Here is a 137,387-nt window from a genome sequence, read left to right on the forward strand (position 1 = left end):
GCTACAACTATAATTAAAATTAGTACTTCATTATTCATCACTTATGTATTAATTGAAAACTAATTATTTATTAGTTTTTTTATGGCGCTATTGATTTATTATTAGCCATTAAAAATGCATTAGTCTCACAGAAATGGAGTTCAACTGTCAACTTACCGGGCTCAAGGCAGTTGGTGCTCCCTGTGACGAGCTGCAGTCCTGGGAGCTCCGGGTTGCATCACGGCAGCAATTAGAAATTGGGGTGGGTCTGACTCCTGCGGCGCTAGCTGTGGTCTTTACCATCACTGCAGCACACAGACCCTCACGGATATTCGGTCCTTGTCAAAACCATCCATTTCACACTTGCCCAAGATTTTAATGTATCAGTGTTTTGCAAACTGACTGTTAGTGTGGCAGGGAGAAGAGAAATCTCGTTAAGAATGGGAATGTGATCTCAGTAACACACACGAGCTCTCGCAGCAAGCTGGGACAGACACGGGCGCTTGGCTGGCGCTGCCAGAGCAGCTGCTCGGAGCCGTTCGTGGCCGTTGGAAGGCAGGCAGATGAGCCACAACTGGGATATCGGCTCCAACTTTCTGTTCTGATCAGCTGATACAGAAACCAGGCAGAAGCAGCCGCGTCTGGGTGCAGAGCTTCAGACACAGGCTGCAGCCCCATGTGAAGCTGCATCCCTGAAGCATCCCAGGAGCTGCCAGCCTGATAGCAATCTGCCTTCCAACACACTTTTGTTTCTTTCTGCCTAGTGCACAGCCTGGGGGCTTCTCCCTCTTTGTAGAAGTGAAAAAAAGAATTTAAGTTATCCAGGGCTACGTAATTAATTGTTTTTAGTCAGATGTATTCTGCCTGCCTCAGTATGCAGCAGGCTTCCACCGCTGTGTCCTGCACGAAAGATGGTTGCCGCTGGGAGTATAATTACATGTTTTCTCTTCTCAGTCCTAAAACAAAAGGTTTCCGCATAGTGCTGAAGTGTAAAGAAAGATCAAGGAATGCTCAGGGTTCCCGGAGAGCCCTTCAGTGCAAGGCTTATCAGTGGCTCCTTATCGCCACTAATCTGACAACACAGGTGTGATGGGATGCCCCAGATGGGACGGATCTCTGGTAATCTGATCAGGAGTAACTCATTGTGTGCTGCTGGACACCGGTTTACTCGTTACCCGTTGAACAAAGGAACGAATTAAGCCTACCTGAGAGGCGCTAGTACCCGCAGGGATGTGGTGGGGAGACCTTGGCTGTGTGCGGGTGTGCAGCTCCCAACCATTGCACACCACCCCGACGTGCTCCCTGGGGATGGGGAGAAGAGCAGGAAATTACAGAAGGGGTGTTCAGAAGGAAAAGGCATTTCACATCCCATGTTCCTCATTTTAATAATACAGATGGCTCACTGTGAAACATCTTCCAAAAAAAAAAAAAAAACCAAAGCAAAACTCTGTGACCTGCATCGTTGCAGAAGTGGCAGAGCCAGAGCAGCAGCCTGTGCCCTCCCACTGCTCTGGGGAAAGATGGACAGGACTTGTCCCCACAGCTGGGTCAGAGAAGTTCATGGCTGAAAGGGTCAGTGTCTGGTTACAGCCAGGGTCACAAAGCAGAGAGATGCTCTCCCCAGACTCAGCCCAAAATGTCGTGAACAGAGGGGTCCATCAATGCATGATCAGTTCTGCTCTCCTCTGTGGACCAGGTCTCCCTCACGTTCTTAATTTCCAACTCCCTGCTTGTGCTCCCTGGGCCTCATCACCTGAAGGGAGGAGGCAGCATGCCAAAGCATTGTCTTGAACACTGAACTAAAGGAGCAAAAGAGCTACAAATAATTTGGGGAAGAACTGTGTTGAGCTCCAAATGAGGTTGATTGTGTATTCAGGAAGTAGTATTTCAGGTAGAAAGCTGTAAGGAACCCTTCAGTGCTCTACTCTTTTCCACAGTAATTTGAATGGAAAAATGGCTCAACTCTGACAAAACCAGGTGAATTCTACATAAGCTTGTTAAAAAGTAAAATATCAGAGCATATGGAAAGATTTGTTTGGAATGGGAGGAACACACAAGCACATGACGATGACAAAAATTTCTGTCACTGATGGATGACGTGAGAGATTTGAGCCAGGCTCCTGTGCTTTATGTATAGCTCCAGCCTGTCCCTCCTGTCAGCTGCTAAAGGTTTGCCATAAAACATTGCTCTTATCTGCCTGTCTTACAGACTCTTTTTTGCTTTGGACATCATCTGACTCTGCCAGGATCTGATCAAACCCTCATTACCTGCTGCTTCTAGGAACTGGATCTGCCCTCTCTGCCAGTCAGTCAGTACAAGGGATGGCAAGAAGATTTTGGGGTGAGCAGATGTTGTGTTAGATCCGTGCAGGATTCCCTGTGGATGCACCATCCCAAAGGCATACAAAAATATCACTTCACTTCCACATTTTGGCTAAAGATGAGAGAATGTGATGCCCTCTTACTAACTAAAGGTCAAGATACTGTTAGTGTAAGTCCGGATGGCAGAGCAAAGACTCTATCATCATTCAGTGCAGTGAAATGTGCATTGCTCTAGTTCATATCATGCTTTATACAATTCTCCACTTTTATTTTCTTTGTAGTTTGGGGTGCAGCTTTGGCCATGACCAATACTGAGCCTTCTCACCAGGTGATGCTGCAAAAGCCATGCTGAGCTTTCTGTGATAAAAGCATCCAGCCCTGGCCATGGCTGGTGAGAACCATCAGACCTGTGCAAGGAGCTGCAGGCCAAGGAGATGTGCAGATCAGTTCTGAATTTAAGGTCTTCACACTTACAACTGACACCATGCAAGCGTTTTACCCAAGTGATTCATATTTAGTTCTTGAAGTATGAGAAAAACGAGCTGAAGACTGCAAATGGTGGCTGTGGCTTTGACAAATACTGCAGGCCAAATTCATTAGTAAGCTTTCAGAGAGAATTGTTTCATTTTCCCATCAAAAGTAAACAAAGAAATAGCATTTCTATCACCCCATTTCAGAATGTACCTGCTGGTTCTGGGACTAATTATCATGTTCTTTCTGTGATGGAAAATAGCCCTATAGCATCTTAATTGCAAAATTTGGTTTTCAGGAAAGAACGGTTTTCTGAGGACATAAAAATGTGTTTCATTCTTACAGAATAATTGGTTTATATTTGAATATATATAAATGAGAAGCAAGTATGCCATCTATTTCATAGCATTTGATGTACAATCATTTATACAGTGGGGCCATATTCATAATAGTTCTTTTATGTTATTAAAATTACTAATAAAACACTAGACATTCATTTGTTACACCACTTCCAAGTGCACGGGAGGATGAACAAATGTGTTTTCATTATAAGAGGTAATAATAATTAAGAGTGACAGAACCTTATCCTCAGAATCTGCCTCCCAGCAGCAGTTTGGCTGATAAAAAACCAGAAGTTAAGATAAGGCAGCAATTATTAAGACAAATCTTTTGAAGGGCTGTTTGAACTCCTGTGTCCAGCAGATAATCTGATTTTACAAGGTGCTCCAAGGCGGGGGAGGCTGCATGGGAAGCAGTACCCAGGTGCAGGCCTTTAGCCCCTTGCACCGGCATTTTTACCTCTAGCCATTTCCCTGGTCTCTTCTTCTTTTGTTTGCTACAGCTGTGGCACATAAATCAGTCTCCATTCTGTCTCACTGACACCAAAGAGAAACAGAACACAAACAATGCACAACACCAAGCCCCAAATGTATTCATCTTTTTTTTTCCTCCCTTTTTTTTTGTGATCCCTTTCACCTATTTTTGGGGGGAGATTCAAAAATGGCTACAGGCAACTCTAATTCTTCCTTCATGAATATTAGATACAGAGCATGAATATTTGAGTAGCTAATTCTGGCTTAGGTGAATCCAATTGCTAATGGCAATTCATTTTTCTTCAGTGACATTCCACCAATAACCAGTGTGAGTGGGACAGGATGATGCAGTTTGGAGCTGGAAAGCAAGAGAGAATGAAACTAGGAGCAGAAATGCTTTATTGATCCAGTCCTCGGGTGGGACTCGGGGCTTGCCTCCTCCCTTATCTTGGGAGAGCTTGAGCAGGGAGATCTGTGCTCAGCAGTTACATTGTGGACCTTTAAGAACAAAACAGGGAGAAAAACTTTTAAACTGATTTTTATTATGTCACTGAGATAGCACCTCCTGATGCGTTGCGCCCTTTGTGGTGTCACCTGTGTGATGTGCAAACTGCAGTGGGACAGACTCAGTGCCTGCAGCCTGGCCCTGGGATACACCACTGGGCAAGGCCTGCTGGGGCTGGGGAATGGCCTGTTCCTCCAGGGGAACCCACCTTGCTGCACAAGGGCTACAGGGATGTGCTGAAGTGGCATGGGAGGGTGGAAATGGGGCTGTTCCATTTAGTGGTACTAGGTTATCTGTAAAACTGCATGCTTTGATTTTTTTATTGAACAATAGAAATTGTGATTTGGTGTCCAAGACATAGAAAAGAAATGGTGTGTTTCTGGACCTAAGGAATAGCAGTGAGTAATCAGATATGACCAGATCAAACCTCAGCTGAGGTTCCATGTTTATGTTTACATGGTCCAAGAGACACCAGCAAGTATCTATCATTTTATATTAGTCTCAAATTTGTCATTACTAGATGGATACTTTATAACCCATTGCTAATACTTACACACTTTGTCTGCTTTAGCATGAGGCTGCCCTTGCACGTGCTGTGCACAGGAAAGATCACACTGGGTCTCTGAAATCACCACGGAGCAGCTCCTCTGCTGGGGCTGGGGCTGGGGCTGGGCTGGCTCCCTGTAGCCGGAGGAGCCAGGATGTGTAAAAGTCTGTCACCATCCCTGCAGAACAGCTCTCAACCTTCAGAGGCCAAAAACCAGCGCAAAAGGAGCCTCTGCCATCACCCCTCTGTGTCTCTCCACCAGGCAGCCTGGGCTCCACTTGCACAGCACTAAAGCCATCGAGGCAGTGCCCAGCTGTCCCTGGGCTCTCCAGAACACTGCTGCCAGCCCCAGGGCACAGAGAACACACTCTCAGTCTGCAAAAGCAAAGAAAGAACTGCACACTGAGAGAAAGTCCTGCTTAGTTTACAGGTCGCTTTTATTTACAAATATACTGAAGTGTAATCTCTCTCTTATTTTTCTTCTGTTTTTGTTTATACTCTCTGTGTGTGTGTGTTTGTACGTGCACATGCACGTGGGAAGGAATGTGATGCATGAGAAACATGGATCTTAGCTGCCAGCAATGGTGGCAGGAAAAAAATGGAAGTAAAATGAAAATTAAAAACACTAATAAATAATTTAATAATGACAAATAATTAAATAAAGAAAAAATTCCAATCTACATACATTATGGTGGTTTGTTTCCGACACAGAGGAAAAGGAGCAGCGAATCTACAGTGAAAGGAGCTGGTTAAGTATGAGAGAGCACAGTCATATTTTTTACAAGTTAAACAAATTGTAACAGACAGCTACAAAATACTACATTTCGATAACATAAATACAGAATATATAAATATACAAGTAATACAGCCATACACAGCTAAAAAATAGGGTATTCACCTAAAAACAGAGTTCCCAATGCAAAGTATCTGGCAGCCCCTTCACAGCTGCTGCTGAACAGAACCAGAGTGCACCAAGCCAAGGTGATCCAGGCTGCAGCCAGCAGGAGGGAAACAGCCATCAGCGCAGTCAGATCAGCCTCAGAGAAGCAAGACCGCGTTGAAAGCCCACCAAAGCCAAAAAACTTCAGGCAAGCAAATGCCCAAGCATGTCCCTAAGCAAGGAGCACCGGTGCCTGAAGTGCTGGCCTTGTGGCTGCCCTGTGCCCCCAGGCCACGGAAGGGGGCTCTGGAGGGACCTGCATGCTAGGGAGCAGCTACTGGTCACAAATTGGTGGGGTGAGTCGGGCGTGGGGCTGTGTGAAGCACGATCCGAAGCACTGAGACTCTGGGTACTGTGGCTCCAGCTCCCACAGCTGCGTTGTGCTTCAGCTGCCTCTGTCCTTCACTGCTGTGACCCAGCTCCAGCTCGTGAGAATCCTTCCCTTCCTCATGATTCTGCTGTTCATTTCTAGTGACTTTCAGAGAGAACCAGAGTTCTTATGTCACGGTTCATAGAGGTGCTCTTGTAAAGCCCAGCTTGCAGCATCCCAGCAGCATCCCAGAGCTGGGTTCACTGGAGTACCTGGGGCAGTGGCTTGGGATGTACCTCTGACCCTTAAGGAAACTGGAAGGGAGTCCTGAGCACAGTAGGAAGAGGGAAGTGGGTTCACATCATCTCTGGAAGGTTTGCTGGCATGAAGGACCTTCCCCATGGCATGATGCACAGCGTGCTGGCTGAGCTATGACCCTTCAAAGGACCTGGCAATGATCATCTGAGTTCTGCAGGGTGGATTTGAAAAATCCACTCAGCAGCTACTGTGTGACCAACATGAGCCACATCTCAGGCATGGTTAGCTGCGACTGAGCCAAGTGATCTGGATGTTTTTGATGACAGAGTTTAAAGAAGAAAAGGAGACCAAAATACCCAGGATGGTGTTTCAATATAAGTGAGTGTAACCATCACCATTTATTTACAGCAGCATAATTATCTCCAGTATTGTGACTGTGAAATGTCTGCCACCAGCCCCAGGGCTGCTCCTCAGGGCGGTGATGAGGAGGGTCTGGAACAGCAGCACAGCCCGAGCCATCCCCTCGGCAGCCAGCCACGCCAGGGGAAGGTGCTGCTGCACCCCAGAGCCCAGCTGGCACCCACACCAGGCGGCTCAGTAACTGCTCAGGGTGCTGGGAACCCTCTGCCGCCCTCACAGACCTGCAGCTGCACAAGAAGGACCTCTGAGCTCATACCCAGCATATTCATTCTGATCTCACAATCATCTTTTTTATACATTATTAAGCACACTGAAACCTAATCAATCATCTTTTACTTAATTGCATCTTGTCACCACTTCAGCTGCACACTTATTCCTTGATTAGCCAAAACAATATGATGGAAATACTGTGAAGAGCTCACTTGATGCATTTCTGTTAGAGAGGGGTTAATTTCCTAGGGAAAATGATCACTGTAAGGTGCATGTAATAAACTGCTGTCATGACCTCTAGCCTTTGAGCTCCCATATGTACAATCATTGTTTGTGGTTTCCGTGGAAGTGCCAGATGCTAAGAATTTTTGGCAAGAGTTTATCAATTTGACTCAATGTAAGGTATTAGTGTGATATGGCCCATTAAACATTTTACTTTCACCTGATCAGTAAATTCCCTTGACAACAGAAGAGTAAAGCAGAAATCAAAGAGGTCAGAGGTTGCTGTATAATCTTTTACTGCAAGGTCCCAGGTTAAAACCACAATGATCACACTCCAGTAGGATAATTTATTCCACAAAAAGAAAGTGACATTTATTTTGCTTTAATGAACTTTGGCCTTTGCCAGCTATTGCAGGCCCACTGGAAATCCTTGCCTATGCATTCCTTCCCTGGACCAGCAGCGGCCCGCCATGGCATGGAAAATGTTACACGTGCCAAGGGCCTGAATGTGTGCGTGTGTGTGGCTCCAAGGGTGGCAGAACATGGGGCAACAAACAGCTAAGGCATCATCATACGACACGCCAAGGGAGAGGAGATAGTATGTACAAGCATGAAAAAAAAAAGGTGGCAAACAGTCATCCAGAGAATCAGCAAAGAATTATACTTCAGCTACAAAATGGGATGTCTGATTTTTTTCCTTGGAGATGGATTATTTTTCAACATCCATCCCAGATGCAGAGGTAGAGTTGGGACAAGGCAGTTCTCCAAACTGTAGGTCATGTTATAGTTCTCATTTAAGTCCCTGTAAACACCAAAAATGCCATTTTGATCCTGCCAGTAATGAGATATGAAGCAAGGCTGTGCTTGTATGAGGAGTCTACAAACTGGTGCATCTGAGAGGCTTTTCTATGACTGTAAAGTAGCACAGCAGAGGGGAGAAGAGGGAAACGATGACTCCATTGAGGTCGGTGGTGACAAATGATATGTTTACATGTGCCATATGAAACCTGCTTGCTTCTGCCCTGCAAGCAGCGAGGATCACCTGAGTTCTTTATAGATGTTTGCTATCATGCAGAGAGAAAGGAAATTGTTATTTTGATACACAAAGAAAGGGTAAAATACTTGAACAGGATGGGTAAGAAAAGAAAATCCTTTCCATTTCAAAATATATCCAGGGGCTCACAATGCTCAGTTGAAACCACATCCTTGCCAGAAAGCAGGGAAAGGTCACTAGGCAAAGCATATGGACACAACAAACCCACCTTCCTGGGGATGGCAGCAATCAGGGACAGGGACAGGGACAGGAAAGTCCCCTGGAACCCTTGCAGAGCCACCAGTCCCTTTCCTGACTGAGGCTGTGTGCAGGACACAGGGGCTCTGCACCTCAAGCAGAGGGAGGACAGTCCTTGGACTGAGCTCTGCCCCCCTGCACGACGTGCACACACTCAGGGACACATACACAGACACACAGACACACAGACACACAGCCAGAGACATACACACAGACACAGACATACACATGGACACACGGACACAGCCACATGGGCACACAGCCACATGGACACACAGACACGCACACAGACATACACATGTACACACACACGGGCACACGCACACAGACACATACACAGACACACAGCCACACACAGACACACACACACAGAGCCTCATCCACGGTGCTCTCCTCCTCTCCAGAGTGAGAACGTATGCACTTACACTGCAGATAAACTTGGCTTTCTCAAGAAACGTCCAACATGCTCAGTGCACACTTCCATGCTGGGGGAAAATGGTATTTTTGTCCTTGGACCCATCACCCTGCCGTTCCCAGCGTGCCTCCGGAACACCAGGAGGGCCTGTCTCCATCAGCTGCTGCGGGGCTCCCAGCAGGACTCCCCGAGGCGGTGGTCCCCGCAGTGGGGCTGCTCCCTCCCTGGAGGCTGCAGGGGTCCTGCTCTGGTCTCCCCTCCATGGGAGACCCACGCTCCCACAGAAGATGCCAGGCCCCACAGGGACACTGCGATGCTGGCCTGGTACCAGTCCTCAGCCTGCAGGAGTTAGATTAACGAAAGCTTTGGACTTGTTTTTCAGCTATTATGGTCAATATATTAAAGGTATTTATTTAAGAAAGTGCCTATCCTGCCAATCTTTCCCCATGAGCTCTATTTTGAACACACCCTATAATTACTGATATTACCCTGGCAAATACTCCCCATGAAGTTTTCTCTACTGAGAGCCATGACTGTACTTGTCTGCTTCTCCACATTATAATTATCACCAGGCAATATTTATAGCTATACTATTATTATTTATGATATTTTATGCCCTACAAAAATCTATATGACATATGCTCAAACTTCAGCATCAGAGACAGACGTCACCTGGGCCACCCCTTGGTCGGTGCGTCTGTCCTTGCAGAGCTCACACTGCTCACTCAGCTGGCACCACAGCCAGGAGTCCTGGCAGGGGGCATTTGCAGGCCCTGCTAAAATTTCAGCTCAACATACCTGAACTTCCCACTGTCATTTCTTTCACAGTTTGCTGTTCCTGGCTGGTGCACATTTCAGGACTTCTGGTGTTTCAGGCTAGAACTGTGTATCCTTGTTTCTTGCTGAGGCAAGGTAACTAAAGGAGTGCTTAATTATTCCAGATGGACAATAGAGAACAGCATATTTATGCCTCATGCAAAACAAATAAACAGAACAGAATGAAAAACACTTCTTCGCCAGTCATGGTCTAGACTTGAAATTTGGCACTGCAATACTTACAAACAAATGTAAATATTTTAATCTCACACTTCAGAAAAAATTAAATAGATCTGTCTTGTAAGCACCTTTAGTTTTAATTACTTGAGATCAATACTAACCTAAATACCTCTGCCCCTAACATGCATCTCCTCTCCAGGGTCATAGACCTTTCTTACTCTGAAATCACTGGCTTTTTCCACAAATACTGCTAACCAGTTTCCTCAGTATCATACGGATAAGGGCTATAAACTAATGAGCAGATCTAGGTTATGTAGAAAAAGTGTAGAAAGGAAACAAATGTTGAACATCACATTTACATTAACTTCTCACAGTTCAAATGGAAATTTATCCACAACATAGTATGAATCATGCAGTAAGAAAAGGAGGAATCTCCAGTTTCTTTGATTTATTTGTCATATGGTTGACTGATGTCAGTATCAGTGGCTAAAAAAAAACTTTAGACATCCAAAAGAAAGGAGAAGAGAGAGGAGGAAAAGGTCTAGCTTTCCACAAAATCCATTTCTTTTAAGATGATGAGCTCAAACCAAACCAGATCAAAGGCTGAGGACGAGCAGGTTCTTCTGTTCCTTCCGTGCTTGTCTCGTGGTCTGGCGCCAGCTGGGAATCAAGGGTATGGGACGGGTGGATGTGTTTTGTCTCCCTATATATGTATGTATGTAGGTATTAAAATATATGTACATACATACACATATATGCAAACAGAGACAGTCTTCCTAAAAAAATGCTCTTTGCAGTCCAGAGGCAGCAGAGTCACTGTGAAGGAAGAGCTGGGCAACATATGGCTGTAGAGTCTGCACTGGAAAAGTCACTGGCTAAACACACGCCGGCTGTTAGTTTTCTTTACTTTCATGAGGCGAAATAGGAGCTCTGCATAGAGTACAGCCTGTCAATGGGGTTTCCTACTCTAGCCTGCATGGAGTTAACTTCGGAAGAGGCAAGAAAACAGTCGCTCAAGCTAGTTAAAGAGGTATCACTGTCGATATCATGAAAAATGGAGTCGTTTCCTGCAAATGAAATGCACACGTTAGGCGGGATGCTGCGCAGCCGGGGAGGACACAGCACACACGGATGCTCACGTGCTGCACGCTGCAGCGAGCAGGAACACTCCTGCTCCTGAGCTCCCATGCTAACACACTTTGGCTACGAGGGTCTGACCTACAAGTGGGAGGGCTTGAAATCAACCCACAGGGGTCAGCCGGCAGCAATGCGCCCAAACCTGCCAGGGTTTAATTTCAGTTTCAGTCAGCAGCCAAAACAGAGTCTTGGCTGACAACAGGAGCAGACGGTGCTGGGGAGGAGCAGGTCCCCAGCTTCTCCACGGGTTCCAGCACTCATGGGAGCACCAGGACTGTCAAGAAAGGTGGAACCAGGGTGCCCATGAAAGGGAGGCATGGTCTAAGAGCCATAATCATACTGGTCTTCATATACTCACAAGGCAAAAGTTCTACCAGTGTGACAGGACCCAGGAAGAGACCTAGTTTCCCTGGCCTCAAGTGAGTTACAGCTGTAAAAATGGTCTCCTTTCAGAAAATTCCACTCTTTTAGGGCTGGTCTGGAACAGCACCTTGTATTTCCTTTAGCAACTATGATTTCAGCTTACTTCAACACTGAAGGTTCCAGAAAAAGCTCTAGCTCAAGTCCTAGGGGCTCTGCAAAAGTGTTAGTCTGCTTCTTTTTCCTCACACACTCATTTGAAAGGGCTTTGTGCCATCCCCTGCACCCCTTTTGGAGCATAGAACCTACTTCCCAAGGAGTTTCACTCAGAAAGCCAAGCAAACCAACAAAATCACAAGCCACCTAATGCTCGAGGGCACTTCATATGTCCTCAGCTCCTTACAGGACCTCCCAAACTTCCTGGTGTGCACCATGGACTTGTCTCAGTGGCAAAAGTAATGACACAGACTCAAAGCAGATTTCCTGTTGGCCTGTGCACGCTGTGCTGGGGACAGTGATGCGCACGTGAGCCTCTACAGTGAAGTGCTCCTGGTCAGCAGAAAGGAGTCTGAAACAGGCCCTTGTGGGCTACCGCAAGGCCGAGAATCACAGTCTGAAAAATCCTCTGACATTCTTTTTAAATGCCACACTGCAATTGTCCAGAGCCAATAATTGAGCATTTAGTGCTTGTAATGCGTTTGATGTGGGGTCAAGCAATTGTGAAAGCAAACCGTCATCTTGATTTGGGACAGAGAATAAAACTATGCAGGAGAAATGTCCTGTGGTAACCCATCTCTTAGTAGCTCAAGAACTGTTCTTTAACAAATCCACGCATCCAATCTGAGTGGTCTTACAGGGCTGCTTATTCATTTTGTAATGAATAGATTACTTCTCTTTATTGAAGGCACTTTTTCCTCAAAGCTTCTAAGAAAAAAGGAAAAATTTGTGAGGGAGCTAGAATTTGGTACTGTTTATTTTTCAGTGTCTTGGACAGTGGTTTAAAAAAGTGGAGTTTGGAGAGGTGATGTTGTTTGCTTATTGTTTATCAAAATTATACTGTGAAATAGTTCTGAAAGGTGTTCAGAGCTTGAGATGAGCTCTGGTCTACCCCCTTATGTGCACAAGAAAATACACACATAAAACTGACTGGTACAAATCCCAGAAAAATATTCTAAAAGCCAGTAAAGCTGCTGCCCCTATGGAGTGTGATCCAGCACATGGACCCAGCTACTTGGGATGTGGCAGAATGAGGCATGCCTTACCATAGGGGTTCATGTGGTCGCCTGGCATTTGTGGAGGGGTAAGACCCTGCTGAAATGGGTCTGTGCCATAACTGCTTTGCTCCATTGCTACAATCTGCTGCTGTGGTGGTGCAAGTGGTGTGTAAGATGTCATCATCCCTTCCATTCGGTTGGACATTACTTCTGCAAAGCAAAGAGGAGGAGCAGTTACTGCTGGGGAACAGGGCAGAATCAGTGGCAACAATGAATCCTAGCAAATGCGGTCAGGGGTATCCTGTCAGTCAGAGAAACTTTCCAAATTTTGTCTGAGCATAGAACCCTGAGCAATAAGCTGAAAGACTTGTAATTTCCACATAATTTCTGGAGCTCCTAGGTCCTGGACCTTATCCTCCCAAAGTCCATACAGTCTGTCTGACAGAGCCCAGTTATTCTCTAACTCCTGCTGGTCCCAGTTTTTCTGCTCTGGGTAAAGTCGAGGATTTGAGGCTGCAAGGTCTTGGGAGCTGGAGATACTCAAGAGTACCCAGAGAGCAGCAGAGCAAGTTCCAGCTCCTGGGTGCAGTGCCTGCCCCAGGGTCCAGACACTTGTGGGGGCACAGGAGGGGCTCTCCGTGCCTTGGCTGGGGCAGTAACGCCGATGCCTGTGCAGATTGCCAGCTGAGCACTGTGCCCCTTACTGCAGAAGAAAACAAACTGAAGGATCTGTCTGGAGCAAGCCTCCTGGAGATTTCCTCCAGTGCAGACACCTCCACGTGGCACATTCCTACTAGAAATGAGGTAACAGCTTCTGCATGAGCACCTCTGGGGTCTGATCCCACCAGGAGAACTTGGAGTAACCTGTCATGGGCACTCAGGCACACCTTTGTGTCCTTCCACTGCTGATGGCACATGTCACCCACAGCCCTGCACGCTCCCTGCATGGCTGTACTGAAGTGTCACGTGGGAACAGCACTTCCAGACAGCTGCTGATTCTTTCTCTCACTTTGCTTTTTCACAAATCCCCTACCTTGCCCTAGTCGCTGCGAGTTCTGCTGCTCCTGCTGCTGTTGGTGCCTTCGTGCTAGCTTTTTCATCTGAAAACAAGCAGAAGAATAGAACAGTCTTGTAGCTCCAAATGCAACCATTTTGTTTCCTTACAAAACCCTCTGCAAACATCTTATCAATTAACACAGACCATTTATACTTATGCACACACTGTTGTGGGTTCCGTTTCAATTCTAAGCTTAAACACTTCAGTTTCCAGTTCAGATTTGCATGCAAAATTTACTCCCAACCCTGAGTTGCTTTGAGCATATTAATTTAATGTCTGTGTTTGGAAGTTGCCTTTCCAGTGGATGTAGAGAGCAGAGCAGGCAGAACACGCAGAGCTCAGCTGTGGGACTTCTGCAGTGTGAGCTGCAGCCAGGGCAAGAGCCCATGTGAGGCACAGCCTGCATTTGACTTTTGAGGGTGGGACAAACAGCCTACCTTTGCTCTTTGGTTTTGAAACCAGACTTGGACGACTCGCACACTGAGCCCTGTTTCAGCTGCCAATGTTTCTCTGACCTGCAGGAGGAAATGTTTAATGATGCAATTTTTCATAAGTTAAAAAAAAAAAAACAAACCAAAAAACCACTAATCAGTTTTGTTAGGAGGAATGTTTGTACTTAGAACAAAAATTGCATGTATGGAATTACTTTTAAAAATTAATCATATTTTTGCATAGTGTTGTCAAGTTCTGCCCCAATGGCGCTACCAGTTCTGTAACTACTGAACAAAGAGTCCGAGCTGAGGAAAATGACACTAAATTTTACCCATAAAAGACTTCTGTGCAAAAAGAGTGCTCTGCTTTCACCCCGGGAGAGCTGCTATTGGCCCAGGAAGGGGCAGGGCTGTCTGCGGCTGTGGCCTGGTGTCAGGGCTGGCTTGGTCCCTGCTGAAGCACCTACCTTTCTGCAGGGCTTAGAAGATACTTCAAAGGATGCTTTGAATGCTCGTCTCTGCTGTGTAGTAAGTATTGTTCTTGGTCGTTTAGGTCTTCTTGGGTCCTTCCCATCATCGCTTCCTTTTCCTTGGGTTACTTGGCCTTTGGTGGGCTTAACATCTCCATCTTCATCATCACTTTTGACTGGTGAAAAAAGGATATATAATTGCACTTGTTCCACCAAGAAAACAGGATATTTGAGAACTGCTCTTCAGTCAACAGGTTAAACTATTGTCCCATGGTTATTTGAATACCTAAAGCAGCTGTGGGCAGCAAGAGACTCTCTCAGATCTCTGTGCTCTGCCAAAATCAAATGCCACAAAAGCATAAAATGTTTTCAATTTTTAATTGAGGTCCTGATCAGGGGATGGAAACTCAGAAAATGCTTCAGTATTTCCAGGAATTGGGCACAGAGACACTTTGTGCCTTTCCAGCACCTCTTGGTCCCATGTGCTCACCTGCCCCAATCACAGCCCCAGATAAACACCTTCACCTTCACAGTTGAACTCCAGCTTCTCCTGAAGCGTTATGTGCAGACAGGTACTACTGCCTGCACTGCTACAGCAGCAAAACAGCATAAAGCAAGTATCACACAAGTATCTCAAAGCCCATCTAACTCAATATAGTACAGAATCCAGTTATTGAATACTGTTTTGAATGTTTTGAAGGTCCAGCAATAATATTAAATATAATCTTTGTCATCTCATTTCTACTTCCCACAGAAAACATCAGTAATCTTCCTCTGTGCATTAAAATGTGTCCATATGTACAAGCACAAACTTCTCTTTTTCAGTAAATGTATACAAGTATCTATGTGCTTGTGTAGACCAAAGAGATTATTTGTATTTTCTATAATTAAATTCTGAATACTCATACAATCTGGTGATATTGCATGTGTTAGTATATTGTCCTGGGAAATCTCAAGCACAGTGGTAAAGCTTGATGAGTAAATACAAATTTTGTTGAGAAAATCAACCTTTCAAGTCAGCATATTTTATTTGACCAGACTACTGAGTTTTCTTCCAGAAAACACTATCACATTATTATAGGGACTTCAACATGGAGAAACACATGGAATTTTTTATATACTGAAAGACTACATTTGGGGAATCAACAAATTAGACTTTAATTCATTTTAGGGTCTGATTATTATGCACCTAGCAGTCCAATTACCTTTTACTTTAATAAGCATCTTTGGCCTAATGATTAAAGGGAAGTTCAGTCATTTTAATAACCATGACATTATTAACTTTCCAGCATGCCATTTCTAAGGAAAGGTTTGTGAGGATTAATACTGCTCATTGGAGAGTTACTCTTGTGTCCAGTGGATAAATATTTGATTGAAGCAGGACACATTCTCAGCCAGGGCTTTGCAGACTGTGTGCTCTCACGCAGACCCCTGGGAGATTAGTGTTTTCACTGTGTTAGACAATGGGAGACAAACAACTTGTTTAATTTGTCAGCTTGTTTTTCAGGTTGGGTTTGACTAACAGAGAATAATGAGGGGAAAAAAGCATCTCCAGGACTAAGAAACTCCCCTTTGTGCCAAAGGGAAATGAAATTGAAACCAAGACTGGTTTGTGCTACCGTGGTAGCTCCTCACTGCAGATCACAAGTCAGTCTGGTCCCGAAGAGGAGCCCACCCCTGCTCAAAGCTGGTGCCAAATGCAGCTGCCAGCAGCAGTTGTGTGAGTGAGGACAGCAGTGGGGAAAGGTGCTGTGGCCAGCCCCAGCATGGGGACAGCCTGGCAGGAGCTGGTCAAGGGGGTGTGGTGGACACGAGGCAGGTGCACAGGGGCTCACTGGAGCTGCTGGGGGCAAAGTGTGCTGATGATCATGGAGCTGTCAGCACATGCCTCACATGCCTCAGGCCCGTTCACCAGAAGCCCAGACCCTCTGACTTGAGATTTACTGAGCAGAGCACTCAGGGTCCTGCAAAAGCAGCATGACAATAACTAAAACACTGCTCCAAGAGTGGCCCTGGTCCCATGCAGACACCTTTGTCTTGAGGTATTCCTGGTGTGGAAATACAAATTTTAGCAATGTGGAGAATATGACTCTCAGATTAGAGATCAAGGATAATTTCTGCTACCAGTTAAAATAGAGTAACACATTTTCCCATAAACCAGAGGCAAATACATCATTTGTACATGTAATGGAATGGTAACTGTTGATTTTCTTGGAAAACAACTGTGTGATTATGATGGCACAAACCCACATCTCAGTTACTTTCAGATTCTCTTCAGTACTTCTGTGTTGCACTTGCAATCTTTTTTAAAGGTACTATTTGTAATTGGCAGAGAGATTCCTCTTGTCCATTTTCCTAGTTTAGTGCTGAAATTTTATGTGAAGAAGATCCCCTGAAAAATATGTTAAGTGGATGGAAGAATGCCTACAGAGAACAGCATACTGATACCTTACTTGAGTGAGACCTTGGGTAGCTAAAGTCAGTCTGATTTATGCTTTATGATCTTACAGAAAAACACACTGATGAAAGCAAAAAGAGTTTGTCTTTTACTAAGCAGGAGGTTAAGGAAGAGAGTCAGGTTAGGGAAAGCAGACTGCCAGTAGGAATGTTTTCAGCTGTGCCTGCAAATTTGCATAGGTGGCACATGCATACAGATGAAGTGGATGTGAAAATGGATGCAATTTCTATACAAAAGCTCTACAGACCCATGCAGCTTTTCCAGTCAGAGCAGGTGTGGGAAAAGCTCACCTGAGTCTGAGTCGTCTGGGCTGACCGAGCTCAACAAGTCTTTCTCTTTCTCATAGTCACTTTTGCAGAGCAGCTGCCCTTCCTTGAGGACAAACTCGTCCCCTTTCCTCAGCTGGCGCTCGCAGACGCAGCAGCAGAAGCAGCTCAGGTGGTACACGCACTCCAGGGCGCGCATCACGAACTCCGTCGGCGCGATCTTCTCCATGCAGCCGCTGCACTTGGCAGCAAACAGCCTGCAAGGGAGAGCAGCACGGTCAAGGGCAGCATCAGATCATACCCTGCGTGGGTCCAAATCCAGCAATGCCTGCACACATCAGCCTGGCTCATGCTTCTGCACACGGCAAGTCTTGCATCCTTTGGCTTGGAAATAGCATAGACATGCAATTTTTTCAAATCTCAATTCCTTTGGTCTCGAAATTCCCTAAATCACCTTTCCTGGACAAAGCCCACTAAGATCTGTCCTTATCTCAGTGGTTTTTTCCTTTTCAAGATGAGAAACAAAAGGGAGCTACCAAAGTCGGATAATTGCTTAAACACAAATGTATTTCAATTCACCTTTTAGAGGAAGGACCAGCTCATGCTTTGTTTTATGCAGGGTCTCTTGTTCCAGCACTTAAGCCCTATTCTGAACAGACTTTCCATTTTTGGTATTCTCTGTCTCTGAGGAGGCTGATAAACACAGAAATGAGCATGAAAACTTTGTGCTTTTGCTGAGGCAAAGTCAGCACGTGTGCACACACACATTATTGTACACATGCAATCAATAAAGAGAGGAGTGAAATAACACAGCTTCCCTTTGGATGTTGAGTTATTCCAGAACAACCTGTCTCTGAAGGAAGTACTGTGCATTTTAAATGGTGTGAAACATCCTTTGGCAGAGATAGGCAGTGATACAATCTGTCAAATTACCAGTATAATCCCAGACCCTAGAACACACACTGCATCCAGACTAGTTCTTATTAATGCTCTGTAAACCCTGTCTTTCATCCATCATTAATTTTCTAGGTTTAAGTTAGAATTATTTAGATTAATTTTATTTTGCTTTCCTAATGGCAACTGGGAATCTCCCTAAGTGAGATTTCAGAAAAGGGCTGCCTCAAATAAAGACAGATTGCTGTTACATCCCTGTGTCACGTGGTGTGCTGGTGATTTGAAATTCAGTGTCCTTTATGGCAATACATCACAGTGCAAGGTGCATGAACATTTACATTTCAGCAAGGAAATGAACACCACTGCACCAGCGTGTTCACAGAAAAAAAAAATTAGATTCTGCCTTTTAGCATGGGGTATGCTGACTTTTTTCTGTCATCAAAATTATAATTTTTCACAAAAAAGGCAATTCCCTCTGATTTTAGAAGGCTAAGACTGTGGTAGTTACTCATTCCTTCAGAGCCTCCATTTTGTCTGAGCTGAGAAGTGCAGGAAAATGGCAGTACAAGCCCTCGGCAAAGGGCTGGAGTCAGAGTGGGCAGGAGGGAAAAGCAAATGTCAATACGGTTGCACACAGCATCCAGAAAATGGCTGAGAGAGGGGAACTGGGGTGTTTCTGGCTGTACCTGGGAGTGACCACACCAGGAGCCTGGCCAGCTCGGTGCACACCTCTGCACGACCAAAACCTCAAGGTAACAGTGGTGCAAAGTGGACTAAGTGGCTCTTCTTCAGGTATGAAATGAATTAAATTGATCCAAAGGAAACTGATGCCACCCAGGACCCTGGGCACTGCCATGAACAGGATGGCTTATTCCATACGCTCCGTTTGCTTCATCTGCAAGGTTTTCCTTACAATGCTTTAGCCAGCAAATTCCTAAGTAGAAAATATTTTTATCTCTGCACAATTTTATATCTTTATATCTGAAAGGATTAACACACAAAGAGGGGAGAAAAAAAAAGGTGCACTACAATAGTTGTTTCTGTTCAACTGCTTAAACCTATTTGACTCATTTAACCAAGCCTCGCCTCTCTGTCCGAGGGGATGCCCTCAGGACGGGCACACCTGGAGGAGACCTCAGGAGCGGCAGAGCTGGTGCGAAGGCTCTGTCCCCGCATGTACCTGCACTCTGCCGTTCCCGCCGGCCGCACCGGGCGGGACGGGCCGGCCCCGGGGCGCTGCTCCCCGGCCTTACCGGGAGGGACGGGCCGGCCCCGGGGCGCTGCTCCCCGGCCTTACCGGGAGGGACGGCCCCGGGGCGCTGCTCCCTGGCCTTACCGGGAGGGGACGGGCCGGCCCCGGGGCGCCGCTCCCCGGCCTTACCGGGAGGGACGGGCCGGCCCCAGGGCGCTGCTCCCCGGCCATACCGGGAGGGACGGCCCCGGGGCGCTGCTCCCTGGCCTTACCGGGAGGGACGGGCCGGCCCCGGGGCGCTGCTCCCCGGCCTTACCGGGAGGGACGGGCCGGCCCCGGGGCGCTGCTCCCCGGCCATACCGGGAGGGACGGGCCGGCCCCGGGGCGCTGCTCCCCGGCCTTACCGGGAGGGACGGGCCGGCCCCGGGGCGCTGCTCCCCGGCCTTACCGGGAGGGACGGGCCGGCCCCGGGGCGCTGCTCCCCGGCCATACCGGGAGGGACGGGCCGGCCCCGGGGCGCCGCTCCCCGGCCTTACCGGGAGGGACGGGCCGGCCCCGGGGCGCTGCTCCCCGGCCGCACCGGGAGGGACGGCCCCGGGGCGCTGCTCCCCGGCCGCACCGGGAGGGACGGGCCGGCCCCGGGGCGCTGCTCCCCGGCCATACCGAGAGGGACGGCCCCGGGGTGCCGATGCCCGGCCATACCGGCAGCGCGGCCGCCCTGGCGAACGCTCGCACACGGCTCCAGGGACCCCGGCCTGCCGCGGGCAGGTGCCCACCTCCCCTCTCCGGCCGCGCAGAACGCGGAACCTTCCCCGGGAGGGCTCTGCGGCCGGGGAGCCGGAGGCAGCCGGAGCCGCTGGGCGCTGCGGGCCCCGGGCACGGCTGGGACGCTCCAGGACGGGCTGCGGCTGCCTCCAGTTGTCTCCCAAGCAAACCGCACAATACGCCACCGTCCAGTGGCAGTGAAAACACAAATGCAACACATTTCACAGACAATTTCAAGAAGAAAAGCTCAGGAAAGCATAAATCCTCTGCACCTTCCCTCGAACAGGGACACGAAGATAACCTCCTCGTCCCGTGGAGCCCGTTGTTTCCCTGACCAGCACCTTTGCTGTCATACTGCCTTAGTGTTTGTGTTTTTTCTTTTTTCTTCAAAATAAATGTGAATAGAAAATATTTTGTGTTATTTACTGGCAACCGACTAGTCCCGTAAAGATGGTGCTTTTGCAACAGTGCTTCCCAAGGCAGCCTTTTAGCTATAACGAATTACACTGTCATCAGTGTAGATTAACTCATTCAAATGAACATTAAATTGCCCTGTCAATACTGCACGGACTTCATATCCTGAATTTAACTCTTGTCAAGAAAATTCCCTCCCCTGTACACAAGTACTCTCTATTATAACACACATTCACACAAATACACTCGCACACACACACACAGAGCAGCGTGTTGGGTTGAATTCTGAGATTATAAAGTTTTCATTAAACCTATCTTATAGGGTGTTTATAGGTATTTTTTCAGCTTCCCAAGAGGAACACAAGGTTATGCACTCTTTTTGCACAAGGCAATCTCACAACAGGAAACTAATCTTGACAAATGACCAGACTTTGATAGCTGTGATCTAAACCACTGCTCGTTAGACTGTTCATTTTATAAACGAATGGTAATAAACCTGTTGGGAAGTGTAGGATAGCAGGAATACTTTACAGAGCACCCCTTTACAGGTTTCAATCAAAGCCATAAATTTGAAGGGGAGCACACAGATATTCTGTGCTGAGACAAAGACTCTGTCCCATACCAACAACATTTAAAGGAATTTTTTTTTTTTGCTTTCTATACCTTTTAGAAATAATTTGCGTAACTCTGGCTTTTAACTCCCATGGCTGATTATCTCCAGCTCTCTTAAGCTAATGTCAAACCTCAAAATCCTTGGAAGTGTTAAAGTATGTGGAGAGTGGAAATCAAATGCCTTTATTAGAAGCCGCAGGAAATCTCCGACTCCTAAGCACAACGAAAACATTCCAGAGAAAATCGTTCAAAGAGGACAAAGAAGAAAAGCAGAACAAGAAAACCTTGTTTTGAATCAATGATTGCGGAGTTTTATAAATAAATTCTGTTGCCTGGACAATTTTGAAAGACAACTCAATAGGTTTAGGAGTTTTTAAGTGTGTTTGCCTGTATGCCTGGAACACTTGGGGGACTCAGCCAAGCTAAAGCTCAGAACAATGGCCTGTCTGTCCATCAGAATAAAAAATGCTCTGAAGCAACTTTACAGTACTAGATAATCAAAAAGTCTTTACCAGCCAAAACTGTGTGAACTTAAATTAATTTTGCATATGTATCAGGGCAATGCAAATGCTAAGACATGTCCTGACTTTAACCAGTAGATGAAAATGTTCACCAGCGGAAGAGGCCATAAAGATTTTATTTGTTAGGATATCCCTGTGAAGGCAGGCTGAATCAGTAATCCTTAGAAACAACCACAGTTACATGATCCACTGTGCCTTGCTGCATGGCACAGCCATCTGGAGTGCAATAGGGAGCCCTGATTTATTATATCCCACGCGGTTATCTCACAGTAAGTTTGACCCTGCTTTGCTCCTGAGAATCTCGGCTCTGCTGTTTACTCTCCTGGTGCCCTGACAACCCACCCTTTACCTTTCTGTGGCTCAGCCAGGTCCTTCATTTCCTCCTGTCTGTGGGCAAATAGATTTTAATTGTTTTATTATAACTAATTTAATCTGTGCTGAGAGATGTCCGTGTGCAGTGTGAAATTTGCCGCTCACATTAAGCATGGTTCAAGAGGTTTGTTATACAGGACAAAGGTAGAAAAATCGACTAATTCAGTCAGGTTGTTTATGTACTGGGCCTCTGCCATGAAGCAGTAAATAGGAAGTTATTAAGCTGTGTTTGATGTATGCAGGAGGACAGATGCTGCTTCCTACCTATCAGAGACCTTCAGTCATTTCCCTTTCTGTGTTATTCTGACATTATGTGTTGCAGCAACCACAGCAGATACCTGGCTTTCCTTTATTTAATAAATATGCAGAGGTAGGGGTCACGGCTTTTGTAAGTACTCTTGGTGCAGTCTCTACGTGTGGCATTTTTCCTCTGCTGGGATATCCCTGCTGGCCTGCTCTGATGCTGGAAGTTTGCTTCACACTCCTGTGCTATGAAACAGGGTAGAGCCAGAGTAAAGTACAGCATGTTTTTCACACAAGAGAGTCTTATTAAGAGAAGAAATTAAATTACTAATGAAAGATAGCTGTTCCTTGCTCTTCGGGATAAATTTTGATATTCTTTCTTTAGATGACATAGGATTGGAAAAACAGTGTGCATGGGGTTTTTCTAGCACAGGACTTGAATATTTTTTGTAGTGTCTTACAGTTCATGGGTGCTTATAAAGTGGAAAAACTGTTGCTTGGTTGCACTCAATTCAGAATACACAAAACATCCTGAATGCAGTAAAGCAGAACAGGAATATTATAAATTTATTATTTGAAACCCCCCACCCCCTTAAAAATGAAATAATCCATTTAACATATTTTCCCTGCAGATGAAATAATTACATATTTTATTAAAGCCAATTTCATAGCTGAGACTTCAGTATAAGAAAGATAATTCCCTTTCATCAAGTAGTAATAAAATGTGCAAAATTTTTAAGTTTCTAGAAAAAAACTGTAATATCTAGAGAGCAACTAAAACAAAGAAACCTTTTTATTCTTCAGGGAGAACTGAAGAAAATATTTATTAACCCTCTATCCACAGGTGCTGTAGTATGAACACCAGCCACTGGTGAAAGCTTGTGTTAAATCTGCCTTTCACAATGCGGATTTAGACTCACAAATTACATATTGCCTACCTTGGTAATGAATTACTTTTTCTTCATGTAAATATTTTACCTGTATTTCTGTGAGGAGTGCTGTACTCCCCTGCCAAGACAAGCTGACGGCTAAAACAACTATAAGGGACCACATATTATGCCATGCCAAGTCTTGCTGTGAAGCTGGTGGAACTTTGACCATGGACAAGGTCAGAGCCACCAGCACCCATTGTCACTGTGCCCACCTCAAACCTGTGCCCACCAGCAGCTCTGGGGTGGAACTGGGATGCTTAGACAAAAGCACAAAGACACGCAGGATTTAAAGCTCACAGCCTAATGCAACTTGCTCAAGTGGGACCAGAATGACCTAAATAGTTACATCTCCCCTAACTATAAAGTACAACATAAAATGCAAAGTGCAGAGCAGTTTCTCGCTTTGAGCAGAATGTGACACAATGAATTCTTCTCTTTGCTTAATTTTCATCCCCTAATTGACCACTTTGTTCAACTGTCTTCCATCACTGCCATGCTGTTCTATTTTATAGCATTTTTCCATACAACACTTTGATGGGAAAATTTATGAAGAATAGAATTATTGCTGTTAGAAGGGAATTAAAACAATTTTTCATTTACAAAGTCACTGATATTGCTCTACTGTGCTCCACCTTTGGGAATCCAATTGCTCTTCTCAGCTACTCCCATTCCTCTTTATAGCACAGCAATTGCACTGTACAGATTATGGCTGCAATTTTCTCCTAATCTTTTCTGTAGAACAGAAACTGTTATAAAAGTTAAGGGCACCAACTGAATTGATAAAGCTAGGGCTGCAATTAAGACTTAATGAATTAACAAAATATGTGATTTTGTTAGAGTTACATTTCTAGGCAGTGCAAACATTTGTGAGATAACATTATTTTTGTCCATAAGTTTCAAAGAGGCTAAATGGGCTTCTGCTGCTGTGCTTTTTGCATTCTCCAAATCACATTGATGTAAAAACATCGTATTTTTGGGGGCATTTGTGCTTCTGCCACAGCTCTACCTAGCTGGGGGGCAGTGGTCACCAAAACAAAATGGGCAGTCCTTTTTTTTCCCATTGGATTCTTATTCAGATATTTACACAAATTAAATTAAATCCACCTCGATCTCCTTTTGTGCCCTCGCCAGGATCCAGTGGATGAAGTGGCCTCTGGAGGGGCCCTGAGGAACAGGCTGGGATGCTGCTCCAGTCTCTGCTCTGACAGACATCTTATCCTGCTTGTTCACTAAATGGCACACTGAATTTACATCACCAACAACACAGGGAAAATCTTCTAATGCAATTTTTATATGAGATTTCACCCTAAAGGCCCCATAAGCAGGGAAATTGTACTGTTGTGATTCACTGGCCTGGTCTTCACTTTTACAGAAAAAAAATAATCATGTCAAAGCAATTCAAATGTAATTTCTAAGTTATTTCTTGGCTGGCAAGAATGACTTAGGGAAAGAATTTACTCAAGGCTTTCCTCACAACTAAGAGCATTGAGAGGAAGAAACGTTATTTGCCTGTATAAAACAAAATCACTTCCTGTGCCTGCTGCAGTGATGCTGGTGGAGAGCTTGTGCCCAAACTCAGCAGCACAGCCAATTTAGCAACTGATTTGCAAGGGAAAGATACCTTAGTCCTGTGGTGTTAATGTCTTTGCAGTGGGGGGTCTATTGCCAGCTTCTCCAAACTCATCAACACAATCTATTATTAATACCCAGAAAGGCTTTATAGTATCTTTATAGCACAAGGCAATGAAAGCTCTGTGGTGTAATCTGTTATCTATATTGCAAAAACATGTGAAATAAAACAAAACATAGACACTTCATAAACAAAATGTTTCATCTATTATATCTCTCTGCCTCCCCTGTATATAAAGCAGTGGGGTGCAGGAAAGGCATTCAGAGAGATTTGCTGTTAGATGTAGCACAGGCTCCTTTTAAAATTCTATTTGTATTGTCACAAATTTTACACTGAATGAAAATTTCTGCTTCTTTCACTGAGATAGAAATATTCGAATATTTGCAAAATTAGGATGTGTTCTGTCAGTAGAGCAAAGGGTGTTAGGTGTAAAATACAGCTTCTACACTCCTACAGGAAAACTGTTTGACAAAGGGACGAGCTGGCTGAGCCGCAGTGAGGAGCCAGCTGCAGCAGGGCGACGAGGGGGCACAGCCTGGGGCAGGGCCAGGTAGAGGTGTCAGGGCATTGCCATGGCACGAGCTAAGGAATTTGTCTCCAGTAAGCAGCAGCAAAACCAATTGCCCACTGGAGGCAGTTATTTCTCACAAGAACAGAATTTGAGCAAAGTTGGATCTTTTCTTCTACTATTGATATGCGTGACAAGATTTGATATGAAAAGCCCAGAATTACCCTACTTTTAATCCCTAGGAACAGACACAGTTAGAGAGATTGTTTAGTATAAACAATATACTATTATTTATTTAGAATAAATAAACACAGTTTAAAACTCAAGAAGGTTTTGTTTCAAATAAACAGATTGTGGCAAAGGTGGAACTGAGAGGGAAGCATGAAGCAGTTTTGTGTACTTGGTGCATGTATGTTTGCAATACAGTAAGAACAAAAAAAGTCCTCAACATAGGGCTGTGTCTTATTTCCCAGATGCCTTTTTATGTTCTTTGCCGGTTGAAAATAAATTGTTCTTTTGTAGTGTTTGTCTTTTCAGTCCAACTGTCAGCTATTATTTTTCTATTTCCTCTTTTTGTCACTTTGCATTATTTTTGGTGCTGTAATTCCCATTTGTTCCCACTCCTATCTTCCTGTCTCCCATTGTTCCATTTTTTAATCCCCAGTTTTACTCTTCTTTGGCTCTTTTTTGGCCCATTCTCAGTAGGGTTTGAGAGAATACCCAGGCGTGACTCCCTGCTATAGCAACCACACCTCCCCAGGAAAGCCACAACAATCTCTTCGGGAGGAGGAAAGTCTTTCACAAGCTGGCAGCAAAAGTAAATCCTTCTTCAAGGAACAAGAAGGATTAGCAGGGAGCAGTGGGCTGCAGACTTAACCCTACCCTTCATTTCTTTAAAGCACCAGTCACTCAGAACCCTGCTGTGATGTACAATTAAACAGAACCCAAAAAAATCCTGAATGACACAAGAGCAGGATTGTGTAAAGGTTTAATTCCACTTTAATACCTTTCCAAGTTCAGAACTCAAAGATAGCAATTTAACCCAAGAATCCCCATCCGAGCATGAAAAGTTGCTGCTTGTCTTACAAAAGTTCCAGCTATATTCTGCTCTAAATCGTGCTCTTTTAGGCTGACCCTTAATGGATGAAATTTTTCTCCCCCAATCATCTCACATCGTTTCTCTTTACAGTCCTCCTTTCACAAACTTTGTTCTTCTGATAAAAACAAGAGACTCTTACCAGAAGCACAGAGCTTTGTAAAAAGGACCACTGAAAAGGGAAAAGGAACACTATAAAACCCCAACACAAACCCCCAAAACTCAGGTAACTAAAGGTGTCTGCTGCCACGCCTAAGAATGGTAATTTATTCTTGTAACATGAAGTGACTCTTATTAAGCTTATGTCAATTACTTACTATTAATATTAGCATGGAAAATAAATACTCCTCTTAATACAGTGTTTTTTGAAGACTTGAAACATCTGATTCATCTTTTTTAAATTAAAGAACAGACGAGCCTGGTTGTTCTAGTATGGATGACTACTAAAGTTGCTCTATAAACTGAATTTTTAAGATTAGACACAGAACTATGAAAACCTCCTGGCTTCTGTAAGGCCAAATATGGTTGACAGACTAAGTCAGACTGAGTCCTAAGACTCAGCTATCAGCATCTGTGTTTGTATTTAGGCTTTAGTAAACTAGATGCTCTAAAGCCATACAAAGAGATTTATCAGTAAGCAGGGCCCTACAGCATGCCCAGGTCCTCCTCCTGCCTCGAACGTCTGCACAGGTTTTAAGTTATTCCAGCAGTCAAACATTTATAACACAGGACACTTCCACATGTGTGAAAATGAAATCCCATTAGACACCAACAACATTATTAGGCATGCAAAGAGGATTATTCCTTTAAGCTCACAAGACTGAAAGGTTTGTCTAAACATTTTATTAACTTTTCCAGATTTTTTTTAATTAAATGAAAAGTTGTAAGTAGGTCAAAGCTGAAATACTTAAATACTACTTAACTTTTGGTTAAGGATATGTATATATGCTATACACACACACACAGAGAAAAAATAAAGATGCCTGCTAGAGAAAAAGTGTACAAAATCCTCTCATATCTTATCAGCACATTCCTTGCTTTCAGCAAGAAAATTTTTATGGCTTGGAATTGTTCTAGAAAAGCACCAAAATGTTACATGGTGTCGCTTCGGGTTCCATATATATTTCCAAAAATGAGATGCCTTGTTGAATATCTGGTTGAAAAGAAATCCTGCTCTGATTGCACTGTCCTTTTTACAGATCTGATAAAGCCCTTTTTTTCAAAACACGATATTTGCTGAAATGCATTGAAGTTTGCTCATCAACAGCTCTGATGTTCTTAAGATCATCTGTTAAAGAAGAACAAGGGAGTAGAAGCTGTGTCAGCTTTTGCTTCAAGTAAGTGAGATGCGAAACTCCTGAGGGAGCATCAGGAACAGGACTGGGTCCTCATTCACAGGGAAGATGACTTTAGAACCAACCAGCTCCATCGGCAGTTTGGTCCTACTTTTCGGCATTTGAGGGTTGTTCACTGTTATCTCAATTTGCTATTGGAAGGAAAGCAATTCTCTGTTTGGATGTCCCACCAGCACACGTCCCAAGGCACAGAGCAGCCTGCCCCGGGAACGCGAGGGGCAGCACTCGCCTGTCCGTGCTGGTCACAGCCTGGTTTGTCACAGACAGGCAGGGCTGACCTACACATTGCTCTTGTCACTTCACTGACAATAGGCGTTAAAATATTTAAGATTTACTTCTAGCACTGCATGGAGCAGGCAGGAAATGTAGAAGCTTGGGTGTACAAGTTAATGAAATATGGTTGGGTGAACATAAGCTCTTAATTTAGACAATAACAGTTACCGCCACAGTGTCTTTGTGTCCGCTTTATGAAAGTCATAAACTCTCCAAAGAAAAGCAGGAGCTATTTCACCCTGATGGTCTTTGACTCCCTCTCACTACCTGCTGGCACAGTTAGAAAGTATCAACTGCCTTTGAACAGATTAGGACCAAGTTAAAGTGTGACAACATCTTAAGCTTTCTCCACATGTTGCCAATGATTTCCAACTAAAGATGTTACCCTCATCACTTCTGCCACAATGATAAGAATCTATAGCCGGCTCGCTTGAGGAGATAAAGGCAGTTTAGCAGGAAGTATAAAGTACTCCAACTTGCTAAGCTAAGTGGCTGGCTGTCCCAAACTAGCTGAATTTTTCCTCTACAAAGCACAAAATCCTTATCATTAGGGACTTAAGCTGCTTTTTATTTTGAGACAAAAAGAATACTGTTTATTGGCATCCAACTCAAACCAGCTGTAAACAGTTGCTTTGATGAAGAAGCAGCTACAACTTCAGCGTGCCCGAAGGCACAAACCCACCGAATGCCAATCATTAAAGGAAGAATGTAAGGTGTATATAGGGTCAAAAGAAGGCCAAGGGACATTTGCAACCTCAGGGATCTTGGGTAGCTCACTTTGCCTTTAGAACCAGTAGAGGAATTGAAGCTGTTCTGCTGTATGACCTCTATCTCCAGAGGCAGCTCTGGGCTCGGCTCAGAGGAGCAGCAGACCTGCAGTGTAAGGCTTTTCTCCCCAGCACGACTGGGGGAGCCACATCATGAACTTTGATTTGACAGAGCCTGAATGGCTCCAGGATGCTGCACCTCATGGCACCCATGCAGGAGCCACGCAGAAGGCTCTGGCAGCAGGAGTCCTGCCAGTGTCCATAGACATTTGAATCACTGATGTGCAGGTAATTTTAATTCTTCTTGTGACTTCTTTCATCTAGAGACACTTTACTGGTTGCAACATCTATTTAAATTAATATGCCCCACCAACAATTTTGGTCACAGCCAAACTAATGTGGACCCTTACAAAATTAAATGCCAGCTGCTCCAGGCAGCCCAGGGGATGGGCTGGCATCTGCTGCTGGCCCTCCTGCCATTCTTCTTCCTCCTCACCCCTCTGCCTAGTGGATACTGATGCCTCTCAGTTGTTCCAGGCTCCCTCCCACTCCCCATCCCCAGCGCAGCATCAAATCTTTCCCAGAAAGAGCAGCAGCACAAAGCGTTTCAGCATGGAATGGCAGAGGTGGCTGGTGGGGCATGGGGTTCCTGGTCCTTTATAAGATCAGAGTGGCTTTTCAGTGGGAATTCAAACACCGAGTGAACTCAGCTGCCGGGCTGCACATGCAAACCAGCTCTCACTCGTGCCACGTGAGTTGGGATGTTTTATAGGAGCATGTTGTTTCTGTACAAGGCTCTGGTGCCACCAGAGATGGGGCTCCTCCAGGTACGGGCTCAGCAGCTCCTCCTCCTCCCAATGCTGGGAGGATTCACACCAGCATTACCAGTTCCTCTGGCAGAAACAGGGTGCATCTCCCTGCCCACATCCTCACAGACACCACAAACAGATTCCCTGGTTTGGGGGATTCAGTTCAGAGTTGCTGCCCGGGTTTGGAGCCCTCTCCCAGGCCCCTGACGACTTGGCAGCCTCTCCCTGGCCAAATCTGTGCCCAGCACCCTGCACTGCTGCTGCCCCCAGCACAGCCACACCGGGAGCCAGGCTGCCCCTGCTGCCCCCTGGCACACCCAGGCTGTTCCCGGCACACCCAGGCTGCCCCTGGCACACCCAGGCTGCCCCTCCCTGCTGCCCCTGGCACACTCAGGCTGCCCCTGCTGTCCCCTGGCACACCCAGGCTGTACCTGGCACACCCAGACTGTCCCTGCTGCTGCTCACCCTCACCTCCTCACCCACCACATCTGGGTGACATCTCCAGCCCGTGCTGGTCCCTGCCTGGCATCAGCTCCCAACATCCATGCAATGCAGCAGCTCCTGCCAAGTACTCCAACATAACTGGAATTGCAGGTATTATTTTGGGCTCACATGACAGGAAAAAGGCAGTAGAAGGTTTGCAGTGCTGCTAGATTATACAACATTACATACGTAATACAAAAAGAATAACTCTTTCTAATTTATTCTGTTAAGAAATTTTCCTATATAAAACCCCAGATTTTTTTTTTTAAGAGACAGTGGTTCATCTTTATTGTCACATTGATATCTTTATAAACTTACTCTAGTGATCTACAGGAAAAGCAAACCAGACAGCTCTGTATTTATGGGCATATTTTAAAAGCCTCTTATATTTAACAACTGCATTTAGCTGTGTTAACTGTGAGTTGCAGTAATAAAGGCTCTGCACACTTCGATGCTAAATTAAAAAAAGTTCTGCTGTTCAATAATACATAGATGCTGTTTTTTTCATTACTCTTTAATATCATTTCCATTTAGTTTATAAATAATTGTAGCTAGCTAATGAAACGAAATAAAACCTGCCTCCAACCCATTCCCTAGAGCAAACTAAACTCCTCTTTTTAAAGCTTCTTAATCACCGCCCAGTTCTTACAAAATTAGCATAGTAATGGGCTTTAAATTGAGCCTCTTTGTTTTTTAATTAAGCTCCCAGCAGGTAAAAATAAAACAGATTATTGAAGAATATGCCAACCCTAATAGCCTGCAACTCTTTTGACAATTAAAAAGATCCCATGTTAACCCTTTTGAGGAACTCTGCATGCTAATTAGTCACTCTGAGGCCCAAATCCATCAACATTCCATCCAGACACCTTGTAAAGTTGAGATGGCTGGTGTGTGTCCATACCTGCCCCATTGCCCACAGAGGTGAGGAGCCCGCGGTGCTGGCCGGAGCCCACAGGCAGCCGTGTGCCAGGACAGGATGGCGTTTGAGCTGCCACCCCTGATGCTGGGCAGTGCCACTGAGCTCCCAGCCCCGGGCAGGGCTCGCGGCTGCCCACAGCTCACCCTGTGCCCACCCTGTCAGCTCCAGCACCGCCTGGCAATGCCTCCTCGGAGCCTCTGCCTCATTCTGTACAACAGAAGGAATGGGGTGCGGGTGGAGCAGCCCCCAGCCCAGCCCCGGGGCTGGTTTGGAGTGTGCTCAGCAGCACCAGTGCCCCAAACATGCCAGACACACAACGACAGAGTTTTGCTTAGCAACATTGAGCTGCCTCAGAGGCAAAGGTAAATCCTGAGCAGAACAAGGGGGTTAAGAAAGTGCAGCGTTGGAGCCATGTCATGGACAGCAGAGAGTCTCTGCGAAAATTTACTAGACACTGCCGGCAGCCTAGAAATAGGAATAGCGCTGCTCTTCCCTGGCAGTTCTGTGTCAAATATTTGGGAAGCTCTGTCAGAGTCCCACGTTTTATCTTCAGTGTCTGCTCTGAGCATCAGTGCAAAGTGCTGGCTGCCCTCCACTTGCATCCAGCCAGGATGATGAATCACCACGGTTGGAAGTGTTGTGTCCATCCAGAAATGAAATCATCAGCATGAAAAGCCCATTCATTTCCACAGACACTGATCACTCTACATCCTTCAGAGACTCCCAGCAAATGGGGCTGAATGCCCCTGTGTACCCTGTAAGGCCCTGCCTCGACCCAGCAGCTGCAGGAGCTACTGTCAGCTCCTGCTTTATATTACACCTTACAGTGCAAGGGTCACCGTGATGGAGTTAGGGGCCCACAGAGAACCAGATTCAAGGGCAGACTCCAGCCATGAATATATGCTGCCTTCCTTCACTGAAGCATTTGGGAGCCTCTACATTGTGTTTTCAAATATAAATGACATTTCTTGTGTCTCTCAACTGATATCAGAAAATTCAGAGAAAGAAGGATGCACCTTGCTTACAATGAATACAAATTCATTAGGCAAAGACTTTCATTTACCCTCTGCACAGGGACAGGACTTACTCACTTTAGAGGGCACCTCTGGACCATGATACAAATAAAAATTGCCAGCAGAATCATTAAATGCAATGTAGATCCATCACAAAGAATTCACTTTCCCTGAGCTATGCTGGAGGAGATCACAGACAATGTACATCCGAGCTGGAGAGGCCACTGTGAGATGGTGGTGATAACTTGCAGTTTCCAGGTGGGATCCTCAGTCCCCTCCACTCACTGCTCATGCCGGGCCTGGCAGACAGACAGCTGATATGTACAAAAACACTAATTCCTCCTGAGACCATTTCAATTACAGGAACCTCTCCAGGAATATATTTAGTTCAAAGCAAAAAGCTACAATGTTCAGAATAAGCTTGCTCTATTCCCGTCACAACTTGCTGAGAACAGCTGGAGAGGCAGTATCGGGTACAAGCTTCTGTATCCCTGGCTTGAGGTTTGTCAGCTGTTGGTGGGGCTGCAAAGTGGCTGCAGAAGAACAGCAACTTGTGAGGGATGCGTTTCCTGAATTCTGGAAAACTGACTTTAGAGAATGCAGTATCCCCTGCACCAAACAATTGCACTCCCATAATTTCATGCTGAAAGCTTCCCAGCCAACTGAAGACAAAAATTCCTTATGCATACAAGATTTATATGGCAGATTTCAAGCTGAAAAGTGTACTTTTACATTGCACATTACACACCTCGTACCATGTCACATGAAACAATATTCTATGAAACTCTGCTGCCAAAACCACTTTGGAAACATGCATTCACCCCAATGCACCTTGAGAATACAGAATGGTGCATTTAAAAATCCTTCATCCTTCTGCCATTTTTTAGGATTTTTACCAAGCCCAAAGACATCCTTACTACATGAGGAACTCCTTCTCTAGCACAGCATCAGTCAAAATGGAAGAAACTTTTTTCCATGTCTGACCCTGACTGGTTTTCAGCTGTGACTATAGATGGAGCTAAAATGAGCCCACCACCTTCTGCTCTGTGTGCACAGGCTGTTATCTCCACCAGCTCTGACCTTTTGCAAATGTGATCCAAAGTGACCTTTTAGTATTATTGCAGCACTAAATGCAGTTTTTCAAGTAATCCTCACTGGAGCATGTTCTACATCAGTAGCTGTTGTGCATTGGAAAATCCAGTCTTTTGTTGTCATGGCCATGTCTATGGAGCTGCACAATTTTATATGAACCTTATATGAACCTGGCATTCCCACTGCCAAGCCATTGGCAAGCAACACCTTTAAATGGGCAGTGCAGCTGTCCAAACAGTGCCTGGTGTACCTGGACAGCATAGAGGTACTTGTTTACTCTCCTCCAGAATACACAGAGGTAATTCTTCTGGATTTCATCACTGTCCATTGTTTTATGCTTTATATTCAACCTCTCAGGAAATCAGAGGAAGATATTATTTCCTAACAAAAATATCTGTCGTCTGATTCCAGCTGGCAGCCTCAGCGTCCCTCTGCACCCCAAATGTGGGCTTTCATTTAATGTCTCCTTGTCAGGAGTGTGTTTTATACTGGCACGGTGTGATATGATTTCTTTTGCATAAAGGAAGCACCAGTGACAAAACTGCCTTCACCCACCCTTGTGGGTGGGGACAATCACACTTCCAGGGGCCTGGGAGGCTTTGAGAAGCAGTTTCCAGTTGTGTGCCTGCTGCAGCCATTAGCACTATTCAGATGAGAGCAATTCTGCACCATTAGCAGCTCCACTTCATGTTTTCTTACCAAAACATAAATGTAACTTGACAGCAGCGAGGAAAGTTACAGGTCAGGAGTCAATTCTTTTGGTCAGGAAGGCACCATCTCACAGCTGTATGCTATGAAAACCTGTGTTTGCTAATGTTAATGTGATTAAATTTTATCATCGACTAAATTTATAAGCCTAATTGAAATCTGATGCTTTCATGTGAGTAAATCAATACAAACAAAATCACTTGGCACAAAAATGCTAAGAACAAATGCAATCAGTTCCCCTTGCACACTCTTTAAGACACACATCTAAGTGTGATGACCAGTGGGTTGAACCACTGGAGTTGCAATCTCACTTGGAAAATATATATTAATTTTTATTTCCAAATTCTGTCAGAACTCTGAGAAAGACTGCGCAGGTTTGGTAGTTAATAGCAATGCAGAAATCAGCATTTTCCAAACACAAGACTCTAGATAGATGCTGTAATACCAAGACTGTGTGAAATAGCCATCAGTAAGAAAGTTCCAGACTGGTCAAGAAGAGTTCATGCTGTCTGTGACAGGAGGAGCTGCCCCGTGGCCGTGCCCCATCCCGGGGCTCAGAGGCACCCGCAGCCCCTGGGTTTGCCGGGCTTGCTGTGAGCTGCTTTGGCCATCGGGTGCCAGAGGGCAGGGCCTGCACAGGACAGGAGTACCCGGGGCTGGGCACCGAGCCCACAGGCGTCATTTACTCTGGTGGTGTCTCCTGCTCTCCACACATTGCAGTCTCTGACACCACAGAATGCACTGGCCACGGCCCTCATGGAGCTCCACGATCCCTTGGATAAGGGGCAGCTCTGGCTCTGGTCATTTCAACTGAACCCAACTCTGAGAAAACCAACTACCTCCCAAGCTGTCATTTCTCATAGTGTGACCACTTCTGCCAGCCCATGAAGCACACACACCACATCCTCCATCTTCCACCTGACCCACACCCCAAAATTCCAGCAGTTTTTGCTATTCCCATTAAAAAGATCAAACTCTGCACAGTTCTGTGCATAAGGCAGACTTCTATCTGGCAATAACTCTGCAAACAATTCTGTAACTCTGAAAAATATCATTAAATTAAAAGCAGTAAAATATTTGAAGACATCGTCTTCAAATTTTTTCTCTTATTTTTTAGCAGTATTTTCCAACTTAATTTTTGCCTATCTTAAATTGCCTGAAAGTGAGAGAAGCTACCATGAATATTTTATTAGGCTTGGTATAATGCAAATTAGAGAATTTTGGACTTAATCGTAAATTACCTCTCAGCCCCTAAAGGACTGTTTCCATGATTTCCCACCTATTAAACACTGACCCTCAGCATTCTTCTGCTCTGGAGAAGCTCAGTGCAATTCCTGATTTGACCCTGTATGGATAGAGAGAGTGAGGTATGTTGGGACTTTAGGAGCCCGCCTGGAGAGCAGAGCTCCTGTGGCTGCTAATAGAAGTGCAATTGTTTTTAAAAACCTTCCAAAGTAAGTGACAAACAGCAAAGAGGTAGAAACACTCTTTGTACAAATCCCTCACTCTGAAGCAGTGCTTTTAATTGGGCTCATAGCACTGTAGTGGTTACTTCAACAATTCTCACCACTCATCTCACAAATAGTAGGGAAATCCATAATCAATTGAAACTGAAATGCTGAATTCCAAGTTTTCTGACTTGCCTGTTCCTCCCCTGCAATGTAGGAATGTGAATGGAGCAGCACCTATGTGCAAGCACAGCCCCACAGTAATCATCAGCCTCCTGATGCAAAAAGGGGAAGGAAACAGAAAGGAATTTCTTAGGAAAATGATCACTACATATAATACACAGTTTATCTGCAACTACCAAACACTCCAGGCTGGATGAATCTGCGAGCTCTTCTTTTTGTAACCCCCCCAGAATTAGAAGTACAATATGCTTAATTTAAACCACATTTTTGCAATCTCTAAGTGCTTTAACAGAGCTGAAAAGTTCATCTTCCTGTAGAAAACAATTTTATGTCATTTTTCCATCAAAAATTCACAAGCACTAATAAGTAAACTGAAAAGCTAGGTTACAAATACATTTGTATCAATGCATATATTCTTCCTTTCACCCACATTTTCCTGAGCTCAGAGCAGACTTTCTAACAGCACATTGCAGTATAGCAAGATGCATTTGCTACAGGTATGTAACTTAAAACTGTTTGTAAGAAACATCCTAAACATGTCCCTTGCTGTAAATGTGACATCTTTACAGCATATGCTTAGTAAATGAAAGCCCTGGGAAAAGGAGGAAAGTCAGGATACCTCCCATATAACTGATTGTAAATTCTTGGGCACCAGGTTTATATTCTTAATAACCTACTAGTTAGACTTAGTGTGTCTGTTCCATCTAAGTCAATTTAAATGAGGTGTACCAGATACAGTACATAAAGTGTTTCATACTTGTGGAGATATGTTTAAGTATTGTTTCTTTAGGAAAATCTAATAGCTAGCTCCAGTTAATCACTGTCAGATGTTCTACATGCTGCAAGTGGTAACTTCCTTGACACAAACTGCTTTTAATCAGGAATCTCCAGCATATCTTGCACACATCTCAGACTGACTTTTGTGATACATTAAAAAGTCTTTATAGCATTTAGTTTTTGTTCGTGTTACCCTAGTCTACTCTTTGCTTTACTGTGTAGGAAAAGCCCTACATATAACTTCTTCTTTCCCTGGAAAAGGAGAAGAATTCCACAAGGTTTCATAAAAATTGGACCACAAACACAGCCCCCCTGCCTCCCCCTCGCAATGGCCAGTCAGGGTTATACAACCAGCTCAGTGAAAGCAATGCCAAGCCCAGCCATGGGCCCAGGGCAGCATTCCTGCCTCCCCACCCCCTTCCCAAGCCTTGTTTGTAAACACATCTTGGCTGAGAGCACGCGGATGGAGCGCTGATAATAGCAGCCTTCAAACTATGTTCTTTAACTTCTCTGACTCTAAAAAGGCAATCAAAGCCACCCCATAATGTGTGATTAAATATACGCAGGGGATAATCTCTCCTTCGAAAAGCTGGAGAAAAGGTGGTGTTGAGACTGGTTTGAAGTGGTCTCCTTAATAGAAAAGGACGGTCCCTTTCTGTGTACATCATGATTTGCTTTGGGATTTCTGTTGTGCCCCGTAAGCCTACAGGATATTACAGCAGCTTTTGTGTTGCTGGTGACCCAGCTGTTCATTATTGAAAAATTCCACTGCTTGATGCTAAGGGCAGGAAGGCTGACCCCTCATCTTATGGACGTTACTATCTTTCAAAAGATACAGGATTAAAGGGCCGAGCAAAATCTGGAGGAAAGCTATGTCTGGTTTTCTGTGTTTTCATTGTCTTTTGCTATATTGGCCCGGAGAGGGATGTTTGTACAGGATTTAATTAGTTGGAATCAGGCTGAGATTATTGTTGAGACTATTTACTCAGCAAATCTCCAGTCTGAGCTGGAGCTTGAAATGAGTCTGAATAAGAAAATCGAGGAGTGCTCAGCCTTACTGCTCATATTCTGTAAGGAGCAGCAAGACAGACGTGAAGGGTCTGCTTATGTGAGGTGCTGAATGCCCTTCATTCCCACTGGGATCAATAAACTGTGGGGGGAGCTATCATTATATCACATGATTGAGCCCTAATCAGCTATAAATAGCAAGTGAGAAGATCACAGAAGCCACCAAGGTTGAAGAACTTTTCTTACATTCTCTTGGGGAGCTACAGCACCAGTGCATGATGCAGCACAGGAAGCAAAATTAGGCATGTTGCTATCACTACTGCAGTTGTGGGGTTCCATAATTTCATACAGATCAAATTTTGTAATAAAAAGGTTAGAAACAGATTTCTTTTTTTTACACAATTTTTTAAAAAGTTAAATCATCAAGATTTGGAGATACGACTTGACCCATCAGCTTCAGTGGAAAAGAAGACATCACATCTGATAGATGCAAGTAAGGTAGCTAGAAGAGCCATCAATAAGGGAGAAAGCACGGAATGCTGTTCTGTGGCAGGATGTGACATCTCAAGGAACACTACACATTGACTGCCTGCCCTAGTTCAGGGGAAAAAAAAATCTGGCAGGAGATTCCCTGGGACTCATATCCTGAGCTCCTCAGCAGTTCCAAGCCCTTTACTCTCTGCATTTCAGGGGGTAGGTGTTAATTCTCAGAGAAGATTTGTACAGGTGAGTAAGCTGCTGTTCATACTTTATACAATTAACGCTGGTGCTTCAGGCCCACGTGCAAAAGCAGCAATACTGACCAGGCTACTCCTGGAGCTCCAGAGGGTGCAGAAGTGGCTTGTCCATCTACTCTTCCAGGAGCGCTCTTCTATGCAGTGCTCAGGCGGGAGCCATGGTGATACAAAGCCTCCTGTCTCCATTCCCTTTGGAAGACCTCTACCAAAATCAAGAATAGCTGCATGCAGACACAAGCAGTCACTGTGCAGTGATTAGAGGAGGCATTAAGATTGCAGAGGGAAGGAAAATGTGTGGGGTCAGCTCCCATTAGGCACAATACTCATCAAAAACTGCCCCCTCTGGTTTATTATGCTTGAAAATTTCATGAAGAAATTTTTACCCAGAGCTAGTCACCAGGACCTTGTGCTAAACACTAAAGCAGCCCAACAGTATTCCTGCAGCAGCATCCCAAGGCTGGCTGGGAGGGCACAGGCAGCAGAGGGCTCAGGCTGAGGATGTTTCAGGTGGCGTGGTTGCTGGGCTGCACTGGTTGCTATGGCACGGGGCTGGTGCTGCAGGCAGGGGCTGGGGCTCTGCAGGCCTGTTGGCTGCAGATGTTGCCATTCACAAAGCTGCCCTCTGCAGAGGGGAGAAGCCCTTCCTGCAGGCTGCAGGTCCCTTGTTGCCTGGCTGCACGATTTCAGTCCAAATAATATTGTTTTAAACTTTCTAAATTGAAGAGTAAGTGATACAGAGAAAGCAAACATAGAACCACAGTGGATTCTCACCACATCAGACACCAGTGACCGCCTGCTCCAAGGGACAAAAGCAGGTTCTTACCCAGCCCCAGAGCAGGAGGCATACTGAGCACCTCCTCAGCCCCAGAAAATTAAGATCAAGCAAGGAAGTAGAATTCAGTGCTGCTCTTAGGTCCCAGCTGTGACTTTTTACCAGGTTTGAGCAAATTCTTGGCACTGGCTCAAAAGGCTTTTTGTGAGCAAGCATGTTGTCAGCATTTTTCCTTTAAAGACATATAACCTAAGGTAAAAGAATAAAGCTAGACTGAGATTTATGCTGCAGCTTTCTTCCCCCCCTGCCCCCCACTTTGGTAAATTACTGATGTTGCTGCATCAGTCAGCTGTGTGAGCTGTGGGCATATGACTTCAAAGGCAGAGGTTTTCCCTTCCAGGAAAGAGGATGGGATGAACCTTTCCAGCACCAGGGGTGTGGATCCTGCAGCTGACCAAGGCAGAAAGGCATCTTATCCATAGCTGCTGTGTAGCAGTGGGAACTTCCCAGACCCTTGCCAACTGCTCTTAACATGCCTGATGGATCACAGGGCCTAAGGAAATCATTGCCATGTTTATATTACATGGTTATATTATCTGCTTGCAGAAACCACAGCCCCTTTGTGCACTCAGACTCTTCCCCCTAAAGAAAGGAAGAAAATTTGAATAGAATAGAGCCTGAATAGCAGGGAGATGCAGCAGACAATGAACACAAAACCCTCTTTCAAATATTTTGCTGTACAAAACAGCAAGTCTGCATTCCTCCTTGAAATACATTGTGAGCTTTCATAAACAAGGATTTTTCTGAAAGTTCAGATTTTATAAAATTCAGAGTAAGGAAGAAGAGCTCACAACCAGCGCTTGGGGAAACTGATCCAGCTCTGCAGCTGGGGGGATCAGGCTGCAGGAAAGAGATGGCAGGGCTGAGCTTTGCAAGCGTTAAACAGGGATCCCATCTTGTACAAGTGGGAAAACTTCATCTCCTCTAAGAGGCAAATCATATCCACTCACAGAATTAGTGAGAAATTAACTAGGAAGGTCTCTTTGGTTTTTTAAGTAGTGGAAAAAAAGATAATTTTAAACAAGCAGAGGCCCTGCAAGGACCGACTCCTTTAAAGCAGCCATGCCCCAGAGGCTTGCCTAGGTGTGAGCTGCAGTGAAACCCAAACCCTTTTGTTTCAAACCTCTGAAGCACAGAGGATGCAGGAACTACATGGCCTGTGAGCATGTCTGCAGTCTGTGGCAGGCCCTGGCTGGACACAGCACCACTGGAAAATTACCTGAGAGGAGGTGTGGGGATGGAATACCTGGGGCACCTGGGGGTTTAATGTGCTTTGCAAAACACAGGCAGATCATGGACTCACAGCACTACCTCAAGGGCAAACCATTTGAATCCTTTACTGGTGTTGCAAAGAGTGAGATACCACTAAGCATTCTTGGAGCACCACAGCTCTATCTCCAGCCACAGGCTAAGGGCCATCAGACCTTCAGAGTCCTTTGGACAGCCAAAGCCCCCCACAGCACCAGCAGCATCAGGATACCTGGCAGCTTTGGGACGCCCTTCCCTGGACAGCCAGGCTCTTTGTGCACATTCCAGGGCTGAGGACCGGGGCTGGGTGGCATGGAGGAGCCACAGTGTGGGCAGCTGAAGGACGAGTGGTCCCAGCATGGCAGCAACCCCTGGTGCAGCAGAGCTCCCACAGTACTTCAGCAATGAGCTCGGCTGCAGAGGGAACCCCATGCAGGAGGCGGGTTCAGCATCGCGTGTGTCTGTCCATCAGAGCACAAGAAAAGCACTGCAGCTAATGTTTGTTTGCTGGGCTCTGCAGCCACACTCCTTTGCTGAGCGACAGGCTCCACAAGGAACAGCCCAGGGCCAGCCCCTGGCACAGGAGCAGCCCTGGCTGACCCCAGGGGCAGTGCCTGGCACAGGAGCAGCCCTGGCTGACCCCAGGGCAGTGCCTGGCACAGTGGCTGACCCCAGGGCAGTGCCTGGCAGAGGAGCAGCACTGGCTGACCCCAGGGCAGTGCCTGGCAGAGGAGCAGCACTGGCTGACCCCAGGAGCAGTGCCTGGCACAGGAGCAGTCCTGGCTGACCCCAGGGCAGTGCCTGGCACAGGAGCAGCGCTGGCTGACCCCAGGGCAGTGCCTGGCACAGGAGAAGCAGTGGCTGACCCCAGGGCAGTGCCTGGCACAGTGGCTGACCCCAGGGCAGTGCCTGGCACAGGAGCAGCGCTGGCTGACCCCAGGGGCAGTGCCTGGCACAGGAGCAGCACTGGCTGACCCCAGGGCAGTGCCTGGCACAGTGGCTGCCCAGGGAGTGCCGCACAGTGGCTGACCCCAGGGCAGTGCCTGGCACAGGAGCAGCCCTGGCTGACCTCAGGGCAGTGCCTGGCACAGGAGCAGTGCTGGCTGACCCCAGGGGCAGTGCCTGGCACAGTGGCTGACCCCAGGGCAGTGCCTGGCACAGGAGGAGGCGCCAGGGGCAGTGCCGGCACAGTGGCTGACCCCAGGGCAGTGCCTGGCACAGGAGCAGCACTGGCTGACCCCAGGGCAGTGCCTGGCACAGTGGCTGACCCCAGGGCAGTGCCTGGCACAGGAGCAGCACTGGCTGACCCCAGGGCAGTGCCTGGCACAGGAGAAGCAGTGGCTGACCCCAGGGCAGTGCCTGGCACAGTGGCTGACCCCAGGGGCAGTGCCTGGCACAGTGGCTGACCCCAGGGGCAGTGCCTGGCACAGGAGCAGCGCTGGCTGACCCCAGGGCAGTGCCACGCTCTGTCCCTCGCAGGCTGGTGCCCTGCACAGCCAGACAGCAGCACACAGAGCACCACCAAGCAGACCTGGGAAAGCCCTTCCCCCTCTCCCCCTGCGCCCTTCTCTTCACAAAGGGTGAGCGCATGGTTAAAAAGCCCTGATCTGATAGCTCTGTCCAGGCTGCATCTTGAGAGAATGGGCATCCAAGCTGCTGACAGCCCTATCAACTCATCCTCCCATGGACAGCAATCAGGGCCAACACTTTTGGTGATTTATAAAGAAAACTGTTTTCACAGACACAACGTGAAAGACACAAGCTCTAGATTACCACCAAGATTAGCATGCAAAAATGTATTTGAATTTCTGATCAGCAGGAGGCTTCAAAGGGCCCAGGCTCAGATTAGCAGGTGTTACGTGAAAAAGGAGAGAGAGCTTTTGTGCTACAAAGTTGCGCCAGCAAAACAAATATGTCTTTCACTTTGAAGAGCTGGGGAGGAATTTGTGGCCATTGCCATGGAAACTCAACAGGCCTTACACTGCAAAGCCAGATTTTGGAGACAGAACTGCTCTTATGTCTGTATGCTGCTGAATACAACATGTCTTTATCAGAAGGCTGCTGAGGAAAATGAAATGACAATGTGACACCATTATAACACCTTTGTTTGCTTCAGTTGAATTTCCATTATTTGGAAAAGGAAAGAGCACACCAGGCACTTACTTTCAACATTGGATCCCTGGAAACTACATTATTTAAAGAAAAAAAATATAGAATTCAGAGGACCTTGATTATCACCAACATCTAAGTAAATTTCTGGGCCAATATAGTCCCACCTAAAACCAGTGTAGGGAAATCTTTGGCTGTATGTTTTACAATTCTTTTTCCACTTCTTTTTTCATTCATCCTGTCTCTGTATCCTAATTGAATGGCCTTCACGTGAAGCACAAGACCCAGACTGGATACCAGTGACTTTCAACCAAGCCAAAGCAGGCTGGAGAGGATGCTGCTGCTCTTGTCAGCAGCCTCAGCGCCCTCACTCGAGCTGTGACAAGCCCATGTCCCCGAGCCCTCCAAGTGGGGCTGTGCTCCACAGCTGGCTGTGTGCACAGGTGACTCCACAGGGCTGTCCTCATCCTCCGGGCCCTGGGGGCCACGAGCAGTTGAAATGTCCCCAAAAGGACATTTGGGGAGACAAGTCCTCCTCAGGGAGTGTAAGGAGTGTAACAAAGAAACTGGGAGTACTTCAAACCCAGTATACTTGCTAGAACATGTATTCATCTGTCTTAGATCTCATTTTTAGCTTCCACAACTCCTTGCATAAGAATACCAACTTCCTCTCCAGCCTGCCCCACCTTCTCAGGCTTCATTCACATTTGCAAGAATGCATTTTGCCCCGAGAAATCTGGCAGAAAATGGAACTCCTGTCCTTCTCTCCTTGCTGGCTACTTATGAAAAGACTTACAGTATTAAAAGCTAAAGAACTGGTTCCACAGAATTCCACAGAGATAAACACGCAATTTGGTGCAGATACTGCCTGAATTTCAGAGCCATTTGCATTCAGCTAAGAGGGAGCAAAGACTTCTGCTTTTCATCACTAACCAGTCACATCCCTGGATACACAAAGAAAAAGGCAAATAACACTTGCATGCGACAAAAGAAGAATGCTTTAAAATATTCATCCTTGAAGCATACTTCATATAGGCCAGGCACTTCTAAACTAATTAGGTACATCCAGGTATTTTTTTAAAGCTGGTAAAGCAATATTTAGATCTTCCTCCATACCATGCTTTTAGGAAAAAGTATTCCTTCAAGTGAAGCATACAAGAAATATGCAAACACATATTTTATCTAAATGAAATAAAAAAACGCAGTCCTTACATTTATAGCCTATTTACATTTCTAGTTAAAAATATTTAAATTAATATTTAAGCCCAAGATATATATGACACAATGAATATAATAAAACCAAACCAAATTAAAATAATTTCAATGTGTGAGTTGGAAATACTCAAAGATTATTCTGAATGAAGGAAGAAAGAAATTTTATGATAGAAGTTGAGGGAATAACTTCCAGTCAAATGCCAAGGTTTTACACTGTCAGTTATGTAAAACAGCATAAGACAAGGCAGCTGAATTTGTAACTCACAAAACCCTGACAAGTGTGGTCAACCTCCTGAAAGCAGTAATTTATTATCAGAAATGTCACGCCTACACAATAGCCTTATTGTTGATTCATTAGGTAATTTCCCTTGAAGACCAGCTGTTTCTAGTGTGGTGGGATGAATAATGAGAAAGATATTTAATGTTCAGGGTACAAATGACAGACATAAGGAGGTTCTAACACCACCAGCGTCTCAGTGCCTAGGGCACTAGCTCTGTTCCAGGGGGTAAAGGTCCTACACCTCCCACTCGCACAGAAAACCTCCCAGGTGTCAGATATGCTCAGAGGCAGGTTGCTGTGCAATACCTTCAATAGAATCAGGAGACCCATGTGATATGGCCAAGCAGGCCTTGGGCTCATTGTCACCTTCTATTTCCATTGACATGCCCCAGGGGTAGATACTTTCCCCTCCCAGCAGACTCAATTTATTCCCAGGTGCATCGCTGAATGTCTCGCCACCAGTGCAGCTTGCAAAAGACAGTCCCCGCGGCTGTGCTCCAGGCAAGCTTTCATCCTGTTTTCCAGAAGTGCCTCTTTTTTAACCTTAAGCCAAGTACTATCTAGATAATAATTATTAAACTATAATTTACTACAGCTAGTAGTACTATCTTCTAGCTGTTTGGTTTATTTTTTTTAATTTTATACAAATACATTATTTGTCCCTCAAATGATCCCTCTGAGGGCTACTTCTCCATCATGTTAAGTAACACAGCAATTAAAGTGAGTTAAATTCACCAATAAGCAGACAAGCACCATGTGCTGTATGGCTGGTGTTCATTATGCTCAGTACATTAATGCCAACAGTTTGTCACTGCTTCTCCTGTTACAGCCACCTAAACTGCAAGAACCAGAAACAAAAAAGGAAATTTTGTCTAAAGGCTGTGATTGATCAGCTCTTTAATGTGATCCTGGGGTACAAAAATCAGGTGGAACCATTTCTTTCCTTCCAGGATGCATTTGTTTGTAAATCCAGCTGCCTGCCAAGCGGGCGGCAGCGCCGCCGGGGCAGCTCCAGGGAGCCGCCGTGGCTGTGGCCGGGCTGGATGGAGCCTGGACTCTGACACGCTGGCAGCCACCTCACAGCCCAGCCAGGAACATACAGAGTGCTGATACAGGGCCCAAAACTGCCTCTGACATTTCAGTGAAAAAGAGGAAAATAACCGCTCCCTACCTTGTCTAGTGATAGCCTAAGCTTTGACATGACAGAAGGACAATTCAAGTTCTAAAGGCCTGTCACTTGCAAGTGTCCCTATTCCTCCTACATTTTGCTTTAAGTTGCAATTAGATCAACACTTTCAACTAGATGTGGCTTTAGGAAAATGAACTGAAACCCCAAACAGCAAACACACCTTCAGTATTTCTTTCTGAGGGCAGCTGCACTGACATGGCACTTCAAACATGATTGTTTTTTCATTGACAGCGCTATATAAGGTAAATAATTTAGTAAATATCTTCCTCTCAGATCTTACTTGGCTGCAGCTGAGATCAAAATCAAGTTATTGTCCTTCTCTACCTGTGGGGGGAGTGTAATAAAAACCAGGATTTACAGTTAATCAGATCTGCTGACTTTGTGACTTCTGTCTGCATTTTAGTACTGCACCACTTCTGAGTAGCTCCATATCCTCTGACACCAGAGGAGGTGTTCTCTGTCATCTCAACCACACTGTAGTAATTCTGTTGCTTTTAAAAGTGTTCCCCTAAATCATATTCAATATTCGTATTATCAGAAGAAAAGATCTCTGAAGACCTTTTTCCCCTCACATATGGGAATGCTCACCCTAGGTACAAGCTCCCCACTCTGAAGCTCGATGTCTTATCCCTCAGAAAGGTGCACATTGATTTGGGTGTTCGGGCCTCCTTTGGCAAGCTTGAAACCTTCCTCCATGTTTGAAATCTAATTTTAAGAGGGGTTCCTGTGTCCACCCCAAGGAGGATGGGAATGAGGTGCTCCAGAAGCATCGTGCGGTCAGTGCTCTGCTCACTGGCCACTCTCATATCAATATAATCTTATTGCAATTAGCTTTTTATCATGTACTTCTTTCCATCAAACATTTGTGATCGCCAAAAACCCAACCTGAGGAACCTGTCTGCCCTTCTGAGAAGCCTCCCATGGCAGAAGCATCCCCTCTGTCTTGGTGCAAGGCTCCTTTCCACGGATGGTGGGGCACACTGCATTAGGATCTGCACACATTAGGAACCAGCAAGAGCTGAAGAACCTCTCCCTTGGCTCAGCAGTCCTACAGAGACACGAGCCACGACATCAACTGCCGAGACTTCACCACATTTGAAGGAGGGGACAAGACCCCTTTTGCTATTTTTTGGCCTATTAGACTTTCAAGCCCAAACATGGAGATGTGCTTGGTGCAATTTCTCCATAAGGAAATTTATAAACTGCACCCCATGACAGAGTTCTGCCAGCAGAAGAGGTTTCACAATTAGCAAAACCTTGTTCTCTGCTCTGTTTTAGAATCTGATTATTGTTCTACATTTATCTTAAGCAAAGTGGCTGACAAATAACCGCAAAATAATGTGATAAAAACCATTTATAATGCCAGGTTATTCCAGGTCTTTCTCCCTAACTATTTATGACAAGGTAATAATGCTGGTTATGCATTTGTCTGACTTTAAATTGGTTACTAACAGCCATGATGGATGAGGGGAAGGATCGCCTTATTCGGAAAAGCAGCTCCTGATTTCTGATCTCATTCTTGCAGGTAATGAATTATATCTAATTAGTAGGTTCAAAATCTAATCAAGAGGTTGTGATGTTGACCCAGAGCAGCAAAAGAGGGTGAGGAGGCCTCCTTTTATGTTTTTGCTTATCTTAAGTAAAGAATAGTTCATAAATACAGTCTTCTGGAGAGCATGACTACACTGGCTAAAGATGGAATCAATTCTAAAAGTCACTGTTTCAGTTAACAGTGTAATGAAACTCATCTCCACAGATGTATTCTTTCTATTGGGAATGTAAACTCCTTATTCCCCATTATGGTCTATTTATTCTATTATTTAGGAAAAGTATGAGAAATTGTTTTTGTAAGCAAATCAAGCTGCAAGTGAAAGAAATTATTTTTCTTACTCTGAAATATTCTGTGAGTTAAGAAAAATTTGCATCAGAATTCTTGAGAAATAAACAATAATTTAAAAAAATAAAGGAGCTGGAATGGAAACAATAGTACAAGGAATGGAGAGATTAAAAAATGTTTTTCAGTTTTACATCATAATAGCTGCAAAGCAAACAGAGCTCCGCTTCTAATTGCATTTTGGTCTTATAAGCACAATCTTCCCCACCAGAGACAGCAAAGTGAATATGGGAGAACAAAACCTACCCTGCAATTCGGTCAACGAGTCATGTTTGTAACTCTTGGCTTTCACACTTACCTAAGCCCACTATTTAACACTTAAACCAGCTCAAAGGTACATGTGCAATGTTAATACCTATGCAGCAATTAATCGCCTGCCCAGCCCTGCTTCTGCCAATGAGCCTGCAGGAGGATCCATGGCCACAGCACTGAGCCCTGAAATGCAGAAGGACCTTTCACAGCTTCTCTCATTTTTCTTTTATGATTATTTTTATATTCTCTCTTAAAATATTTTAAGAAGTCTCAGTTATGAAAATAAAATGAGCATTTAAAAGACAAATATCTTCTGAATTAGTAGTCCAGATGTATGCTGTATGGTTTACATTCTTAAAAAAAGGCAACATATTAGACAAGTTCTCAAGATGCTGTAGCTAAAGCTAAAATAAATCTCTGTTTTAACTGAAGTCCTAAACAGGCCTACAATTTTCCTAAATATTGATCCAGTCTTTCTACCTTAAACTTACACGAGTCCTCAGTCTAGCAATAAACCTTAGTCTAAAAAGGACGAAATCCTAACGCCCTATCTATAGTTTGTGGGTTTATCCCTGCCCACAGCAAGCTCCAGCTGAATCCGACCACGGGAGCTCCAAGCCCTGCTGACAGGAGCCCCAGCCCCCAGCCCAGCAGCAAGGCAAGGCCACCTCTGGCCATAAAGTCTGCTGGGGGAAAGCTGGCAAGGCCAGGGTGGAAAGCAGAGTCTGGAAAGGACAGCAGCAGCAGGAAATGCCCCGAGCGCTCAGCTGAGCCTGATTCTTCCATGGAGCCACGGGTCAGACAAACTGCCTGGTGTGGGCAAGGTGACCCCCAGGACCCGGCCTGGGCACAGCAGCCTCTGCCCGGCCAGGGCCAGCTCCAACCTGGGGCAGGGAGCAGGGGAAGCTTCAGGTCCTTCCCAGGAACAAGCAGGATTTGATGTGACTCATTGCAAGCGAAATAATCAGAAGTCTCCTGGCATTTTTACCTGCCAGAGTTGCTATATAACTCTGATTTCTTGTTTTGATTATAATTTGAGAATTTCTTCAGTGCTCATGGTGTTCAGATCACTGCCCTTTCAAGGATGCTGTGCTGAGCCACAAACCAGCTTTGTGCAGTCAAACAACACAATGAGACACTTAAAAATCCCTAATGATTGCAAAGGAAGAGCTGAACAAGAGCCACCCAGTGCTTGCATTTAACACTGCTAAGACAATGCTACATCTTGATTAGCACGTCACCAAGAGGAGCAGGATTTTATGATTTTATTGTTTTATACTGTAGCACACGTGGTCCCAGGTATTGCCTGCCCAGCTCACCTTGTTCCAGGGCACTGCAAACAGGTATTGTTTGGGAAGAGAAGCACTTGCTTGCCAAGCAGACTAGTAAAATGATGGATTTATAGAGCTCTGTCTTTCATGTAATGAGGTTAAGTGACCAATTCCAACTATGCCTGTTTCTCAGGCAATACCAGTTTTAAGAGCTCATTTTTAAAGCCAGACAACTCTACTCTGTGTATTTACTTATTTATTTATGCATTTCCGAAGATCACCACAATATTTACTCTGTTATTAAACTCTCTGTCAGGCACTAATGGCCTGTAATTATCTTTGAAATTGGATTTGATGTTGCGAAGTTACATAGTACAGACAAGTGTCCTACTGATGTCAGAGTTTCATCATGAGAAACTGTTCTGATGCTGCAATTTACTTAGAAAACACACCTGCCGTGCAGAGCACATGAAAACAGATCAACGATGAGTCTGACTTAAAACTAAACCAGAGCCCAAATATCCAAAATCTGTATCTCAATCCACTTCCAAATGGCCAGAAAAAATAGTTACCCATGTTATATTCTGCTACTTGTACTTCCCTGCACAAGCCTACATGAGCGTATTACTACTTTTTCTTATTTAACAAAATGGTTCACAACATAATTCCACAAAATTAGCATAAAACCAAATGTTTGCGAGTGGTATTTTCTTTGTTCCCTTGAGCCTGGCCGAACTAGCATATTATATGTCATTCTTCCTTGTGAACAAATGGCTGAGAGCTATCGCCTCCAATTCCCCATTAAAGCCCTCGCCCTCACTCATTCTGTCTGCAGAGAGACCAGAACCCCCCCAGCAGCAGAACCCGCTGCCATTAATTCAGTTACCCAGGGAATTTCACACCTTTGCCAGGCCCTTTACGGTTCTCATTTTAGTGCAACCTAATCTCCAATGGACGCGGGAAGCTGTGAAGAAGGGCAGCTCAAGCTGAAGGCAGCAATTAAATGATAATTAGGGCTTTACTTCATCTTGTGATTGATAGAGGTTCACTGGACCCAAACTGCATCTTGTCATGTGCTAATAGGCCTGGCAAGATACTCCACTGCATCTGAAGGATTTTGCCTTATCTCTAGAGAGATAATCTACTCAACAAGTAATCTCCTGCCTGTGGTAAAGTGCCACTGTATATTTACCAGGCCAGTATTCTTCATGGTTCAGCTCTGAACAAGCCCTAGGACTTCCTCAGGAGCAAGGAAGCCAAGGCTTTCCTTTCCTGTTTTCAGGCTTTTGGGTACCCAGCTCTTGGGGCTCCCAGTACAGCTGCTTCGTCTCCCTTAAGCTCATCCCTCACCAGCACAGACCCTCACAGGAGCCACCACCTTGGAACCTCAGCCACGGAGAACTTGGGACCGGTTTCCAGTCATTTTCCTGTTGCTGAGGAAGTGAGCTGTCCCGCAGCCCTGAGCTGGGCACGGCGAGCAGGAGGCAGTGCCCCGGCCCAGGGCTGCAGCTCCCACACTGCTCTGTGTCTTTTGGGCCTTTGTCAGCCCAATTACTTATTATAAACAATACAGTTTATCTTTATCAGAATCATTATCTAAATTGGCTACATGACACATGCTGTTCTCCTAACTGCACTCCCGGGAAAATATGCTATAAAATCTGTGATTTTGTACTTTGTAATTATCCCTCCATGGGCTATAAAGCATTACTCTGGTGTTTAAAATAGGTATAGCTAGCATTTTCCACTCCTCAGAGTGGAACATTTATTCTACCTCAGAAAATAAAATGCAGCACAATATTGGTGCAATCAAGCAGAGGATTACTGCAGCCATGTCTCGGCTGCTGAGCTGACTCCACACACAAAGGAGTTTCTCATGACGTGCTCCATTTTTATTATGGAGTTTCTTTTTCTCTGAGCAAGACAAAGATGACCTAAGATAGTGTGAAGTGAAACGTGGCCTTAGCTGGCATTTTAGTCTGGAAATGATGAGGTGTCAACAATAACGGTTAACAGGATCATACTCCCAGTGCCATTAATTTTCTCTTTTCAGTATCCTCCACATTTCCTGTTGTAAAAATGCTGGCCAATTCTCCCCTGTTGCTGACTTTTGTTTTCCTTACTGTTTTGAGAAATTCCTCCTTCCTCAGGATTTCTAAATCTATTTCACACAGTGCCAAGCCAGCAGCTCTCCCCATGATTAAAACAAAACACTTTAGTTCTAAAGAGCAAAGACCTCACCTCCCATCTTGCACAACATGAGGTGTCCCTGGCCTCCCTTTTTAGCTGATTCTGCTTGCTTGATGCACTTTCAGAAGTTCAGTAACTAGCAGTGGAGGGGTCATGTTTGCCCTCAAGTTGCTGCTTTTCATGCTTGACATGTTTTTCTACTGTCCAGTCCCTTAGCTGCAACAGGGTCAAGAGGATGGAGGGAAGGGTGGGGGTTACAGAAAGGGTATTGTATTACACAAACCCCAAAAGGTTTCGGTTACAGAACGTATATTGTCCATGTCTGTTGGGCTTGTGAAGAAGTATCAAGTTCACCACATTCTCATTTAGGGACTTTGATCCTTTCAGTTAAAAAGAAGCTGCTGAGAATTACTCTGCAGAGCAAAGAAATGAATCAGTTGTACTCTCTCACCCAGCACTGAGGAATGCCAATATTTCTGTTAGCCAGCCCAATCCTAGGGAGATTTACCCAGCTGCAGAGAGGCTGGAAGGGGCTTAAGTCTATCAACACAACCACAGGCTCCCCCTCCTTTCAGAAGGGCTCAAGCACCTCTCATGCTGCCTGACTTTCAGCGATGTGGAGCCCTTTACATGTCTCTGGGTTTGAGTATTTTTATGCTCCTTCTGCAGCTAAGGCAGCCATGGGAACAGCAGCCACGACTCGTGTCTCCTGTCCCCATCTCCCCTTCTCTAGGTTATCCATGATAGCAAAGGTATTCCTGCCCCGGTAATTTGGAATCACCACTGCAGGTTTTTCTGCTGCTCTTTCCCGTTGTCATAAGAAAGGCTGACATATCTCAAAGTCCTTTCATTCTCCCAGAAAGTATGAAATTTAATAATTATCTTTTCCCATAGGAGTCCCTGGTTTGTTTGGTTTTCTTTGGTTTTTTTTTTTTTTGGCCTGGAATATATTTTTACCTATACTGACAATGTCTGGGGGTTTTTTTCCCCTTGCATTTACATTGGTAATCTTTGTTAATCTAATTTTTATGGCCTGGCAAACTGTGATGTCCATGCTGGCGCTGCTAAATCAGGGAGACCTTATTTATGTATGGGGTTTTTGTCTGCATGTACTAAAATAAGGGAGACTCAGAGCCATCAGGTGTTTCAGGGTCTGTGCCTGAGCATCACCTTGAAGGCAGAACCTAGTGACAGCCTAGACAGGAACTCAGAAGCTGCCATAATACAGAGCAGGGGAGTGTTAGAACTGGCTTTCCTTTTGCAGTGAAACAGTCTGTTTCCTCTGGGCTCCCCCTGCCCAGGACACAGGTCTGAGCTTTGCTGGGGAGCCACAGGTCCCAGTGCAGTGCTTGGACTGAGTTTTAGAGATAATTCCAGTATTCCAGGATCCCAGCGAGCAGCCACATGGAGATGAACTCTTCTGTGTGAAGTGATGCTCCTGAGAATGGGGTCAGAAAGGACCCAGAGTGGCATCATGAGGCGTTAGCTGATTTTTCAAGGGGCTCTGTTTTGTTGCATTAGCAATTTTCTACAGCATTAAGCAGTTTCATGGTACATTGTACTGCACTGCCTGAGATGGGACACAGACTATTTTCAGCCCAGGGAGGTGACAGATTTTAGATGTCAAACATCAGTCATGCTGGACTGGGAGACCAGCACAGAGCAGCAGCCATCTGCCATAAGCTTTCCAGTTCACCAGACCTGGTCTCCCTTCTCAGATCTGCAGTCCCATCCGAGCCCTGCTCCAGCCTTTTGGCAAGCTGCTGCCTTAGTGCCTGGGAAAGTCCACATCTTCATTAATCACTACCTGGGCCTGTCTAACCTGTTCTCTCATCCTGCTCCTTTCCTTCATCCTTTCCCTTCTTTCTTCCTTCCTACCCTTTCTTTTAAACATTCTTCTTTTTCTCAGGGAAATTATCCAGAGATACTAACAGCAAATAGAATAGCTTAGACAATTGTATAGTCAAGAGCTTCCCTTTTATATGACAAATATATGCATTTCAATCACTATTTCCAGTTAAATTTAGATTTCCACTTGTCTCTTGAGTCCTGTCACTGGTCACAAGAGCAAAGTCATTTGTACCTGCCCCTCTTCTTCCCCTCCTGAGGATGCTAAAGCCCACAACAAGGTCTGATGTCACTCTCCTCAACTCCAAACAAAGTGCCCTGGTCTCTTCCTCATAAGAGTTCCCCTCCTGATTTGCTGGGATGTGTCTGCAGGCCCTCTCTGCCCTCAAGGGAGTTGGCCGTTTCTCCCAATTTGGTGCCATTGCCAAATTTAGTATTGAGTCCTGTGTCCAGGTCATTAATGAAGATGTTGAAGAGGCAAGGATGGACCCCAGAACCCCTTCAGTGACCATGCCAGGCAGATGTCACCCCAGCCCCTGGAACTCTTTGTACTTCGCCCATGAGCCAGTTGCTCACCCATCACACCACGCGGTTATCCAGCTGTGAGATGGACTGTTTGTCCAGAAGGATAACATGAGAGTACCAAAAGCTTTGCTAAAGTCCCAACAGATTACATCTACTGGCTTCCCTTGGTCGTCGAGGTAGGCTATCCTGTCATAGAAGGAAACCAAGTTTGACAAGCAGGACCTTCCCCATATGAAGCTGTGCTAGCTGTGACTGATGACTGCCTTGTACTCCATGTGTTTTTCAATACCTTCCATAATAATCTTTGCCATGATTTTACCATATACCAAAATGCTATATTTCTTGCTGCCTTCTAGAAAAACCTTGACTAAATAGAACTCGCCAAACCTGAACTTCCCTCACAGACCAATAGAAGGTTGCCTTTTTTGTTTATCTACAAAAATTTTCATAAATTGTTAAAGGACATAACAGGCAGCCCTTCCTTTTCCACCAGATTAAATCTGAATAAAAGAATACATTAAAAATCATAGAGAAGTATACGTGTAAAGGAAGAGCTCTTCACTGGAAAGGGACACAGATAAAAAATCCCTGGAAATGTCATCATGCCCTGTTTGTAGATACAGCTGTACCCATATCTCTAAATTACAAGTGATAATGAGGTGTAAAGATTTTATCAGATACCTGGCCGGCTCAAAAGACCTTTAAGTGTTGGCTGGTGTAGTCTCATATTAGGTGGTAGGAATTCTGTTTTCTTTTCTAAGTGGAACATCAGATTACACAGGTCTTATTTCACTGCTGATTGCAGTCATCCACTTAACATCTTGACAGATATTCAAGAATGGAGCAAAGCTGGTGGTGCTGCTGAGTGAGGTGCACATCCATCCATCATCTGCTAGCAGATCACTTGGAGGGCCAGGCCTCATGTCATTAGCCTGCAGCACACCACAATTTGGTGGCTTTTTTTTTTAACTCCTGCTAACTAGGTTTCTCAACAATTTTGGGAGGGCCTGTTAGCTGTCATTCCTACAAACAAAAACATCAGCTGGAACATCCTAGGCCTGAGCTTGAGTAACACAGTGGGGGTTTGATATATTTCGTGGAGATTACACAGCTGTGTGATGTTTTAGCCCGTTGCCGCTGCTCAGTCTGCGTATCACCGAGTGTTCTCCAAATGCTTTGTTCCCTTCTTACAGCAGCACCACTCCTGTCCTGCCCTCTCCTGCATTCCCAGCCCACTCTGCACCTCCTGAGGGAGAAGATGGGCTCCCAGCTGAGCCCATGACCATCATCTGAGGGCACAGCAGAGAAAAAGGGCAGGACAATGCTCCCAGCAGCCACAGTCCCCAGCACCCTGCTGAGGTCATGCCACTGCTCTCATCTGTGCTCCAGCAAAGGTGCCTCAAAAAAGCCACTGCCTGTGATCTGATCCCCTCCGATCCTTGACTGGCCTTCCTGCAAAGTGGCTTTCCAGAAGGGTCTGGCCAAGAATATCTCTGACTCCAGGTGACCTCCAGACCACCTCTCCTGCACTAGCAAACCAAGTGCCAGCAGTGCTGTGACCCAACACTGCCTCAAACAAGTACAGGACAAAACAAGGACCTGAGAAGGACTTTTGCCCCATTGAAAGAAATATGGCAGTTGACTGTCTCTCCTCTAGAGGATCACCTGTGCTCTTGTCACTCAGTAAGTTCAGAGAAAAATCAAGGTTTTTTCAAGGAAAATTTATTTAGGGGAAAGATTTGAGATGAGTTACAGATGTAATCAAGGTTTGCCAGCACTGCCAAGTGCAGCACAAGTGGCAGAAGCACCCCTGTCACCACGCTGTGAGAGGCACTGGAAACCTCTGCATCAGTGGGAACCTCACCCAGACAGCAAACAGGTCTGTCAGCCCAACACTGAAGCATTTTGTGAAACACAAAGCTGAATGTCCTATATTCATTTCTTACTGCTTTTGGCACCTCATTCTCTCTCCTTTGTGACTCCTATTTTTCTGTCATCTTTTCTACTTGATTACATTAAAAGCAGAACTCTCTTCAACTTCTTTAATGTTCTTAAATCATAAACCACAAAGCATGTTCTAGTTCTGTCAGTCTGTAAGATGTATTACACAAACTGGACTTGTGTTCACCTCTGTTGAAAGACAGAAACAAATTCTTCAGCACTCAAGGAAAAGAATAAGTTCTTGTCAACATGCCACTGCGTAGTTTGACTTCACTGGACATCAGAGGAGAGCGACATTCCTCTCTAACACTGTTCTCTGTGAAATAGTCTCTAACAACAAGGAATGAACTCATATGCTACCTGCCCAGGTGAAATGGTTATCGCCCTCTCTGCTTTCATCTAACAGTGCAAAAATGTGTTTGCTTCTATTTGGGAAACACTCAGTGAAATTATTAAAAGCCATGGATGAAACCATATAAAATAGATTTGTATTTTCTTGTCCCAGAACACTTGACATAACAAAGGGCATGTACTCCTTAATGTAAATAGATCACACTTGCACAACACTATTCTAAATAAATCTGGGGCTAATGTAGTTTATGAGATACACTGAGGAGGTTAAATTGTTTCTGAGTAGGTGGTTAATTAAAGGATTTATTTTGCAGTTGCAGAGGACCCATAACTCATGAGTTACTGCACAATAAAAGTGGTGTAGATGTGTAAAATAACACCATGATTAACTCCCCCAAGCCACTCAGCCCCACACAGTTTTGTGTGCCCCTTCATTCTGCCAATGGCCCCAACCCAAAACTCAACCACACTGTGGCTTGGGGTTGGGATTGTTGGTGGTGGTGGGCTTGGGTTTTGTTTTGGGTTTTTAGTGAAATAGATGCATCTGCTCAAGTGGTTGGCTCAGGACTTCTGTGAGCTACAAAAGAGGAAAAAATATACATGGAGAATTAATTATCAGTCACAAGTGGTCTGGAACAGAAGAGGGAAACAGCCAGGAAAGACTTTGTAATACAATAACTCTCATTCTGTTTCTCTCTCAAAAGGTTCCTGAGGAGTTGTGAGCTGTATGGTGAAGCTTCCATCATACAACACACTGCACTTGTGTTTTGTTCGGTAAGGTCAAGCATCTGTTTTACCATTTCCTCAAAGTAATCTTAATATTTAATGGAAAGTGACAAAGAGGAAGCATGAAAAAATACAACATGGTTTTCCTTTTAGTTAAAACTCTGTTCGTTTTGGTCCATATTAAAAAATTTACTTTCCTATATATTTAGCCCTCTAAAATCCATGCCATTCGGCTACCAGCATTAATGATGTTAGGATGAATTATACAGAGAAATCAAATTTTCCGTAGCATTTGAACGCCATTAAAATGCCAAACAATAAACTACCAGACTGCAAATTAGATCACTGGAAATATCAAACACATTGCGGTATAAAATCCATAATTGCATTTAGCGCTTTGGCTCCCAGGGGACAGGCTGCTAAAGATCATCACCGTGCCACATATGAGAAGCTATTGACAGAACGATAAAAATCGACAGGCTAACCAAATAAACACTGCAGGCTTCATTAAATATTCAGCAACTGAAATTTGACTATCATGCGCCTTTTCCCCAGTAGATGTGTGGTGCTGCAGCGCTCGGGGCCTCGCCGTGGCAGCGACGTGGGCGGCTGTGCCCCGCAGGGCTCGTGGCCGCGCAGGGCACGGGCAGCACCAGCAGGTCCTGGCGCCATCAATAAACACACTGCAGCCCAGACAGGGTGATTATTCTCCTGAATACGTTATTAGTCTTGGCCCCGGGAATACCTCCAAAGACTTTAATTAGACGAAGCATAATATCTGCAGAAGTTTAACACTCCTGCTAGGAGAACAGGGACATGTGGTCCCTAATGAAGCTGAGCACTAAATGGCCTCCTCTCCAGCCCCTTCTGCAGGTGGGTGCCTCAGCAACTGCAGGACCCTGCACGCCCTGAGGCAGGAGCATGCCCAGCAGGTCGGGCTGGCCAGGACTCCAGTGGGCACCTGTGCCTGCGAAGCACATAGCGTGTGCCCACACCACCAGCCTGACCCTGAGGCCAGGAGGCATCCATGGGCACAGCTCTGCGATGCTCATCTCTGCCTGGCTCTGACCTGAAGGAAGGTAATCTGCTTTGTGCAGCTCTGTCTTTTACATCATTAGAGACACACAAAAGAAATGAATGTCCCTGGCAGAAGACAAGATTACACTAATTTTAAATTTTACTAACCACTTATTTCTGTTGCTTTCTTTGATCATTCGCTGGCAGGAAGAGCACTTTTGTGGCTTAAACACCCATTCTTCCTGGTGACAGTGAAAGAAATAGAGCTACAGGAGAATTGGTACAGGCAGAGGGCACAGAGCCATGCTGTATGCTTGTGGAAGAAAAAGGAACCTAAGTAAACCCCGTGTGCCCCAAGGAGTTCTAGAGCCCAACAGTACTTGCTGCTTGTGGACTCAGCCTGGTCAAGATACTGGGACCCGGAACAGAGCTTGGTACTACATTGTTTAAAATATTTAAAATATACTGTTGTACTTCTTGAAATTACATTGAACATTTAAAATCCTGGAATTAGTTCCCACAACCCTGTCAAGACACATTTTTGCCTGCTTGCATGCTCATGCATGCAGAGTGGCACACTTACTGCTGCAAGAGAAAAGAAAACAACAAAAAGGCTGCACGTTTCCTCACTCTGTTCCTACAGGCCTTGAGCCTGAAATTAGAACAAATAAAATGTATAATGCATGCTCTGGAAGCACCCAATAGGGTTATAAGCAGCCATTCCCTCTTCATGGAGAAAAAGTTTATGTAAATGACTGATGACAGTGTTATTGTGTGAGGAATATCAATGGAGTAATTACAGTTACATAGCTTGCTGCTGCACTGCTGCTCTAAGCCTGTGTTAATTTTTCACACCACTCCCCTGGGAAGGATCGCAGTGTGCTCCTAAGAGCAGAGCTAATAATCGGAGCTCTGAGCCACTGCCGCTGAAACTAGCCCCAAGGTCTTTCTGAGCAGACTGCTAAACACTGCCTGTCTCCCCAGAGAGAAGAGAACAGAGATAAAATGATTAAAAACTGCCAAATTGGACTGGCAATCACTTGGCTATACTGTCAGCCCAAGACAAGACAAATCTCAGTTATTTTTCCTTTTGTGAGCTGGAGAACAAGGCCAGCACAAAGCAGCACGACTGCTAGCAGAGCAGCAGGCTGACCACGTTCCAGGTCCTCACCACTTCTGTGTCAACATCTACAGACTCAAATGATACATTTGTGATTTTATTTAGCACCAGCACAAATCCAGAATCTGAGAAAAACAAGTTCTATTTAGGCCTACTGGGACACTTACTAGAAGTCAATTTGACTTGTTTGATCCCAAGAATAATCTCAGAACTGAGCACATCACAGACCCAATAACTACATCTTCCTCCATATGAGCAGTTCTTTGAGGTTGGATACTGCTGATACCATTTTTCCTGAAGTTTTGGACAAATGACATACTCCTTCCAGCTCTACATGGTGAGAAGTAGCACAAGAATTAAGTGACATATGTTAAATATGTAAACTAAAGTAAACACACTTTCAAAGACTCAGGTGAGGTATCTGCACCTCAGCTGTGTGAACACTGTGAGACAGTCTTAAGCCACAGTTGATGATCAGTAACACAAGGCATCACTTCCTACAGGCTTGGAAGAAATACTCCATACAAAAAAGTAGCCACAATTAGCCTATTAACTAGAAACCAGCAGCCCACATAAAGCAAGCTTGCAGTCCTGACAAAAACCACCTCACAATGTTGCAAACCCCTTTCTTGGTGAGGGATAGGCAAGAACAACAGTTAGGATGGCTGTGGAGAACCCCATTGACCTTATGTATGGCTGGTCCATAAGCCCTGTGCAAGCTCAATTTCCTGTGCAAAACCTGTCAAAATTGGTCAACATCGCTTCATCCCTGTAAAGGGGTGACAGCATGGTGGCTAGGGATCTCTTCTACGGCCCATCACAATATTTTTAGCTTGACTTCACTGCATGAAATCATAAGTGCAGGTGTCAGCATTTGTGTAACCACCTAGCCAGATCCTTTTCCAGAGCCCAGTTGTCAAGTGGCTCATGCATATTAATGACAAAAGTTACACCAGTCCGAACCTGGGGCTCCCCAGTCCCTCCTATCTATCCACAGAGAGGGGAATGACACAGAGGCTTTTCTCCTATACCACACAAATTTCTCAAACATTTGTTTGTGATCAAACCATTTGTTTGTTATTAAAAATACTTTAGCTAATACCCTTTTGAAGCAAGAGGAAAAAATCTGGCAAGATTGAACACTAGCAGCTGGCTGGGATAAACAGGCTACAGGAGGCAACTTGCTCTGATAAATCCTGCAATTTTTCCAGTTTTCACTGAAACATCAATTGCCACGCCTGCTCCCCAAATATCTCGTTTACAGGACAAGGACTGGAGTTTCCCAGGGATTAAGATGACCTCTCGTCTCTGTTTCTGACAGGTCTGTGGCAATGCCCCGGGGCAGGGCTGCCGGGCACCCAGCCCTGCTGCACTGAGGGTGCCAGCCCTGCGCCCGGGGCTCTGCCAGCCCCAGCAGAGATTTGGAAACAGGACATTTACAACCCTGCAGGTGAAGGAGGGAGGGAAGCAAAGCACCCCCAGCCCGGGAATTATTTTACTCTATTTCCATTTCACAACAGCCCTGTTAAAATGTTTTTGCTTTCATCTCTCCAGCATGTCTGGGGTCGGTAGAAGGGGATTAATGACAAGCCGAGGGATCCACAAGGGGCATGAAGGCCCGCAGCAAGCCCTGCTTTCTGCCCCGCAGAGAGGAGCGGGCAGGAGCCGTGCCCCAGGGCTGCCCCAGCCGGGGCACTCAGGGGTGCTCGGGGCCGGGACCGCTCCCCAGCGGGGGCTGCTGACCTGGGCAGCGCAGCGTGCCCGGGGCTGGGCTCGGCACTGCTCAATCAAATCCGCTTCTGAGGCACGGCGTCCTGCGTTATTCAATAGGGCAGAAACAACCAGCTAAAAATGAGCCATCAGTGAAATAAACAAAAACCTGTCTCGGTGGCTCATCTGACATGCCTTGTAGGTCTACCACGGCTCACTCTGGCTGTGTCGAAAAAGCCCCATCCCTCTGTACAGCTTTGGTTTTCATCAGATTAAGGTAAACTGAATCCTTTTCACCTATTCCAAAACTGATCCTGCACAGAGACCAGACACCATGACACCGAGCTCGGCAAAATCATTTATTACATTTATTACCTCCCAGTTATCTATCAGTTAAAGCAAACATTTCCTCTGTAAAAGAAGCTGCTGGGGAAAGTTTCTAAAGTACAGTCAGGAATGATACGGCCACATCTACAACCCCTTTACCCTCAGCTGGACACACTGCTATTAAATTAAAGAGAAACTATTCCATTAAGAGAATCTAAAAAGGCATGTACTTGCAGCCTGGAAAAGTTTAAATTGCTGGAGCTGTCTGCAGGGCATTTGTGGAGTAGAAATGCTTTAGGCTGATGCAGCTCAAGGATAGTAAGGCCAGTCTTTGTGCATGTGACACAGCCCAGATGGACATCCCTCACCTCCTGGTCTCAATGTAACACAACCTTGCAGGCAGCTGACTGACATTTTCCAGTGTTAACAACTGGAAACAGTGTTTGTTTCCTCATTCCCCCCTACCCCAAAAAAACATCACTATAATCTTAACTTTGGTACACAAAAATACACCTTTTGCACACACTAAATACCTAGCCAATGCACACCAGAGGCATTTCACTTAGTTATTGTGAGCAGAGTCATATTGTAAATAGAAAAACAACTTTCTACTTCAGCTGCTCTAGATCCAGATGCTTTCTCTGTTCTGCAACACTCCAGACACTTATGATTAAAAAGAACATACCAGGTATTACAACTATTAAACTGTTAGATACAATTTACAATGGCAATAACCCTCTTGTCGTTGGTCCTTCCTAAAGTTAACCAGAAGTTTGTCAGATATTTAACAGCTCATGGAGCAAACTGAGTTTGGGACTTGTTTCACAGAAGTTTGGTCAGTTATTTCTTAAAATCATCAGCTTTTGGTTTAACTCAGTTTGTTCAAGAAGGCAGCAGACTGGCCTGAGTGGGGTGCTTCCCTGGCCTCCAGCTGCACCAGGAGATGCAGGGCACAGCTTTGGCATAGAGCAAGGTGGGCAAGGGTGGTAGGACTGGCCAAAAGACAGCAAGAGAACAATCATCCAGTGGTGTCGTCATTTTATAAGAAATTTAATAACTTTGCAAGAGAAGTACAAACCAGGAAAGCTGACAGTGCTCATTCACTGAAAGTAATGAGGTTTGACATATTTTTCTCAAGGATCACAGGTTATAGGCTCCCCTACTCACCAAGCAAGATGTTGTCAGGGCGGGTGTCTATCTTTCCCAGAAAATATGAACAATTTAAACATGTGAGAACATGTTGAAGTCATCATACAGTTACTGTCATTTGTGTCCCTGCTAGGATGAGCACTGCAAATGCAAACCAGCCTGGCCTTAGGACACCCACCAGCATGATGCAGCCCTGGGAAGGATCAGCAAAAGCTGAAGATGAGAAAATGATCAGATTAACATTTTCTCACTACATGCCCCCAAGCTGAGTGTGTTGCCTGCCCCCTCTGGCTAAATTCACCCAGAATTCAGCCCCAAGCTCCCCTGGATTTTTAGTTTAGCAAAGGATCCCTGGGCTTAGTAATTCCACCAGATGATAAGAGCAGTTTACAAAACGTCTTAGCTTTTCTATTTCTGGAGAGCTGATAATTTAGGGCTTGACACCACGTGCAAGTCTTGCCCGAGCAGGAGCCCTGCGTGGTGCAATCGCTTCCTGCTGCGAGGGCACGGTGTCTGGATCGGGGCTCACAGCTGACACAGGCTGGATCAGACACCTCTCCGTGCCATCAGCGCGCTCCTGCAACCATTCCTCACCAGCTAACTTTCTCTTTCAGTGCCATGAGCGGTGTCAGCGTTTGAGCTGGATATTTTGGAATGATCTGGGAGGTGCAGATTTTATTATGCTAATGAAATAAGAACACAATAGTCCTCTGAAGCATGCAAGCCAGAGGCCAGGGGCAGTGCTAAAAACTTCTCCCACAGGAAAAACAGATACAAGGCTGGCTTTGAGAGTGGGCGTCTTCTACACTAACCACTGCATTGTCAGAAACCACAGCTGTCCACCACATGAGCGAGCTGAGGCAGGCCTGCCTGGGCGTGCTGACAGGTCAGTGCCTGCAGCGGGTGCTCCCTGCAGCACAGGGCAGCCCCTGTGCTCTGAGCTGGCAGCCTGGCAGCCCGGCGCCCCTGGGGACGCGGGGGCACCGAGCTGAGCTGCGCCACAGCTGCCCTGCCTGTCTCCCTAAAGGCGAGGGGCAGGATGGCTCCCTGGCCATTCCAAACACAGCGTTTACACACACAGAGGCTTCTGTGTGGCACTTTACACGTGGCAGTTCTTTCTGGTGTGTGCCTTGCAGCACAGCATCTACCTGAGTCTGCAGCTGAGCACCTGCGCAGTGCCTGGCTGGCCCAGCTTTTGAGGCGCTGTGCACGATCCCTCTCTCGACCCGCTGTTTGCCCTGTCATGCTCTTACAGCACATGCAGAACAGCTTGGGTCTTCCAGGAGAAAAAACACACAACAAGCCATTATTAAAATTAGTTTAGTAAACAATAATCAGAGGAATAGTTAATAAGCACAGCTTTGCTGTGTTAAGTAGGAAATTAGATCCACTGCCCCATTACTATTTTGAGTGAGAAAGCAATGATGCCTTTAATTATGCATAGTCTGCTTTATTTGAACTGTGTTGGCTGTTGTGAAGGAAATAATCAATGTAAACGCCTCCTGAGGTCGCTCCTGAGGCAGCCGTGAAATGAACTAAGTGAGCAGAGCAGTGCGTATAATCATATCAAGCAAATCCCCAGGTACCAGCCTGAGAAACACACACATATGATTTATACACTCTCCACAACTCAACACTGACACCCCGAGCCATTTCAACAGCAGAGCCTGCACATTGCTCTGAATTCTTACCTACACATGACAAGTCAAATTTTTGAAGCTGGAATTAATCCTGTGCATTTAAAAATTAACACAGCCTACCCTGAACTCTGTGGGAATCCTGCTTGATTAGAGATTGTGGAACTCAACTCCTGTTTAAAACCAATCGGTATTCTAGGGACCTTAAGCAAAACTCCCCAAATAATTTCTGCATACTAAAGAGGCGCGCAGAAATCTTCAGAAGAAGTTCAACATGAAATAAAGTTTAGAACAAAACTCTACTGTAGTGAGAGGGGCAGGATTCAGGCTGGAAAAATTATCTTTTAATTTCTGTATTTATTTAATAGAGAACTTTTATTTGAATTTGTTTGCAAAGCTAATCAAATTTTTGTTTGTTGCTTTCCCCATTTTTGAGTTCAAGCAAACATTTTAATTACAAGTATCCATCTTTAGAGTTAATTGGCAGAACCTGTGTTATACCATGAAGGAGAGAACACAACAGCCAAACGAGACTGACTGTGTAGGTCCTTCACCAACCACCTTCGGGTGACTGAGGTGTCGTGGTAGGGTCACAGCTGCCCCCACCCCTCCCCACGTTTCACTTCTGTGGAAGCTGCACCAAGAAACTTACTCTAAAAAAAATAGAAAATGGAAAAAAGGGAAATTGTGTTGTGATTCAGAGGATCACAGCTTGTAGGGAAACCATGGTGTCCGCATGACACCCTGTAAGGGTGGCTGGAGCCTCGTGCTGCGCTGCAAGAGCCCACCCTGCTCAGAGAGCAGCACGAGAGGCGTGTGCGCTGCTCACCTGCTCACACAGCAGCCACGCTCCACAGAGCTGCCCGGAGCCCTCTGCCCACCTCCACCCTCGCACGGCTGCTCTCTGCTCAGCCCTCACACCGGGGCTGTCCCGCGCAGAACGGAGCTCTCAGCTGTCCCACGCAAGGCCTCCAGCTCCAAAGAGCCCAGAGGGAAGTTTTTGTCCTCGCAGCTGAACTGCCACGGAGTTTGTTCAGCGCAGTTCCCTGACATCCTGTCTCTGCCAGGGCCAGAACCATGTCCCAGCAGCACAGAGGGTCCCCAGCACACGCTGGAGTGGCTGTGCCCAGACATCTGCTCTGCGCTCCACCGACAGGATCTCTGCAGGTCACTCGCTCGTGCTAAAGGGAGTTTGATCTTTCACTGAGACATGCACTGGCGTGAACTTCACCCTAAGGAGTTAAATCAGCTTTTGCTATGGAAACTCACATGATAAAAATAGATCCTCCTGCTCTACAGGATCTGCACTGTGTGTGATTTAAGGGCCCTTACTGAACTACCCTGTGCAGTTTGTTTTGTTGCACAAAAATCATGATTGTCAAAAATTCCTTTATTTCCCCAAGATTCATTTGAATAAGTGATGCTGTATTGGCCACAGAGGGAAAATAGAGCCTCTTTTTCCCAAATGTAAAACAAAAGCTTATGCTTCTTAACATTTTGTCTAGACATAAAAGTTTTAAGGAGTAAGAGCATATGGTGGTTCATAATTTTTATACAACCCATCCCTAAGCATGCTACCATAAATCTTTTAACAGTAAGTAAGTCTGAATAGAGGTATCCAGGATCACAAAGTAGTGTGTGTTTAGTAGTTTTGTGGCTTCAGACTTTTCAAGTCTACAATCAAAACAGCTATGTCCAAAACAATCTAAAAATTTCCAACAGGAGACTAGGGGCTATTGTTTGCATTCTTTGATGGATTTGGCTAGTCAAGGCTCTTAAAATTGAAATGCTGTAATGGTGATTCTAAAAAAATATATTCACCCTCATGTTTTCTGAAAGTTGGGTAGACACAGATTTGGGTACCAGGACCCTTTTTAAAGATTATTTGAAATATTGGTGAATGATTTTAGTTTAAAGGGTTTTTTTCAGAGGGCTGTTCTGGTCATCTGAAAAGGCACATCCAGTCACTACGGGCAGGAAAAAAGGAACTGGCATGAGCTCTGGGTGAGGGTCAAGGCAATGATAGGTGGACTGTCACCTTACTACCTACAAGCAGCACTGTACATTGAGGATATGATCTTTTTGAATAAAAGGTAGAGCATTTCTCATCCCAGCCTCTTGCTCCCCCACCTCCATAACACGTACAAGACATGAAAGTCCTCTGAGCAGTTTCTGACCCTGAGTGCCATGGGGGATGCTCTGGTCCCGGTGGTGCCCGTGCTGTGTGCCAGCAGCACTGGGCTCTGCCAGTGGTGCAGCCACAGAGCCAGAGTGCTTCAGGAGCCTTGCGTGGGCTCCTGTGCCACACACAGAGCGGGAACACCCTGGAGCTGCTGTCCCCTCTCCTGAAATCATCCGGGCAGATGTGAACAAGGTTCCCGGGGTGGGCAGTGCTGGGGAGGCCAGTCTGCCTGCAGGACCACTGTCACAGGGCTGCCAGCCCTCACCTGTGGGGCTGCGCTGCCCAGGGGCATGGGGGCAGTCCTACAGACTTCCCTGCCGGCAGGACTTGGGGCGCACACAGCCATGAGCCCATGTGCACACAAATACATCTGCACACACTCACATTTTCCAGGCCCTTAAAGAAAATAAATCGCATGAGCGTCGTGCATATTTTAAACTGATACCCTGGGGGATTTTCAGACCAAAAGAAACCAGAAAACTTCATGTTTTCCTTGCTCTCAAAAACTCAGAAGAATTCATATACAAACGATGACAAATACTTCATTCAAACAGACAGTTACTCCCAGAGCAGAGGGAATAGGGCCAGCTCAAGTAGTTCGGATGGCTGCATGCAGCTAGGCCCTTTGCTTCAAGACCACAGGAATTGTTTATCACTGAGACTCTCCCAAGCTAATTGAAACCAGCCCTGACTTTTGAACCTGCCAGCACTAAAGAAACTTTAAGTGTTTTCTCCTACTGAGATTTGGCCTATGGGGACTGCTCATTGCTCACTCCTCAGTCATTTTCAGTTCTTTTTATTTCCACCTTGAATGAATCCTTGAACTAAAAGATGCTTAAGCTATTATCTGGTAAAACACTTCATTTATATGAAAATGAAATTTTGAGACCATATTGCTTATTTTGCATCTTTAAGGACATTGAATGTAAGTCTGAATTAATCATTAAGGACTCCTATTACAAAACAGTTTCAACAGTTTGGGGTTTTTTGTGGTTTACAACTTACAAATGTAACTTACACAAATGGCATTTGCAGCATACAGCATGCTCTCATTTAGGATTTTCACAAGCTCTTGGTAGCAAAAATTTAAGTAAGGAGTTGGTAAAATAGTCCAGTTAACCTGAAGCTGATTTAACATTTTCTAAAATGTTTTTCTAAAAGGAAAAAAATTTCCATCCAAGGGTAGACGAGCCTGGTATGTGCTGTACTGGACAGGTATGCTGGCCCGACCTATGCAAATGGGAAATGAATTTCATCCAGTTTTTCTTCATTAGGATGCTGTTATAACAGGAACACCAGTGTCTAATGCTGCCCTCCAAAAAACCACTTTGGAAAACATTGCAACCATGATGTTCTACTGCTAACACACAATTCACCGCCTTATCATCGACAGAGAAACAGATACAGGTCACAGCACCAGATTCTGGCAGCCTGACATCCCAAGCTTGCTTCCAGCCTTCCTAATTCCCCCAGGACACTGTTTGGTGCATCACAGATTAAGTCAGGACAAGCAGGCAGGCAGCAGCACATTTATCTTCTCTGCAAACATCAGTTCCAAGTGAGATTCCACAGATAAGACAAGTTCATTCAAATTCATTCATCTGAGAATAGAAACCTGAGCCAAAACTAACACGCATTTTATGCTTATTTACAGACCACCAGAGACTAAAGGATTCACCAAGAAATTCACAGGTACCTTGTCTGCAGCAGCAGCAAAATGCCACAACTCATTCTCCTGGGAGGTTTCACCACACACCAGCCTGAAGTTCAGCCTTTTCCCACAGCTCTTCTCCTCCTGTGGTCCTGCTCCTGGTGCTGAGCTGACCTTGGTCCACGCAGCAACAAGGAGGGCTCTCTGTGCCTGGTGCTGTCTGGACAGATGATCCACCTTGGTACCACAGCAGTCAAACAGCTGCAAGCCCACAGGCCCTGAGAAACACTTGCAACGGGATCACATCAGTAACTTCTCTGCACTCTTAGACTTCAGCGCATGTATCTGCCCAGAAACTCAGGGTGCCCCGAAGAGCAGCACCACCCTTGTGCCTGCAGCCAGTCCAGACCTGCAGCCCAGCCCAGCCCCCAGGAAACAGCCAGGGTGGAGTTGCCATTTTCAAACTTCTGGGGAAACTGGCAGCAGGTGAAACCAGCAATAAGGAGCTACTGCCCTCGACTGTGCCTCTTGAAAGGAGAGGCACAGAGGCTCAGGGAAGAGTAATAAAATGCCTAGGTGTTTGTCCCCAGGATGGTTCCAAGATGCGCTCATGATACTCTGCCGGGTCCCTTGTTTAAAGTCCCTGCAAAGATCACCTCCATCCCTGACACTTTCTGTACATGGCACATTCATTGCCTTGGTATATGGAATACAGCTGATGGCTTGGAAAAAAGAGGTGAATAAAGTTTAAGCTTTTGTGCAGCTTGTGTCCAGAGGAAGTCTGTGCCCACGTGTTGCCAACTTATAAACAATCAGTAGCCAGGTCATGTCATAAGTGAATAAGGTAGTGATGATGTCAATGAACAAGAGAGAATAAGGCATTTTTTCAGTGAACACATCATGACCTTCTGTAGAGAAAAGGACAAACACAGTGCTCTTTTTTTTGTTATCTACATTTTTCCAACCTTGCCTCTTGAATGTGCAGCTGACAGTCTGAGGACCTCACCAAAAGAGGACACAGAGCAAGAGAGGACATGCCTGTCCTCATGGGAAGGACAGAGTAAACAGCATATGGCAGACAGTAGTCATAGTGACACACCGTGAGATAATATTTGGGTCTGGAGACTCTAAACACTGAGACATTTACCTGCTAACATCAGGAAGGTGAGAGGACTATGTGCCTTTGAACTCCATATGCCCTGAGACTCAGCCACTGCAGCAGGCACTGCTGGAGCAGGAGCTGGGGACACAAAAGTGTCCGCAGGTGTAACGGGGCTCCAGTGAAAATGGGTGCATGGGCTGGAGCCTCTGGATGCACAGATATGGCTGAACCAGTACAGGCCCTGTGTTCACAGTCAGGGTCCTGTCCACTCTGCTCATGGACAGCAGCACACAGGATCAGACAAGGAGCCTCTTGGCTATCCCCCTGCTCACCTCACGAGCACCTCTCCAACAGGCTGCCAGCAGTGCTGGTGCACATCAGCAGGAGTTACAACTTCCAGGAGCTCTCCAGACCACAGAACCAGTATTTTCCACACATGCCAATACTTTCCAACTGTGGGTACTCCTTCTTGACAGGATTTGGGAATGCTTGGGGGCTTTGGATTCACTCCTGGAGCTGGAACAGCCGTGTCAGCACGGCACTGTGCCCAGGCTGAGAAATGTGGGGGTGTAAGAGTCAAGTTTATCTGGAATTGGGACAGGGGGTACAACAGCTTGGGAAATGCTGACAGAGGCTGTTTGACACTCAACCTGTCCTGAAGAAGCTTCAGGAATCCGGCTCAGTATCATGCAGGCATCAGCCTGGCAGGCTCACACGTGCACATCAGTTATTTCCCCCAGGACCGAAGCAGCAGCAGCCTCCCATCAGCCTGTGTGTGGGAGCAGTCCTGGTGCCAGTGTTAATCCAAGTGGAGAGTCACCCCCAGCTGGCACCAGGCCAGCCTGTTCAGTCGTCTCCTCACCCCATGCACCCTCAGCCTCTAGGAAGGGGAGAACTTTACACTGCACTCCCGCTCTGGCTCCACTGTGGGCACCTGTGCCAGCGCAGGGCTGCGTGTGCCACATCTCACAGCGGGCGGCACACAGCCCTTCCCCTGCCAAGGGGATGGCACCTCCATACCACATGTGGACAGCTCCACACAGACCTGAGAACAGCGCCAAGGGGCTGCTCATTCCTCCTTCGTGGGACACACATTAGTGTATGTTATCTTACAGCACTGCAAAGAGCAATTAGGGCTCAGTTCCCTGGTCCTATGGCATGGCCTTTGCCTGCAGCCCGCAAAAATGCCATTTGTGGGCTGCAAATTTGTGGATTAGAGATGTGGGGGACATTAGCTCTCCCCTGCCCTTGAGAGGTGCACACCTTTCACCCGCCTGGAGAGCATCCTCGCCTGTGAGCTCGGGGGTGACAGGTCCCATCTTCACCCTGCACCACACAGATGAGTCACCGGGCGAGCACCCGGGGGCCGCTGGGATCGGGGCGCACAGCAGCGAGGACACTCATCCGCCCGCTCGGGGCTGCCCACCGCCGTGCCCAGGCTGCTGCCAGGGGAGCAGGGCGCCAGCGAGCGCTCCGGGGGCTGCGGGCGGCAGGGGAGGGGGTGCAGCCCCGGCTCCTCCTCCGGCAGCGCTTTAAGAGAAGGTTTTGGCTGCCGCTGCATTCTGTGCGAAACCTGATCTTGTCAGCGTGCGCGGTGAGCTCCTGCATGCCTACCGCGGCGTCGAGCCCCGCGGGCCCGGGCGCAGCAGCAGCGGCAGCTCCGCTTGGCGAGCGCTCAGCTGGGAGCGGGCCAGCTCCGGCAGAGCGGCCGAGAGCACCCGCCGAGCGCTGTCCTGGCCCCGGAGTGCTGCCCTGAGCCCTGCCCCGGAGCCCTTTCCCTGAGCTTTGTCCCTAAGCCCTGTCCCAGAGCGCTGTCCTGGCCCCGGAGCCCTGTCCCGGAGCCCTGTCCCGGAGCCCTGCCCCGGAGCCCTGTCCCTAAGCCCTGTCCCAGAGCGCTGTCCTGGCCCCGGAGCCCTGTCCCAGAGCGCTGTCCTGAGCCCTGTCCCGGAGCTCTGACCCTGAGCCCTGTCCCGGAGCTCTGACCCCGAGCCCTGCCCCGGAGCCCTGTCCCAGAGCGCTGTCCTGAGCCCTGTCCCGGAGCTCTGACCCTGAGCCCTGTCCCGGAGCTCTGACCCCGAGCCCTGCCCCGGAGCCCTGTCCCTAAGCCCTGTCCCAGAGCGCTGTCCTGGCCCCGGAGCCCTGTCCCGGAGCCCTGTCCCGGAGCCCTGCCCCGGAGCCCTGTCCCTAAGCCCTGTCCCAGAGCGTCCTGTCCCGGAGCCCTGTCCGAGCCCTGTCCCGGAGCCCTGCCCCGGGCCCTGTCCCTAAGCCCTGTCCCAGAGCGCTGTCCTGGCCCCGGAGCCCTGTCCCGGAGCCCCGTCCCAGAGCGCTGTCCTGAGCCCTGTCCCGGAGCTCTGACCCTGAGCCCTGTCCCGGAGCCCTGCCCCGGAGCCCTGTCCCGGAGCCCCGTCCCAGAGCCCTGCCCCGGAGCCCTGTCCCAGAGCGCTGTCCTGAGCCCTGTCCCGGAGCTCTGACCCTGAGCCCTGTCCCGGAGCTCTGACCCTGAGCTCTGACCCTGAGCTCTGTCCCGGAGCTCTGACCCCGAGCCCTGCCCCGGAGCCCTGTCCCTAAGCCCTGTCCCAGAGCGCTGTCCTGGCCCCCGGAGCCCCGTCCCAGAGCCCTGTCCCGAGCCCCGTCCCAGAGCGCTGTCCTGAGCCCTGTCCCAGAGCTCTGCCTCTGGAACCAACTTGACGTCTTTGGATCGGTGCTGATTTGGGCTGAACTGCTCACTGCCACCAAAACCTGTTTCTATTAATTTAAAACTATAACACATCTTAATTATAGCTAATAAAAGCTACTCTATATTTATACTTAATAACAGCACCTTTACTGGGGGCTTGAGAGTTCACGCTCATCTGACTGCCTTGCTCTGGGAGATCTGAGCTAGATGGAGTTGCAAAAACTTTGCAATAGTTTTGCTCTCCGTCAGTCAAAGTATTGTAGATTTACACTATTGCCAGACAAAAATTTATATGTGAAAATGGGAAAATACAAATCCAACCTCTAAAAACCCAGCATAACACAATCTGACTTCAAATTCCTGGCACAAAATATTTTCTTTTAGAAATCCTCACATTTTTAAGCAGGAATCCATTCCAGCCCACGTGACTCTCGCTGGCAGCCAGCTTAGCACTGCTCCCTACTGTCAGTCCCAAACCCAACAGGAATTTACAGCCTTTCTTCCACTCAACATTGTCACTGAGCAAATTGCAGAAAATGAACTGTGTTCCTCACCACAATTACTCTGTCTCTCTTTCGCACATTTTCCATGTTCTAACCCCAGTATTTGTACTCTGGTCATTATCCACCATAAACCACCGCACCCTGCATCCATGTGTTGCTTTAGACAACCTCTATTCCCAACTATTCCAGCATTACTAAATGCACATTGTGAGATTAATTTTGAAGAATAAACAATAATTTATTTGTTTTGCTTTTCACAAAGACGTGTACAAGTAAAGCTTAATGGCCAGCCCACTTCAGAAGCAGGATGCAGAAGCATCTTGAGAACAACTGCTTTAAAATAAAAAGCCAAGGGAAATGTTTTCCCTGTTCCCCATTCACAGGACACACGGAGTGCTGCCCTACCATTCCTCAGCAAGGGAGTCAGGATCATGCCCCTGCCTTTAGCCACTTGCTTCCTTACGGTGCAAGTCTGTGACTTGTCTGGAGGAGCAGAGATGATAAGAAAAAGAGAGAAAACTGTACCAAAGGTGACAACAGAACAGCCAAATCCTCACGTCAGCCTGCTGAGCCTCACTGACACAGAGGATGCACACGGATTCACACCAAGGGGAGGTTCAATTAGTTCCCACCTCTTGGTGCAGCAATTGGCTAAATGTGGCTTTATCCTGCACCTACCTAAGTTCTGTGGATCAGCTAACAGGACAGTGTGCCCTTTGGGCAGGAAACATGGCATCAACATTTCCTTTTTTATTTTCCCCCTCTGCAGCACTGCGATTTGGGTTTTTCAGCAGCATTCCAGCCCCTGTTCTGTACCCAGTCATCTTGTCAGGAATGCTAGCAGAGCTAAAACACAAGACAGCTAAAACACTGATCCTGAGCTGTGGCTGACCCCAACTTGATAGTCCCATTTTTTTCACGGAGGATTAATTTATAAAAGATTCCACAGCTCCACCTAAAGCTCTTTCCTCTCTGAATTTCCTCATGATGCAACCCATTGAAGTTTCAGGATGGCCTTTATTATAGCATATGCTGAGGCTTCAAATGTAAAGCAACATTTTGAAAAGGCAGCATCTGTCTGCAGGCAGGAAACCCCTTTTGTTGCCATATTGAACTCTTACACATAGAGAGGGATGCAGTGCAAGCACTAAACTCTTGATCTTCTCTCGAAAGTCTCTACTTTCACTTATCAGCCTGACATCTCACAGTGGGGCCACCTGAGCAGACGATGGGGCTGGCTCCAGGGCTCGCAGACTGGAACCAGACCTCCGAGGGATGGAGGTGGCCAGCTCCCTGGGACCCTCCAACACAGTTCAAAGTGACACGTTTCAAACAGCCCTCTCCTCCATACCCCATGGCCTTCAAAGCACAAACAGCTTTATTGCCTGGAGCAGGGTGAGGATCCGCTCGGGGATGTGCGGCAGTCTCTGAGCCAGGGCGAGAGCGGCTCGGCAGGGACCTCTGCATCCTGTGGCTGTTTGTAAACAAGTTTAAAGCGACTCCACTCTTTGATTTCTGACATCCTATTTCTGCCAGATCTCTGCAGTTCTCTGTCAGAGCTCACACACAAAGAATTTTGAGCAGAAATACAGTAAAATGCCATTAAAAAAAAAAAGGTGAATAAATAGATAAATAAATAAAAGCTTCCCAGCAATTGGACTCTGAAGTTCAAGACGAAACTTCTCTGAAGTAGAAAATGAGTTAACACATAATTAGGGGTTTTCCCAAAGAGACTGAATAATTTATGGAAAGTTACTGACATGTTCCTGACATGTTTGGTCCGGTTACAGCTTTGCACAATATTAGGCTGTGACGTCACAGCACCAAAAGACGGTGTTTTCAAAAAAAATCAGTTATTGTCAAGCAAACAGAGCAGAAGCTACAGACACTGCTAAACTTAGACCATTTTCCTAAATCACTATTTTATAAGAGGAAAAGGAAAACATTCCTAGCTGTGTGCAATGTGTGCAGAAGTCACAGGATCCCACTTGTAACAACTTTCCTTCCTTGTCACAGCTCAAATTAATGGCACTTGGGAGGCAATGAGCAGAACTGGAGTGCTCTGCCCAGCTCCTCCAGCAATTTCTTACACAAACTGTTCCTAAAGCAGAGACCTACTCACCACTGGCCAAGGAGTCACTCTGTAACCAAATAGACAGATTTTCCTATACTGATAAATGGATTAATGGACCTTATATTTTGCAGAGACCTGCAGGAAAACAACTGTCCTCAAACAATGTGAGGGTGCAGCTCTGTGTGAAGACACAGACACTGTTTATCTAATGGCTGGAAAGTTTACAAGAAAACAGCAAACTTCGTGCTGTGGTTGTTGAACTGAAGTAGTACTTTACTAGAACCAGGTTTTTTCGGTAATTTTGCGGTTGTAACAACTATTTTCTTTACATACTGCTATAGAAAAGGGACTCTTTTTAACTTAATTGAAGACACTATCAAGAATAAATATACTGGGGCTTTTAATAAAAACAGTATGAGGGGAACATTCAAAGCTAAATAATCAGAAGCAATTTGTGTTCATGAGCAGAATGATGTGTCATTTTTTTTCCTTGCAATGCTCTGTACTGGATCAGTTTTGAGACTGTGGCAAACTTTAAACCTATCTTAAAATAATGAACAGCAGTGAGGGTTGAAGATAGTTTGAAAAATACACTGGAAAGAGAAAACATATGCCACAGAGTGTGGTGCAAAAGTCATATTTCATGCATGACTTTAGAGAATGTTAATAAGGATTAGAACCATACTTCAGCAGAATAACAATCAGTCAGAGAAGTGTAATTAATTTTTCTTTAGATCTCTGTTAGACAAAAATACAGGAGAGATAGTAAAGTTGCTGATAGAGTTTGATCCAGTGAAGAAATACAGCCCTTAAATACTTGTTGCAATTGTACACTGTAACTGCAGTGCAGTACATGACTCATTTGCTTTATAGTTGTTGATTTTATAATATTATGAATCCAAAAATATTTTAAAATTCAATTTTTTTTGCTTTGTCCAATAAATATGATTAAGATAATACATCCAAAAACATATGTATGCTGTGTATGTGAGACATATGGAAAGCAGATGTGTTCTTCATTTACATATGACCTAAAAAAATCAGCTGATTACCAGAGATGGTACTTTGTGGAGCTGTTTTGGAGGCAGAAGCATTGTTGCTAGCTCAGCACCATTTTAAAGTAGGCAGCTTGCTTCTCTTGTGCCTGAAACCCCAAAGTCAATGCAGCAGATTGCATCCCTGGAACAGTGATCATTTGGCTTCACACAGAACAGGCCAGAAATGGAAAACCAAGGTCATTTGTTTCTAAACACGATTGTTATTGAAAGCCTCTTTTTAATATCTTAAGTGCATGTTCCAGCATATGCTTACAGAACTCCAGTTCTGCCTGTAACAACACTCCTTCAACCATAATGACAATAAAGGCCATGCTCGGATTCCATCGTAAGCCCAATGCAGAATGCCAAAGTCAAAAGGCAAAACTGTGTCTGTCCCACTGGTGGGGAACCACACTGAGGTGGCAGCCACCTCTCCAAAATCACAAAGTAAATTGTATCACAATCACAGATCATGGATGTGGCTTTTTAATCAAACCCCCTGTGATAGAAGATCTCTGGGGGTCAAGTTCTGGTTTCATTTTTTTAGCTATAGCCAATAAGAAAACAGTGACTTACCATCAGATACATAAGGCTCAAAAAACTTGGCTCTCGATAGCAAACATAACCAAGAAGGCATGTTCCCATTCCAGTTAGCATCAGAAGGCAAAGCTGGGCTGCAAAGGGGAGCACCAGAAATAAGCAGCTCCTAAAATTTTTAAAGCAAAACATTATCTAGTCTTTTCCTCAGCAGAGGTGGTTCAAATGGCAGGGGAGACTGCTGGAGCAACGAGACAGCTTTTCCAGAGCCCAGGCTAATTGAACGCACCACTGATAAATAAACACACATTTTTTTCAGGCAGGCGTTTGTCACAGTTAGGAACTTCTCACTCTGCTGCCAGGCTCCAGCTTGGCAGTGTCCAGGGGAATTGTTCCAGCCAGAGTGGCCTTGGCAGCAGTGCCAGGATGCAAAGCTGCTGCTGCTGCCCAGCCCTGCCTGCTCAGGGGCCCCAGCAGCTCTGGCTGACTTCACCCCCCTGCACCATCCCCTCCTGTGCTGGGTGCAGGGCACCCCTCCTCCCAGCCAGGAAAATGTCAGGGACACCTTGAGGAGCCTCTGCACTGCCCCAAGCTGACAGGCAGCTGTCTTTTTTCTGTGAAACAACCAAACAAACAAACAAACGAACACCCAGTATTTTAAATTCTGTATCCTATTTTCTCACTGCAGATGTATTTCGAGATTTGCTGCTGCAGCAGTGGCTGCAGCACACCCAGTGAGGTGAGCCCAGGCCCAGCCCCACTGCTCAGTACCCTGGCAGCAGCACAGGATGGGGCTTTCCTCCATGGGACCAGCAAAAGGTGCCCACTGTCACTTCCAGCTGTGCTGGGACTGACTGGTGAGAGCGTGAGGCGCTCGCACCCACACCTACCTTGGTGCTCAGGGTGGTCTCTCAGGCATCTCACTGTGATTCCTGCCTGGCAATTAAGCCATCCCCAAGCCCTGTGGGGGCTCTGGTACCTAAGCCCTGCGCTGAGCTGTCAGGGCTGGCAGCACACACAGCCCAGCCCCACCACTGCTGCTCTGGGTGCGCCTGCACCACCCATGGGGCAGAGCAGTAACTCACTTCCCAGAGGGAAATTAAAATCCCTCCCTGCTCATCAGAATTACCTAATGCAATAAGCACCAAGATTCTTCCATTATAGATCCCTAAAAATGTAATCCTGTGAGATGTGATAACATTATACCAAGGAAAAAGAACCCAGAGGCTATTAGGGGCATTTTGTCATCTTCCTAAGAGACCTCATGATCTGAAACATCTGCATTGTCTTACACTGGTCATCAAGACCCACTGTCCCTCTGAACTCCAAATGTTTCCCTTCTCTGCTGCTTGATGCCTCCCTGGGTCACAGGACCTGGCTCACAAATCATTTCAGCCTTCAGAGGGGGCTGAGAGTAAGGCAGGGAGTCTCTGAAATTCAATCCCCAAAGGGGGTTTTTTTGTTGGCTTTATTTTTTTGGTCCAAACAAACGTTATTTTTCTTTAAATGAGAATGCTGTAACATCAAGTGCTGCTAATGCAGGAACACCAGTGCAAACTCACTGTGGGTGGATGTTTTTTCCCCATTTACTGATCCTCTTGCTCAGAGAAGGACAGGACACGTCAAGGAAAGCAAGAGGAGCTGTTCTGTGTAGTGTCAGGGAGCACAGTGAGGCTGGGTTCCCTCTGGAAGATGCAGAACATGTTTATTTCCTATACCTTTCTGCAGCAGAGGTGTTCAGTGCTAGGGCAGGACACCCCAAACTGGCACCACAGCTGGTGGAGCTCCGAGGGGAGTGGTGAAGAGCCCTCACGGTCAAACCTGGGATACTAATAGGGTCTCAGATGCTTTCTGAAGTGCCCTTCTCTGACACACACACAGCTTTATACCGCATCACTTCTGCTTGCATTTAACACTTCATATCTGTTAAACGCTCCGGGATTTCAGTAAGGCTTTTCCCAGTGTTTTGATTCCCTTTGGGGTTTTACTGAAGCTTCTCTGCAAGCTCACCCTGCCATCACACAGTCTGCTCAATTCACCTATCAGTTAATTGACCTGAGAAGTTTACAGACGTTGATGGACTGTACCAGCCTCGCAGATTTCCAGGGTACATAAGGCTCTGTTCAGCAGAGCACCTCCAGCCCTGTCCATGCTGCGGGGCCACAGCAAACTGACACCAGATTGCACTCCCAAGATCCCAGCAGAGCTGGCTGTTCAAAGCAAACATGCTCTGCTGCAGGAAAGCCGCAGCCTTGCAGGTTCCTTTGCGTGCTGCTTTTTAAAAATGAGATTCTGTGTATGCTCCCTTTCACACTTCACATTGGCAGCTGCTGGTGCTTACAGTGGAAAAACAAACAGAGGCAAAGCAGCAGCGAATGGCTCCGCACACCCCAGACATGGGAACGTTCCCATCCCGGCTCCCGGGGCAGCCTGGTCCTGAGGAGACATGGGAAGAAATTGTGTGTCGCAGGGATGAGCGTGCCTGGGACAGGCCCCAGCCTGCAGGAACCCCAGACAGGTCGTTCTGCAAAGGACTTTGATATCTGCTGGAGCAAAGTGCCACAAGAGAGGAAGCATCTGCCAGGATGGGATGTGAGCATCCACCGGGGAGCACGAGGTCGCCAGGAGCCGGGGCGGGGGACAGGGAGGAGAAAGGGGAATTCCTGAAGGACGATTTCTTAAAACATTTAATTAGCACTGACTTTTTACATCTAAAATTACTTTTAAAATGTGCATAGAGATGAAAAATACAGAGGAGCTGGACACGCCTTCTCAAATGAGGACTGGTGAGTATTGCTGACAGAACCAGCTTGTAGCAGATGAGCTGGAGGAAGTTTGATGCAGTTTCTCTGCCAGTGGTGCTAGGCTGGATGAAAAGAAAAATATCTTAAAACTTTCCTATTCCATTGCTTTTGATTACAACTTGAAAAAATACTTCATGCAAGGAAAGAAGTAATTAATTGGACTATGCCCCAGAATGAAGCATTCTTTCAAAATTTCCCAGACTTCTCTTTCAAGAATTACAGCAACCAGTATAAACTTCACAAATCCACTGAGGAGGCAACTCTTCAAATACCTGTGGTTTCCCACATTTTCCAAGGAAAACAAAAAGATTTATAGTTTCTCATGTTAAATCTGAGGGGCTAAACTTTGAAAGATGTACTTGCCCACCTGCTGCACATGTATTAGTTCTAGCTGAAAAGAAGTCAATAAAAATGGAGAAAGAAGAATTTGCAGAGCTGGTTAAGGTAATAAGATTTGTTTCAGAGCATCTGATCTTTAGACTAACAGACTTCCAAACAGTTGGACAAGTAAATAAAGCACCACAGGGAACCGCTATTTGCAATAGGTTACTGCAGGGATACACACAAAGGAATTCCTGCAACTAAGAAAGAGCTGGAGCTATGAAACTTATAATACCAGCACTGGGATCGATTGCTGACTTCTACAACATTGATCCTGTGCATCTGAAAAGATAGGGGGTTTAGTTCCACTTACTCTTTTGCCTGGGTGCAAAGTTTGAAGAAGCTCAGGGAGACATTTCACTACATGGTCTTACAACACAAAAGAAAGTACTTCTTTTAAAGGTCTTATGATCTTCAGAGAAATAAAACCAGAATATAAACAGAATCAGATAGCCTGTGAATCGTGCTCCCATGTCTCTGGCACTCTCGCGCCCTGCAGACCCAGTTTGCCCTGGCAGCAGCGCGTGCAGGGTGCAGGGCAGCGCTGGGCAGGACGCGCCAGCCCCGGCGAACAAAGCAGCCCATGTCCCATGTCCACCCAGCACCAAGGGGGTGGAGGTGACACTGTTGTAAGATGCCATCTGATCAGAACTTCTTTTCTGTGCCTGACATGAATAAGGGGATTAGGATGGAGAGTTTCCGTGAGCTCACTCTATCGGACAAAAGGCCCCGAGGTTTAGTGTCACACTGCCTGATAAAAGTACAGGAGGCTGTCAATCACAGGCTCCTAGGTACTTGTGTCAGTGACATAATCTTATTAGAAGATAAACCAGCAAAATCCTTTTCATGATGAAACGTTACATTTAATTGCTCCTTGGCTTTTCTGCTTTTTCTCTTATTCATTTGTCCATTTAACTTTTTTAATGTTTGCTATTTCAAGAATATAACAGCATATGGATGCCAGCCATCCCCACTAGAGCCACGCTTCAAGTACACAAACAACCAAGGGGCTGAGGGATGGTGGTGTCTGGGCAGGAACAGCACCAGTTGTGATCGTTTAAACAGAAGGTCAAAAGAGTTACTGAATTAATTAGCACAAGTGCTCATGCACAAGGATAAAGCTAAATGTTTTGTCACTAGATTTAATACCAAAGAAAGCTGACAAAAAGAATAAAACATGGTAAAGCTCAGTCTCTGTACAACAAAGGGACTTTTAACATCCTCTTACAGGAGCAAATCCATATTAGCCTCAGCAATGTGACTGTTTTGCTTTCAGATTGCTTCTTTTCAGTTTCACAAACAGGCAGCTGATGCTGGGAGCATGAATCACCTGAGAGTGAATCAGGAGAAACTCCACGGAGCCAGGAGGGCCAGGTCAGGGAGCGCAGGTGTCTGCACGCCCTGTGTGCCCCCCGCAGCCTCCAGGGCCCCCACGCTGTGCCGAGGGCTCGGCCAGGAGCAGCTCGGGGTCAGCCTGCACCACACAGGCCAGGGCGGCCAGAGGAACCTGGCACCACAGCACCCCCAGCCTGAGGAGGGCTTGAGAGGACACCCACAAGGTCTGCACAGGACTCACTTCTCGGAGAGAGGAGGAGGACAGGACAGGACAGGATGGGACAGGACAGACCTTGAAGGCTGGTGCAGAGGAGAGGCTACACTGCTGCTGTCCCTGGCCACAGCAGCTGGGTCACCTGTGTGGCTGTGCAGCCACTGTGCGAGCCTACACATGTGTGTCTGCCCTGAACAACAGGTGTGAAATTCCACCTGAACGAGAAGAACTTCCCTACTGCACTGGACCAGGTGACCCGCCATGGTCCCCTCCTGCCTTACCCATCCTGTGAACAGCCGAGCCCTTGCCAGTACAGGTTACTGTGCCCCAGACTGCCCCAGAAAATGCCCTGGGAAGTCAGTGATCACCTACCACACAGCCTGGGCACCTGACGGCACCCAGTTCTTCAACCAGTTGTGTGTGTAACTTTTCCTTGTAAATTGCACTCGAGGAGATTGAGTAAAATCAGCCAACTACAAAATGTGGGAGCACAGCCCAAGCCAGAAGCTTTGATTCTCAAAATATAGATTTTTAAAGCATCATATAATTGTTACAATTAATACACAACAAACATACTGTCAGCAAACAACTAGTGCCATTTAGTACTATGGAGTTCCACTAAAATAAGCTTTATACAAAGCACCTGAGTGTCCATGTTATCCAAACGATTTAGCTCCACAAATGTGAAATGTTCAAAGAAAAAAATGAATTCCATTCATTTTATACATACTGTTCTTTATTTTATCCAAGTGCCTGTTGAACTGAAAACAAACTAGCACTGGGATCTGAACTGCTTTGAGAAATTAAATGTGTAACTATCTCCCACAACTCAGATGATTATAAAGGAAATAAGTCCTCCAGAGTTCTAGAAAACCACATTTTCATTTAAGGACTAACAAAAAGATATCTGACAAATGCCTTAATACTTTGCTTGTTTAGTGAAAGTTCACATGAAAAATTGTATGAGAAGGATCAGAGTGGCTGATGGCAGAACAAAAACAGCTTAAAAATGTGACTTAACATTGGTTAAATCAGTGGTAGTTGATGATTTAGTGAAGAGACAATTGTTGCCTTACTGTGGTACTGGTCACATGTCACTGGCATTCCACAAACACTCTGCCAGTAGAAATCCAACTCCAGCTCTTGGCAGGGCAATTTCAAAACAGTGCAACATATTATAAATTAGTTATCTTACTTACTGTTTCTCCCAAAACAACAGTTTCTATATTACGGATATTTACAAAACCCTTTGTTACATTTTTGAATATTTAATCACATTTCATACCTGCCAGTTCTATGTTCGACTCTAGAGACTCCCATTAGTAGACCCAAAAGCCTATCAAAAATATCTGCATACAGGTTATTTGCTTGGCACCCAAACTCCCCTGACGTTTTTTCTGAAATCAACAGGAGATGTAGAACAAGTTCAGCCCCTCTCAGCCCCAGCCCTGGTCACCCCCATTCCACGGCTGCAGGGTGACCCATGGAATCAAACTCCTACAAATGAGCATTTCAAAGGGTTTGAAGCAGCAGTGAGGGAAGAACGATGGGTGAGCTCAGTGCAGAAATTTATTTTTACTGATTGAACTTAAGCAAATCCAAGGAACAATTAGGAAGTGCTGTCAACTAAAGCCTGAAATCTAAGCAAGTCGCCATTCAAAGCACAGTAGGCCCTTATAAACAGTTAATCCATGCAGCTGCAGTAGTTAAAGCAAACACACTGCCCTTCACTGCGCCATCAATTACACCTTCCCAGAAAAAATTACACAAACTTTGTAGGATTTTTCAGAGAGAAGATGGATTCTTTTGGAGACTTGAGGTCAAGGCTGGACTGTTTAAAGTATATTATTAACAAATAAACATTTATTGCAAAAAAACCCTATAGGCCTTTGGGGAGGAAAATAGTGTTATTTTTGGCATCAAATGACACAAGCCATTTATGACATGAATGGCTATCACCAACAGACTGATGAAATGGCAAAAGTCTCCCACTTAACTTCCCTTGGCTTCCTGAATAAACTTTTTCAAACACTTTTTTCCTTCTGAAATGGCAATAAACTCCATGTAATTTTGGTTTTCTCTCTGTTATAGCTATTTCAAGATCTGTAGGTGGAAAGGGTTGAAGGTACTTCCAGATGGAAGCTGAAGACTCCCCAAAGACTGGTAAGGTGATGAAAATCACATTGTTGAGATCCGGGGCTGTGGAGTGCCCTTGTTTGCGTATATTCCTGCCTGAGTGACAATGTCCAATTAGCTTTTGGATGGTTGGGTGAAAAACCTGAGGTTTAATTGTGGCATCCAACAAATTGAACATTACAAAATTGAATGTATCCGCTACACACTCAGACAAAACCCTGCCAAAGCACGAGCTGATTTTTTTAAGAAAAAAGCCACAAATGGGACAGCCTTCAATTACTCAAGACAAGCAGTGTCCAAGGAACATGAATGAAGCCAAGATGGTGCACTTGCCTTGGGCCTGTTTTCCAGCCTTTCTGTAGGACACGTTGGCCAAGTGAGCCGCACTGCTGCTGGCACTCCATCCAGGCACCCCGGGCCAGCTTGGAGCGCAGTGGGACCACAGAGCACCCGCACTGGCTTTGCCAGAAGGATGCTGCCAGCCCTCCTGTCCCCTCTTGCTGCTGCTTCCCTCCCTGGGGAACAGCAGCAGGACGGGAAGGACGCTGCACTGGGGCAAGACTGTGCTCCCTGTAATTGCTCTGGAATCCCTGGGGATTCTCCCACATAAAATTAATGCAGGCGCCATCACGACTAATTTATTCTACACTCAGAGAGCCGTGCTGGGAACTGGCCCCAGCATGGGCTGTGAGATCCAGGGAGCTGGGGGGAGCTGGACACCCTGGAGAGCCGCTCCCTGCAGCCCAGGACACCCCCACAGAACCTCAGCCACCCCACAAAGGTCATGCGTGCCCCTGCAGCCCAGTGCAAGACGTGAAGGAAAGCTGCTGCTGAAATGCAAACTCTGCCTCCTCCGTGGAACTTTTTTCCACAGCAGCTCCGGCCAGGAGCAGCCAGGGCTCAGCGGGAATCCCTGGTAGTAGGATCCGCCTGCTCCTCCATTACCAAAGGAGCTGTCAGTGCTATTAACACTTTCTGCTCCCATCAGCTAAATCACTTGCTTTTTTGCAGCTCCAAGCAGTGAGCCTGGCAGGTTCAAATGAATAATGCTATGCAGAGATAGCATTGCTGCAAGATTACACTGCCATTTCTTCCCTCAAGTTGTTTTACTCCATTTGTATTTTTGCACTGTTTGCACACTTAACAATAACCAGCCTCACTGCTGGTGCTAACGTTCCTGCAGGATCCCACCACACTTTCCTTATCGACCCCAGTGTAAGTGGGACCTGACTCCACAGGGTCAAATCCATAGGGGAAACTTTTCTTACTGCCAGATGAAGCCCATGCCAAGAGCCAACTGTGAAGATATCTCATGATGTTAAACTGCAACTTCTGCTTGGGGTGGGTGAGAAGCTTAGGCCTGTGAAAAGCCCCAAAAACTGCAGTGAGCAGCTCCACTGAGCCCTCACTAGCCACTTGCTGTCAGGTAAACTGACCTTGCATGACACTGCAAGCTGCTGCACGCCAGGGCAATTGGCTGCACTGGCGCTGCTGGGAGCAGGGATTTGCTGCCTCAAGCCCCTGCCCGGGGCCTGTCGGGTGGCAGTGCCAGCCCCCTGTGCAGGGAATGTCCCCAGCTGCTGGGGAATGCACTGCCAGCCCCACGAGCACTCGAGGAGATGGCAGGACTGACTCGAGCCTGCACGTACACACAAACGTTCACAGAACAGATATTTAGTCTGCAAGCCATGATTATTAACAGTCGGGTGGAGGGGGGGGGAGGATCAGCTCTTCCTCTTCTGGAAAGTCAGAAATGCTGAAGACCAGCAGACCCACCTGCCCAGGTACCCTGCATGACCCCACCCCAGCCAGGCAGGGAGCACCAGTGCCAGCTCCCTTGTGCCAGCTGCCATCCAGCCACCACAGCCCGTGGCTCTGGACCCTTGTGAGCTACCAGCCACACCACCACAGCTGCATATCTGAACACCTCATCCTGCCAGGATCTCACAGGTCAGGTACCATTGTTCTGGGGGCTCGGTGTTCGAGGAGAATTTGGCCTTTCTCAGTGAGGATCTTTGGCAAGTATGGTGCCACCCCCAAGGGCCCAGTCCCATAGAGCTGCCAGACCTCAGCTCCAGCTGCGCGAGCAGAGCCAGCACCCTGTGAGCTCCTCTGCTGGGGACTGCACAGCTGTGCCCATCAAACGTCCCCATCCACAGGCTGCACCACACGTGCTCCCTCACTGACACACAAGGAATGCGCCAGAGCCAGCCTCTAAGAGCAGGGGTGCTTCTCTCTATCAGAGTAATCCCAGGCGGTAACTAAAAATGCTTTAAAACTATATTCGTAGTTTCTTCTGCAAATTCCAGCTTGCCTGCTCCCTATCATAATACTAACATGATGAAAGTAACAACTGCAAAAAAAAAATACTGATGTAGACAATTATTCTTTGTTTGGTTTTGTTTTGTTTTTGTCATCAGTGAATGGTGATTCAGGTTACACCAAGGAACAAGCATGTGAAAGTAAACTTCCTGACAGCTACCAGGAGGATTTGGTCCTCAGCATGTGCACATAAATCCCATCAGCTCTTACTGGGAGAGTGCACGTGCGCTCTTGTACATTATAAATAAAACACTGATTGCAGTAAAATCAAGAGCCAAATTCCCTCCTTTGATGAGCGAGGATGGCTCTCACTGAAGCCAATAGGAATTGCATGTTCACAAGTTCATGTCAATGTTTGCAGAGGAAAATTTTGTGCATATTAAAGAAAATATTATGTTTTGGAAGCAAAGAAATGGCCTCCATAAAAAGTGTTATATTTGCCTGTTACAGAAGAATCAGAGCACAAACACCTAACAAGTCACAAAGAAATCTGCCATATCTTATTTATGCTGATATCAAGGGTATTTATTCAATTTGTGCTGCAGCAGTTCTGCTGCGTCTGTGAGGAAGATCGCTGTAAAATTTCAAACCCAGGAAAATAACGAACTGAAATTAGTCATATTAACAATCCCTTTACTGTAATAGAATCTCAGAAAAGTCTACTTGTTGGCTGCCCACAGGCAAATAGTTTTTGAAAGGTAAAACCCCCTCCCATTCTGGGCGAGCGAGGTGATGAGCCATGCGCAGGTGGGCCAGGCCGGGCTGCCGGTGCAATCAGACGCTGTGCGCCGGCTGACCCCAGCACTGCACCCTCCTGAGACTGCAGACACTTTGTGGTCACTACAAATATTTCATTTTAAGGGTTTTGCTTCAAAATAATCTGCATTAGAAGCGCACAGCATACGGCACATGGTGTTAGTGTTTATGAGGCACGAACAGCGCACGAACAAGGGCCGTGGCAGCACACTTATCTGGGGCAGCGCTGGCTGCATAAGAGGAGACAACAGTTACCAGTAATTTGTTTTTGAACAAGCAGAGCCTATTTTGCAAAATGGCTGTTTCGAGAGCAGCCTGCTGGGGCCCAGGGGCAGGAGCCCTCTCCTCCCACCCTGCTGCTGGGGCCAGGGGCTGGCTCTGGGCTCGGGGCTCCGCAGCCACGGCTGCTCCTGGTGCGGCCAGAGACGCTGCAGGTATGCCGAGGAGCAAGGCAAGGGTAAGGCACGATTGCTTCTAAGAAGTACAAGTCTAGCTAAAGCAAGTCCAGGAATGTAAAGTAAACGTAAGTTGATATGTAAAAATAATTTTTTTTAAAAAAAGGAAAAAAGTTGAGTATCTGTCTCGATTTTGTATTGAATTTAAAGAGGCTTCTAAAACCAGTGAATAATTTGCCTGAACAAGACACTGAAGATTCAGATCTATATTAGCATGCATGTTAGAAACACTAACTGCATTTCAAACAAAAATTCAGGCTTATTTTACCTTATGAGTATTTTCATCTTTTTTCTCTTTTATACATTCTTCTCTCAGACTCAGAAGTCTAGGTTGACTTCCACCATGTATTTCAAGTTAGATGTGAAGCTGTTAAAGTATTTTTTTCACTTAGTTACTAATGGAGAAAAGTGATGTCTCTTTCCCAAATGTAAACAGTGCTGTTAATGCTCTACTGCTGCAAAATGAGGTTATCTCCCTGTTACATTTTATAAAATACCACAACTCAGAAAACACCTCTGCTTTCTAAATAAATTCTAATACGTTTTTATCAAAAAGATCAGTTTTCATTCATAGTTTTGGCTATACCAAACCACAACTACACAGTCTGCAAGGTGGATATTCAATAAAAACTTCCTGCCCACTTCATTTAGTTATATCAATTCACCTCGAGAAAGGGAAATTCTGTTCCTAACTGTACCCATTTATCGCGAGACTCTTCTAGTTCCCTTGTTTGGCTGCTGCAGACTCAGCTGTTGGGGCTCACAACACATGGTTACTTGTAACTAATCTAGTCATTTGTTTTAAAACAAATGTGGAAATTTTATGTTCTGCAATGAACAAGAAACTGTCATTTCATTATGAGTCAGTCTTTGCCCTGTGAGTAATGCAATCATCCCAAATCACGCCAAAACCCCTTCCTACCACACCAAACCATCCCAGAGCAATACCTGGTTTGTTTACCTTTACTGGAGATTGCTGATCAAGTCACTTCACGGTTTTGTTTATTTATTTGCTTGTTCATTACCTCACTTGAGCATTAACACAACTTATCAATTGGGGAAAAAAACTGTAGGCAAAGAGAAGAATTTTCCTGGTTTTTGTGAGCCTGTCCCTTGCCCTTGTACGCCTTTTACAGAGGACACAGCAACGGCCTTTTCCCATCTTGCTGGGCTTTGAAATCCACAGCCTTTCTCTGACTCTGCATTTTATGCAGCTTGGTCCAGGCTGGCCCAAGCCGTGTAAAATCCTTTTCTAATTCTGCCCTGAAGAGTTGCTGTTGCATTTACCCTGCGCACCGTCCCCGAGCCCCGCGCCCGCGGCCGGGCTCTGCTCCCAGCCGGTCACTGACGGCAGACACGGAACGGCCACCGAGCCTCTGCTGCCCCGAGGCCGCCCCACGAGCCCCGAGCAGCCGCCCGTGGGCCCCGGGTCCCTCCCAGCCGAGAGGGCCCCGCTCGTCCCCCGAGCGCCGCAGCCTCGCAGAGCTCCCAGAGCTCCCAAAGCTCCCCAGCCTCCCCCGGGCCTCCACACCGAGCGCAGGGGGCTCAGCTCTCCTCTAACCAATCCCTTTTTCTGCTGCAGTCGCCATTCCAGAAGAGAGAGATATTGAATAAAATCGAATCAATTCCTGTTGCAAGCAAGAAAAAGCAGATTTAGCCTAAATCCAAATTTTACCGGGCATTAAAAAAAAAAAAATCACAGCTGCATTTGGAAAAGCATACTCCATTTTCTCTCGAATATTTCTGCCCAGATATCTGACCAAATGAAGCAGCCGCTGGCTAAATCTGTCGTCCCCCCCCCCCCCGCCCCTTTCAGGTTCACCAGAGCAGTGAGCACTTTAGGAGATACCAGGCTTTACAGGCTGCTCCAAAACGGAGGGAAGTGACAGGGGTGTGTATTTACCACTGAAACACACTAATAGCATAATTAGTTTTAAAAGAGACATTATAAACCAGCTGTTTCATCATGATATATTATTGATAGTTGGAAAGGGGATGTATGCCTTTGAACTACCTCAAAAAATTAGACCCAAAAATAACAGACTCAGTTTCTAAACAGAATGCAAAGTATCCCTGTTTGTTATAGTAAGTGAAAATTTTTTTCAGTGTATTTCATATCTATGATTTTTTTTCTCACGCTAGAAGTAAAGCATTATAAATTATACTCCTGTTAATTTAATTGCATATTGCCTATACTGCACAAAGATCTTCCCTATCGTTTTCTGTCACGGATCAGCGCAAATCGCGTCCTTGCATGGCAGTTATTTTGTCCAACGTTGCAGTGATTGCAGCAGCTAACCAAAATGTCTCCCCAGATCCTGCAAACATCCCTTCCCGGAGCCCCGGCGGCTCGCGGCGCGGGCCCGGCCCGGCGGGGGCTCGGCGCTGCCGAGGTGCGGCGGGGCCGGCGCTGCCGCCCGCGGGGCCGAGCCCGGGGGACCCGCGGGGGCCCGGCCCCGGCGCGGCCACTGCGCTGACGTCAGCGGCTGCAATAACAGCCCCGCTTCCTCCGTGCTCCCGCTCGGGGACTGCTCCGAGATGCCGCAAAACTCCGATCCTACCCAGGACTTTCCATGGGGCTGATGAGACCGACGGCGCAGGGCCGGTGGGATTTTCAGAAAAAATGCCAGAGTATTCCAGTGACTTGGAAAAGCATTTTTAGTGGATGACATAACTTTAATCATTACTCCATGTCCTGGGCATGTGCTTAGGGTACTCCTGTCTCAAAGTTTCACCTGGTTTTCGTGCTGTTTCCTAGTGACCCGCACGCAAGGACCAGTGCCCGGCCAGCACAGGGCGAAGGCAGCCGGAGGGATCCCTGATCCCCACAGTTCTTCTGCTGAGCTCACAGTGCTGCACGACTGCACCCACAAGCCGAACAGATCCTCCGTTAAAAATAGAACAGGAACGCTGGAAACACATAAAATCCCGCCGTTCGCGGATTGCTATTGTCCACTGTGCACGCAGCAGAATCCGGGAGCTTTGGTCCCTCCCGCACCGGGCTCCCACCACATTCCACAGCCCGTGCTCTGCGAGAAATAACAGGCACAAAACCGAGCGACACTCACTGACGGGAAGCTTTTGTTATATTTTGAATCTAAAACGCAACTGAAGTGAGAAACATCAGCCTCAGTGTTAGGCTCGCGTGAAAGCATTCCCAAAATCTGGAGGGGGCAAGGCTTCCCCCAGCCCCGAGGCTTCAGGGGGTTCCTTTCCTTCTGCGAGGGACGTGTTGCTCGTGCTGACTGCACAGCAAAACCGAGCCCAGCCAGCGACAAGAAAGGACTCAAAGATGAAGAACAGAAATACATCGTGGGTCTTTTCAATAGCACCCAAAAGGGATGCTAAAACGATACCTGACACATGAAAAAGAACAAAAGCCGGAATATTTCTCTTTCTCACCCTAAGCAAAACCGAATGCATTAATGAAAAGTACTGACATAGCGACTGTGGGTGTTTGCTATCTGGTCCCCTGAATAAAAAGCTCTTTTAGAGCCTTTATTTCCAAAACTTAAACAGGAATAGAGATATTTCTATAAATTATATGCATTGCTTAGATATGAAATACATATCCTGGAACAGTTATTTTTCATATCTTTTTTTACTATCGGTAAGAACTAGGGCAAATCGCTATATAAAAATGGGCAGTGAGAGAAAAACAAACCAGAAAGGCACAATCACAAAAAAAAATTAAATCACAAATGGAAAATAAATGTATCATTTATAAATGCTAACATTTTGTAGTAGAAAGCACTATTATGAGTGATACAATAAGTAAATTCATTTAAGCAAATAACCAAAATACAACTACCACAAACCTTCTATTTTTGAAAAAAAACCAAACCAAACCAAAACCAAAAGAAAACCACCCAAAACCATTAATTCTGAAGGTTTCAATTTCTCAGAAAGCAAACTTCTAAAAAAAAAAAAAAAAAAGCCAAAACAAGAACCCACAGTGTAAGGTTCCAAAAGTGGAGCAATTTGGCAAAGTTCTAATTAAAATCAAAGAGATTCTGCTTGACTGGGGCTTGTGAAAGCCAGCCTTCCCTGGTGCCACTGCTCTGGGTTTTTTTTTCCTAAAAACCTTGCCATCAAATGCACCTGACCCTCAAAATCCTAAATTTTAGCAAAATAAGTACTTTGCATTAACTCAAAACATCAGTATGTACTCATGCAAGTTGAATTCCTTCTTTAAAAAGATACCAAAATACATGCCCAGCTTATCCCACTGACATACTGATGATATTTTTGTGATAAATTACATTTATCAGGCACCTCTGACTACTTCAAACTGGGCTTGGGCTACTAATCCACCTCCCTCAGGATTTGCTGTAACATTCCAAGCATAAGGGTAGCTTCCCATAGCCAACATTTTTCTTAAAAAAAGAAAAAGGAAAAGAAAAACTGTTTTCACCCTTCCCCCTAATGTGAAATGCCCTCATCCAAGGATGGGCAGCAATCATTCCTGACCCAGGGAAAGGTGTAAGGTCTGATATCTGACCCATCAGAAGCTTGCTTTCATTAGAAAGATGAGACACCATTTTCCCAAAGATATATACACAGCATTTGATTATAGTCCTGGGAGTTCTGGAGAAATCTGACCTTTTAAATTACATTACTACATACAGAAAAATCTATTTAAGGCAAATTTCAGGAACTGAGATATTTAAGTAAACTTTATTATCTTTTTTTTTTTTCCAGATATTTGTAAATAGGACTCAGGATAACAAAAAGCATCTGATGTTACTGATCCCCGTCTTGCTCCGGACCGGTTCCATTCCATCTCACTACCCCAAGGCATTCTCTCTGAGCACACAGGCATTTCCCACCCCGGTGTTCCACCATCGGCTATGTCCTCTCGCTGTAGCTGCCTCTCACAGCTCGCTCATGGCTTCACTCCCCCCAGTCTGACGGATGAAACTGACCCTCTGTACTGCACAGCCCAGGGCCACTTGCACGGACAGACAGCTATTTTTATCCTCTAGCTACCATAAACGAATATTTCCCCAGCTCTGAAAGGGCACACAATCTGTGTCGGCACAGTTTCACATGTTTGCTCTTTTGGGCTAATAAAATCTCAGAGAAAACAAATTTTGATTTACCGTGTCTCCCCTCCCCTTCCCGTGAGCCGCTGCCGCTGTCAGTCCTCGGGGGCACACACAGCAGGGCACCATGTCATGTCACACTAGGTGCTGGGATTCAACAAAGGCCAACATGTTGATATCTTTTTATTGCTCGGCAGCCTGGTTACCCCATTTTCCCCCTCTACAACTGGACACTTTTGGTAATACGGGAAGTTCTGAAGCCGCAACAATTCTGTTTTCAGTCAGAAAAGTGTTTTTGTTTTACAAAGCAATAGTCTCTGATCTTGCTTTTTAGGTCACTAAGTACAATTCTTTATTTTACAGAAACTAAAGTTGGGAACTTTTGAGAGTACATTTATTTGCAATTAATGTAAATATTTACATTGCCAAATAATGCTTTTTTAGGTAGCCGAAAGACTATTCGACATTCTTTACTAATTAACGAAAGTATCTAAGGTGTTACTACCTATAGAAAAAGAAGTTTCACCGATCTACAACTACAGCTACCACAGGGTGGTTTATTTTGCGTAGAAATGAAAGGCAAAGCCTGTGGACGGGGTCCCTAGATCGGGCACGAAAAAACGCTAAAGGTGCCGCAGCCCCAGCCCCACAAGGGCAGGATGGCGGCAGCCCGCGGGCAAGCCTGGAGTTATTCCCATGCACAGTTCCCGGGCTATGAAGGACTCTCTGGGAGCTAGCGAGGGCTGCAGCATGAAATAACATGTTTTGTTGTAATTCCTAAACAGGGGGACATTTATCTGGGCCATTTATACAAGAGTTATAACCCTCACAATATTTATACTCAGCATGTCATGTTAGCATTTACTACCCGTTTCCATGGAGATGGATTTTCATGCTGTAGCTATGAAATGCACATTGTTGCCACTAAGCCACTTCAGGCCTTTCTGGATGCCTGCTGAATGCCTGACAAAAGTTGATGCAAACCAATAGTTGTTGTTCTTTGTTTGTTGCCAGACTTCTAGCAGAGCCATATTATGTCCTAGTGATTGAAATGCCCATGTTCGCCCCCCTCCCGGCACAAAAAGGATCCTCAATTTAGGTGACAAGCATGAAGTGGGCTTCTGCAGGGGAGGGCGGCCCGGCGCGGGGCCGGGCTCCGTCCCTGCGCGGGGCCGCGACGCGGCGGGGGCCACTCCCGACAGCGCCTGACATTTGGGGATAAAGCCGCAATAAGAGAGAGCGCGGGCAAGGCCGGGGCCGGGGCCGGGGCCGGGGCCGAGCTCAGGGCCGGGCTTCTCCCGCCGCTGCGCCGGTCCCTCGGCCGGGCCCCCGCCGCGCCCGACGGCCGTTCCACCGGGCCGGCCCGCAGCAGCGTAGCGACGGCCCCGCCGAGCCCCCGGCCCCGCCGCCGGGCAGGGGCATCGGCCTTTCTGCGGGCCTCGGCCTCTCGGAGCAGCTCCGGGGCAGCGGGTGGGACGGGACTCGCGGCGGGCAGGAGAGAGGCGCGGGACGGCTCCGAGCGCGGCGCTGCCTGCGCAGCCCAAACCGGGCCGGGCCGCCCCATCGCCGTCCCGTCCGACGGCACCGCACGGTACCGGACCGCGGCGGGCCCGGGGCGGAAGGCAGCCCCTGCCCGGGTCGGACGCCACGGCTCGGTGTCTTCGGTCCCATTCGTGCCCGCCGCGCAGCCTACGCCGGGGTCCCCGCTCGCCGTGGCCGCCACCCGCAGCCGTGAGCCCGGTGCCGGGCTGCCCCGCCTCCGCCGGGCACGGGGCGCGGCCCGATCGGGAACACGCCCCGAGCCCGCCGCGCGCCCCGCGGGCCGGGCCGGGCCGGGCCGGGCCGCCCCGGCGGGACCCCCGCCGCCCCCCGCGCCCTTACTGTTGGTAGTCCTGCTTGCAGTAGAGCTTGCGGTCCCGGAAGTAGCAGCTGGTGGTGAGCGCCTGCTGGCACGCGGCGCACTGTAGGCACTCCTCATGCCAGGAGGACTCGTTCACCCGCATCAGGAACCGGTCCGAGATGGGCCGCTGGCAGCCCTCGCAGACGGCCTGGTGCTGGCACTCCGACCCTGCAACGGCAGACGGCGGCGTCAGGCGCCGGCCCTGGCCCCAACCGGCCCCGCTCCCAGCCCCGACACAACCCGGCCCCGCTCCGCAGTCCCCGTCCCGGGCAGCGCAGTCCGCCCGGCCCAGCCGGTCGGTAACACCGAGCTCGACGGCTGCCGCCGGTCCCGCGCCCCGCACATGCCGGCGAGACAGTCCCGCGCCCCGCGCCGCCCAGAGGCTGGCCGGCCACAGTCGGCACGAGACCGGCCGGGCCCCTCGGAGCGCAGCCCCGGGCACCGAGCGGTGCGCAGGACCGCTCTCGGCGTAGTCAAGAAGCGACCGGCAACTCACCCAGCAGCACTCCCAGCGTGGCCGGCCCCGAGCGCAGGGGGTGGTCTTCCATTTTAATGCCGTCCAGCATCTTGGCGCAGTCCGGTGGGCCCCGCGGGAAGCACCTCTCCAAGGACTCGGGACCCGTCGCGATGTCCATGAGCGGCGGCGAGAGGCGCTGCCGGGCGGCGGGGCCAGCTCAGCCCCGCGTCGGGCCGGGCGCGGGGACACTCTGCGGCCGGGAGGAAGGAGTCGCTTTTATTTTTATCTGGAAGACATGAGGAGCGTTTCCTGCCCGGGCTTCCAAAGACGGGGGGCAGAGGCAGGAGCCGGCGCCGCCGCCCATGGGGCCGCCCCGCTACACGGGCGCGCACATGCCGCGCACACGGCGCCGGGCAGCCGCGGTGTCACCTGCTCGCCGGCAGCGCCGGACCCACGCCCTGCTTGGCGCGGGAGGGCCCTCCCGGGGCGGGCCGTGCCGGGCGGAGCGCGGGCGCGGCGGGCCGGGCGGGGCACGGGGCTCCCGGCGCTCCCAGCCCCTGAGCCGTGCGGCGGCCCGAGGAGCCGCGCCGTTTAGAGCAGGGGCCGCGGCGGAGGAACACACCCCCGGCGCCTCACCCCTCCTCAAACTTGCTGACATTTGAACTCCATTGGTGCGCGGCGTATCGCTGCGCCGCGGTGATCCGTCTCCTCGACGTCAAATAGTGCCCTGGCCCCGCCGGGCCCCCGCGGCCCCTGAAGCGCGGCGGCGCCCGGGGCGGCCGGCTCCGTGCACCCCGGGGCGGCCGAGCGGCGCTGGCAGCGCGGGGCCCGGGTCGCGCCCCCGCGGGCCACGGAGGGGGGAGAACGATCTTGGCTACCGAGGGTGGCGGATGAGCGGGACCCCGGCTGCTCCGCTCCCCGGTCCGCGCCCCGCGCTGCTCCTGGCCCGACGGCGGCTCTCGGCTCCTGCCCTGTCCGGGGTAGGTAGCAGCGCGCGTCCAGCGCGGGCCGCGGGCAGGTGGCGGCAGGACCCTCCCTCGGGGCCCCGGCACCGGCGGGGACGCGGCTCTGTCCCGCGGACGGCAGCGGCGCGACCGGCCCCGGCGGGCACGCGGGACGGGGCACCGGGGATCGCGCCGCGCACGCCCTTCCTCGAAGGGCGGCTCCGAACCGTCCCGCCGAGGCTGCCAACGGGAAAGCTCGGGCGGAGCAGCGGCCCGAGGGCTGCGGGTGCTTCTGCGGCGGCGGAGCCCGTGCCCGCTCCCGCAGCAGCGCTGCCCGCTCGGCTTGGTCGCCAACGCTTCTGAACCGCGGGGCTCAGTGCGGCGCGCGCGTGTGCGGGACAGCCCGCGCTCACCGCGCCGGGATTCCCTCTGAGGAGAAAACCGACGGGAAAGCGATCCTGCGTGGAGCGCCGGACCCCGCGCCTCCGGCTCCCCTTTCGTGTTTTTCTTTCTTTTTTTTTTGTTGTTGTTGTTCGTTCGTTTTTGTTTGTTTGTATCTTTGTTTGCTTTTTCTCCCCAATACCGTTAAAAATCTAAATATGAGGAAATGAAAATCCAGAAAAGATTCTTTACGGAGATTCTTAATGTGACCTGTGATATGCCATGACCCTGTCAAGAGAAGGAGTATATTTTGTAATGCTTCTAAAATATTGATACTTACTAAGCAGGACGAGTGTTAAGTTAAATTACTTAATGCTTCTATTTTGTGGGTCTTAAGATAAAACTTCTTTTTATGCCGTTTTCGCACGGAAAAAATCTTTGATAGAAATTCGCCACTGTGTTTTAGTAAATTATTTTGGAAAAGGTTTTCAGTAATAGAGCCTATTTGTTTTTGTTCCAGACGGTAGAAATTGGAAAATCTTTGTCGTTAATGCTGAAAAAATAATATATGATTGTTTAATTCTGAGATCAAGATCAAGGCTGCTAAGATTTCACAGTTCAATCAGTGGTGCAAAAGCTGATCGTTCACATTAATTTTTTATGTCCCCTTCCTATTTTCGCGTAAGGATTCGGAGTTCTCCATCACACAGGGCTTCCATCAAATTATCTTCTACAACTGCGTGGAAAATTAAAGCCCCTGTTTCGCAGGAATTTTCATAAATTCTGGCTATAAAAGATCAAGAAAAAAAAAAAAACCTCCTCAAAACCCAACGAAAAGGCAGCGCTGAGCAGCAGGACCAGGAAGCAGAGAGAAAGCCCCCAGCCCTGCATCCGCAGCAGCAATTCCAGCTTTGTTCGTGGGCTTTTACTCGCAAATATCACATTAAAGGTTTGTTGCTTCTCTCCGTGTGTGTATACGAGCACTGCGCCGGGTAATTGTTATCCCCGCTCCTGCCCCGAGAATAATTCGATGAGGTGTTATATAGGTTTATATAATGCTTTTAACGAAAAACGAAATGCAATTAAAACACCCACGCGCAAAACCATCACAGAAATAAACCCTAACCAGACTAAGTAGCCCCACCTCCCCGCGGCTTCCTTCGAATTGTCCTTTTATTTGCAAGGCAAATCTCTTTGTTTTGAGTTAAATTTGAGAGTCGAACAAGAAACGCAGTCGGTCCCAATCCTTCCCAAACGAGGCAGGAGGAAGGAACCATCGGGATAACTAACAACGGCCGAGCCCTCCGCACCGACTCCCCCACCGGCCGCTGGGACGCGCCGCCCCGTCCCGGCTCCCGGCCCGTCGGTCCCGCCCGGCGCACATGCTCCCGGTACCCGGCGCTGCGGGGAGCGCAGCGGGACCCCGGGCGTGGGCGGGAACCCGGGAGGGCCACGGGCGTCTCCGCACGAGGGAAGGGGGGCGCCGGGCTTTCTCCGCAAAAGCGTGCGGTGCCGGCGGATGCGTGGGCGTCTGTGCAGTCTGTCTGTGCACATTCCCGGCTGCCTGGACGCGTGTTTTCCCCAGTACCGACGGGCACCGCCCGCTCCCCTGCTGAGGTGGGCACGACCAGTGGGGCGCCGGGCGCTCCGCGGGCTGCGGTTTGGTGCAGTCCGGTGGCGCGGCCGGGGCAGCCCCGGGCGGTGCCGGTGCCGGTGCCGGTGTCGGTGCCGGTGCCGGTGCCGGTGCCGGTGCCGGTCCGGGCTGAGCGGGGCCGGGCCAGGCCCGGTGCCGGCGCGGCGGGGCTCGGGCGATGCTGCCCCTGGCGGTGCGCGGCGGCACGGCGGGCGCGGGGTCAGCCGGGGCGAGCGGCGGAGCCGGGGCGAGCGGGGATGACCGGACCGGGAGCTGCGCAGCGCCGGGACGGCGGCGCTTCCCAGCCCTGGACGGGCCGGACAGGCCTCCAGCCTAGCGGTGCGCGGCCGCCGGCCCGGGCCCTGCGGCCCCGCGGCAGCGGGGCGCGGGGGGAGGCCCTGGGCAGCCGCGTGCCAACGGCTCACCGTGCCCGGTTCTTCTCCATCCGCAGCCGGACTCCGCAACTCGCTCCCCTGCGGAGCCCCGGCCTTCCCGGCTCGCCAGCGTCCGACGCCGGTGCACAGAAAAACGCCCGTGGCGTTCGGGAAGCCGGGGCACCAGGCTGCCGGCACGGAGGACAGCTGCCTAGCTTCGGCACCGGCACGGAGACCGGCGGCCGCCCCTCGGGCGGCCTCACCGTCGCTTGTCCGCGGAGCCTCCCACAACAGGGCGCTCCCCAAGCTGGCTCTGCAAGCCCGCGGCTCCGACCGAGCCCCCGGCGGCGGCGCCGCCGCCCGGTGCTTCCACGTCGCCGGGCCTCTCCCCCGGCCGCCGACGTGCGGGCAGTCCCAGGACCGGGCCGATTTGGCTCGGTAGCCCTAGCGGAACGGCCCCGGCCCGGGAGGAGCCGCCGCCGCCGGCGCACGACGGTGACTGATCCAGCCCGCGCTCCCCCCTCGGAAGGATGGATGTGAACGAGCTACTAAGTGTAGTTACTAATAACAATAACAATAAATTATCGGACTGTTGCTCAGTAATGCAAACAAATGTTCCGTGAACCACGCGGAGTCTCCCCGTGCGTCGCAGCAGCCCCACCGGGACCGGCCCGCCTGACGAGCGGCTGCTCCACGGCCCAGAGACACGACCCTGTTCGCCCGGCGGCGGAGCAGGTGACAGGGCCAGTGATCAGGGACGGGACAAGCCAGAGTGGCCGATAGGGAAGGTGGTGCCGGCAGTATCAGGCAGAATGCGGTCGGAGGCCGCGCCGCGTGAAAAGCGGCGAACACGGAGCCGGTATTTTAATTAAGCAGGACCTCTTTGATATAGGCCGCTTGATGCTATCTATCTCTGCTCTCTGTTCCCGTCACGACAGCATTTGGGTAGGAAAATTGCTGAGCGAGGCGGGTCAGGCAGGGCGTCGGTGCCGCGCCGAGGAGCCGGAAAGCCCCAGGGAGCGGCGGGTGCTGCGCGGCGCTGAGTCCTAACCCCACCGCGGTGCGGTGCCGCCGAGTGCCTTTTCGGGGGGCCTGGAGGAACGGGAGCCAATTTACCATGATTAAAGGCACAGGCGAGGAGGCGCCACGCATTTGCATGCGCCTTCATCTTCCCTAAGTGGATTTTTGAGGGCAGCGCGGCAGACAAGCTCGGGCTCCGCATTCCCTCCGCCCGTGGAGCGCCCGTCCTGATGGCCTCGTGGCGTGGAGGGCTCGAGCCCCCCGGCCGCCCCAAGGAGCCGCAGGACCGGGCTCGGCTCTAAGGCCCGGCGCGGAGCAACTCCGCCACTGGGCCCCTCCTGCGGCGACCGGCGGCTCCGTGCTGTGCCCGCGACTAACCCGGCGCCGGGCACGATCCGCAAGGGCTGTGCCCGAGGCGGAGGCTGCTCCTCATCCTCATCAGGCCTCCGGCTCTCGCTGCCCGCTCGCATAGCTCTAGCGCGGGACTGGCTCAGCCCCGTCCCTCGCCCGCCCTGAGCCGCAGCGACCCAACGGGCCGGGCCGGCGGCGGCCCCGTGACAGCAGCGGCGGCCGCCGGGCTGGGGTCCGGGTCGCACCGAACGCAAGGGCTCTCTCCGGCCGCTCGCCGGGGGCAGGGACCCGATGGGGCGGGCGTGACGAGCCCGGCTGGCAGCAGCGTGTCGCGCACATGTGCCCCCGCGGCGACCGATGCCAGGTGCGAGGCTGGGGGCAGAGTTTACCGCCGGTCTCTGACGGCTCTGCGGGTTTCCCAGCCCAGGGGGTGTGGGAGGGGTCCTTTCCCAGTTCAGGGCAAATACCTTCGTTTCACTGGGAAATTCAACCTCTCCTTGGAGCTGGATCCATTATACGGGTTTAATATCCGCTCTTTTACAGCTCAGTGTTGTAAAAGGCAGCAGCCAGGTCTGTGAACTCTGACATGTGTACCCGGGGGGGTTAGGGGGGGGAACGACAGGACCTGACGGCGCGGGGAACGCCTGCGAGCGCAGCCTTTCATCTGCCTAGCCTCTGCACCGGCCCCGCCGGCCGGAGCGGGATGGGGGCGGCGGCGCCCCCCGCCCGTGCTGCCCGCTGGGGCCCTGGGGGTCCCTGCGCGGCCGCGGGGCTCGGCAGCCTCCGAGGGGCTTCCGGGGGTCTGGCGGCGCCCCACCGCTACCGGGGAGCGGGCTGGGCCCGCGAGGGAGAGGCCGTGCCCGCTCCGGCGGCGTTCCCGGCACAGACACTCGGCAGGTGCCCCAGAGAGCGGGAGAGGGCCGAGACAGCCAGCGAGCCGGTCCGGGCGCCCCTGTCCCGGGGCTGTCCCTGTCGGCAGAGCCGCGTCTCCCGGGCTGGCGTGAGCGGGGCAGTGGGACGGGAAAGGACGAGGCCACCCCAAACTTCTGCTTTTTCTCCCGAGAATTGCCAGGTGCGTGGAGTAGCCCGGGCGGGGGCACCGGGCCAGGGCTGTCCGCGGGGCACGGCGAGCGCTCGGCGCCGGCCGGGCGGCGTCGAGAACGGGGCGGGAGCCCGCTCCGCCGGTTCGGCAGCTGCGCAGGCTGTCCGGCAGGATCCCGGCACCGCGGGACCCGCCGCCCCCCGAGCTCTATCTGGGGCTGCCGGTGCAAGGGGGCTGCCCGTGCCGGGTGGCGCTGGGAGCCGTCGGGCCGGGGCGGCGGAGACAGCGCCCACCGGGCTGCCGGGCGCGGCGGGGCCGCTCGGGGCTCTCGTCAGAGGGTCAGCTCCTCAGAGCAGGAGGGAGCTGGCCTCGCCTCTGCTTTTCCGAGGCGCTGCGGGATCGTTTCTGTAGGTTTAATCGAGGAACCTAAATACAGCTCGATTTTCAGGGGGAAAGAAAAATAACAAGGAGAAATCGTTTTCTTTTTTGTTCTGGGAGGCCTCTCCGTTATAACTAATGTTTCCCCGCGCCGTGCCGAGGGGAGCGCGGGCCGCGGCCGACCCGAGCCGCTCTCCTTCTCCCACCGGGGCCGCCCAGAGCTCCACGTAGGGCCAATGGAGCGCCCGGGCCGGGCAGGAGCGCGCAGACACCGCTCCGCCGCCGCGCCCTTTGCGCGCCCACGCAGCGCCGCTGCCCCGGCTCTTCTTGAAAAGAGACATGAAAAAACGCGTTGGGGAGGAAGAGGAGAAGAGAAGAGAGGAGTGGACTCTGCCTGCAGACGACGTCGCTTTTACGTAAAGATATGAACAGCAGGAGCTGCAGTCAGGGGTGACGGCGCTGCAGCGGCTGCTGAGGCTCTCCGGAGCTGCCTTTGTCAATAGAAAACGATCACTTACAACGGGAAATATCAGAAGCCGCGCGAGTGAGCAGCGCTGTCCTGAGCGGCGCGCTCCGCTCTGGTTTGTATTAGCGATTATTGTGCTGTCATTAAGGAATGCAGGGGTGGAAGAATTTGCTTCGGGACTCGAAACACACACGGTTCAAGAGAGAAGGAAAACGCTGCAGCGTGCCGCACAGAAAGCGGGGATAACGCTGAGCAAACCCCGAGAGAGGCTAAGGGGGAGTCGGGGGAGGCCGTCCCTCCCACCCCCCAGGTCCAGCCCAGCCCCGGGGGCTGCTCCTGCCCCGCTCCCCTCAGACCCTCCTGCTCTCCAGCACCTCGCTCCTGGCAGCTCGTCGCGCCGAGCGGTGCGTGATGCAATTCCCAGCGTGGGATTCTTCACCTGCTGCCAGCTGATCGCTCGGAAGACGCACGTGAGGCTGCAGGCTCTTCTGGCAGCGTTTCCTCGTCCTCTCTCTCCTTTTCTTGCATATCTGAGCTACCTGACATGCTAGGTGCTGGCACGGTGAAGCCTGGAGCGGCTCTTGGAGCGCTCCGGGACGCAGGGCTGGATCACCCCTGCCGCGGCCGCTGCCCGCGCTCCTGCCGGCGGGCATGGAGGAACACGGCTAATTTTTCCTCCCGTTATCAATAAGCCCAGCTTATTGCTTACTATTTCTATTTATCTCTAGACGTAAATTTATGTAAACTCAGCAACTCAGCTGCGGCATCGAATTGTTGAGGAATCCCTTTCCCAAAGGTTTTTCCCTTTAGGATCACCTCTGATCCTACGGCTAAAAAGTTATCATGGACAATAAGCACTTTCACCGTCAGCCTCAGTTAGCCAAGGACACGAGTCCATATGACACCCCTTCCCGCAACACAGACATGCTCATCCCAAAATAAGGGACCCGCATGTTTTTCGTTGGAGTCGCGGTGACCGATTCTGCCTTAATCGAGACGTTTTGGTGTCTCGGGGCTCCACGTGTGGAAACGGGGAAAAAGAGTCAGAGGGCGATGGAGCAGGGTCCCCGTTCCTAGACCAGTTTTGGCTTTGCCCTTTCCGTAGGGATTCCCTGAGTATTTCTGAAGTTCACTATTTGCGTAACGGACGGGGAAAGATGTTCCCCAGGAACAGACAGTTTATGGGACACACGCGTGCCCAAGCAGTCGCATTTACTAGAGATTGGAGCATCCTTCCAACCTGGGTGAAAGGGACTGCAAAGAGGGAATCTGAAAGACTGTATTGAGAACTTCAAAGTGTGATTTTCGATGAGGTCCCTGTGGATATGAACACATTCGCGTTTTCAGACGCGGTCACCTGAAAGCTCGGTCGGGGACAGCCTACCACCCTCGCGGGAATGATCTTATGCTCTGGACGAAGCGAGTTCCGTTGCAAAAAGTGATTTGTTCAATCACTTGCCCACATAGAACGAGTTCCGTGCGTGCTCAACTCCTCATCTTTGCTTAAACCCGATTTAGAAAACAAAAAATCCCCAACCCCTCAATCCCAAGCAGCCCATCATATAAACTGGTCGATAAATGCATTTACACCCCTGCTTCTGGCTGCGGCAGCGCGATGGAGCAGAGCACAGGCTGCGCTCCACGGCCGCGCACAGCCCCGCAGCGGAGCCAGCCCCGCTCCGCAGCTCGGAACGCTTCGCCCCGCGCGGGGCCGCGGGGGCTCGGAAGGAGAATGAACAGCAGGACAGGCAGGAGAGAGCCGGCCTGCCCCGCTGCCGCCGCGGGTCCGCTCCGGAGCCCCGCCAGCGTGCGGGACCTCCGCTCCTGCCCGGCGACAGAGCCAGCCTCTGCTGCGACAGACACCGAGCTCAGACCCTCCGGTATCAACAGCACATGAGCTCCCGGCTCCTGATTTTTATAAGTGCCAAGGAACAAACGCATCGCTCATAACCGCAGGGCAGACCGAGTGTGTCGATGGTTGCACATGAGGGCTGGAAGATCACTCCGGGCAATGCGAGCCGCTCGAGCGGCGCCCAAGCCCCGCTGTCCTCGCTGCGGAAGCGGCGGAAGGGGAAGATGAGCGGGTCACTGGGCCCGGCTCCCTCTCTCCCGCGGGGGATCTCGCCGCAGAGCACGCCGAGGGCAGGGTTCCTCCCTGCTGCTCCCCAGCCCCGGCGCACGCACATCCTGCAGCGCCTTCACTATTTCGTTTCTGACACCTTTTACGCTGGAGAATCTTTTCCCTGCCTTTGTGTGGGAAGCAGGAGTTGCAGTCAAAAATGCTAAGAAAAATTGTGGTTAGTTAGTAAAATAATACATTTAAACAAGACATTAATGAGATATATTGTTATTAATAAGATATTAAAACGCTGCTGTTAAATGGGAAAAAACAGGTGTGAAGTTTGCAAGATTTTGAATTTTCAAGCTCAATTCTACAAAGAAAATAGAGAAACGTTGCACGTTTAATTTTTCATTTTGCACGTTTTCATTTTGTTGGGGAGTCCTACAACATCTCTGCTGCCAAAGCAGGAGGTATAGAGGGCAAAACAGGGTAGGGATGAAGAGGAATTTTCAGGGTAACATTTTGTTTCCTTGTGGCAGGTGAAAGACAGACAGAACAGTTGCTATTGGTAGTTAAACAGAGTTTTCAGCATTGTGAGATATGGAGCTGAAAATATCGTATCCTCAAGCAAGAATGTGTGCTTCTAAAATATAATTATGTAGGAAAAAAATAGAATTTTAATTTCAATTACAATTGTTCTATGAGAGACAGATGTGAGCTGCTAAAATGTTTATAATGTAGCTCAACAATAAAAAAGGAGATATTAAAGAAATATGTATCACTGATGGGATTTGATTGGCAGGTTGTATTAATTACAAGATTTTCACGTCTGAGACTGCTGTTCCAATCCAGACAATGTCCAGGGAAAACAATTTAAAGTTTGTTTATATATTCTAAAGTTATATAAAATCAAGTAGGCATCTTAAAAAAATAAAAAGGAAAATAAAAAAAGAAAATTAAAAAAAAAGAAGCAAAAGGATGAATTTCACTACAGTGAAACACATAAAAAGGAGCATCTGCTAACACATACATTTTGGTCACCATCCTACAACTTCAATCTGGAATATTTACAGTTGCTACTACATGCAAATTGTATCTGTTGGATCCATAATTTGGAATGAAGTGAAAGATGTTACTCAAATTTGTCTCACACGGCACACCGAGACCTGCACGTCTCCAGCAGGTGGAGGTAGGAATGCTGCTTATTGTTAGTGAATTAATAGAAATAAAATAATCAGCGAGGGGAAGGCAGTTCCAGTAGCACTAAGCCAAGGTGCTCAAAATTCATCACTTAGCTTTAGAGAGCTTATAAGAGCAGTTTAAAAGCACAGGATCTTAAATCATCCTTTATTTTCATTCCTAGTGGCTAAAACACGGGGTCCTTTCTGGTCACATTTGTAAGTTTTCTTTGCATCCAGAGGAAGCATTTTCTTAACCTTAAAGCGCTGCTCGGGATGTGCCTGCGTGCAGGGAGCGGCCAAACGTCTCTCCACTGAGCATCCCAAGTGGATTCTGCACAGACTGAGCGGGGACATCCCTGCCCAGAGAGCCAGAACCAGCACTGACACCTGCATGTCCAGGGCGGGCTTCTGGCGGCAGCAGCGCCCCCGTCCCCTCCCCTCCAGCAGGGCCAGAGGCAGGGGCACGCCAGGGCCCTCTCCCTTCTGTGCCGCGAGGGGCACACGGGCTCTGCCAGGCTCCGAGGGCACCCACGGACCGCGGGAGAGAGAGCCGAGCGCTCTGCTCAGGGGACAGCATTCCAACCCTTCCCATAAGAAAAGGGTGGAAACAAAGAGAGGAGAAGCCATTTATCTAGAGCCTGAAGACCTTCAGACAGAGCACCTCTCTGGCCTGAAGCTTGCCCCAGGCGTTAGGGCACCCTCCCGCACGGGAGCGGAGCAGAAGCACCCGCAGTTCCAGCCACAAGCGCCCGCACAGGACGGCAGAGCACGGCAGCCCCAGCCCGCAGCCACCCCCTCCCCAGGGCCTCGGCCTCTCGTGCTGGGGCTGCACCCTGTCCCCAGCACCGCGACAGTCCCAGCAGCTGCCTGGGGAGGGATCCCCAGGGACATCTCCAGGGATCTGCATCCTGTGCCTGACGTAGGTAAACGAAGACAATCGGTTTGCAAAGAACAAAGGTGTGTCTGCAGTAGAAACACCGACAATTGAAGCACCATCTCGATGTAAGAAACACCCTCCATGTCAAACTGGGAGTGGGAATAAATAAATCTGCACTAGGGCAATATTTTGAACCCGTAACCCCCGTTTCAGTCTGTTCTACATGTTCCATGGCTAGGCATTTTATGTGATTTGGATACAACTCCACTGGTACATTAAAGTTTATTGGCCTTGAAAACAATGGCTGCATCACTACTGATAGAAGACTTGGTGTTACACTGTCAGTGCATATTTTATTTGATCTCAGCCTTAAATAAAACTCAGACCTTTGGACTCCATACTGAGTTGGACTTTAGCCTTTTCCTGTAATTATCTCGTGTCTTGTTAACATTTTATGAGCACATCTGCTTAAATAAACTTACTTGATGCGCATTTGTTTTGGCTGTAGCCTTCTTCATAGGATGGACGTGTTTTTCTCTTTGTCTTTTAAAAGAAATCAAAATAAATCTGAACAATGGGACTGCAAGGGGAATAAATTTAAATATAGGGTTTGTTTCATTTAACAACCATACAATACAGTTGAAATCAAATATATCTGACACATTATTTATGAGGATTTAATATTTATGTGCTAAGTGTAGAACATTAAGGTAATTACAACTCTAAAGAATTGTTTTGTTTGCCAGTTGCATTGACTGATTGACACTGGAGCACCACAGGCACAATGTGTTTGTAGAAATGGACCATAGAAAAGGCTGGAGTTTTAAATCTTTTTAAATCTATGATTTTTATCCACCTTCTGAATACTTCCAGAGGAATATAGTATTTCCATATTTTTCCCCTGCTTGCATATATCTTACTCATTTGTTTCTGAGAAGTGGCACGGAAGGAGGAGGCCTGGCCAGCCCTTCCCAGGCACCTGCCCAGGGGTCTGTGAAGGCAGAACACACGTCAGGCCTCCTGCAGCCACGGTTCTCCTCCCCCAGATCTCTTGCAGCCAAGGAACCCCAAATAATCCCCCCAACCAAATACTGCTTCAAGCATTTATTAAACTGTACAGATTGAGTGCTCTCTGTACCTCTTTAAAACATCTGATCCATCTCCTTTGGATCTGTTGGCACCTTTGGATGTGTACTAAAAGTGTTTTGTGACAATCCAGAGCTGCCTGCAGAGCGACGCTGGCCTTGCCACGCCCCGGGCAGCCCCTTCCCAGGGAAGGGACAAAGACAGGTAAGAGCAGAGGAAGAAGGGAACAATGTTAAGTGATTTGTCTTTCTCAATTGTTCCCATACAAAGTATTCCTGGCAAGGATTTAAACCTCAGATGCTGAAAATAAAACAAATGCAGAAACAGAAAGAACTGGACTAGATTACATCTTGTCTTTCTCCATCACCTTTCTCCATGAGATGTTTAATAGAACTCGGAGCACACAGAGATGTATTCATTGACCACTAGAATGCAGCAACTTCCAAATAAACAGCATCTTCATACAGCAACATTCAGCATGAGTTAAGCCCAATTAAAAACATTAAACAAGGGAATGGTTTATGGAAGTTGCAGGGAGGGTTCAATATGGTCTCATTCATCTTTTCCTGTTTCAGGTCAGTTACTGCCCCTTACACAAGCTGCTTGAACTGCTCGAGGCACGCAGGTGCCGACTGCCCCTGCCCTGCTCTGCCCAGCCACCCACTGCTCCCAGGGCCAAGTCAAGTTCCACCGGCACAGGGGCACTGGGACACTGGGCGAATGCTCTCCTTGGCTCTGCTGAGCTCTCACTGGGCATTCACCCACCCCCAGAGCTGGCAGACACAGAGCAGCCAGGGCCAGATGGGGCAGCCCCGGGTGGGGCAGCTCTGCCCCCCCAGGCAGGCACAGCCCAAGCAGCACAATTGGGAGGAGCCATCAGGTCAGTAACTCTCCTGCACCAAAACCAGAGGCCGTTGTGAGCACTTGAGGTTTTTTCCGTTTCTCCTGGTTAGAAAAGTGTTCTCCCCCAAAACACAGATATTAACTATATCTTACACCAAGCCAGCATATATTCTAGACTGTGTCTAGGGCAAAATGTTATTGTTCCAACAGCCATTGCAGCAAAGTTTGCTGAGCACACACCGCCTGCACAGCTCAGGGAAGTGCGTGGCCCACGGTTAGAGAAGGCAGCCTCCCATGCACCAGCCACACTTGCTCAGAGCAGAGGGCCTCAGAACAAGTTTGTGCCAGCCCACCACAGAGCACGAATGCCACCTTCCCTGCACCTCCTGCTACTGCTGGCAAGAAGGCAGTGTCTCTGGAAGGCCTGGGCAATGGGTGATGGCAGCAGTGCTGCACCCTCTCTCAGCCTGCTGCCCCACAACAACGCCCCCAGTGCACCCCTGGGTGTGCTGAGGATAACTCCTGCCCAGCTGAGGCCCTTTTCAGGACTCACAGAAGAGGAAGGAATATTTCAGTGCCCAAAGCCCTATTGCCACCTCCTCAGATCACTCTCCTCATCTCTCAACTTCCCAAAAATAATACAACTATCCTCTCTCCCTTCCACTATATACTTCATCCCTCAAGATAAACTGCCTCCAACTTGTTACTTTTCCAAAAGTCACTGCTTTCCACTGGGTATTGTGCTGGCAGAGCTACACATAATTATTCCCTGTATTACCTTCAAAGCATCAGGAACTAAACGAAAATTTTTTTCTTAATCGAGTTAAGTCAAGCGCTAAAGCTGCACCGTGGGAGAAATGCTGCAATCCTCAAACCTTTCCTTTCTCGCTTGGCTCCATCTACTGCTGCCGCCGCAGATTGCACACGGCCAAGGCACCGGCACCGCTCCGCTCGCCACCAAGAATCGTTTAAAGGCTAATTCTTCAAGAGATTAGGAAAAAAGCTGCTATGAAGGAAAAGACAAGTGCTTGTGTGTGTTTACCCCGCGGGGTTTTTACTTCAGAAGTGTGAAGTAGGATAATCCAGTGGAAAGTGAGCTGCTTCTCGCTGAAAAGCATTTTGGAGCCAGTTTAATAACTCACTATGAGACCACACATCAAAATAGTATTTATTTAGGGAGCTAATTGAAGCGGAGGCAGTGAGGAGGAGCCGACACGAGAAGCGAGCGGCAGCGCGGATCAGAGGGCGGGCGGTGTCTGCGGGCGCCCGGAGCGGCCAGGCCGGGCTGGCAGCGCCCGCTGGGCGCCGCGGGGGCACCGGGAGCTGCTTTGTCGGGGGAGGCTGGCTTGCTCAGCCTCCCCGAGCAGCGATACGGGGCTGCTTGCACCAGCGCGGGCACTCTGTCTGCTCCCTGCATTCTCTCTTGTGCCAAGAGCTGACCACAGAGCCACGCTGTGCCCCCTCCCAGCGCCGCCAGGCAGAGGGAGGATGGCATTTCACATTTGGCTGGACTGAGCAAATGACTGGCACTGTTTGGTTGGTATTTTTGGTATATTTCTGGTATTACAGGACACTGTAAGATTGCTTCTACCAAAGGGAAAAAAAGTGATGGCAGATTGCAAAAGCCTGTCATCATATAAACTTCAACAAGAATTTTTGGGCAAAATGCTGAAATTCTTACTCAGTAAAAAGCTTCAACCAGGTTCTTAAAATCCACTCAGGTGGCTTAAAACCATTAATGTCAATAAATAAAGTTTGAGTTCCTTGTGCCTTCAGAGCAGCACGAGGGGCACTGTCAGCTCTGGCAGTGAGTGCAAGGACTGGAATCTCAGTGCAGGGAATCCCACTGGGGCTCCTGGGACGGCAGATCTAAAGGCTATCTTGAATGCCATGATGCCTGTGATAAAACACCAGTACTGTATACAGGCAGGTCATAGTCACATTTAAGAAAAGGCTGAGTACGAGTGCCATGAGACAAACAGCTGCATTTTGCCTTTTATTTTCACTTTGGAACAGCATTTTGAGGCTCCCATTTTGGAGAATTTAGTTAAAACCTTCGAGATGAAGCAGCCAGTGTCAACCAGTTCCCTCCATTACGGTCTCCTCCTCCCAGCACGGGGCAGATACTCCAAGGTAAAGCTTGCTCTACTCACATGAAGCTGATAGTGCAAGTAGAGAAGTCTTTTCCCTTTTGGTTTAAATGAATCCTTGCCACTTAAGTTCATGTTTATTTTTATAATATGGGCTTTCTGTCATTTATTGCTCCCAAAGCGACTCCAAATACCATGCTGGTTATGAGTGAACCTGGGAATATACTTCTGAATTGCTTGTGATTTATCCTGGTTCTGATGCACGTAATAACACAGCTCTTCTGAAGCCTCTTCAAGGCTATTAATTATTAATTTCTGTACTTTGTGTTGCACCACGTGACAGTTATTGTGACTGTGGGTAGGAATTACTGGGTCTGTGCTCCCCAGTAACAGCATTTTCATTGGGAATTTCATATTTCAGGCAAACTGCTGAATGGCTTTGGAAGAGCATTAACCTGTTCCCAGCAAGGGGATACATGCCATTTGAAACAAGATCCTGGGCAGGATCAGGATGCTGGGGAATGCAGAGCCCAGGGGGAAGGTGAGAGCAGCAGCCGCTGTGAAGACACAGGGCAGAGGCAGAGGGGAGATTTGCTCTGCAAACGTGCAGCGCCTTCCACCCTGCCAGCGGCCTCAGACCTCGCTGTGCCTCTGACTAAAGATGGTACAAGAAGAGGGTGACCCCACACAGAAGCAGTTTTTCATTCCTCAGTGCCAGTTGCCAACAGCTTTAACCTCATGTAACTCCTTGGAGAAGCCAACGGATCCAAACCGCAACAGCCCGAGGGTGGCTGTGTGCCCGCCTGTGCCCACCTGTGCCCACCTGTGCCCACCTACACCCACCTGCACCCACCTGCGCCCACCTGTGCCCACCTGCACCCACCTGTGCCCACCTGTGCCCACCTGTGCTGGTGGGAGCTCCCACAGCACAGCACAAGCGGTGCCACCAGACAGCCCTGGTGCTCCCCAGCAGCACAGAGCCCTTGCTGTGGCAGTCTGCGTCGCCCCACGTGCTGAAATGATCTGTGCCTCTGTCCTGCTGTCTGTCCTTGTGCAGCCAGATTCCCTGGGCAGAGTCAGAGATTCTCCCACGCTGGGTGAGCATTGTGCCAGGAGCTGTGTGGGGCCAGACCCCTGCACCAAGGATGCTGCAGAAATGGGTGCATGCCCAGGACCTTCAGCAGCGACCAGAGGAGAGCCTTCCCTCCCCCCTTCCTCCTCAGTTACTAAATCTGTTTAAACTAGGGGAGAGGGGTGAGGAAGTGAGACCTTTTGGAGAAGTCACATAGAGTTTGTTTTCCTTGGGGGTTTATATCAACACTGGTCTTGACATTTTGCCTCTTATTATGTGTGGCTCTTTAAAAGGTGAAATAATATTTTCTTTTGCTTGAGAAAAGGACAAAGTTCAGACAAGGCGCTCAACCCCAAATCATTTTCTTCTTTCCCAACAGTTTACACATTGTCTATGCTATGCTTCTGCATAAAGCACCCTCTGCAAACAGGAGAGTGGCAGGGAGACCCAGCTGCCCCAGGCCCACCCAGCTCACCTGTGCCTGGCAGCCTGCACTGCTCCACGGGCAGGGGCACACCACGAGCCTGCCCCAGAGTGCAGGTTCTGACTCCAGCAGGGCTCAGAGTGCTGCCCATGGAGCCTGAGCTCAGCTGCTCTATGCTATCCCAGCCCACAGCCAGCACAGCCTCTGTGTGCATCCCCAGTCCCAGCCCATCCCCAGCTCCATCTCCATCCCCATCCCCAGCCCACCCCAGCTCCATCTCCATCCCCATCCCCAGCCCCATCTCCATCCCCATCCCCAGCCATCCCCATCCCCAGCCCATCCCCATCCCCATCCCCAGCCCAGCCCCATCTCCATCCCCATCCCCAGCCCATCCCCATCTCCATCCCCAGCCCAGCTCCATCTCCATCCCCATCCCCAGCCCCATCCCCATCCCCATCCCCAGCCCATCCCCATCCCCAGCCCCAGCCCATCCCCAGCCCCAGCCCATCCCCAGCCCCAGCTCCATCCCCAGCCCCAGCCCAGCTCCATCCCCAGCCCAGCCCAGCCCCAGCAGCTGAGCCCCCTGCCCAGCGTGAGCCTCCTCTGCCTGCCTCAGCCCTGGCTCTGCTCCGTGTCTGGCAGGCTTGTGACAGAGAAGAGTCAGGCATGGAGTTACTGCTCCTGAACAGGAGTCCCAGGATCAGGAAGAAGCCTACCTTACCCATACTGATGCTTAATAAGGGTCAGTCTAACTCACATGGGTCTTCCTTTTAGTGCATCATGTCTTCTAAACACACTGGAAGCTCATTGGTGCTGATGCTTGGGGAAATAATGTGTTCTCTACTTGGAAAACTGGGGTTGATTCTTAGTAGAGCAAGGTTGTTGCTCATTTTTGGATTAGACAAAGTTTTTCACTTCTACTGCCCTTTGCAATATTTTTATGTATATTTAATGAAAGATGATAGAATTTGGGATTGATTGCATTCAGTAGAAAGTAAATATAATGCTAATTTCTGTAGACACAGATCATGGGGTTATAAGCACAGTAAATCACTCATTTGCAGAATTATTTTACCCCAATATTTAATTGCAACCTAATAAATCCACATCATGTAAAATCAAGTGAAAACAGACCTAAATAATAATCTGCAAACTTCTGATAGTAAAATGGAATTTTTCTGTAACACATGCATTTCTATTTTAGGCAGGGTTTTTTTCAGCGTTCTCTTTAGAAATCCATTTTACAGACAGTCAGTCTTCAGGCAATATTAGCCCATAAAATACGTATCAACAAAAAGTTAGCAAATGCGTTCTAGAGTCACATAACTCTTGGTGATAAGGAAGGAGCACTGAGGCACACTGAGCTCGGAGGTGGGATGGGGAGGTCGCCCACAGTGCTGTAACCTGCTCAGAGGCACTGACGCACTAGCTTTACCTCAAACCAGCTGTTCAAATGCTGTAGGACATGCCACAGACCTCTGACCCACAGGTGAAGAGGGAATGAACGCAAATCACAATTTCCCAATTATTTGGAGTTGAAATGCGACACTGCAGTTAGTGCTCACCAATCAGGTTAACAAGTTAGCTGAAACTGTATCTTTCTGTACTTAAATTACTGGGAAATCATCTTGCAGCCCTGATGGAAGAGATACCAGTGCTGCCCTGCTTACCCAAGGGCTGGGGGTCACTGCTGCGCAGGAGGAGCAGGCACTGCAGCCGTGGCTGCCTTGGGCAGGGTCCCAGGCACAGCTCACGGCTCCCCTGCAGCCCTGCCCGTGCTCGGGGTGCAGCAGGCACCAACCCCTGTGCTCTGGGTGGCACCCAAGAACCAACCCCAAGCCATCACATCTGTCAGACATCTGCCTGCCCAGCGTGCTGCCAGGGCAGAGCTGAGGAGAAGTGCCCATCCCTGCCCACTGTGGGGGCAGTGACAGGAGGGGTGGGTGGCACTGGAGTGCTGCCCATGTCCCCCTGCAGCCCGGCCCGCCCTGGCACAGCCCAGCCTGGTCAGAGCTGGCACCCACGGCTGCCCCAGCAGCTGCCCAGGAACTCAGGGGCCCTGCTGGAGCAGCGATGGTACTCTGGTGGAAGGGTGATGCTTCTCTGAGTTTAACAGCTTATGATAAATATGGTGCATGCTGTCAGGGTAAGATTTATCCTTTCCTTTCATTCTACCAGCTGTCAAACATGTTTGATTTTTCTCAAGCTTTGAGTGTTGCAGGAATTTAGCCAATAAATACAACTGATGATGATTTTCACTTTAGTTTCAAGCATCTGCCATTCATAATGAAGCCTGATTGAAAATGTAAGTAGAGTATTTTTAGTTTCAAAATGTGTCAGAGCCTTGCTGCAGAAGATGGTGTAAGGCGTGAGTAATTAACTTCTTTAAAAAATCAAGGTATATCAAAGTCCATAAAGCAAACGTGGGAATCCTCCCCAGAGCTCTGCCTTGGCTGTGACATATGCGGTGTGCAGAGCACGGTGCCACAGCTGTGCTGCCTGTGGGGCAGCCAAGCCTTTGGCTCTCACTGCACTCCTGTGCTTCTATTGTGTCTTACTGGCAGTGAGTCACAAGTCAGTGACTCCCTGCCCTGTGAATGACTTCAGCACAGGGTCAGAACTCACATACCCTTCAGAAAGCAATGGGGGAAATGCAGGAGCAGCTCTCCAGGTGGTGGCAGGAGCAGACAGGACTGCTGAAATTCAGGTTTCTCTCTCTCCATGAGGCTCAGTGGCTGTGTGTGGACAGTGGCTGCTGTGCCTGCTCACTGGGACTGTGGACGTGCAGCTTTGCACGGCACGACACCTGTCAGCAGCACAGGCACACAGAGCCAGTGTGCTCAGGGGAGCCGCACAGCACGGCGGGGTGCGTGGATGTGTCCCTCGGCTCCACGAGCGCAGGGTGCCTGTTAAAAAGGGCTTTAGCCAGGAACTGCAGCAGGCAGGAAGCTGTGTCATGGGGCAGGGACTGACTCTCTAGCTCTCCATCTGTGCCAGGGGCAATCCTGTGCAGTGGGCACCCCCTCAGGGGACACAGGGGATGCTGGGACGAGACAGAGGGAGCTGACAGAACTGCAGGCCTGAAGCTGCTGGTGGCTGCTCTTGCGCCTGTCTTAACTCCTGAGTGTTTAGTGTACGGAGATGCAGACAAGGAGGATCAGTGGTTTTAGGAATTCACTTGCTTTTACCCACATTAACCACCTCTAATCTCTTGGAGGGAATTGACATTGACAGGACTGAATTGTCTGATAATAAATTTATCAAGATATTAATGATCATCAGCTTCTCTGTGTACTACTTGGCAAAATCACTACAGGTCTTCCTATTAGTTGGAACTGCTATCCATTTAGGGCTTGCTTTGAAATTTTATCTTTCCATCTTGTTTTCTGTTTCCTCCTTTTTTTTCTCCCTTTTTTTTTCAGAGACCTCATCTGTTTGCCAGCATTCTCTGATCAACATCTCTCATGTGTTTCCCATTAGGGCTATGATGTGTCTAGCCATTTTACTTCTCCTGCCCTTTTAAGTGGTGTCAGTCTTTATGCTTTGCTACTAGTTGCCTTTTATCTCTGCAGTCTCCAATTCTCAGCGCACATCATTACCTAACTCTTGAACTATCTTTTCTTACTTGCTATGACAAATCTGGGAGGCCTGTGGCAAGCCCTTGCAGGATGTGGATAACGATGCCTGACTGCCCGTCAGGAGAGGTGGCTTTCCACGGAAAAACAGAGTTCCTGGTTTTGTGGCCTCCTGGACAGGGCTGCAGTTCTGCCTCCCACACACCTGTGCTGTCACTGCCATTCCCAGCTTCAAGGGACCCAGGAAACCTCCTCTGCAAGCACCTGGAACACCACAGCCACTTGCCATCTCCCCTCCCTGCTGCCCACATTCCCGCAGGGGCTCACCAGGCTCATGCTTTAGCAGTCACAAACACTAAGGTGGTGGCTGCAGTGAAGGCACAGAGCTGCTCTTTCTCTGGCTGGGAGAAAATCTACTCCTTACTCCTTGACAAAAGCCAAAGCTTTCTATTTTTGTAAGAACAAGAGTAAGTGAAGCAGAAGGCAGCAGACAGTCTCTTTGCATGGCTGCTTTTAGTGGGCAAGTGCTCCTGAGTGTGCCATGCCTCTGGCATTCCTCACAAAATACCATGGGAAGGGCTGCACAGTGACACCAACAACACAAGAAATCACAAGACAGTCCTCATTTTTCAAGTGCAAAGTGAGTGATAACTGTTTAAGAATTCAGGCCTGTATGCTGAACCAGAAAGGTGTTCCAGCTCAGTTTTCCAGGGGGTATGAAAAGGATTTCCTGCAGTGTGGTTCGTTCAACTCACTTCTCATAAGCTAGTTTTCAACAACATCATCCAAAAGCCATTAGTTTCATTGTATGTATCAGGCAGGGTTATTTAGTAGGTCAGGAGGAAAATTTAAATGGACAGGTGCTTTAAATTACAAGATGGTGGAGGTGGTTAATAAAAAAATACTAGAAAACATTGGTAACCTTATTTCAGGCTTGAAGTGGGTTCTGTAACTGATGGGAAAATGGCTTGTAGAAACACTGAGACCTGTCAGAAGTGGTAGTTTGAAAATGCATTCAGGAAATCAAGCTGCTCCCCAGAGATCAGCGCACGCTTCCCAGACATTATGCACCTTTAAAACTATTTATTTCCTCTTGGATATTTGCACTGTGGGTGCAATTAATTACATCGTGCAAATGTCCTGTATGTGTGACAGAGAGAAACCTCAGAACACTTGTATTTCTTGTCACAGCCTCGAAGGTGTGAGAGCCATGAGGGGCTGCTCCAGGTATGCCACAGCCGACCTGGGGAGAGGCTGAGCCCGCTCTGTGCCTTGGGCTGCATGGACAGGAGGGGGGAACAGGAGACTGTCTGCAGCTTGGGGAGCTTGGGCCAGAGCCTGCAGCCCACTGTGCCCTGCTTGGAGTGCCCACCTGGTACCAGGCTGTGCTACGGCCCACCCTGTGCAGAGCCAGCAAAGGCTTCTGGCAGCTAAACATCAGAGCCCCGTGCTGGCCATCAGAGCCCTGCGCTGGCCATCCATACCCTGTGCTGGCCATCAGAGCTGTGTGCTGGCCATCAGAGCTGTGTGCTGGCCATCGGCACTGTGTGCTGGCCATCCATACCCTGTGCTGGCCATCAGAGCCCTGTGCTGGCCATCAGAGCAGTGTGCCGGCCATCAGAGCCGTGTGCTGGCCATCAGCACTGTGTGCTGGCCATCAGAGCCTTGTGCTGGCCATCGGCACTGTGTGCTGGCCATCAGAGCCCCGTGCTGGCCATCAGCACTGTGTGCTGGCCATCCATACCCTGTGCTGGCCATCAGAGCCCCGTGCTGGCCATCAGAGCCCTGTGCTGGCCATCAGAGCCCTGTGCTGGCCATCAGAGCTGTGTGCTGGCCATCAGAGCCCTGTGCTGGCCATCCATACCCTGTGCTGGCCATCCATACCCTGTGCTGGCCATCAGAGCCCTGTGCTGGCCATCAGAGCCCTGCGCTGGCCATCAGAGCCCTGTGCTGGCCATCAGAGCTGTGTGCTGGCCATCGGCACTGTGTGCTGGCCATCCATACCCTGTGCTGGCCATCCATACCCTGTGCTGGCCATCAGAGCCTTGTGCTGGCCATCAGAGCAGTGTGCTGGCCATCAGAGCAGTGTGCTGGCCATCCATACCCTGTGCTGGCCATCAGAGCCTTGTGCTGGCCATCAGAGCCCTGTGCTGGCCATCCATACCCTGTGCTGGCCATCAGAGCCCTGTGCTGGCCATCAGAGCAGTGTGCTGGCCATCAGAGCAGTGTGCTGGCCATCAGCACTGTGTGCTGGCCATCAGAGCCTTGTGCTGGCCATCGGCACTGTGTGCTGGCCATCAGAGCCCCGTGCTGGCCATCAGCACTGTGTGCTGGCCATCCATACCCTGTGCTGGCCATCAGAGCCCCGTGCTGGCCATCAGAGCCCTGCGCTGGCCATCAGCACTGTGTGCTGGCCATCAGAGCCCTGCGCTGGCCATCAGCACTGTGTGCTGGCCATCCATACCCTGTGCTGGCCATCAGAGCCGTGTGCTGGCCATTGGAGCCCTGTGCTGGCCATCAGAGCCCTGTGCTGGCCATCAGCACCACCCAGACCTGGCTAACAGCCCCAGCAGGGGCTGAACAAGCTACTGCCACCCCCCAGCTCCGTGGGCAGGCACAGCAAGGGGATACAGCACCCAGAGTGCAGACACAGCACTCAGAGCAGTCCTGGGGTCTTTCAGCACCCTGGCACCCCTCCCTGGGCTCACAGCCTGTACTGCTGCCCTCGCCCAGAGCTGCCCTCCACCTGTGCACGGGCTGAGCAGGGCAGGGACACGAGAGGAGGGCATGGTCACACCCACTCCCACCACACACACCAAGGGCTGGGGTCACCCACAAGTCCTGCTGGTGTCAGCAAGACAGCTCAGAAGGAAAGGAACAGCACAAAGGAGAAAAAAACACAAGGAAGATTTAACAGGGAGATGAGGAGGATTTAATTATTTTATACATTAGAGGCTATTTATTGAGATGTCTGCTGAAAGATGAGTGCTGTAATGGATTCATGTATGCAGCATGTGAGAAGAGTGAGTCTGGTTTGTATAAACATTCCCCAACATCACCACATCTTATCTGATTTCTTTGACTTGGAGATCAGGCAGGAAATCTAATGGGAGTCAACTGCTTTCCAAGATGCTTGATACTTCTTAATTATTCCAGGTTGGAAACATGTCAGCAGCCAGAGCAGAGAAGCTTTGCTATCTATTAGTCCCTGGCCAAGATCAGACTCTTCCTCTGTTCCTGAGCTCAGGGAGAAAGTAGGAAGGCAATTAAGCTGCAGGAAAAAGCTGCTCAGTGCAGCGGGCAGTAACAGGGAACAGGCAAAACGCTGAGGGCATGACTGGCAGCCAGAAGAGCAAAGGCTTTGGCTCCTCTCCTCCTTCCCACCCTGCCCACACAGCACAGGCCCACAGCAGAGCCTGTGCTGGGGCAGGAGCCTGGCAGAAGCAGCCTCCTGCCACACACACACCAGGATGGTCCCAGGCCTCGGAGGAGACTCCCTCCTGAGGCTTGAAAAGAAGTTTGTTCTGTTTGCCTGAAGTCTGCTTTACCATAGCACAGAGAGGGAGCATTTGTGACTGGTCTGGTTAATGCTGCTCCAGCACGACTGAATCTGGCCACCTGGGACCTGACAGGATCCAAACCTGAGACTAGGGAAAGACAAATGCACAAGGTCACAGAGAAAGGAACGACAGGAAATAGAAGGAGCAAATCCCCCAAGTTTTTCTGCCGCAGACACCCTGCTGATGCAGCCTCAGATGATGGCAGCCAATATTTGGGCAAGAGGATGGGGTGACTGTGGGAGCCCCAGAAAAGGTTGCCTGCTCTGTGCCTCATTAGACCACTCATCTTCTGAGACTGCTTTGGGCAACATGACTTGCAGCCAGTGGAAATTCCAAGTTCTTTCTTTTTCCTCAGCATCTTTCCCCATGTGCATAGTTTGCATGCCAGGGGATGAGCTGCTCTACCCAGATGCTTTCCTGATGGTTTGGCTCCCAGACAGGAAAAGACAGAACAACGTGTACCAATGCACAGTGAAATCCCAGGAACGGGCTGCTGCAGGAGCAGGTGATGCTTTGGACTTTGGTCTGCAAAGCATGTACGTATATCTGTTTTGCCCTGGTACATCTGGTGTGCTGTCCTTTCCAGCAAGGAAGGATGGAAGAATCTGTGGGATACCTTTGCTGCCTGCAGTGCTGCATCCATGCTGTGATGCAGCAGCACCTAAGTTGGAAACTGATTCTACACACTATCAAAACAGTGTCTAAAATACACCTTTTGTACCCAGGGAAGAAACATTTCAGTCAATTATGGTGGGCCAGATCCCTCTATTGCCTGGTAATTTGGGTCCTGGGGGCATTGGGGAATCTGTTTGAAACGTGAACACAGTCAAGTTGTGAGAAGTGCTGTGATAGGACGAGTGGGAGATAATTGCCATTGAGGGTTGTATAAACACACTTTAGAAACAAAACTGTGCTTATTTTATCGATAATAGAAGACTATTGAAAAAGCTGTGATATTAAATAGTTGAGACTGGCAGAGATTGGGCTGGAATCTGGATTTTAGGTCAGAGGTTTTTAAGACTGGAGGCACAGATACAATTCCAGACCCACCCAGGGTTAACAACCCCCTGGGCGCCGTGGGCAGGGCAGCGCGTGCCCCCAGCCTTGTGTGAGAACAAGAGGGGCTGTAACCCACCAGGCCATGCTCGGAGCTGCGGGCACCAGCAGCTCAAAGCTCCCTTGAGGCTGAGTGCACAGGAGCAAAACCAGGGGAGACCCAGGAGGGCACAGCCTGAGCAGCACCCTGAGGTGCTTCCAGTGACACTGAGCCAGCATGGGATCACACATGTGCTTTGAATGCTCCTGGCATGCCTTTAGCATGCTTACAGTGCTTGTACTACTAAACCACAGCTTCCTTCTCCGAGGAAAATAAGAGTATCAGATATTCCTCTGACTGAACACAAGCATGAAAAAATAAGTTCTCCCTTTCCACTCTAGTAAAGTAGCCTTAAATAGGAGGAAAGACATGAAATAGTAGCTGCTATTTCCCTGATTGTTAAAAGCAGACAATCAACAGAAAATTATTTTTTCACCATACAGTTTTCCTCATGAAAAGAGGAAAGACATGAGAGAGTCCTTCAATTTTCTAAGTTTCTCTTATCTTTCTCCCCAGAGCCCCTTGACCTGGGAAAGGATTTTTCTGCACAAGGTGCAGGGCAGGTGCCTCTGAAAAACGAGAAGGAAGGTCAGCAGCCAGACTAGGGGAACAGGCGCCTGCTGAGCTGAGAGGACTTTGTTACCCATAAAGCAGCTTTTGTACAAGACACCACCTTGTCCCTCTTATTCCACAAGTTAAAAATCATGTGAAATGTTATATTAAATGGATTAGGAGGAATTCACTTCAGGGAAACCTGATGAGAGCAAATCTTGCAGAGTTACGGTGTTTGGGTGTGAATTTCCTGTTCTCTTGATGACTTTCTTGTTTGCACCCAGAGCTGAGGCCTGTGCTGAGCTGACACAGGAAGCGAAGAAACGTCACCTGCCTGGTGCGACTGGGTGCAGAGCCAGCAGAGAACATCACAGATCCTCCAGGGAGAAACAGCCTAATCATCAAATCTGCTGCTCAATCCACCTCGCTCAAGAAAGCCCCAGACAGAGAACCTGAGGGCACTCAGGTTTGGTTTTGTGTTTCAATAAAGAAAACTCCAAAATTACAAAGAAGGATCAGGTGAAATCAATGAATTTTGCCTGGTTCTCATCCAAAACCTCCCAGCCACTTGAGTCATACCAAACCTCACACAGGTTCACCAAGAGCTCACCTGGTTTCCAGTTTCATTGGCAATGTTCTGCATAGCTTTGCAGGAATCCCAATTAAATCCAGGGGGAATCCCTTGTGAAGCCCAAGGTATAATACTTCTACATTCTGCCTTTTCTTATGCCTGTACCCAAACAACTGCCAAATCGAGGCATCTATGAGTATTGGAAACACTTCAATTATTTCAGGGTACACACACGGTGGAGAGTCAATTAAAATCACTGATGTGCTTTTTTTTGGAGCTGTGTTTCCATTTGGAAACAATTCGGTCCAAATTCTAGCAAAGCCCTTCAGAGCATATTGAACTGATTTAAGGAGTTTGCATCCAAAAATATTGAAATTTAAACAATGAAAAAAAGAGGTTAAAAGGTTCATTAAGGGTCGTTTATAAATCATGCCCTCAAATGTTAAGCAAACATGCTGCCTTCCCTGTTGGCAGGAGGGGAGGAAAGGGCCATCAGGGGTGTGTGGCTGTGGGCAGGGCCCAGGTGAGGTGTCCCTGCTGCTGGGGCAGGGCCCGGGTGAGGTGTCCCTGCTGCTGGGGCAGGGCTCAGGTGAGGTGTCCCTGCTGCTGGGGCAGGGCTCAGGTGAGGTGTCCCTGCTGCTGGGGCAGGGCCCGGGTGAGGTGTCCCTGCTGCTGGGGCAGAGCTGCTGGTCTGGAGGGACAGTGAGGGGCTGGGAGCTCAGCACTGGGCAGCAGCTCCACGTGAGGCAGTGCCAGGCAGTCACTGTCCATAGAGGGGACAGTGCCATGGTGTGTCCCCATGTCCCCCCAGGACAGCTGAAACCCCTCTGTGACCTCAACCTGCTGGGACCCATTTGCAGGGGATGCTTCTTGACAAACAAAACGCTGCTGCCCCTCTTCAACATTTCATTTCCAGGCTAGCTCCAAGCCAGCTCCACAGGGACCAAGCCTGGACCCAAGGGACAACATCAGCACACCTGAGCAGCACTTTGTTCCTTGCGTGCACTAACGAAAAATTAAAGGGATCTGCTTTCATCTGTCTGAAAGCAACAATTTCCTATGAAACATCTTTAGCCCTGAGGTTGCTGTGTGTGTCTATGCCCCTCCCCATCAATATTCTTTTGCCTGCACAAATGGAAAAAATTGGGGCAGCCCCTAGGCAAGTAATACTTCTCCACAGGTTTCTCTCAAAATAAAACAAAAACCAGAACTATAAAAAAGTCCCTAGTGGCTGCTGCAGACTATGCAAAATCCATAGACTTCCCAGAATCACTTCACATTCAAAATTCCCTGGGGAAACGGGCCTTGTTTTATAACAAGTACAGGAGCCAGTGACTCCAAAGGGGTGGAGGCACAGAGGGGAGCTGGGGCTGGGGGAATTCACCCCAGGCTGGGATGGGGGCAGGAAAGCTCTAACAGACCTGCTCTAGAACCTGTGCCCATGTTCACGCTGCTCTCCTCCACATGGGCACCGTCCCTGCAGCTCCCAGGGCTGTGCCAGCCTGGGGACAGAGGGCCTGGGCAGCCTTGGGGGCAGAGTCCCCTCTGAGGGATGCTGCTCATTTTGTGGTGAATTTCAAGGGAAAAGGGCACACTGCTGGAACACGAGACGCCTGAGCCAAGCCCCGAAGCCCTGTGCTCTGGCCTGACAACAGCCATGACCACAGAGCCCGTGGTGTGCCAGGTGCTGGGGACGCTTCTGCCCAGGGCTGGGACCATGTGGGAGCAGCCGGTGCCGCCTGTCCTGCTCTAACCCATCACAGACCTCCGGCTCGGCTCTTTAATCTGCTCCCTCACTCCTCTCCCTTATTTACAGCTGCCTAAAGCACCTATTGAGCCTTGCCTGTAAAAGGCCTGGGTGCTTTTTGATCACACCATGAATCTTTTCCTCGCAGACTTCTCCTGGACCCACCCAGTTTTCCTGAAGAGCCGCACACACGCCTGCTCCCTTCAGAGCAGGAATGGGGATTACGGAGCTATAAAAGCGGAAGGAGGCTGCTTGGCAGAGCATTCCTTGAGATTTGCCAGCCTAAGCGCACAGATGTTTCTCAGATGGGTGAATTTGGAGATGAAGATCTACGTGGCATCTGTCAAAGGGCTGTTGTTTCTGATCTGTGACAAACACTGTGCAGGATCCTGCCTGTTCTGCCAGGCGAAGGCTGCACACAGCAGATCCACCCATCACTGATGCTAATCCCCCGTAATTTATGAACTTTCTTGTGCACACTCGTTTGTACCTCATAATTCTCTTGTCCATAATGAAAAATTGTCTCTGGTTGCAGTTGTCCTTCCAGAGCCAAGGAGAGCTGGAACTGCACCCAAATGCTTTTTGGATGAAGGACCACTCTTTAACTGCATTTGCCCAGCAGCCCTCAGAGAAACCAACAAGCCCTGTGCACAGAGGCGTTCCCGTAGCTGCAAGAGCTTTCGTTCAATTCTTTTCTTTCAGGAGCTGATGGGAGCAGCAGTGAGCAGCTGCTCTATCTGACACCAGCATGAGGCAGGATGCTGGCAGCATGCCCTGGTGCAGCTGCTGCAGAGGAGGGAGCTTTTTAGTCTCCACCAATCCCAAAATGCATTCCTCATGAGGCCTTTCACCTCAGCTCACACTGGGGCTCACACCCCGCCCTGCTCGGGGCTGCCTAGGCACTCAGGGCCTTCATGCCATCACTGCCAAGAGATGACTGAATTGTTCAGGTTGGAAAAACCCTCTAAGACCATGGGGACCAATCGTTCCCCCCACACTGCCAAGGCCATCACTAACCATGGGGATGGGGATTCCACCACTGCCCTGGGCACCTTGTGCCTGATGATCCACCCTTTCTGTGAAGACATTTTCCCTATTATCTAACCCAAGTCTGCCCTGGAGGGCTCTGCAAGCCCACCTGCCAGCCCGGTGTGATGTGCAGGGGCTCTCAGCCGTGCCCAGGCTGCCTGGGGGCTGGCTGTACCCAACAGCTTGGCCCCACACTCAGCCCAGCACAGCTGCTGTGCACTCAGGAGCCTCCTGCTCTGAGCCAGCCTGGGACACACGAGATGAAAAGGTCTACAAACACCAGAACGCTTTTCTCATTGTGAATCCCAAACCATAATTCTTCACTTCGGAGTTTGTAATAAAAATCCAACTGCAAAGTGCTTGCAATTGGTGTAAAAATCTGTAAATCACAAAAGAAAAAGAACTAGGCTAGGTTTCTCAGGAGTAATGAGTAATGGATTGTCAACCTCAGTTCAGACCAGTGCTAAAAATCTTTTTAACTAATGCATTAACTCTTTCACTGCTCCTGCAGATAAAAGCATTGGGGTCACAAGATGTTACAATTTCAACATCCTGTTCCAATTCATCCAGAAATATTGTAGGTGCTTTTAGGACCCCTTCTGCAGAGCGAGATTTTACATTCAGAGTTGCTGAGAACATTAATTAATTAATTGTTGGAGTATTGCAGAAGACACAGGGAACTCACGTGCCTATGTAAAAAAGTCTGCCAAAAGACATCAAATAAAGAAGACATGATAAAGGGAAAGGAATTGCTGGTAATTTCTCATAACAAGACTCACAGCCTGCAAAATGCAGTTCTTGCACAGAGGCTGAAAAAATTAAACATACTGGCCCTGATTCAATGCTTTTTGCTCAAACAGTGCTGTCACAGGACTCCTCAAACTCCTGCAGTACTCTCCAAGATGTCTTTCTGTGTGCTACTGAGATAAACACCCACAAGGGAGAGAACTCCAGTACCCAAGTGCTGCGCACCACCCCAGAGCCTGCTGGACCAAGCCCCAAACAGGGCTGGGCCACAGCCAGAGCAGAGCTCACCCCGAGAGCTCTGTGTGTGCACAGAGAGCACTTCTGAGCGCCCCAGGAGCGCTCCTCTGCCCCGCTGCTCCCCCAAAACCTCGTGGGGCTTTGATGGGAGTCTGTCCCTAGCACTAACTATCTTACAGTTTGTAGGTCTGAAGAGCACTGGCGCTGCCGTTGTCCAGGCAGATGCAGAGGCAGCTGCCCCGGCTGTCACCAAGGGCCAGACCCGGGCGGCAGGGTAACTTCACACCTCCCACCTGCACCCTCCAGCATCACAGCCCTGGTGCAACACACGGGGGATCTGAAAGGGAACAGCATCACCCAGCCCGTCCCTGCCATTGCAGACAGGCACCCCAGCACGGGCTGGGCCGGTACCGGTGACACCGCGCAGTGCAGCACGGGTCCTATGAAAGGAGATATTACAGGGTATCTTTAGTACGTGCAGCACGGGCTGGGCCGGTACCGGTGACTCTGCCCAGTGGAGCACGGGCCGGGCCGGTACCGGTGACACCGCCCAGTGCAGCACGGGCTGGGCCGGTACCGGTGACTCTGCCATCGCAGCACGGGCCGGGCCGGTACCGGTGACACCGCCCAGTGCAGCACGGGCCGGGCCGGTACCGGTGACTCTGCCATCGCAGCGCGGGCCGGGCCGGTACCGGTGACTCTGCCCAGCAGCGCGGGCCGGGCCGGTACCGGTGACTCTGCCATCGCAGCACGGGCCGGGCCGGTACCGGTGACTCTGCCCAGCAGCACGGGCCGGGCCGGTACCGGTGACTCTGCCATCGCAGCGTGGGCTGGGCCGGTACCGGTGACACCGCCCATCGCAGCACGGGCCGGGCCGGTACCGGTGACTCTGCCCAGTGCAGCACGGGCCGGGCCGGTACCGGTGACTCTGCCCAGCAGCGCGGCCGCGCCCCGGGCTCCGCACGGCGCCCCCGCCCGCCCCCTAGCGGCCACGCCGGGCCACGGCAGGGAAGGGACGGGGCACGGCACGGCACGGCACGGCACGGAAGGGACTGGCACGGCACGGCACGGCACGGCACGGAAGGGACTGGCACGGCACGGCACGGCACGGCACCCCGCTCCCCGCGGGGAAGGGCCGGCTCACTGCAGCCCTGACCAAGCAGAACATGCCCTACAGCATCACCTGCAACCAGGTAATGAAGAGAGCGATCAATGAGCAACGGAGATGGTGATGATGACGACGATGATGATGATGATGATGATGATTAGATGCACGGGTACCGCTTTAGAGATCAGTGAGAGAAAACACCTTGATACAGCAGTTTGTGAGTGTAGAGCCTGCAGTGAGAATTCCTACAGCTCGTGCGGAAGTGACAATGTTATACCTTATACCTGCAGCATCACTGCCATCCTACTGAAGTTGTGCTACCTATCTCTAGGTGCAGGTACAGAAGTGTTCTGAGCCCTTATTTCCTACAAATCCATCTGTGAGGAAGCACCAACGAACACTCATTTCTGCGCTCACTGGAGCTCAGTGGCACTGTGATCCTGAGGTCTGGCCAGGATCACTGTGGGCTGCCCAGGACTGGCTGGTCCAGTATCTCATGATGGCGAAGGCCAACCCCACTGTTTGTACGAGTTTATCAGAGGTGATATTTCACACTGGAAGCCAGCAGCTAACACAGGACTCCCAGAAACATCAGACATGCATACCCAAACTGATTCAATATTCCAAAATAAACTCTGCAAGTGTCAGGAGCTGCCGGTGCAGCGTCTGACCCCCTCTGGATTTTCCTCTCCCAGTGATGCATTGGCCATTCTGATTTGTTGTGATGTTCATTAGTACCTGGGGAATTCACTACTAAACACACACAGGTCACCTCCACGGCTGCTACTGGAGGAAACGGGCACTTCTGTACACAGGCACACATTTTACAGCGGTAATGACATCAGTAAGAGGCATATTTGGATCAGACTTAAAGCTGAAAAGTCCAGGCAAGCTCAGATGCTGCAGTTGTGAGGAACTTCCACAAATACCTTTGGCAGTGCTGGATATTAAAACCTGTGAGCTTGTTTGGTCAGAGTCAAGTCATAAACCACAATGTTCAATCACATTGGAATGCGAGCGCTGCAGCGAGGCGGCAATGCCTCTGCGCTGCCGTGCCCTTTCCAGCAGCTGCTGCACACAAACCTTCGGCAAAAACTCTGGAGAAAAAGTAAATTCTGATGCAGAGAAAACACAAAACAATATTGCAAAGGGCAGCAATGACTAAAAACTAATCATCATGACACTTCAGCCTGTATGACTGAAGAACAAGGGACCTGTTGCTGAGAGGCAAAGGGCAGCTGGGCTAAATTAGCCAAGCAAGTTTGAGTCTGGATAGTGTCATTAGGAGAAAAGCAGAACTATGCCATAAACTCTAATGAATGCATTAATGGATGGCTTGTGCCTCTCAAAAGGGGAAAAAACGGTTTAAATAAAGTTATTAACACAGCCCACCTGTGTTTGGCTCTTGGACTATGTTGCTTAAATAGGCCATTAACTCTTGGAGTAACTAATCTTGAAAGTGAATATGGCCTTTCTGAAGTAGACATTTAACTACATTCATATAATTCAATTAGACGGAGCATTCTCAGTCCAAAGCAGTGCTCCTGCTTTCATCTCTAATAATGGTAAAGAGCAAACTGCAAACTTCATTAATATGGTGCTAGAAAAAAGAATGGCAACCAAAAATAAATTCCTGGAACTGAACCCTAAAATATTACATGTAGTTTTGGTAATATGAGTTAGCATTGTTATAACACAGAATTTTAATATGGCATTTAATTCTAAAATCAGTATTACAAGAATGAACTGAGTTTTAGGGCCCTGCCTTTACACCTACAGAGGAAAATAATTGCTTAAAAAAAGAAAGTTATTGATCTAAAATTTCTTTTTAGAGCACCAGAGCTCACATCAGCTCATCGACAATGCCTTCTGCTTGGGTTTTGGGAGGGGATGAGGAAGAAAAAACCCAAATTGCAGCCTGTATAAGTTCATCCAGTTAATAAATAGTTAAAGCAAATTCATTAGGAAACAGGAATTTTATAGATTTAGTTAAAGGTTTCTTCCTATTTATGTCACTGAGAAATGATAAAATTCCTTTTATCACTCTACAACTTGTTAATGTTTTACCCCAGGACCACTTCATCTGTAATAAACATCTTAACAAAATATGCATCCCTAGGGAGGAACCGTTAATTTCCTTAAGGCCTCACACATGTAATAGGGTTTTATTGCATGCAGGTGCTTTGTGAAATTGCATCGACTTGTAATAAACGTCCAGTAAAGAGCAGGTAGCACCTAAAAGGGGGAAGTGTTTGTGCACCTGTCTGAGGAGAGGCTGAGCACACCCCAATCCTCCACGGGCACCGTCCGAGCCTCCACCAGGGCCCCGCTGCCTCGGAGCACAGCCAGGTAAATGCTCGTGTTCTAGGGGGTCGAACCAGCTTAGCCCAGGAAGGGGAGGTGAATTTGAGATATGTATTCAAATAGACTCATGGCTGCTTTGGCTAAAACTGCAGCGTAAATTGCAATCAACGAACAGCGGGAGAAAGGACAGGGAACAGAGCATGGCATCTCCTTTTCCTCAGTAGGGAGATATCTGGGTAAGACCTTTCGTGGAATTAATATATGCTATTAATGTATCTTATTAATCTGTTTAGAATTAAGTAAAAACAAAGTTTAATTTAATTCTTGCCAGTAATGACATACCTTAGATTTTTCAATGAGGATAGCTTTGAAGATGATTTTTTAAAGCCATCTGAACAGAGCTGTATCTATGGTTTCCCAAGGATGCTGATTGCAGAGGACTACTCTGCTCATCACACTAATTAACACGAGTGAAACCTCCACATCCAGCTGCAGAGGTTTGTTGCTCAAGCAGCTGCTTTTGCCAGTTCCCTGTGTTCACTCAGAAGCTGGGAGTTCATGTTCTGTGTCGCTATTCATGGTGATACAACAGAGCTTTTCTTTGAGGAATTCCTGAGTTTCGTTTCAAAATCCAGAACTTACACAAGTTCTTCAGTAAAATCTCTTTGTATTTCCTTCCTCTCCCACATCCTCTTTTTTTTTCCCTCCCCTTTCTAAATGTGTTTTTTCAGTAAAGGGATATCAGGGCAAAACTGCAGCCAGAAGCCAAATAAACAGCTCTGGATACCTCAAGCAGCTCAGATCAGAAATCTCCAGGATGAGATTGGTCTGAAACCCCTCAGTGTCTCTTCTGCAGGCATCGGGAGCAGCTGCCAAGGGCAGCACCACATCCCCTCGATGAGCCCCTGGTTGAAACACCAGGTAAACCGTTCCAAAAGCTCCTGTGACATTTTGAAGTTCAAGTTAATTTTTACTCATTTTTTTAAAATTTTACTCAAATTTTTACTCAAGTGCATAGGAGACCTCTCGATCCTTAACAAGCCTATCATTAAAACACCCAAGATGCCTTTTCATTTCAAATTTGGGCATTAAAAAAAAAAAACAAAACCGTAATTTTATGCAAAACAAAGAATTTAAATGTTGTGCCCAGCCCAGACTGAAAGCTTTGCCAGTCCAGAGCATCACCTGAAATATTTGTTAATGGCTGCTGAAATCTGAGATGTATTTTAGTGTATGTTTAGTTAAAAAAAGACCCCACCTTTTCCCCAACACTTTTCTGAGCTGGGTACATAATGTAAAAAACTCAGCTGTGATGTTATTGAAGTCAAGAATTATAGCAAACTAAATACTGAAATGAATACTGACTTCTGGAGTGCTAGGGAGGTGAGTAATATACTTATTACTGAGGAAAAAACTATTCCTATCAAAGTGTATGAAAGACAGAAATTTAGAATCCTCTGTGGATAAATAATAAATACTAGGGGGAAAAAATTAACAAAACACCAATTTAACAGTAAAGACTGAAATGATGAATTCTAAAGTAAATCTCCCCGAATTTTAAAAGCAGAGGGGGAAAAAACCACAATAAGTAACCTCACACCTGAGCTAAGATGGCAAAGAAATAAATAGCGCCGCAGAAGTCAGGAAAGCATTTAAGGACATCAGTCACCGAGCGCAGCCCCGTTGGGCTCCGGGGCTGAGGGACGGCGCAGCAGCCGCGGATCGCCGGGGCATCTCCGCGGGCTGGCGGTGCCGGGGCTCCCCGGGGGTGCCGGGGCTCTCCGGGGGTGCCGGGGCTCCCCGGGGGTGCCGGGGCTCTCCGGGGGTGCCGGGGCTCTCCGGGGGTGCCGGGGCTCCCCGGGGAGCTGTGCAGAGCCCAGGGAGCCGCGGGGGCACGGCTCCATCCCCACCCCGCCGCTGGGCTCGGCTCCCACCCTGTCCTGTGCCCTCGGTGCAGCCCCCCCGGGCCGAGAGGGGGACGGGGAGCTCGGCAGGGGCGGCTCGGGCGCTGCCAGCGGCGGGGGCTCATCCCGAGCCACGGGGGCTCATCCCGAGCCATGGGGGCTCATCCCCAGCCATGGCGGCTCATCCCGAGCCACGGGGGCTCATCCCCAGCCACGGGGGCTCATCCCCAGCCATGGGGGCTCATCCCGAGCCACGGGGGCTCACGGGGGTGCCGGGGCTGCGGACCTGCCCGCTGCGGCTTCCCGCCTTCCAACTCCCCACACTCCCCCCCCCCTCTCCCCCGGCGGGGGGGGCACCCCGCTGGCGCAGCCCGCGCAGGCAGAGCGCACAAAAGCCCCCAGGGCTGCAGCCACGGTCGGAGGGCGCTCGCTCTGGGCACGACCGGGGAGATCCTGGCACGGGCAGGGACCCTGTCCCGCTCGGGCACGGGTGGAACGCACGGGACAGCAGAGCCCGCTGCCCTCCTCTTCCTCACGGGCTGCGGGGCCCTGCTCAGCCCGAGAGCCGGTGCAGGGTGCGGAACCACAAGCGGGCAGAGGGATTCCATAAGGGAAAACAGCTTATCTTGTCAGCATGCGAGCAACTTCCCCCCACAGAGCCACGGGGCGTTTGTAGGTCCCAGGCAGAGCTCTGTGCGGGCAGGCACATCCTCCACCCGTTATCACAACCCTCACTGGGTCCCTGTGAGATCTGAACCACAGCCTCGCCATTGCAAACATGCCCTCAGAAAAGCTTGGTGCAGTGTATGCTGATTTGTCAAAGGAAAGAAACAAACACAAACCAAGACAAACACTCGGCCACTCTGTGCTGAGGGAAATACAGACAGGAGTCAGAGAGGCAAATGTAATTAGGAAACATATGAGAAGATTCAAAAAAGTTCAAAAGAATATGAGAAATGAAATGCATAAAAAGTAAATAAAACACATTGTTTAAAAATGTTTCATATTAGACTTCCCCTATAAACATTTTACTTTTTATTTTATAGATTTCATGCTATTCTAATCAACTTTATTTTTGTAACTTTGCAACTGAAACTGCAAAACTTACAGCCTGTTTTCACATTTCTGGGGTGTCCTGTCAGTCTTTTATATCTCTCTAGATGGGGGAAAAATAAAGCCAATGAAGTGTGCCAAGAAATTCTAATTTCAAAACTTTTATAGAAAATTCTGCTGAAGAAACTCAGGCACCACATCATGGAAAGACCATAAAGGTTTGGTGAAAACAGTTCCAACTCCCAGACAAATCAAAGCCTAAATAGTTTACTGTTGCTTACCAAGAGTTTGTAAACTTGTAAAGGATATTAATGAAGGTGTAAACTCTTACTGCCGAAAACCAAATCTTTGCTGTAGAGGACTGGGGTATTAAAATCAAGCAAACACAACACCTCATCTATCCTAAACCACACCAGAACCTCAGAACTGAAACCATGTAATCTGAAAACCAATTTTGAGATGCAAGGCTTTGCTGGCCCCAGTCATCTGGAGGAAGGTCCCATCTCATCTTTACAATCAAAGAGTTAACTCTGATGTCCCAGCACACAAATAAGTAAATGTGGGATAATTAGGAAACAAATTCTGCAAACATCTTGAAAGGGGCTGGAGACCTTTGATCTTTATAGAAAAGAAAACATTACAATACAGTCCAGCTTTTGGGGTCTGCACACATTTTATACCAAGGCAGAGGATGGTATCTTTCTTGAAAATCAAGTAACACCTAATTCCATCATACCCTAATTATCTTAACTGATTTCATATGTCTAAAGGTATTTCACCAAAAGATTAGAGTAGAAAGAGGGACTGACAAAATAATTAAATATGCAATTTGCCAAGCTTGGACAATATGGCTTTGAAATCACCTTTTCAGGAAGTTTTACAGCTTGTTCATTGACATATATATTGCAGCCTTCAGATTCTTATTTAAGCTCTTTTGATTACTTTAATGGATTAATACCCGAGTACCATCCATGTAAAGTGTAATACTCATGCCTGTTTCTAATTTGTCCAAAGCTGCACTACTTTCCTTTTGGTGCTATGCTATGAAAAAATACTCTGTCTTGATTTTTTTTTTAATAACTTTTTTCCCCCCAAAACAGTTCTGTAAACACAGAAATAAGCCTGTATCTAGTATCCTTTTTGGTTACATGAAGTGCTTTCATGTTTTCTAAAGTTTTGGAGATTCAACAAACAAACCTGCACCCCGCCAGCAACGCCTTAGGCTGGGCTTTATCAGAAGAGCGCACAATGACTGCTTTAACCTTTTTTTGGTGAAAACGCTTGTACTGAGTTCACGCCTGGACCCTTCCCCAGCGCACTGCTGTGGGGGCTCACAAGCAGGGCTGGCAGGGTGGGGGGTCCCAGCAGAGGGGTCTGGCCCCAGCCCCAGCTCCCTCCTGGCAGCCTGGAGCTGCGGCAGCACCGGGACAGCCCCGAGGACAGCCCCGGCCTCGCCACGCTCCCAGGGCTGCTCTCCAGCCAGGTGTGGAAGAGTATTTCTCTACTTGCAACAACAACACTCCTACTCGTCTCTCCTGCTCTTGCCTCTTCAATGATGCAGAGTTTGCAGGAAAGATTTCCACCTAAAACCTATGACCTGCTCATAGAATCCATTAAAAGAAGCACCAGAAGAGAAAGCAGGGCTGCTTGCTTTCCCAGACCCGAGCTCAGGCCAGGGGCGAGTGATGCCTCCTGTGGGTGAGCCTCCGACCTTGGGGCCAAGGAACTCCCTGGCACTCAGGGTTTTCTGTGCCCAAACCCTCCCTGAGAACACCACCTGTTCCAGCTCTCACTGCAGCCCATGGCAGCACATCTCATGTAACCCATCGTGCCCATGGCAGCACATCTCACGTAACTCATTGCACCAGCACATCTCATGTAACCCATCGTGCCCATGGTAGCACATCTCCTGTAGCTCATTGCACCAGCACATCTCACCTAACTCATTGTACTGGCACATCTCATGTAACCCATCGTGCCCATGGCAGCACATCTCATGTAACAGTGACAGGCTGGGGGGAAACCAGCACCCACCCCGGCTCACCCCACAAAGAGCTGAGCTGCACACAGGCTCTCTGAGCTCTGCCACTGCACAGCCAGGGGCAGCTCTGTCACCCAGCCGAAATGCAGGGGGAACACTTTACAAAATAAAGGTAAAATAGGCAGCTGAAGGGGTAACTTTGGCACAGACACCAGAGTGCTGCTGCTCAAACACAGCTCGGGCCCAGGCCCACAGATGATGGTACAGCAGAGAAAGGGCAGCCAGCTCCCCACCCACGAGGCAGCAGAGCGCAGCTCACCCCGCTCACCCACTGAGAGTCTTGCTCTGCCCTGTGCAGAGACCACTCAAAACTCCTCAGAAAATGAACTTTCTCTTCCCAACAGTTTTGACAACCCCTCCTGGGCTGCTCAGCCCTGCCACAGACACGGTCAGTGCTGGTACAGCCACAGCCAGTTCAAACCGCGCTGGCCCAGCTTCTGCTTCCACAGCCTGGGGCACCGCTCCAGCTCAGGTCAGGTTTTGTGAAAACAACAGCAAAGACAAGCTTTGAATATTTAAATAGAAAAGAAACTCAAGTTTAGAACTGCACAAGACTCTGAGTACTAGAGAGGGGAAGGTCTCAGCCATCCTTTGGAAACACATTCCTTAATGAAGAACAGTTTTTCTCAAAATTTAACAAAACAATCTAACCCAAACCAGCATGGCCTGAAGAATTCCAGCCTAATTATAAACTTCCTCTGAAAAATGAAAAAAATATAGCTGATACTCACAGTTTGGGAGAAGAGGCAGGCAGCAGCTCCAAGTCAGACGTGATGATGGACCCCAAATCTGAGGGAAATTATGAAAAACCGCTACTGCACAGGTGTCTACTTTCTCATCAGCTGGGACCTGATCATGCAGCCTTGCACATAACGAGCTGCACCTGGTCACGCTGACTCCAGTGCTACTCCCAGACACGTTGGGTGTCAGCGCCCTTCATCCTCCTCCACAGCAGACCCAGTTCTAGGCTGCTGTCTGAACCAGTGGGAGTTGTTTCCCAGTGACTCTTTTCAAGTTTATTATTTCTCTGCTCCACGTTACCATTTGAAGTCAGCAGAAATGACCCAGGATTGTGAAAGGGCCCTTGCAAACCACAAACCTGTGAGTGGTGCTGGCCAGAAAGGCTGTGGGTTCCCTGGATCCTTGGGGAGGGTGTGCAGAAGTGCTGGTGGCCCCCGGGCTTGGCTGCCCTGGGATGCAGCTCTCCCTGTGGGTGCCAGAGCATCAGTGGATGCTGACCCGATGTCTCCCCCTCCAGGGCACAGCCCTGCCCTCACTGGCCACGGCAGGGCCACAGCAGGGGAAGAATAGTCCTGCTCTGATGCTGAGATGTAGTTCAGGGCCTTTTTGTTTATTAGTGCTCAGAAAGTTTTGCCAAGTGACACACGTTAGGGTTAAAAATATCGGTAATGTTGGAAATGTTCCCTGGAAGCCACAGTTCAGCAGACTCCTTTAAAAATAACTAATTGAACCACAACAGAGAAACACCAAACTGACCCAATCCTTCCAGTCTTTAAAACTATGCACACGCACCATATTTCAGGGTCAATTTATCACAACATGCCCCTTCCTCACTGGTGCATAGCAAAAGGGAGAGCATGGACATATTTATAGCAGGCACTGCTTATCAGATGGTATAAATATGTCCATGCTGGAATAAATCATGGCATGGGTGTGAGCTCAGTGATCCATGGTGAGGAGGAAGTGTTGCTGAGCACCTGGGAGTCCCCCTGGGCATGGGGCAGGCTGCCCACAACCACACAAGGCCATTCCCAGGAGGGACTGCAGGACATGGGACATGGGGCCTCAACTTTGTGTTCTCCTTCCCACTTGCACCAAGGAGCAGACAGAGAGAATTAAAGGGGCCTTCTCTGTATTCTCCTTCTCTGATCATCCCCTGGCACCTGTTTACCTGTTGCAAATTTGGATATAATGAAGCTCCCCAAGACAAGGGTCCTTCAGCTTGTTCTTGGACCTATCTCAGGTGAGTGATGGTGATGGCAAGGCACCATTAAGGCAAGTCATGCTCCTCTGCTCCTGTAGAAATAATAGATGTTTTCTTTGAAACTTCTAGCTGTTACAAATTTACTCTAATATCAATATCAGTGGTGTCCAAATTCTAAACATCCCTGCAGGTGGAAAACCCCAAGTAGACTTCCAGACAGCATGGGATTAAGGGAAAAGCCAACAAAGTGGGTTCCCCGTGAGCCACTGCTACTAGAACAGAATGCAGAGGGTCTGCAGTACAGGAACAGGCTCAGAGGGAGGGAGGACACAGAGAGGTGCAGGGAGGTGTCTAATTCAGGATATTTCTGGCTCACTTGTACAACTGACATCTCCTGCAGCCTTGAGAAATTGGGATTTAAGATTTGCAAAACCACAAATACAAATATATTGATAGGAAAATCAGTTTAACTTTCAAACAGCAAAACCTAATAATTCACAGATCATCAGGAGTCTCGGAGCAGAGCTGTGGGTAATGATGCACAGAACGTTCACAAGAGGATTGCAGAAGGTGCACGGAAAAGGCCAGCTAAGGAGACTAAAGGAGCAAAATGCCAGCAAACCCCACCAAGACAGAGCGGCTGTGTTCTTGTGGGATCATTTAAGATAATGCCCACTCCTGTTCATGGGCAGTTAGGGCCTTCTAAGAATAAACTGATTAAAGAACATTTTGCAACCTATAAACCTGGTGCAGTTTAAATGAAGTCTTTTAACCTTGGAGGTCTTATTTTCCTTATTAAGAAGTAGGGAAAGCCCTTGCATTCCCCAGTTTGATCAGCTCATTAACAGACTGACAATATCTCAGGAGCTGCTGATGCTCAATGCTTTAATAATAACATCTGCTGACTTCCTCAGGGCCCGTTTCAGAAGAAATTAGGTACAGGTTTGCACGCCAAAGCGAGCAGGGATGTCATGAATCTGCATCCAGCTGGGAGAAGCAGACAGGCTGCGGAATCGCTGCTGCCAGCGCCGCTGCCCAGCCAGCCCCGGCTGGAGCAGGCAGGGTCTGCCTCCAGCCCCCTCCCCAAAGAGCACAGCCCCGGCTGGAGCAGGCAGGGTCTGCCTCCAGCCCCCTCCCCAAGGAGCACAGCCCCGGGAGCAGGCAGGGTCTGCCTCCAGCCCCGCCCCCCCCCAAGGAGCACAGGCCTGGAGCAGGCAGGGTCTGCCTCCAGCCCCCTCCCCAAAGCACAGCCCCGGCTGGAGCAGGCAGGGTCTGCCTCCAGCCCCCCCCCCAAGAGCACAGCCCTGGAGCAGGCAGGGTCTGCCTCCAGCCCCCCTCCCCAAAGAGCACAGCCCTGGAGCAGGCAGGGTCTGCCTCCAGCCCCCTCCCCAAGGAGCACAGCCCTGGAGCAGGCAGGGTCTGCCTCCAGCCCCCTCCCCAAGGAGCACAGCCCCGGCTGGAGCAGGCAGGGTCTGCCTCCAGCCCCCTCCCCAAGGAGCACAGCCCTGGAGCAGGCAGGGTCTGCCTCCAGCCCCCTCCCCAAGGAGCACAGCCCTGGAGCAGGCAGGGTCTGCCTCCAGCCCCCCCCCACAAGCACAGCCCTGAGCAGCAGTCCTACCAAGGCACCCGGCTGGAGCAGGCAGGGTCTGCCTCCAGCCCCCCTCCCCAAGGAGCACAGCCCTGGAGCAGGCAGGGTCTGCCTCCAGCCCCCCCCCCAAGGAGCACAGCCCCGCTGGAGCAGGCAGGGTCTGCCTCCAGCCCCCCTCCCAAGGAGCACAGGCCTGGAGCAGGCAGGGTCTGCCTCCAGCCCCCTCCCCAAAGAGCACAGCCCCGGCTGGAGCAGGCAGGGTCTGCCTCCAGCCCCCTCCCCAAAGAGCACAGCCCCGGCTGGAGCAGGCAGGGTCTGCCTCCAGCCCCCCCCCCAAAGAGCACAGCCCTGGAGCAGGCAGGGTCTGCCTCCAGCCCCCTCCCCAAAGAGCACAGCCCTGGAGCAGGCAGGGTCTGCCTCCAGCCCCCTCCCCAAAGGAGCACAGCCCCGGCTCCTGTGCCCCAGCACCCCCCGACCATCGCCCTGCACAGGACCAAGGCAGCCGTGCCACCAAAGGGGCTGGTAACTGCTGTGGGATTTTTTTAATCTAGTTTCCTATGAAAACAAGGTTCCTGTGATCCCTGTGTGCTTGTCTGTCTGCCTGTCCTGCCCAATAACTTTGAACTCTTTTCTTTACTGATTTAAACCAGATTTCACAGAGAGGTAGAAGTCTCAAGGATAATTAAGTTCCTAAAAGGTTCATATGAGTAGGAATTTGGACAGAAAAAGGAATTTAGAGTTAGAACAGGGAAAACGCTTGCATTAAGGGCTTTTGAGTCCATTGACTGGCTTCTGCCACCCATGACAGGTCATTGCTGGGGACTGTGGGAACAGGGTTATGTGCTGGTGGGAAAAGCAGGAAGTCTTTGTGTAATGCAGAGAAGTCAGTCACAGGAAGCCACCTCTGTGGCCTCCGGAGCTCGTGAAACTGATCCTCACACATCCCCAGGCTGGCACTCCTTGGCTTTTGCCAGCCCTTGGCCCAGCCCATGGATGTGACAGCTTTCCCCTGACCAGTGGGGAACTGTTTGTCACTGCAGAATAGTCACCAGCACCATCTCTGGCACAGGGCTACCCTGGTCACTCCTGCTCTCCCTCTCTCCCCACTCTGCTCACCCCATGCTCACCAGTGAGCGGACTTACTTGCTTGGCATAGGTGTGAAAACTCCCCCAAGAGAAGAGCACAGCCCTCTCCTATCTCTGCCAACAAGTAGTTGAGAAACAACCAGCTTACTCATTGTTTCAGTGACAAAACTGGCATTGCTTTCTCTCCCCAGGAGAGTACCTGCCCTGCTCTGCAGCACCTGGAGTTCTGGCCTTCAGGTGAGGACATCTGCTACTTGATTTCAGGTTTCTTCACTCAGAACCTCCAAGGATCTGCTTTGATCCTGTCGGACAGTGGACATTAAATTTGGGCCTTAAAATCAGTAAGTGGAGCCAACCTCTTCAAGCAACAGTCAGTGGAGCAGATGGCAGTGACCCCCATTCCCATCACAGGCCCTCAGAGAGATGCCCGGGGTGCTTGGGCTGTGCTGGCTGGGAGCAGAGGAGCTCTCCTTCTCCCCCACAGGTACAGCTCAGGAAGCTGCAGCACAGTGCAGTCTCCAACGCATGAGCTGCTGGGAAGGTTGTGAAATAAATCCTGGCAGAGCAGCTGGATGAATACTCAGTTTAATTTAAGATCGAACACTCACAAGTCCAACTACAAAGTGGTCTCACTTGGGGCATTCTTGCAGCTTTTGCTTTAATCGAGTAAAATTCTAGAGGTCAAATTTCACCCTCAGTAGAAGGATGTCTCAAGGTTTCCAGCATTTCTAGTGGAAAAACCCCAGAGCAGAGCCCATTTGCTCTGAGAATCGCATGATGGTTCATCAGGGCTTTTTCTCCTCGACGTGTTGCCCATTTTATTAACTTCTGCTTTGCTTTAAAAAGAGGCATCTACCATTTTGCTTCCCTAAAGAAGCTCATGTTATAATTCAAGTGTCAGGACAGATTAAGTTAAATGTGCTGTGTGATTCCCAAAGGAAAACAAACTTCCAAACATCCTCTGTTTGCCTTGTTCCATGTCATGGATTGCATTAGAGCCGAACATGTAATTCTGTCGCCTAATGTGTTAAAGTTGGCAGGAATTTTACTCTCTGTGCAAGGTGAGAAATTACTGAGCTAACAAAACATTTCGTTTCCCCCTCCTTGCGTTCCTTCTTTATGAGATTCTGAATGTGACATTTTCACAAAAAATCCCTACACTTATTTGTGAAAAATGTATATTAAAACCAAAACACATCAAATGGAAAGAAATCACAGATGGTTTTATTCACAAGCAGCAGAATTAATGGCCTTCCCTACTCTTTATAAATATTGGAAGCAGATGAGTTCATTACTATTTCACTCTAATAAAGAAAACCTGCTTGATTTTGACAAGACATCTACTTATCTAGTGTTTTCTACTGAATAATAAATCTATTTTCTTTGAAAAATAAAAGTTATCAATAAACAAAAACCTGCCTGGAAAATTTGCCAATCAAAAAAAACCCCAAACATCTTCATTTCTGATAGTACTGAAATGGAATTTGAGGGATTTTGAAAATGTCACTAATTTTCAGACTAGAAAGTTTTGAAATGTTTACTTTGTGGTCGTCTTAAATTTTTACATCTTTCAACAAAGCAAGCAGAAAAGTGAAAACATCTGAAAAGGCTTTTGAAAAGAAAAGAGTCAGCACAAGCTGGATGAAGCTGTGGGCTCCTTTATCTTCCAGAAATCCGCACACATGGAGCAGAGTTTATGAGGGTTTTTTTAACCCGGCATTCAAACACTTCCCAGTTCACAATCCTGGCTCCATCATGTTTGCCAGAGCTTCAAAGTGCTGTTGGCAGCTTTTCCTGCGCTGGGATAAAACATCTTACCCAGGGGAAGCAAAAGCTGAGTCATTTTTAACCCCAAACAACATTCACTGATGTGGTCATCTTGTTAGTCATGGAAATCCCGTGTTAGCTCTGTTTGTGCTTCTTTCAACACTTATTAACCAAAGAGCGAGGAGGTTTTATTTTAAACTGCAGAAGATGTTTATCCTCCCTAGGGCCATGACAATCAGTTACACGGCTTATCCATCATTCCAGAGAAAGGAAAGGATTTTGAGAAACTCCCCAGGCAAGTTAATTTTTAAAGCTGTAGGAGGGAGAGGAAAAAGAAAACAAAACACCACCAAAGCCACCAGCTCACAAAGCCCAAATGAACCCTCTGATGACACAGGGACTGTGCCAGCCGCCCCCAGCCCCTGCTGCTTCCCTCAGGCACTGGGAGGATTTCCTTGGGGCAGGAATGGCCACAGGACACCTCTCCAGAGAGAAACCACTGCTGCCACGTCTCAAAGCACTAAGCAGAGCAGAATTAGAAATTTTCCTCAGAAACCAAATTCCGTGAATGATGGATGTAAGCCAGCTCCAGCCCCAGCCCCAGTGTTGGGGGTGAGGGTTCCCAGGCACGGGGTGTGCTGTGCCACAGGACTGAGCCCACACCCAGTGCAGCAGGTGAAGAGATGCTGGCAGCCCCAGCAGCACAGCCCTGGAGCCATGGGCTGGCACGGGATGGGCCCACTCTGGTTTATGTCCTCCCCACACCCCTCCTCCCCAGCCAGGACATTCAATCAGGTGCCACTGACAGCTCCCATGGCAGCCACAAGATGCTGCTTCTGAGTTTTTTGTGGAACAAGTGGTACTGCTTTCAAAAGGTTATAAAAACATATGCCTGAAGAGAATGTCGGGAACTTGGGTATTAATCTCCCTTAATTCAAAGAGCACTCAAAATAAGCGAGACAGAAATACTGTCTGGGGTGAGAAGATGCCAGAGGTCAGATTGTGCACCACT

The 137,387-nt window shown here is 48.6% G+C and overlaps 1 protein-coding gene across 2 annotated transcripts; it reads right to left on the minus strand.

The window, feature by feature from the left end:
- Positions 1 to 5,144: 5,144 nt before the first annotated feature.
- LMX1B (LIM homeobox transcription factor 1 beta) lies at positions 5,145 to 92,684 on the minus strand. Of its 2 annotated transcripts, XR_004061220.1 has the most exons (9): positions 92,281 to 92,684; positions 91,766 to 91,952; positions 17,116 to 17,348; positions 14,365 to 14,543; positions 13,904 to 13,981; positions 13,443 to 13,509; positions 12,458 to 12,619; positions 8,713 to 10,765; positions 5,145 to 8,060 (listed from the first exon to the last, which is right to left on the minus strand). XR_004061220.1 is itself a non-coding variant. In XM_030961351.1 (8 exons), the coding sequence occupies exons 1-8, from the start codon at positions 92,417 to 92,419 to the stop codon at positions 10,608 to 10,610; spliced, it is 1,203 nt and encodes a 400-aa protein (XP_030817211.1). In that variant the 5' UTR covers positions 92,420 to 92,684; the 3' UTR covers positions 8,565 to 10,607. The 2 variants fall into 2 exon arrangements, 1 of the variants encoding a protein (XP_030817211.1); XM_030961351.1 differs by lacking the exon at positions 5,145 to 8,060 and having other exon boundaries at positions 8,565 to 10,765.
- Positions 92,685 to 137,387: the final 44,703 nt, after the last annotated feature.

This window comes from Camarhynchus parvulus, chromosome 17, assembly GCF_901933205.1.
Source record: "Camarhynchus parvulus chromosome 17, STF_HiC, whole genome shotgun sequence".
In the NCBI taxonomy this organism is placed as follows: Eukaryota; Metazoa; Chordata; class Aves; order Passeriformes; family Thraupidae; genus Camarhynchus; species Camarhynchus parvulus.

Excerpts from the sequence above, each read along its gene's own strand:
- LMX1B (XM_030961351.1), bottom strand. The coding sequence starts at position 92,419 with ATGGACATCGCGACGGGTCCCGAGTCCTTGGAGAGGTGCTTCCCGCGG. Across the intron at positions 91,953-92,280 it reads CACGCTGGGAGTGCTGCTGG|GGTCGGAGTGCCAGCACCAG; the intron begins GTGAGTTGCCGG and ends CTGCCGTTGCAG. Across the intron at positions 13,510-13,903 it reads TTCAAAACCAAAGAGCAAAG|ATGAAAAAGCTAGCACGAAG; the intron begins GTAGGCTGTTTG and ends GCTTGTTTTCAG.